At 34.7% G+C, this 144,179-nt stretch overlaps 5 protein-coding genes across 12 annotated transcripts; 4 read left to right on the forward strand and 1 right to left on the reverse strand.

Annotated features, from left to right (window-relative positions):
* Positions 1-25,242: 25,242 nt before the first annotated feature.
* On the forward strand, positions 25,243-47,386 carry LOC117906140 (type IV inositol polyphosphate 5-phosphatase 3). Its single transcript, XM_034819096.1, is given in 13 exon segments — positions 25,243-25,413; positions 28,774-28,861; positions 29,020-29,179; positions 29,348-29,419; positions 30,491-30,563; positions 30,705-30,809; positions 31,159-32,092; positions 40,287-40,377; positions 40,380-40,470; positions 42,344-42,452; positions 43,588-43,730; positions 46,285-46,519; positions 47,074-47,386. Coding segments are annotated over 12 exon segments (2,073 nt in total). The 5' UTR covers positions 25,243-25,413; positions 28,774-28,831; the 3' UTR covers positions 47,104-47,386.
* A 2,264-nt stretch (positions 47,387-49,650) lies between these two features.
* Positions 49,651-60,299, forward strand: LOC117906700 (dehydrogenase/reductase SDR family member 12). Its single transcript, XM_034819844.1, has 10 exons — positions 49,651-49,755; positions 49,867-49,928; positions 50,584-50,703; positions 50,805-50,904; positions 51,089-51,169; positions 51,718-51,767; positions 51,897-52,047; positions 52,136-52,192; positions 59,715-59,836; positions 59,957-60,299. Exons 1-10 carry the CDS (start codon positions 49,687-49,689, stop codon positions 60,174-60,176), a joined length of 1,032 nt encoding a protein of 343 aa, XP_034675735.1. The 5' UTR covers positions 49,651-49,686; the 3' UTR covers positions 60,177-60,299.
* LOC117906699 (probable choline kinase 1) lies at positions 60,263-63,445 on the reverse strand. Of its 3 annotated transcripts, none has more exons than XM_034819842.1 (8): positions 63,342-63,445; positions 62,745-63,153; positions 61,974-62,095; positions 61,684-61,879; positions 61,413-61,530; positions 61,224-61,271; positions 60,691-60,791; positions 60,263-60,600 (listed from the first exon to the last, which is right to left on the reverse strand). In XM_034819842.1, exons 2-8 carry the CDS (start codon positions 63,087-63,089, stop codon positions 60,454-60,456), a joined length of 1,077 nt encoding a protein of 358 aa, XP_034675733.1. In that variant the 5' UTR covers positions 63,090-63,153; positions 63,342-63,445; the 3' UTR covers positions 60,263-60,453. The 3 variants fall into 3 exon arrangements, with proteins under 3 accessions (XP_034675733.1, XP_034675732.1, XP_034675734.1); XM_034819841.1 differs by having other exon boundaries at positions 63,280-63,380; XM_034819843.1 differs by having other exon boundaries at positions 63,260-63,345.
* Positions 63,446-84,918: 21,473 nt separating this feature from the next.
* Positions 84,919-99,012, forward strand: LOC117905368 (S-adenosylmethionine carrier 1, chloroplastic/mitochondrial-like). Of its 6 annotated transcripts, XM_034818280.1 has the most exons (14): positions 85,009-85,178; positions 85,500-85,583; positions 89,220-89,302; positions 90,729-90,805; positions 92,780-92,870; positions 93,491-93,544; positions 93,618-93,713; positions 93,930-94,019; positions 94,434-94,485; positions 95,855-95,916; positions 96,102-96,182; positions 97,118-97,224; positions 98,204-98,285; positions 98,848-99,012. In XM_034818280.1, exons 1-13 carry the CDS (start codon positions 85,124-85,126, stop codon positions 98,280-98,282), a joined length of 1,011 nt encoding a protein of 336 aa, XP_034674171.1. In that variant the 5' UTR covers positions 85,009-85,123; the 3' UTR covers positions 98,283-98,285; positions 98,848-99,012. The 6 variants fall into 6 exon arrangements, with proteins under 6 accessions (XP_034674172.1, XP_034674171.1, XP_034674174.1 ...); XM_034818281.1 differs by lacking the exons at positions 85,009-85,178; positions 98,204-98,285; positions 98,848-99,012 and adding exons at positions 84,919-84,991; positions 97,339-97,486; XM_034818283.1 differs by lacking the exons at positions 98,204-98,285; positions 98,848-99,012 and adding an exon at positions 97,887-98,160.
* A 253-nt stretch (positions 99,013-99,265) lies between these two features.
* Positions 99,266-104,567, forward strand: LOC117905612 (tryptophan aminotransferase-related protein 3-like). The gene is made up of 5 exons (XM_034818495.1): positions 99,266-100,162; positions 102,391-102,685; positions 102,763-103,055; positions 103,577-103,857; positions 104,014-104,567. The coding sequence occupies exons 1-5, from the start codon at positions 99,873-99,875 to the stop codon at positions 104,298-104,300; spliced, it is 1,446 nt and encodes a 481-aa protein (XP_034674386.1). The 5' UTR covers positions 99,266-99,872; the 3' UTR covers positions 104,301-104,567.
* Positions 104,568-144,179: the final 39,612 nt, after the last annotated feature.

Here is a 144,179-nt window from a genome sequence, read left to right on the forward strand (position 1 = left end):
AGACACTATATAGGTCTTCACCTTGAACCACTTTCCAATGGCTCGTACATGATAACTAATGGACTAATATGGATCTAGCAATAAGCATCCATAAAGACCTGAAGCTTACCATGTATTGGCCATTCAAAGTGATTCTAAGGGATTTAAAGCAAAACTTTAGATTAAAAAGCCATTTATGAACTTCAACTACCTGAATTTAATGCACGAGCATTTTCCAACTTTTCATCTGGACTTTTCACCTAGCTTCCTTCACTCCAAGAAACCAAGAGTTTAGCCTCTCATCCTCTGAGAAAACATCCTCAGAGGTTGTTTGGCTTCCAAGAAAGAGAAAATAGTAACGAGAAAATAGAAAATAAGAGTGCTCTGTATATTGCTAAGTGTTCAGCTCAACACTCGTGTTACATGTTTCAAGAGGTGATTTCCACCCCTTATATAGTTTTTACAAAAGCAAAGCTTTTCATTGGCTTGCTACAAGGAGAAGAAAGGAAATTACATCAAAAGAACTTAAGAAAATATCTAAAGTGGAGTCGGCAAAACAGGGGAGGGGGTGTGCGAATTTCGCACACCTCAGAAGGAATTTCGCACAGGTATGCAAATTTCGCATACCCTTCAGAAGGTATGCGAAATTTTCGCACACCTGGAGCAGTTCTCTTCCGAAATTCATAACTTCCTTGTTTCAGCTCCAAATCGTGCACGGTTTAAAGCGTTGGATTCTTGACTTCTTGAGCTTCGAAACGGTATATAGCATGCAAAAAATGGACTTCGGGAAGTGCTCCAAAAATGCCAAAGAACACTGCAGCTGCTCACTTCAGATTTCCTCCTTGCTTCTCTTTTGATTTTCTTTGCTTCTCTTTGCTTTTCTTCTTTGGTTGGCTTGTCTTAATGATCCAAAAAGATGTCAAAACACTAAAACTAGCCACAAATATGATTAGAAGTCATTGCTAGGTCCTTAACATGCCAATTGGAATAAAGGTGAAGAATTACTACACAAAAGTGCTTAAAACATAATGACTTAAAGGTGTAAAATGGCACTTTTGGGTAGTAATCAACTCCAAGGAACTAAAAAGTTTAGTTACTCATTCTCTGGGGAAAGCTCCTCAGAGAGTGCATAACTTAGTAAAATAAGTAAAAACACAATCAAAGAGAGAAGGTAAGGTAGAAAAGAGCTAAAGCTCTGTGTATTTCTTCCTTTGAAACTTTACAAAAGGTTCATCCCTCTAACACCCTCAGAACAGGCTCCTCGGGCTCCCTTTATACCAAAATCACATTGAAAGCTATTACATGGATATTTTTGTCAAATTCCTAACTTATATACTAAGGAATCCTATCACTGGTGACTTACAAGGAGAATTTGGGCATTTAAGCAACAAAAATCTAATGAAAAATATCTCCAAGTGTCGGTTACAAATATCGGGAAGCACTCAGGACCACTTCGCAGGTGAAAAGTGAGGTCTACGAAATTTCGCAGGTGCACAAGAAGAGCTGCGAAATTTCTTCATAGCATCCTGCTGATTCAACACCTTTGCAAAGTGGACTTCCATCTTATGGTGTTTGGCTTCCATCGCGGCGTGGAGCTTCAGGGGAAATCCATGGCACTGTGCAAAAAGGCTGCGAAACCATTCCGCAACAAAAGGCTGATTCCGCAACACTTTTCTGAAGCCTTCCTTCAGCTTGGAGCAGTTGTCTTCCAAAGGCTGTAGCTTCCTCATTTCAAATCCAAATTGCATACAGTTTGAGGCATTGGATTGTTGACTTCCTAAGCTTTCAAATGACATATTGTATGCATGAATTGGACATCAAGAAGTGCTCCAAAAGTAGCTGCAGTGACTGTCATCAAGAATGCTCCATGACTGATTTCTCTTTGCTTCCCCTTTGCATTCCAGACTCGTTTAAAGCAAAAGTGCTTCAAGGCTTTGATTCTTCATTCCTCTAAGCTTCCCATTGCTTGCCAAGGATTCCATATAACTCTCCTCAATCTCATAGTGCTTTGGTGATCAAAATACTAACAAAAACACCAAAATTTACACATTTTGATTAGAATTAATAGAAAGGGACCTTAACATGCTAATTGGGTTAAAAGGCACTAACTACTACTCAAAAGTGTTTAAAAGGATTAATTAAAAGCTATCAAATAGCACGTTTTGAGTAGTAATCATTTAGCTAGCGCAGAAGTTAATATGAACCAAAACTATGCAATCATTGGTTGTATACCTCAATTTTGTATAGATCTTAAGGAATTCAAGGAAAAAATAAAAATAAATGTAAATATTAAAGGTTATGATATGGAATTAGAAAGTAAGAACCTTAGCATAGCTATAGGATTTATAGGAAAAACCAATAATGCTCTAAGCTTAAAATGTATGATGGAATTTGATGATATAGTAAAAACCTTTGGAAGTAAGACTGTAAATATGATAGAAGCAAAACCTGTAAATATAGGCTATTTGTTATGATGAGAGTGGGAGCTACCCCAAATAAATAAACTAGTAATAAAATATCTAACATCTAGTAGTTTATATGAAAATCAAGATGGAAGTGCAAGTATAACCTTTGGAAACTATATAACCGTAAATGTAGAGGTAGAGTGAGATAGTGAAATGGAATCTGTAAATGTTATAAAAGAAGATATTTTAATAAACATCGAAACAGTAGAAAACCTATACAAAAATTCAGAACTAGTCAATATAATGTTCGAAGAATTCAGTAATCCAACGTTACTAGAAAAACATGCAGATCAAGAAAACTTTGATGATATAATGTGCAAAAACTATACAGATGAGTAAATAATATAACAACTTTATAAAACCAATTTGATCAAAAAACTTATAGATATAGAAACAATAAATCAATTTACTATTGAACCAAAAGCTAAAGAAAACTTAGAAATTTTCTCAAATGAATTAGTAAATACAATAAGTGAAGAAAAAGAATTTATAAATGTAAAAATTGAAATAATAAGATATAATAAGTCGTACAATAAGCCAAAAGGACCTCAATGGAAAACTAAAATAAAACCTTCTAGTTTTTTACAACCAATATATGAATATGGAACAATATTAGATATAGACAATACACAAGACCTTAGGAAAACCATAAAAAATTGGAAACAATCCTTAAATTCAGCTAGTGTAGTAGTACCTTTTGAAAACCAACAAGAAATTTATGAATTTTGTAAAAGTACCCTTAAAAGAACCGTATTACAATTCTTTAGAAACATGGAACAAGAAAACAATAGTTATTTTCAAGAAGTTAGTAATAATTTTAGCATATCAATATTTATAAATTTAATAAAACTATATTTTCTAGGAATAACTCAAGAAAATGTAAAAGAACCCGCAATATACCTTCATAAGTTACAACAATTGAAATTATGTAACTTTTCGTATATAAAATAATATGAACAAAAATTTAGAAAATATGCAATCCTTGCTAAAGTATATAGAACCCTTGAATATTTAAATAAATATGTATTAAAAATACAAGGACCTATAGGACTTAGACAATGGAATGAATTTTCAACCTCCGAATATAAAAACTCTCCTTATATATGTGCTAGAATAGGATTTGTAAAAAAATTGGTTAGAAAGAGAATGTGTAAGTATAGAAGAAAAAAGTCAAATAAAGAAACAAGACATAAATCAACAACTTTGTAGAAAATTACATATAGGAGAAAATTTAGACATAGGATGTAGAGAACATAAGTTTAGAAAACCTAAGAACTACAATAAATTTTTAAGAAGAAAGTCAAAAAAAAATTATAAAAAACGACCATATCAAACAAGATATAAAAAAACCTGGAAAGTTTTGGATAAAAAGAAAAAGACAGTGTAAATGTTATTTGTGTGGTTAGGAAGGCCATATGAGACCTGAATGTCTTGAACTTAAAAAACCATTATATGTACAAAGTAGAAAAACCCAAGTAAAAATAAATCTAATAAATGAGTATGAGGTAAATAGTGAAGAAGAATAACTCATTAGCGAATTAGATTTTGAAAGTGAAAATTCAAGTGTATATAGTATAGATGATAGTGAAACCGAAAAAGAAGAAATTTGTATAATCATTGAAAAAGAGGAAAATCAACCTAAGAAAACCCCTTTAAATTTAAAAAGTCTCGTACAACCTTTAGAAAGTAAAATAAAACCTTATAATATGTGGAAAAACTTACAAATAATAATTAAAGGAAAATTCTTGGAAGAAGAGGAAGGTGGTTCAAACCCTAAAGAAATAAAAGAGCCAATAAGTCCTGTAAAAGAAATAAAAGAACCAATAAGTCCTGAAAAAACAACCATACAAACAATAGAACAAGCAAATATAACAAATAAAGTTAAATCTATCTTTTTCCAACAACGATTAAATTAAAAACCATAAAATTAAAAGTAAATACTATAACCAATAAAAACCTTTTATTTGAAACTTTAGTACCTTAGGAAGACCAACAAACATTACTTCAACCAGTAGAATGAGTCCAATATAATCAACAAAAACTAATATTAACCAAGTATATTTCAAATGTACCAATCATAATTAACAACATAACCTTAGTGTTACCTCAAACTTATCTTGTACCTACTATAAGTTTATATCCTTTCATTTTAAGTTTAAATTTTGTACATTCTTTACAAGGAGAGATAACAATACAAAATAACCAAGTCAATTTTCATCCTAAAACCACAACAATTGTTTATACAAACATGGAAAATGCGTCAAATAAAAATCATTATGTAACCTCTCATCAAATTAACAAAATAGAAGCACAAAAGGATATCATAATTAATGATTATTCAGAACAATTAAGAAATGCAACTAGATTAAAAAAAACCTTATATTAGAAGCAGAAAAAATATGAATTATAGGAAAAGATCCACAAAAACATTAGAATAAAAATAAAACAACTTGTAAAATACCAATTAAAGACCTAGACTTAACAATAAAAATGGCAAATATAGCATGTAACCTTATAGATACAAAGGAATTCAAAATTCAAATAGAAGAACTATTGTAGAATAACCTCATTAAATCAAGTTTCAGTCCCCATAGATCTTCAGTCTTTTTAGTAAGAAACCATAATGAAGAAAAAGAAAGAAAAGCTATGATGGTTATTAATTATAAAAGATTAAATGATAACACATATGATGAAGCCTATAAAATTCCAAACAAGGATTCTTTAATTAATTCTATTCAAGGATGTAAATACTTTTCTCAACTAGATTGTAAAAGTGGATTTTGGCAAATTAGATTAGAAGAAGATAACAAACCATGGACAATGTTTTCATGTCCCTATGAATTATATGAATGGAATGTAATTTCATTTGGACTAAAAAAATGCTCCTCAAATACTCCAACAAATGATGGATAATATTTTTGGTAAATACTCTTTTGTTCTTATATATATTGATGATATTCTTGTTTTTTCGCATACTCTTCAATAACATATAAAGCATTCAGAATTTATTTTTGAAAAAAATAATTAGCCATGGATTAATAGTAAGTAAAAAGAAACTGAAATTATTTTAAAACCCATATAGAATTTTTAGGATTAGAATTGGAAGATGGACAAATAAAATTACAAGATCATATAGTACAAAAAATAAATAATTTTCCAGATAAACTCAAAGATTTAAAAACCCTTGAAAGTTTTTTAAGATTTAAAAACTGACTATCCCTATTGGAAAACTAGAATGACTTGGTACTTACAACCAACTGATTGAGATGTATGGCACGTCATTGAAGATGGCCCAACTTTTCCCACTAAACTAGTTGATGGAGTTTTGGTTCCAAAACCCAAGCAAGAATGGAATGAGCTTGATAGAAGAAACTTTCAATGAAATGCTAAAGTTGTTTTTACTTTGCAATGTGCTATGATAGAAATGAATATAATAGAATATGTCAATGCAAATTGGCTAAAGAAATTTGGAGGTTGCTTGAAATCTCATGAAGAAACAAATAAAGTGAAAGAGTTAAAAATTAATTTGCTTGTTCATAACTATTAATTGTTTTCAATGAAAGAAAATGAGACTATTGTTGAGATGATTACTAGGTTCACCGACATTGTCAATGGTCTTGAAGCATTGGGAAAAACCTACAAGGAATCCGAGAAGGTGATGAAGATATTGAGGTCTCTCCCATCAAAATGGCATACCAAGGTCACCACAATTCAAGAAGCAAAAGACTTGACTAAGCTACCTATGGAAGAGCTCATAGGGTCATTGATGACATATGAGATTAACTTGGCAAAGAAGTTACAAGAAGGTGAAGACAAAAAGAAGAAGAGCATAGCTCTCAAAGCTACAACCAAGGAAGAAGAAGATGTTGAAGAAGAAAAACCAAGTGAGGAAGATGATGATTAAGCCCTCATCACAAGAAAGCTTAACAAATACATGAGGAGTGAAAGGTTTAGAGGAAGAAAATTCACCTCTAGAAGAGACCCTTCTAAAAATGAATCCTCATCTCATGGTGACAAGGAGAAATGGGAAGAGAAAAGAGATTTGGTGTGTTTCAAATGCAAAAAACCGGGACACATCAAATATGATTGTCCTTTCTACAAAAGTGAAGCCAAGAGAAGAATGAAAAAGGCAATGATGGCCACTTGGAGTGAAAGTGAAGAATCCTCCGAAGAAAAAAATGAGAAAGAAGTGGCAAACACATGCTTCATGGCAATAGATGATCTTAATAAGGTAAACTCTAACTTTAGTGATGAAGATATGTCTAATGTTTTTGAAGAATTATATAAGGATTTTGAAAAACTTAGCTTGAAAAATAATTCTCTTAAAAAGAACTTGAATAAGTGAAAGAAAAATTTTCAATTGTTGAAATATCGAAAACTCGTCTTGAAAAAAAGAATGAGATTTTGAGAAGTGAAAATGAGATTTTGAAAAATAAAAATGAATGATTGACTTCCTCTCTTTCAATTTTCTCTTGTGGACAAAAATCTTTTGAAATGATCTTAGCTAGCCAAAAATGTGTTATTGACAAACAAGGATTAAGATTCAAATCTTCAAAAAATCAAAAGTATTTTAAAAACTACTTTGTAAGAGAATCCGCAAGTGCAAGTCCTTCTATTACTTGCAACTTTTGTGGAAGATGAGGGCACATTAGTAATACATGTCCCTTAAGAAATGGTTCTCAAAAGAATTCAAATGCTAAAGCTAAAAAGGTTTGGGTTAAGAAATCCAAGGTCGCTAACCCTCAAGGACCCAAAAATATATGGGTACCTAAATCAACTTAAATTTTATTTTGTAGGGTTCAAAAAAGGATAAGTGGTTCTTGGATAGTGGATGCTCAAGACACATGACCGGGGATGAATCCAAGTTTGCTTTCCTTACAAAGAGAAATGGAGAATACGTTACCTTTGAAGACAATGCAAAAGGAAGGATCATTGGTCAAGGCAATATTGGTAATGGCACATTCTCTCTTATTGAAAGTGTTTTATTAGTGGATGGTTTAAAACATAATCTTTTGAGCATAAGTCAACTTTGTGACAAAGGTTTTAAATGATTTTTGAAGCATCTCATTGCATCATCAAAGATATTCAAAATGATAAAACCATCTTCATGGGTCATAGATGTGATAATGTTTATGCTATAAATATTTCAAAATATGATGGTCATGATAAATGCTTTTCAAGTATGCATGATCAAAGTTGGTTGTGACATAGGAAGTTGGGACATGCTAACATAGACCTCATTTCCTAACTCAACAAAGATGAACTTGTTAGAGGCCTTCCCAAAATAAATTTTCAAAAAGACAAAGTTTGTGAAGCTTGTCAAATGGGAAAGCAAATCAAAAACTCTTTTAAAAATAAAATTTTCATTTCAATAATTAGGCCTCTTGAATTGTTGCATATGGATTTATTTGGTCCCTCTAGGACACCAAGCCTTGGAAAAAAATCTTATACATTTGTTATTGTAAATAACTTCTCTAGATACACTTGGGTCTTATTTTTAAGTCAAAAGAATGAAGCCTTTTATGATTTTTCAAAGTTTTGCAACGAGGTTCAAAATGAAAAAGGTTTTACAATTACTTGTATAAGAAGTGATCATGGGAGAGAGTTTGAAAATATTGATTTTGAAGACTATTGCAATGAGCATGGTATTAACCACAATTTTTCGGCTCCTAGAACTCCTCAACAAAATGGAGTAGTTGAAAGGAAAAATAGAATTCTTCAAGAAATAGCTAGAATCATGCTAAATGAAAACAATTTACCAAAATATTTTTGGGCCGAAGCAGTTAACACTTCTTGTTATGTTTTAAATAGAATTTTATTGAGTCATATTCTTAAGAAAACTCCCTATGAGCTTTGGAAAAACAAGAAACCCAACATTAGCTATTTCAAAGTTTTTGGGTGCAAATGCTTTATATTAAATACCAAAGACAATCTTGGAAAATTTGATGCAAAATCAAATGTTGGAATTTTTCTTAGTTACTCAACTTCAAATAAAGCCTCTAGTGTTTTTAACAAAAGAACCATGGTTGTAGAGGAGTCCATCCATGTTATTTTTTATGAATCTAACAATTATCTCCAAGAAAGAGAGAGTTTTGATGATGATTTAGGCTTGGAGACCTCCATGAGAAAATTACAAATTGAAGATAGAAGGCAACAAGAAGAAATTGTAGAGGATCCCAATAAAGAAGAATCACCTTTAGCACTACCTCCTCCTCAACAAGTGCAGGGTGAATCAAGCCAAGACCTTCCTAAAGATTGGAAGTTTGTCATCAACCACCCACAAGATCAAATTATAGGTAATCCATCTAGTGGGGTAAGAACTAGATCATCTCTTAGAAATATTTGCAATAATCTTGCTTTTATCTCTCAAATTGAACCTAAAAATATAAATGATGTTCTAGTTGATGAAAATTGGATGATTGCTATGCAAGAAGAGAAACCAATTTGAAAGAAGTGAAGTATGGGAATTAGTGTCACGACCTCAAAATCAAAGTGTTATTGGAACTAGATGGGTCTTTAGAAATAAAATGGATGAAAATGGCATAATTGTATGGAATAAAGCAAGATTGGTAGCTCAAGGTTTTAATCAAGAAGAAGTGATAGATTATGAAGAAACCTTTGCTCCCATAGCTAGATTGGAAGTCATTAGGATGCTACTTGCCTTCGCATGTTTTAAAGACTTTGTTTTATATCAAATGGATGTGAAAAGTGCTTTCTTAAATGGCTTTATAAAGGAAGAAGTATATGTTGAACAACCATCCGATTTTCAAAGTTTTAACTTTCCTAATCATGTTTTTAAACTTAAAAAGGCATTTTATGGTTTGAAACAAGCACCTAGAGCATGGTATGAAAGATTGAGTAAATTTCTTTTGAAAAAAGGTTTTAAAATGGGAAAAATTGACACAACTCTTTTCATAAAAACCAAAGAAAATAGCATGCTCTTAGTGCAAATATACGTTGATGATATCATTTTTGGAGCTACTAATGTCTCTCTTTGTGAAGAATTTTCTAAATGCATGCATAATGAGTTTGAAATGAGCATGATAGGAGAACTTAACTTCTTCCTTGGACTCCAAATCAAGCAACTAAAGGAAGGAACCTTCATCAATCAAGCAAAGTATATAAGAGATCTTCTCAAAAGGTTCAACATGGAAGAAGCCAAAACAATGAAGACTCCAATGAGCTCATCCATCAAGCTTGACAAGGATGAGAAAGGTAAGTCCATCAACTCAACTATGTATAGAGGCATAATAGGTTATTTGCTATATTTGACCGCTAGTAGACCCGACATCATGTATAGTGTGTGCTTGTGTGCTAGATTTCAATATTGTCTTAAAGAATCTCACTTAAGTGCTGTAAAACGAATTCTTAGATATTTGAAAGGGACAATGGACATAGGCCTATGGTATCCTAAGGGTGATAAATTTGAATTAATTGGATTCTCGGATGTCGACTTTGCCGGTTGTAAAGTTGAAAGGAAAAACACTAGTGGCACTTGTCATTTCCTAGGACACTCACTTGTTTCATGGTATAGTAAGAAGCAAAATTCAGTAGCCTTATCAACGGTGAAAGCCAAATGCATAGCAACCGGTTTGTGTTGTGCACAAATCATTTGGATGAAACAAACACTTAGTGATTTCAATTTGTTTTTTGAGCATGTTCCTATTATATGTGATAACACTAGTGCCATAAACATTTCAAAAAATCCCATGCAACACTCTAGGACTAAGCATATAGAGATTAGACACCATTTTCTTAGAGACCATACACAAAAAGGTGACATTACTCTTGAATTTGTAAGCACAAAAGATCAATTTGCCGATATTTTTACAAAACTTCTAAGTGAAGAGCAATTTGTTGATATTAGAAGACAACTAGGGGTGATTTCTTTATGATCAAATGATTGCTTGATGAATTCTTGTTGAATATACCTTATGATTGCATGAATTTCATATCATATGCATCATATAGAAATAATCTTAGGAAAAAGGTCAAATTTTGACCAAAATCAAAATTCACTTGGTATTAGACATCAAAAATTGGGGATTTCAACTGAAAAGAGCATGGGGAGGATCACGAGACAAGAAAAAGAAAAAAAATGGAGCGTTGACCATTGACCATTGACCGTCGACCAAGCAGTCGACCGTCGGGGCTGGGGATTTAAAGAGGTCGTCGTGCTTCATTTTCTCCATTGTTTTCCTCCATTCCTTAAAGACTCTTCACATTCCTGCTTCTAGAGATCAATTTGGGCAAGATCTTGGACCGTTTGCAGGCCTTGGAGTTGATTTTGGGACATTTTTTTAGGCTAGGGTTTCGATATGAAACCTAGGGTTTTCGTTTTGGGAGTGATTTCTCTCTGACCACGCGCCTCGACTAGGTTCAGCTCCATCTCTGTGTGCTTAGGGCTTTTGGTTGGATTTCATTCTCTCTTGTTTGGGTTCGTTCTCTTTTTAGACTTTATTTCTTCCTTTTTCGCTCTTCGGATAGCGCCTAGTAGAGAGATGGTTGTCTCTAGGGCTCAGGACAAGCACCCTGCTAAGCCATCTCAGCCTGAGCAGACGGAGGCTCACCGAAAGGCAAGGTATGACACGGCCCTTTTCAGTTCCGTTGAAGAATATCATAGATACAAGCAAAAATTCGCCCAAAGGAAAGTCGTTCCAGGAAGAAGTACAATTTCTCCCACTTCAGTACTTCAAATTTGAAGGACTCTTTAGTCGGATGGGATGCTACCAATTGTGACAATTTTCGAGCCGATCTTCCTGACTCTAGTGCGTGCATTTTATTCACGGGTGACCTATGGACTTGGAGGAGTGGTCATGTACACTATTAGAGGTGTTGAGATCAGACTGAGCTCGGAGAGCATTTGTCGCATTTTCGACATCCCTTTAGTTGGACTCCAGGTGTATGAGTCTAAGGTTTGGCCCACTATGCCAAGTTTTGAGCCTAGAGAGGCTATTCAGAGGTTTTGCGAACTTGCAAACACCCAGGGGATGGGCAAACCATTGGCACACAGCCTGACAGTGACCAACCGAGTCCTTTATTATATGATCTGCTCCATCTTATTGCCACGAGGTGGACATCGAGACGAGGTCTCCTACCTTGAGGCATTCATTGTGGACTCGATTCTGACAGGGAGACGGATTCACGCTAGGTATCTGATGATGATGCATATGATATCCTGCTGTGAGAGCACGACCCGAGTACTCCCCTACGGCCGCTTCCTTATTTGAGTATTCAATAATGCCGGGGTCGATTTGAGCATAGAGACGGACTTCGAGGCCCCTACTAGTTATGACACTTACAATGAGCAGTCCTTGGGGTGGATGAAGTTCGAGAAGCCCTCCGATGGCTCCTAGATTAGGAGAGCTGAGCGACCTCCAGCACAGGCCCGGGGACAAGGATAGATGCATCTCAAAGTAGAGGAGGAGGCCGAGATCAGAGAGATGGAGGATGAGTTAGACCCTCAAAGGGATTTTGAGTAAAAATGGCCCGAACTTGACATTCCTCCTCCACCTCAGTCAAAAAGTATTCATGTTGAGGCCACTTTCTTAGAGCCTATGATGACTGAGTCGTCTTACACAACGGGACCATCCTCTCAGCCATCATTCACCGAGCTTCCTCACACAAAGATACCATCTCAAGCACCTCACGCTCCTAATCATGTGCATTGGATGGATGTATCAGCTCAGATTAGCTCACTTAGGACTCGTATGGAGGAGCTTGCTTTAGTTAGTAATACTCGATTCTACTCTATGGAGGATCGCATAGATCAATATCAGACTGGCTTCACTTCTTGTTTTGAGCACTTCCAACAGAGATTTGAGCGTATAGAGGAATATATGGATCAGCAGTAGGCTACATTCGAGCATTTCCAGCAAAGTATTGAGTGCATTAAGAGTCACCAAGAGAGTCAGCATGAGGAGATGATGGCTTACCTCCACTCCGCGTTTCCACCTCCACCCCCTCAGCCCTGAGTTTATCTAGAGTTCCCCCTCAGTCTCTTTTTTATGTTGCCAAATGGGAAGAAATATCTAGGATCTAGGAGACCCTCATGCATATCATTGTCATATCTATCTTGATTAGCATATATGTTATGTTTTTGTGTACATGTGAGGTTACCATATATATATGATATGCTATTTTCATGATCCATTCTTTCTTATTCAAATTTTGATGCTTTACATTGCTTCCTATTGAAAATTGATTGATTGTGATCCATGATTGGTTTGAGAGAGAGATTTTTTTTCTCTCCTAAATAACCAAGATTTGTCATCATAAAAAATGAGGAGATTTTTAGCCCAAGGGTTTTCTTAATCGGGTTTTGATGATAACAAACCATGATTAAGTGACTAATTGGTTTAATGGTTAAGAATCTCAGGCATAAACTTGAAAATTCATCAAATGACCAAATAGATGCAAGATCGAGACTTTTGGAAGACTTGTGATCATAGGAAACGAATGTAAGATGAATGCATGAGTGCACTTAGGATTTTCATACCGTTTCATGCAACTTAGAAAACTCGGTTTATCCTTTAAAACTTCGATTTCATTAAAACCCGAGTTTTAACAAATGTACCTTAGGCAAAATGTTTTAAAATTGGCAAAATAATTCACCTAAAGACCTTGCCTAAGTGTTAAAAAATAAAGGAATTGAAAAAGATAGGTTTTCAAGGCCAAAAGGCTCAACCGGTCGAGGCTATGGCCAACCGGTCGAGGTTATGGCTAACCGACTCAATTGGTTAGGGAACTGATCGACCGGTTGCCCTTGTCTGGTCGAGGTCCGGTTGAGGGATCCCCAAAATCTTCTCTTTCTCTCTCTCCCAGTAGCTTTCTCTTCCCGGTCGAGGTTATTCTCTTCCAGTCGAGGTCCGATCGAGGCAACGGTAACCTATCAAGCATTAAATGCTCCAACGACTAGTGAACCGGTCGACCCCTAACTCGATCGGTCGAGGTTACCTTTTGCTGTTTTTGGCTCCCAAGCTTAGAAACCTATAAATTGAGAACTCCAATTCATTTATTGAGCTGAAAACACTTGCAATCAATTGTCAACCTACCTGTTCTTGACCAAAAAACTCTCATTTCTTTCTTAATGCATTAAATCATCACTTGCATATCCTTTAGTGCACTCTTGTGTGTCATCCTAGCTTTGTCTTGTATTTGAGCTATCCTTAAGCTAGGTTGAGGGATTCATTCTTGTAAAAATTGAGTGTTAAAGCCTTCAAGAGGTTTGAATCTTGAAGAGATTGTGTAAGAGTCCATTGGAGCCAAAATCGAAGTGTAAGAAGATTGGAAGCTTGGTTGAAGATTCAAGTTAGTGGAACCCTCACTCGGTTAGGAGATTGAGTAGAGTGGACGTAGGCAAGGAAGTGTCGAACCACTATAAAACCCGAGTTTGAATTCTCTAACTCTATCTTTTTATTTTTGTTTATATTGTGCTCGAATTTGTTGTGTTTGAAAAGATTTTAAAAAACCCAATTCACCCACTCCCCCTTTTGGGTTTTTTTCTTAATTAAGCATAGCCTTTATTTTCTCAGAACTTGTAAAGCATCTCCCAACCTTACATTTACCCTTAGAAAATGAATACAAAATAGTTCAAACCGATGCTAGCTAAATAGAATGTGAAGGTATACTTTTAGCAGTCACTATTATATGAGAAGAAAAACTTTGTAAATATTGTAGTGGAACTTTTAATGATTATCAAAAGAACCTAAGTTTTACAGATTTAGAAATTGAAGCAATAATATTAGTCTTAGAAAAATTTCAATTATTTTTAAACCAAGAACAATTTACTTTAAGAATCGATTGTGAGGACATTAAAAAATTCTTTGAAAATAAAAATTCTTCAAAATTGTCCACCAAAATATGGATAAAGTTTTAAAACTCTTTAATTGGTTTCAAACCTAAATTTGAACATATTAAAGGAAAATATAATATATTAGTAGATTGGTTAAGTAGACAAATAATTAATAATGTTGATAATGCTAACGATTGATTTTATTTTACATGAACATGGCTCAAAGAAAACCCACTAAAGTTAGAACCTTTGTCTTAACAAAGTGTTGAATCCAAATTTGAGGTTTAACTCTTTATATTCTCAAAACTTTTTTTAAGAACATAAAGTTATTGTAGATAACTTTTGGTCTTTAAAACCACAAAATTTTTCAAACCAAAATTTAGAATATGCTTATGGAAAAACTGTGTCAACCTTAGCCCAACATTTACAAAACCTTCAAAACCAATTGATTGCTTTAGAAACTCAAAATTTTCAAAACCTCAAAATCCAAGAAAATCAAGAAAGAGTGATAAAGAATTTGAAAACTAGTATAGTGTCAACTAATCAAACCAGTTTTCAAATAGTCAACCTAAAATACTTAGTTTAATTAAGAAATCAGCTCTTATGTCTGAACAATATGAAAAACTTGTTGTTAAAAACCTAATTGGAGCTGATAACTACTCTTTAGTTGAAACCTTCTTTCTACAAACCCAATATAACAAAGTGTTTAAAAATCAACAACTTTTGTATAAACATTTTAGAACCAAAAATGTCGAGATAAAAACAAAGTATATGGCATATCATGACCCTAAATTTTTCTTTGTTAAATATTTAGCTTATGTGAATATGTCTGTTGTAAATAAAGAAATTTTTTATTTAGTACCCTAGTTCATGGATCATGGAATTTAAAAAAATATTATTATGAACCATGTATCTCAAATCCCTAAAAATTTCCTAGAAAAATTAAAAGATATTTTAACCTATCTTTTCAAAACCAAAAAATAGATAGACATTTATTTTGAAACCATTCAACCTTTATTTCAAACCAATAGATCAATAGTGTCAGTCTATCACCATGTTTATATAAAACATAATAAAGAACCATTGATTCCTCAACAAGAACCAAAATGGGAAATGACCCGTCCAAATGAATTTCCAGAATTTTTTACTCATTTTAGAGCCCTTCAAATTTATGATCTTAAACCAACCCAAAATAAATTATTTCATCTCATTGGAGAAACAAAAACTATGTCCATATGGAGAAACAAACCTTTAAAACACATTATTGTTCCAAAACCTCTTATTACTCCTAAAGAACAAGATTTTATAACCAAACTTAGTGTAGAAATACCAGAACCATCTTCTTACCTCAACGATGACGCATTATTTTGGGAAAGCCTTGACGATGAAAGTTATTATAATCTATAAAATGTAATGGAACATTGATGTCAACAATGACGACATTGAAGTAGTAAATGCGTCTCCAACTACAAGAATTTAATGTAGCAGTAGAAGTTCAAAATCAATAAAGTTGCGTATACTGCATGTGATAAGGAAAAAGCCACCAGATGGATGGTAAAAGAAGAAAGAAAAGTCAAATGTCATAAGTCTTTACCATCTTTGTATTTATTGTTAACCAAACCTCTGAAGACTTTTTTTGCCATCTATCAATTGCCAACAACTCAAATTAAATTTCGCTTGTCATATTATAAATGTTATGTCTATAAATAAATTGTAGAGTGAGAAAAAAAAGTAAGTTGGAAGCAAGTTAGAAGTGAGCGATCGGAGTGTTAGTTGTATCTTAAGCTTTGTAAATTTCTACAATCAGCAATAAAAAAGTAAGAAATTTTTATTAAATTTTGTTCTCATTTTATTTCGAATTTATTTTATTTGTGTCTTTTTTTCTTACCTTTAGAGGGTAAAAGGGGTAAAAATATAAAGTAGGGAAATGAAAATTATTTGAATCATATTTCAGTTTTCTTTTACTAGTTAATATATGCAATATACATAGATCCTTCGTATATATAATGTTTCCATCAAATTTAAAAATAAAATAAAGAAAATAAAAATAAATAAATGAAATGATCAAGTTATTTAAAAAGTTTTTGGTGTAAAATCAGGTTTTAAAACCAGAGTCTTTAATCTTAACCCTTGACCTGTAACTCGTTTTTGCAGAAAAATTGGCGTGTTAGGGAGACTCTGTCTGGTCAGAAGGGAGGTATCACCTTGACACGAAGTGATGTTTTAAAATCTTGAGTTTATTCTCTGAATTTTTGAAATAACCTATCTTGAAAAACATAACTTTCATGTAATAAATGTTTTCACACTATAAACTGAAAATTTTAATTTAAATAAATATTAAAATAATATGTTATAAATGGTTTCACACTATATGTTGAAAGTTTTTATTTTAAAATAATAGTATAATAAATTTCAAATTTTTTTATTCATATGAAATAAAAATAAAATATATTTTTCATAAAAATTGTATTTAATCATTTATATTAATTTTCTCTTAAATTTATTAAAAATCAAAATTTTTTCATATTAAAGTTGCACATTGACAAACATAATTTTTGAAAAATAATGTACCACTTTTTTTTATGAAAAAAGTAACACTAAAATGTGTTAAAAGTACCATGATGAAAGCATGTTACTTTAATACGCTTTATTGTTAATTTTTTTTCATAAAAAAATGATACCTTTTATATAAAAGAGTAATACTTTTTTTCTAATAGTTGTGTTGATTGATGTGCAATGTTAGTATACAAAACAATTAATTTTTAATAAAATTAATAAAAATTAATATAAATGATTAAATACAATTTTTTATGAAAAATATAAATTAAAAATTAAAAATTTAAATAAAGAAAAATATTATAACCACAAACGAATTTTTGTTTTCTTTAATTAAAAATATTAGATATTTTAACTAAGAAAAAAATTTATGTCCTAAATCTCAACTATGATTTATGTCAAGCTAAATTCATAAGCAAAAAGTTAAAACTATATTCTTCAACTATGATTTTTATATGAAAATTTAAAATTAAAAAAGGTAAATAATAAAATAATATGACAATATAATAAGATTTATAGAATAAATAAATATTTTATTTAGTAGGAATATAGAAAATTTTATATCCTAAATCTCTAAATTTGTTTATCATGTATTTATTTTTATATTAAATTGATTTTCATTAATTATCTATTATATATTATTATTTTATGTTTAAAAATATTCATAAATAATTAAAATCAATAAATATAAAAAGATTAAATATTAAAAAAAATGACATTAAAAACATTTGACCAGGCTAACATATTGAAGAAAAAAAATCAAAAAAGAAGATGGGGATATTATAACGGAGAGAAAAAAAAAAGAAAAAAAAAAGAAAAAAAAAAGTCATGCGGTATGGTGATTGTCATGTCTTGTCAAAGTAATTTAAAAAAAAAAGAAAAAAAAATGTGGTAGTTGGTCACAAGTAAGACGAGAGTTTGAGGATAAGTTTGGAATATTTTGAGTGCACATTTTGAAAGTTATTTTCCTTAAAATACATATCAATTGAAAATCAAAAGTTATTGTGGACCCCGCATTTCGGCTCATGCGTTTCCCACTCGATGGCGAGCTCGATTTTTATTTGAAAAAAATGATTTTTATTGATTAAGAAAGTGACTTGGAATCGCCACTTATTTTTGTTTTATTTTTAAAGGGTAAACAAATTAAGAAAGAAAAACCCTAAGTGTGACTCCTTATTTTGGAAAATGTGGTTTGTGAAAAATCGGATCGGGTTCGGGGGTCAGGTTACTTATTGGGAAGGTACAATAAAGACCGTAGCACCCCTTTAAGTCCCTAAAGTCGGGTCTCCACTAATAAAATGAAGCAATCATGACAATTGATGAGGGAATCAATGAATACTTAGAGTGATCATGCACACGTGAGAATCTAAACATGCATACCGAGAATGATCAGAGCAGATGTGGATGCGTACCTAGGCAGTGATCCATGAAGCGCTATCGAGAAGTGATGTTAGTGCACAATTAAGGAATAATCGCATGTATGTTAGAGAGTAGGGTAAATCAATCATGTATGATAATCAAAACAAACAATCAATCAATCAATCATAAAGTCACATATGTCAAGCTCCCACCAAAACCCATTTATTTTGCATGAATTAATATCACAGATTCCATTATTCCGGAATTATGAAAAAAAAAACATTCATGCCTATTAAAATCAAGAGGAGTAGAAGATTGCGGACGGAAATGGATCCGGTGAATCGCGAGTGTCTGATGAGCCAAGCTGTCCGGGGAATCTGAATTGTCGGCTGCGGATGCTCTTCGGGTAAGCGCTATCAGAGGATCTGGACATGTCTGACCAGGGAAGTTGAATCGTCCTCCTCTCCCATCTAGCGTCAGGCGCCGGATGTGGAATATCCGGAGAAGGTAGAACGTCGGCCGAACAGAATTCCGGATGTGAGATATCCGGAAAAGGTGGAACGTCGGCCGGACAGAATTCCTCCCCGGGTGGAATGATAAATAAATAAATAAAAATGCAGGCACGACCCCACAAATCAAAAGCATGTGATGAATCTTCTCTCAAAATTTTCCAGAACAGAGAGAATGAGTATACTCCAGGCCTCAAGGATAACCCGCAAACAATCAAGAAACAGAGGAGAGCAGTTTAAAATAGTCAATGTAAACAAGTTGAAAGCCAAGTTAGGAATCAAGCACAACATGGAGGCAAACGAACTCAAATTCCATAAGAGCATAATAAAATCTCCAATGCTCGCATCCAAACACCAAAATAGAATCTTATCGATATCCAAAAACAAAATAGAGAAGGTAATGAACATGGTCCATACCTGAAAAGCTTCCTCGCAGATGGAAGCTCACCTGACTTCAAGCCCTGTTTTTATGACCCTTTTGGAAGATGCCCAGATCAGGACCTCTTTTCCAAAGGCTACCCTTCGAACTCTCCTCTCCTCCTCTCGTTTTTCTTTCTCAGCCGTTTTTTTCCTCTCAGCCCTTTTTTTCCCCCTCAACCGTTTCTTTCTCTCCTTCTCCTCCTTTCTTGGTGTCTTCTTTTTCCCAACCACTCTTCTGCCCTCCTATTCACCGGTCGGCAAGCATGGCTTGCCCGTCCCATCTAGCCGGGATTCATGGTAAGAGAGGGGGGGTCCCCCTCACACTTCCAAAAAATCACCAAACTCCACTCTAACAGCCCAAAAGCTCTTCTGAATATCCTCCAACAGGTATCTCCACCCCATTGCATTTCCAACTCACTACCTGATTCACTGACCACCCAACCAGGAAGCAGCATCTGGCTCTTTAAGAGCCCTCCACTTGGCAAGAAGTGTGACCTGCAGCAAATGAAAAAAACAAGCCCCATATGGGGGTCTACAGTTATATTTTCAAATATATATATATATTTAAATGAATCATGATTACATGATTATTCCTGATTTTTTAAACTCGTAAGTTTCTCAAAATGGCTAAAAGTGGGAACAGGGAGAGTGAGGTTTGAATAATGAAACCACCATCACTTTTATTATGACAAGAAAGACCACTTAAGAAGACAATGACCACAATAGCAGAAGAATGAAAAACCACAAAAAGGAAGACACATGGAAAACAACTATACGGTGAGAGAACAAAAAGTCAAAGAAGAATAATAAGAAAAATGAATGTAAAATAATATATCCAAAAAGACATATTCCACGTAATTAAAGGAAATCAAATTCATTATAGGGGTATTTTTGAGAAAAAAATATTTTACAAATTCAATGTACTTTTAATACGTATAGATATATAGATTATTATTATTATTATTAAAATATGAGTTGAGTCAAGGCCAGGAGGGCTCCAAAACTCCAAATATCATGGATAATACGGATGTTCGACATATTAAATTAATATTATAAGTTTATAATCTTCTCGAGTGTTATCTACTCCGATGAGTCAATGAGTAGTGACATGTACTTAGAAGACAACTTAATTATCTGTATGCAGTTCTACTTCTACAAGTGACAAAAAAACTATCAAATCATGGGTCGTACTTTAATATTTTAATATTTTTTCAAATCACTTACACATAAGAATATTTCTAAAAAACATTAATTGATAATGCCCAAAAGTTGCATTTTGCTTGGGCCTAGAAGTAATGACCAAGCCCAACCCAAGGCTAGATGAGGAGAATTATCATTTAATTTTGAGACAGTATTAAAATACGAAAATTAAGCAATTCCTTGGATTTTTTTTTTCATTAAACAAAAATATATATATATATTTATAAATTTTCTAAAAAAGGGAAAATTATTTCAAAAGTAGGGCTCAAGAAAGCAATGGACACATCTCAAGCACATTCCAAAGCCATTTTGTTGCGCCCCCACATCACGTGTATCACCCCATTGCTTTTGCCCCCTCTTCCTCTAACCTTCTAGGTGGTAGCCCTGCAAAAAAAAGCCATCCCATGAAGAAGATAAGGACAACATAAATTAATTAATTAAATTAGCATTAATTCATGTCGAATCACACAACCAAACAAAAACCCATTTCCAATTGATCATAATTTTCTGTTTTATTCCAAGAAAAAAAAAAGAATATTATGAATTATTGAATTAATTTCGATTTAATTTGGATTTCAACAGAAAGCCCATTAACAATAATTGTCCAATTGACCAATGTCACATGCCTTGTATATATAAAGTTCAACATCATGGTACATTGGTCCGTCTCCCCATCAATTTTTTATTTTCTAAATCATATTAATTAATCAATTTTTTGGAATCCCATGTATGAACCTACCACGATTAATTTTTAAATAAATCACTGTCATATCTGACATTAGATTAATCCAAATATTCGCCAATCAAATCAAACCTACTTAGAAAAATGAAATTAAAAATAAAATAAAATCGACTATGTATGACACTTGTCCCAATGTTGCATTATGGCTTACGTGCCCAAAAAAAACTAGAAACATTAATAATTCATGCGTTACATTTAAATGAAGACAAATGGTAGCTTTCATGTGAGACCTACGTATAATTTTAAGACATTAGACGATGAATTATTGTCTTATTCGCCTATTAATTAAATAATTTTGACTTTCATTTAATTTAAGAGGCAAAAGAAAAATAAAGATTCTAATGGTTTGGAATTTATGCTTGGCATGTGCAGGTGTCATTGAAATAGAGGATTGTTGTCACCCAATTTATTTGTTTAGGTGGGTGGTTTATTTTTAATTTTATTATTTAATGTAGCACATTTATTATCTTGACACGTAACGTTTATATGATTATTAAAATTAATCTAAGTTCCTAAGCATAATGTAAATTATTAATATTATTATTATGTGGGTCCCATTTCTCTTCATTTTTTTCTCCATCTTGGATGGCATAAAAAAAAACTAAATGACTACATTGAGAAATAAAAATCAATTTTTAAAATTTATTATTTTTTTTAAGTTTTATTTTATTCAATATATTTTGGATAAAAATTATTTTGTTATTATTTTTATTATATAATTATTTATAAATTAAAACATTTAATTTATTTACCTGGGTTTTTACCTATAAAAATTATTAGAATTTATTGAAAGCACCTGCAACGAGTCTACTATGCAGACATTTTGTTTTAATATTTTTTTAATTTTGAAATTTTTTAAAACAACTTACTCTCCATTGATGATTCAAGATTGTTGTTGACTCAATCGGAAAGCTACATGTAAATACAGCGGTTGGAACTGCTCCAGCGGTTATCCAACACTTTATATACAATTTTTAAAAATAAAATTTATTTTTAAAATGATGAAATTATGCTCTTTCTCAATCTCCAAACGTTGACTCATTCCTAACCCTAATCTTATTTTTAACCTTTTTGGGTGAGGAAAAGGACAAGGAGAAGGAAAGGAAGGAAGATCAGATAGAAATGCTTTCCAAAAAGAGAGAGTTTCCCAATGAACAACTTTACCACTCATGTCTGAAGAAAAAGCCCCTTACTTTATGCAAAAAAAGAAAGAAAGAATGGTTGTAATCAAGACACAACAGAGGTTGGAACATGCTGCTGCCTTTCAAGAATCATCAACCATCTCTTTTGGTTACCATAAGGGAAAGAAAAGAAAAGAAAAGAAAAGAAAAGAAAAGAAAAGAAAATGGTGATTCATGATATGGTTGCCCTGGCATGAGAGGCCAGGTTTAAGTACAACTGGCAACCAGCTTAGGACCACTTTTTGATTGGATTTGTATAGAGGTGTACATAGGTTGATTGTGGTTGCTGGAAATGGACAAAATGAAATTTCCTTCTCTGTACACTCAAAAAATAAATTGACAGACAAAGTGCTTTCTATTAGTAATGAAAGTGAAAGGAATTGACACTTGATGGGGAATAGTGGAGGATGAAATAATTGCGAATATAATCAAAATTAATAAAAAAATAATTGCGAATATAATCAACGAAGCATGATGGGTGTTGGGGGTTTGTTTTCTCACTTGCAATTGAAATGGTTGCCAATCAAGGTGGTGTTTTTTTATTATTTTATTTATCATATCATTTTTAGCTTTTCTTTGTTTTGTTCGATTAAAATAACTTATTTGGGAAATGGTTTGTTTTGTTCAATTGAAATGGGTGTTGGATTTTTTTTTTTTTACTCAAAATAAAGCCAAATTTACTTTTACAACTTTATATTAATTATTAATTTAAAAGTAAATTAAATTAATATTATATGTTTTAATATGCTTCATAATTTATATTTTTTAAATTAAAAAATAGTAATAAATTTTTTTAAAATTTAGATATTAAAAAAATTTATCACCACAAATTTTAAACTTTTTTAAAGTAATTTTTAAAGGTATAATGTAAATATATACTTTTTATATAAGAGTTTTTATCTTTTATTTTTAAAAACAAAAAAATAAAAAATATCTTTTAAAAAGAAACTTAAATTTTATTAAATTAACAAAGGTGTGATTGTTAGAAAGTATCTCAAATTTGTAATTAGTATATATATAATATTAGATTTCCTTTTTACTATAAGAAAACTTGTTAGGAATATCTCAGTAAATATTATAAGTCCTATATCACGAGATATGTTTGTAAAAATTATATAAAATGAATAGAGATCTAAGAAAAAACGGGAGATACGTATTGGACTGAGGGACTCATGATTCAAGGTGTAGATATAAAGAATAAGGAAATATGAAATGTTTTAAAAACCCAATAGTTGCATCAGGTTCTATAATTTATAATATTTTTTTATAATAAAATAGGAAGATTTTCTTTTATCCATGGATATATGCATAGTTGATCAAACCACGTTGAAACCGTATATACTTTTGTATTGAACATCTTATTTTTGTGTTCTTCATCTAATATTGTTTGTATTAAAGTTTCGGCTGACACATGAGTTACAAGTTGAGTATAATTGATATAAATTTAATTTTTGACCTCACTAAAAAAAATAAGGATAAAAAAGAGTATAAAAAGTAAATTCATAAATTTTCAAAACACTTCCATCATAAATCCATAAATTCATGTATGGTACATAATTAAAAACCCTAATAATCATCAAATTATCAAATTCATCATTATAAAACTTTTTGTAATGTAATGCATTTTGATATTTTGGGATGTTTAGAATTTTTTTTAACAGGGACAAATTAAAATTTATGATTTGAGCTTTTCAAAAATTGATGTGGAACACTCCAAAAAAGTACCAATTTTCATAATAAATACATTAGTGTGACGTGTCTGAGTTTGCTGCACTCAATTTTAGGGCATCATTTTAAACTCTTTTTTATTTTTATTTATTTTTTATTTTATTTATTTTATTTTATTTTTTTAACGTGTTAGGCCGCCGACCGACTCATTAGTCACACCACAACTAAGTGAAAGCGAGACAAAAACAATAAGGGAGCCATGCTTTACTTGATTTCTAAGGCAAACTTTATAAATAAATTAACAAGAGAATTTTACTCTTAACGTAATTCCCTTTTTTTATTTATAATGCATTGTATTATATAAAAGCTTTATATTAAACGTAAAATGTTAAGTATCCATTTAAATATATTTTCTGCTTCTTGTTTTCAAAATCAGAAATTTCCGTTAATTTTTATAAACTATTTTTTTAAAATTATTATCGTTTCAATATATTATCAGAGATTTTGTATAAAAATCAATATTAAAGCTTTCATATCTTATTTATTAAGGTATAGATGATAATATGACGAATTTTTTGTATCCATTCAACCTCGTCCCTGATGGATGAGTTTAATATTTAAATAAATGAATTAAAGGTGGGTCTAAGATTTTTTTTTTTTTTTTAATTTGAGACGAGTTTGGGTGTGCCATCCCATTCCACCCCAATTATATATAAAATTAATAGAATTTAATTTTTATTTTCATATTTTTAATATATAATAATAAAAAATAATAATTTTTAATTAAAAATTATAATATTTCAATTATTATAAAATATATTTATTTTAATATAATTTAAAATTTTAAAAATAATTTTCTTTAGAAAAAAAAAGAGTTTAAAGGGACAGGATGAGACAGACATGAGAAATTCACATATCCACCCATCCTGTTTAATATTTTTTAATGGTTAGGGTATGTTGTCATCCCTATAATTATCTATCGTAATTTTTTTTTTCTTTTTTCACATCATATATTTGGAAATCATTAGTTTAGAGTTAAGCGGATAAATTTTAGAATTTATAACAAAAATGGGACATCATTTGGGTATCACAAGTTAGCCTTATATATATATGATATATATATCATTCCTATTTATTATTTACAAATAATTAATATTTTTGGTCCGTCAGAGATTATTGTGAGAGAACATGACTGGCAAGCATGTTAGATTAGCATTACCTAAAACAAGAAAAACATAATTAAGCAAACACCAAGACATAAAAAAAAAGGATTCCCACTGGTATTGGAAAGGAAAGTGGATGTATGGACCACAGACCACTCCTTTTGACCCAGGCGATATATAAATAAAGGAAGAAAGCCATCTTTCCGTCCAACCAACCAACAAATAAGCCAAGACACAGAGCGAGCGAGCGAGCAAGCAAGCAGGCAACCCAGCCTTCCTCCTTCCTTCCTTCTTCATTTCCATGAGACAAACGCAGCTACCTCTCTACCTCCTCACCGCCAGTTTCGATTTCTTTTCGCTTCTTCTTCGCCTCTAAGGTATGCATCTCTGCTATTTTCTTTTCTTTTCTTTTCTTTTCTTTTCTTTTCATGGCAAGCATATCAGTTAATGATCTCATCTCTGTCTGCTTATCTTTCAAATTTTGTGTTTGCCTATCAAATTAACGAATCGGAGAAAAAAAAGTCAAACCAGTTACTACTAACTCTGAACTTTTTTTTTTGTCTGTCCTTTTTTTCCGTATAATTTAAATTTACTTGTCTTGCTTTTTTCATTCATTGGTCCCTTTATTTTTCTTTGCTTTGAGCCCATCCAACTATCAGCATCTAAATTATTGTAGTTCTTCTTCTTCTTCCTTCTTTTCTTTTCTTTTTTCTTTAATTAGTTTCATTGAGGCTTGGAGTGAGGTTGAAAATATTTTTAATAGAAATGTTTTATGTGATGATTTTAAGAAAATCATCACATATTAAGTGTTTTTTTACAAAATACTAAGAGTATGTTTGAAATATTGAAAACGTTTTTTTAAAATTTCTATTAAATTGGTTATAAGTAATTTTTCAACAAAAATTTTTAGATTTTTATAAGTGTTTCTTAAATTTTATTAATATTTAATTTTTTTTTTAAAATATTTTTTAGGCTAAAAATTCTTCATGGTCCAAAAGAAAAGAAAAAAAGACTGGATAAGATGCAATGCAGCTGTATTGAATTTCATGCTGCCTCCATCAAAATCCATTCACCCACTAAGGTGGTTTTCAATTGATATATTAAATTAAATTAAATTAATTGCAAGAGCCCACTATGATGAAAAAGAAATTAGAAATATAAAAATTAAATAATTTAAAAATATATAAAATTTTAACTCATTTTAATTATAATGTTAAATTTTTTAATTTTTTTAATAAAAATAATTTTCTTTAAAAACATAGCTTTTTAAAAAAAATAATTATTTGGTAATAATAGTTACTATTAAAATTATTGTTTAATTTTTTTTAAAGATGAAATTAAGGTGCTAAGAAGAATGTGAAAGTTAAGTGAGATTGGATTTTGATTAGAAAGGAAGATTAAAATTTGGACCCCGCACTATCCTCTCATGTGGGTTCCAGATCACACATTTAGATGTGCCTACTTTTCTTTTTCTTTTCTTTTTTTTCCTTTTAAATGTAAAAATCAAATATTAAAAATTTATTACCTTATAATTAGAATTTATAATAAGTTATAAAAAAACAAATATTTAGTAAAAATCAAATATTAAAAAATTGATAAATTACTTTTTTTTATTTAGTAAAAATCATGAGTGATGCTATTTTTTATTATTATTTAGGTTACGCGTGAATCTAAAAGCAAATGTTCTTTCGGTAAGGTCGGGAATGCTCTTTAGATAAGGTCAACAAGACTTACATTATTAGTCTATTATCTTAAAGTTTCGAGTCGAGCTAAGGAGTATTTCTAATAATTTTTAAAATAAAATTAATTAGAAAACATAAAAAATTAATCATATTTAAAATTGTAAATAGGTAGACCAAATAAATACTAAATGTGTATGTTCCAACCACGTAGATCCCATAACGTATGGAGCCATAAATGGAAGAAAAATGAGGATGGTAGAGGAGTGGTGGGGGCCATGTGATCATTGCATTAGTTAGGTGGTAAAGTGGGGTCATTTTGTTGGCCTTTGTACCCCAATTTTCAACCTTTTGGATCCACGTTTTGATTTTGCTCCGAATTTTTTATTTTTTATTTTTAAATATAGGATATTTTAGAAAAAATTATGATAATCCAAAAATTATTTATAAATCAATGAAATTGAATTTTTTTTTTAAGATACGAGTGTATTTAACCGTATTTTTACTCAAAAATTTTTAAGTAGAAGTGTTTCCTCTATAAACATTTTTAGGAGAATCACCCTTCAACACCATAAATAATTTTTTAGTTTTTTAGGACTCGTTGAGCCATATTTTTTTTAATTATTTTTAAAAACTGTTTTTTGTTTTTTAATTTAAAAACCGTTTCTAAAAACAAGTTTTAGAAAACATGACAAAATGAACTTATGTTTTTTTTTTAAAAAAAATATAGGTGAAAAAGGTTCTTACTTGTCTTCGAAAAATTGTTTTTTTTATCTTACTTCGTTTTAAAAACAGAAAACTATTTTTAAATCATACTATCAAACAAACTCTTATATTTTTAAAAATATTTTCTAAATCTTATGAAACACCTATTTAAAAATACTTTTTAAAATTTAAGCGGTTACTAGAATTACTATAGAATTGACTCTTAGTTTAAGATTTTATTTAAAATAATTTCATTTTTTTTTTGTTTTAATTGAGAGTTGAAGTTAGCTCAAAACCATAAATTTTCAAAAATAATATTAGTAATATTTACCCGATTCTTCTTCGATTTCTTAAATACTCGATTCTTCTTCGATTTCTTAAATACTTTATTATCTTTTTTTCACAGTCTATCTTTAAATGGACATATTTTAAATTAAAATAAAGTTTTTACAATAATTAACATTCCTCTTTCTTTTTTATTAAGCTTTTTTTAAAATCATAAGTTAGCTTTGATAAAAATTTAAAAATATTTTTTAAATTACTATAAATTTTAAATTATTTTTATAAATATAAATTACAAAGTATAAAAAAAAATGCGTCCGTCTCCGGTTCTTATCAAGCCGTTATGCTCTTTTTTGGAAGAAGTCCATGGCGGTCGGTTGTGGCCATAATTGTTCTAGTTTCGGCGTGGGTCTCACGGTCTCACCTTTCCCATTTAAGACTTACATCCAAAGTCCTCAAGTCAAAGTTAGGTAACATTTATCAAGAAATAAAAAATAAAAAATAAAATTAATGATTATGTCGGCTTGAAATTTATTATTCATCAATTGTTTTTGTTTAAATTAGAGAAAATAATTAAATTATTTTAAAATTTACATATTCTCAAATTATTTAATTTTTACATTAAAAAAAATATATGAAAATAATTTGCTAAATATAAATATTTTTTTCTTTATTTTTAATTTTTCTCTAGGGTATTTTTTCTCAAATTTTCTCGAGAACCAAACGTAAGATTAACCTTATTTCATATTTCTTCAAGATTTTGTCTGATGGATGTGTTTCTAGATGATTAAGTAAAAAAGTAGTAGGGAAAAATACTGTAGGGGCCACTTTGGGAGGGCCAAAGTTGGAATTAATAAAAATTGGGTGGCTTAAATTGAATAACTGAAATTAAGAGTCAAATTCGAATCGGTTGGGAATTGCACAGTGGTGTCCTCACATGCCCACTAGGACTACCGTTATTTTGCGACCCAGGTGGTTAGAGCTTAACCTACGCACCCTCCTCCCTCCCTGGCTTCTTCATCTTCTACTATTTGGTTCTAAGGCTTTTTCTTTCACTTTCATTCTTTTCAGTTGTTTTTGCTTTTTGACTCCCTTTCGCCCTCCATAGCATCCTCTTTTTTTTTTACAGATGAAGAACAGTTCGAAGCGTCAGCCTGAGGTAACTCATCTCTCTACTTTCTCTCTCTGGGGTTCTTGATTTTTTTTTTTTTTTTTTTTTTGAGGGGGCATTTTCGGATGCTTGAATGGGGATCCTTTTTGCATGGGATCGTGTGTGTTTTTTCGTTTTATTCTCTGGGTAACCGGGCAAATTTGCAGAGAAGTTGGGCTGAACTCTGTTGTTTGGGTTGCACGTGCCTGCAGGCCTTTTGGCCGAGGATTGTGATGCGCAAATGGCTCAACATCAGTGCCAGGGAGTCAGATTACAGTGCAGATACCGAGGAAGAGGACAGCGACTCCGGGGATTCCGATACTGAAGGTGTGTTAGCCAACTGCGTCATTTTAATTTTTATGCTTCTGTTTGGCTTGTTGGAAAATTTGGGTTTCGGCGGTTCTTGTGGATGTGACTGTTATTATTGGGCTTTTATTTTAACTTTTGAGGAACCCCATTTGGGATTTGGGTCTGATTGCAAAGTGGTTTTTGCAGATTTTGGTCAATTGGGGAGAGAATCTCGGTTTCGAAATGACCGAGGGGATGGCGTTTCAATTGATCCTAATGGTAATGTGTGTAGTTTGGAGTTTGGGTTTTGGTTTTTAAAATTTTGGTGTTAATTTATTTACTTTTTGGTGAATTTCAGTTTCCATAGTCTTAAAATGGGTTCAGAATGTAGTATGATTTAGGAGAGGCACTTGTATTTTGATTCTGAAAATAGTAGAATTTAATTTGGAGATCATTACAGGGTCTGTTTGGTCTCTTGGAATTTAAACCTTCGAATTGTAGGTCCAATTGTAATTCCACCATTAGGTGGTTTTATTATTATACCAATGGATTGCAATTTAATTTTGATCCGAAATTAAACCTGAATGTATGTAGGCAATTCCACAAGAAGTGGTATTTTCTTGAATTCCACATAATTCTGGGCAAAGAAAACTCAGTCAATAATTATAAATTTTCTGGGACAATATTTAATACCATTAATCACTTATAGTTTTATGTATCTGAGCTGGTTCATTTTATTTAATATAGGGCATTGCAGTAGCTGTACTAAATTAATTTATTGTGGGAGTTAGGTACTTATGCATGAACATTCTTTCCTTATCTAGTTGAAGAATTCTTCAAAATAGGACTGGCCCTTTCTGGATGATACATTTTGATTGGCCATTGTGGTATTATCTCTTTACTTTTAATTTATGTAAGTAATTTGGGAACAGTTGTATATATTTCTATTCAGGGAGAGATGCCTGGGCTCCACGTGTAAACAAACTTGTTCCATAGCATTAGATATGAGTCAATTTAAAATTCATTCGTATTTTTTCCTTGCTGATGATTCCATTTTTTATGACAGACTTGTGATTTCAAAGTTCCATGACAATTGAAATGAAATATTTTCATTTCCATTAAGTTTCTAAAATAGCTCGTGTTTTTATATTCTTTTGTTAGCCTTTAGCCTATTATTCACCAACCACCATTTATAGGCATCATCTATGCTGCTTAATCTCAAAAGATGTAATTTTAATTGCAATCTTACTCTCTTGCATTTCCTTTAGTTTTGAACTTTTGTCAGAATTACTTTTATACAGTGCATTTTTCAATACATCTACTTATGGTCTGAATTTCTTGGGACCTCAGATGCTCTACCAAGAAGTAGAAGACGGAAGTCGGAGACTTTCAGGGCTCAGTACATAAACACAAAAGAACTCAGGTATGTCCCTCCTCCCTCATATTTTAATGATACAAGCTGACCTTACAGTTTTTGAACTCGCTTAGCAGGTGTGAATGCCTCTGTTTTATTGAATCATATCAGTCAATGCGTTTTCACTTCTGTGTCCTTTTATGTTCCTAGAATATGTGTTGGAACATGGAATGTTGGAGGAAAACTTCCATCTGAAGACTTAGATATTGATGAGTGGTTGGACATCGACAATCCTGCTGACATCTATGTGCTGGGGTGAGTGTTTCCTGGATTCATTTTGTAGATTCCTCTAGTCACTTGTGATGATATGCTGTTTTTTTTATGTTCAATTTTTACTGTATATATATGTGTGATATTTTTTACAATGAGACTGATACTGTTGCAACTAACTTATTTTGTTTCAATCTAGTTTTCTATGTGATGTAGTTTATGATTTCTGCATTTATTTTAGTAGATTCCAAAATGTTGTGTCTTTTTAATCTTTTGTATATATTGTGTCTACCTGCAAATTCTTATAGTACATATAAACACACATTCACACTTACAAACATACATAGATACATACCTCCATTTTAAAATGGTGATAAAATGATTACATTTACAGTTTTCAGGAGATTGTACCTTTAAATGCTGGGAACATTTTTGGTGCTGAAGATAGCCGCCCAGTTCCAAGATGGGAAAACATTATTCGTGAAACATTGAATAGAGTTCGACCTATGAAGACAAAGTATAAATGCTATAGTGATCCTCCTTCTCCATCAAGGTTCAAGCCATCTGATGATGTCCCAGACATAGAAGAAGATATACTGCTTGAAACTGATAGTGATGGTGATGAGGTAGTTCATCCATTGGATGAAGAAACTGTTGGTTTTGATGAGACCGGGGATAGACCAGTCACAGGAGACAAAATGTTCATGGATTCGGAAGTATCAGACTCTACTGAGGGTCCCAAATCAGACTCTGCTGAGGGTCCCAAATCAGACAGATCTATGGAACAAGATCTACAGAGGCAATTTTCTTCTCCAAAGAGGCTGGATAGGTTGAATTGCCTTCGGACAGAAGATTATATGGGAAATGCAGGTGCCCAATCCAATGGGACATTAAACAAGGTACTCAGTGGGCCATCTGTTGCCCAATCCAATAGGATATTAACCAGAACATTCAGTGGAACAGAAAGGATTGGTTTGAGCTGGCCAGAACCTCCATTAGACTTGCGAGCTCAGCGTGTTTTAGAGAGACCGAATTCCTTTAAGGCGATTAAATCTTTCAAAGCTTACAGGTCATTCAGAACATGTAATTCTTTCAAGTCATTTACAAATGATGATCAACGAGTGCCACCAGAAATAGCCTTTCTTGCACAACTTGACCTTGAATCACTTATGCACCGGAAAAGAAGATCGTGTTTTGTAAGGATAGTAAGCAAGCAAATGGTTGGGATCTTCCTTACTATATGGGTTCGAAGAAGCTTGCGTAAGCATATTCAGAACCTAAAGGTATCTACTGTTGGAGTCGGTGTTATGGGCTACATTGGTAACAAGGTCTGTTTCTTTTTGTAATTCTTGTCTTGGGGTTATTTGAGTATTTGATGCTAATGTCTAATTTGTTCTGTTGGTTTTCTCTTTCTCATTTGCCCTGATACACAATAAGTTTGCAAAGTTGCTTATTAAGTTATAATGCACAATATTATTTAGTTGTTGAATGAACAAAACAATCTTAATTGGTAGTGAATGATAACCTCCCATATATTAGTCTCATAAGAAGGTGTGGTGCATTTCTTGCCATTTTTTCAACACCTGCAATATGAGCAGAGATCTGAACGTGAAAAGAATGAGATCAACAATTACAAAATAACACTAGCTCTGTCAGGATAAGTTTACTAATCAGGAGATACTCCAAAAAAATTATAGAATTCATTCATGAATCTTACTTTGGTATTCCTCTTTATCCAGGGTCATATTTTCTGTTAGGCCATGCACCAACATTTTGTTTTGTTAAACCCGCCTCAAAAGGTTATACCATTAGTCAACTCTTCTGCACATAGAGAGGGAGACAGACAAAGCTGACAGACAAACAAATGGAAAACAAATAAGACTTCTAAGAAACAGAAAAATAGGGCCCTGATTCCATATCAGACCACAACTTCCCATGAAAGAATAAGCTATTGAGAGGTGAAACAACAATGCATATCAAGCCAACACTTCTGTCAGTACATCAATCTCTGTTCTTTTTGGTTTTTCTTTCATCCCAGTGACACCTTCATTCTGAATCATTTTCACTCCTTGTAATGCTATTGCTGGTCTTTGTTACATATGGTCTGGTCTTCTTAATTAATTCTTCTCATCTTGTTGCCACTTGGTGGCTCCAAATTTTATTGGCTAAACCTAAATCTAATTTTATCCTTTCTTGTCTTCTGCTCTATCTCAACATTCACTTTTCAGATAGGGAGGTTATTGAGGCTTATGTACATTTTTTTGGTTTATGTATGGATGATACATATTTTCATTCACTCAAGTAGGCACATCTATTTCACCCTTTTTTTGACATAAACAAAAAATTCATTGTATTGAATTAAGTAGAAAAAAGGACAAGAAATTCTTCCAAAAAATAAAATATCAGAAAAGTAGAAAAGTATGTCCCACAACAAACAAAGACCCAGGGATTAACAAAATGCAAGAGAGAGAGAGAGTGAGAGAGGGCGAGAGAGAATGCGACGGCGAGTGCGAGGGCGAGGAGGGGAAGGAGAGCTCGGCGCTGGGGAACAGAAGAAAGGAGTGCAGTTTCACAGTGGAATCCAAGGAGTTCGAGATTGTCGTGGAGGATAGAAGAGGAAAAATCCAAGGCTTCATTGTGGAGAAGAAGGGAGGGGTGTCGTCATGGGTCCAATTGGGTTCGGATAGCATAGGGTTTTTCTTAGAAAGGTTGAATCTCTGTATCAAGGACAAGAAAGAAGCAAGATGGGGAAGGGAATGGAAGGAGCAGGGGAGAATGTATTCTATGATACGAGGGATGAACAGAGCGGGGGGGTTTATACGGCTAGGGGTCTCCGATATAGAGGGGAAGAGGTACTGCATTTTCATCCCGAGAGGTAGAAGGGATAAGAGGGGGTGGATGACCATGGCGGAGAAGCTTAACCAGATGGTAGGGTTTCTTGGTAAAAAACCAGCTAACCAGGAAGAAAAGGTTGTGGAGAAGGTTGGTGGGGGAAGATCGTTTGCAGCAATGGTGAAACGATCAATGTCGGGTATGCCAAATGTTGTTGTAGTGAAGGTGAAAAAGGAGGAATCAATAGGACTATTACAGAAATTGGATCATTGTGCTGTGGCAAGTTGGAAAGATAGGTCAGGGGGAGAAGTTGACCTTGCGAAGTTGGGGCAAATCTGGGCAAAATCTTGGGATCTCAAAGGTAGTTTAGGGCTGGCTAAGCTGGATAAGGAAAGAGTGCTATTGGAATTTGAAAAATTGGAGGAGGCCAGACGCGTTGTTTCCTCTGGGAATCGCGCGATGGAAGGAAGTCAGGTAAGGCTGGAATACTGGAGCCCAAGGAGTGGATGTTGGGCAGAGGAGGAAGAGAGAAAGGAAGCCTGGGTGAGGATAGTTGGGCTCCCAATCTCGTTTTGGAGCCCAGAGATATTGAAGAAAGTGGGGGACGAATGTGGCGGGTTCATTGCAATCGATGAACAGACGAAGTTGATGGGTGAACTCCAATGGGCCAGAATCTTGGTGAGGTTGAGAGGAGAACTTAGACCGAGCATTTTGGAAATCGAAGTGGAGGAAGAGATTTACGCAGTGTCCTTATGGTGGGAATGTTGGCCAGTGATGAGGAGAAAGCGCAGAAACGAAATTGGCCGTCGGAGCAGTGAGGTTAGGGGTGAGGAGATGTCACGCGTGGGGCAGCGAGTGACGAAGGAGTGGGTGAGCGTGAGGCTCGAGGCGCTAAACCTGTCAGATGAAGGGATGGACGTGCAGGGGGCTGGGCCGGGTCAGGTTGAGGTCAGTCCAGATCTAAGCCCGACATCCCGGACCTGGGCTTCAACTGGCAAGATACATTCTTTAAGTCCAAGTGCGGGCCCAAAGTTGAGCGGGTCCATGGACTTGAAGAACAAAGGTGTGGCTGCAAGTGATTATGGCCCAAATGCAGGCCCGTCGTTTAGATTGGAAGTTGTGGGCTGCTATGCTAAAGGCCCAGCTTCGCCATTAGTCCGACCGTCAAACGAAGGCCCAAGTTGTCCAAAGGGTTGCTCCCAACAGCCCGATCCAGGTGGTAATCTAAGGGAGGGCCCAAAATCATCAGTAGCCTAAGAGGAGACGGGCTCTCTGTTGAAGTGTCTCGTCCCCAGTTATCCTCCTAAACCAGAGCCTTTCATTGCGAGGGAGTCTGACGCCACAAGGAAGCTTCAAGGTGGGGTCAGGCTGACAGAGACGGATAGGGCGCTCGAAGAGGAAGCAATGAGGTATGGAATGGGGTCTAGTTCTTGGGGGAAAAGGGCTTTAGGGATTCTCATCTCAACTCTTTTCTTTTTTATCAGACTCCGGAGGGGGAGTTTTACGATCATTCTGGGGATTTGGGTGAGGCAGTTCGGGCTGATAATTCAATGTGGCTTACAGTGTATGAGGCTTGTAATGAAAGGACTAATGGCTGTAAGGAATTGGGACTATCCAAAAGCAGTAGTGATAAAGGCAGGGGGATGGAAGGGGTCAGGGACATATATGATGCTCAAGTTGAGAGAAGGGAGCCGGAGGGCAAATGGGAAGAGAGTGGCTTGGCGAGGTTCAGCCAGTTCCTAGACTTCCCCACGAAGGGGCTGGAGAAGGAAATATTGAATTTTTTGACCAAAATCAGAAAAAGACGGGAGAAAATTCATAGCAAAGAGCTACTGGAAAAGTCTAAATTTGAAAGGGAGCTAAGAAGATTGGAATGCTCCATAAATTATGAGGGGGGGATGAAACAAAAAGGCTTGGTACAGGGCAAAGGGCGCCAAATTGAGATTGTCCAATGAAGGTGAAAATTCTGAGTTGGAATGTGAGGGGAGCAAATGATAGCTCCAAAAGAAAAGTGATTAAGACATTTATAAGAAATCAGAGGGTGGACTTAATTTGTATTCAGGAGACAAAAATGCAAATTATGACGGATAGCATAGTGAGCTTAGGCTCTGGGAGATTCCTAGATTGGAAAGCTGTGAATGCGGAGGGGGCTTCGGGAGGAATTTTTATATGTTGGGATAGAAGGTCTTTGGACATTATAGATTGGGAGGAGGGACAGTTTACTTTATCTTGCAGATTCTGGAACGTAGAAAATGAGATTGTCTAGGTTTTTACGGGAGTATATGGCCCGTTCTCTAAAGTGGAAAGGGATGCGTTATGGGAAGAGCTTGGGGCAATTAGAGGGCTGTGGGAAGACCCCTGGTGTTTAGGGGGGGATTTTAATATCACTTTGTTTCCGAGGGAAAGGAGTAGACAAAGGAGAATTAGCTCAGCAATGAGGAAATTTGCTGAAATTGTGAATGAGCTTGGGCTAGTGGATCTTCCTCTTCAGGGGGGAGAATGTACTTGGAATAGGGGCCAGAATAATCAGACCTGGGCACGTTTGGACAGGTTCCTGGTGACTCCTTGCTGGATAGACCAGTTCAGTGGGATTAATCAATGTAGACTGCCCCGCCCGGTATCCGATCATTTCCCAATTATGCTAGTGGGGGTGGGATAAGACGAGGGCCGACTCCATTCAGATTTGAAAACATGTGGCTTAAGGCTGAGGGCTTCAAAGAGCTTGTGCGCAGTTGGTGGCAAGGAATTGATGTTAGGGGCAGTGCTAGTTACAAGTTGGCTACTAAGATGAAGGAAATCAAACAGAAGCTGAAAGTCTGGAATAGAGAAGTCTTTGGTAAGTTGGAGAGCAACAAATCTGAAGCCTTGCAGCAGGTGGAATTCTGGGATAGGGAGGAAGATGAGAGAGTTCTGACTGTGGAGGAAACAGAGCTGAAGAAAGAGGCAAAAGAAAATTACAGAAAATGGGTGATGATGGAGGAAACTCACTGGAGACAGCTTTCAAGGGAAATATGGCTAAAGGAAGGGGATAGAAACACGGGGTTCTTTCATCGTATGGCAAATGCTCACCGTAGAAATAATTCTCTGGAGAGAATTAAGATCAATGGGGAATGGCTTCTAGAGGAGTAGGAAATTAGGGAAGGAATTGCTAATGCGTTTAAAAATTTTCTCTCAGAAGATACGGGGTGGAAGGCGGATATTGGGAGACTCCAGTTTGATCAGATCAGCCATCAAGAGGCTGAGAATCTGGAGAGGCCCTTTACAGAGGATGAAATCCATGCGGCCCTGATGGAGATGAATGGGGATAAAGCCCCTGGCCCGGATGGCTTTACTCTGGCCTTTTGGCAAAGCTGTTGGGAGTTTATCAAGGAGGAGATTCTAGAAATGTTCAAGGAATTCTACGAACATAGCTATTTCCTCAAGAGCCTTAACAATACTTTCTTGGTATTGATTCCCAAGAAAAGTGGGGCTGAGGACCTTGGAGACTTTAGACCCATCAGTCTACTGGGGGGCTTTACAAGTTATTGGCTAAAGTGCTAGCTAACAGATTGAAGATAGTAGTTGGAAAGGTGGTCTCTTCTTCTCAGAATGCCTTTGTGAGGGGAAGACAAATCCTTGACGCCTCCTTAATTGCAAATGAAGTGATAGATTCGTGGCAGAAACGAAAAGAAAAGGGCCTTATATGTAAGCTGGATATAGAAAAAGCTTATGATAGTATCAACTGGAAGTTTCTGTTGAAGGTGTTGCAAAAAATGGGCTTTGGGCCTAAGTGGGTGGGGTGGATGTGGAGTTGCCTATCCTCAGCTAAGTTTTCAGTGTTGGTTAACGGTGTGCCTGCAGGTTTCTTTCCTAGCACTAAAGGTCTTAGACAAGGAGATCCCCTGTCTCCTTATCTCTTTGTTATGGGAATGGAAGTGTTAGATGTTCTTGTTAGGAGAGCTGTGGAGGGGGGTTTCTTATCAGGGTGTAACATAAGGGGTGGTAGTGAACCCCCTCTGAATATCTCTCACTTGATTTTTGCTGACGATACAATTATATTCTGTGAGGCCAGAAAGGATCATCTAACCCATTTAAGTTGGATTTTATTCTGGTTTGAAGCGGCGTCAGGCCTAAGGATTAATTTAGCCAAGAGTGAAATCATTCCAGTTGGAGAAGTGGTGGAGATGGAGGAGTTGGCTGTTGAGCTAGGCTGCAGGGTGGGGTCCTTACCTTCTCAATACTTGGGTCTTCCTTTAGGGGCTCCTAATAAAGCGCCTTATATGTGGGATGGGGTGGAAGAGAGAGTCAGGAGGAGACTTGCTCTTTGGAAACGGCAATATATTTCTAAAGGGGGAAGAGTCACCTTAATTAAAAGTACTTTGGCTAGCATGCCAATCTACCAAATGTCTATCTTCAGAATGCCCAAGATTGTTGCTAGAAGGCTTGAGAAAGTGCAAAGGGACTTCTTGTGGGGAGGGGGAAATATGGAGGGGAAAATTCATTTGGTAAATTGGGAGGTGGTATGTACAGACAAGGATAAAGGTGGGCTAGGCCTTAGGAAGCTAGCTATGTTGAATAAAGCTCTGCTTGGCAAGTGGATATGGAGGTTTGCTTGTGACAAAGATAATCTTTGGAAACAAGTGATCAAGGTGAAGTATGGGCAGGAGGATTATGGGTGGAGGCCAAAGAAGGCTAATGGGGCGGTGGGAGTAGGGGTTTGGAAAGAGATTTGGAAAGAATCAGATTGGTGTTGGAATAACATGACTTTCAGAGCAGGGAAGGGCAACACGATCAGATTTTGGACAGATGCGTGGTGTACAGAGTCAGCGCTGTCCCAATGTTTTCCTCATCTCTTTGGTACGACGATTCGAAGGAATGCAACGGTTGAGGAAATGTGGGATCAAAATTCGGGGCAAGGAAATTGGAATCTAAATTTTTTGAGGGATTTCAATGATTGGGAGATGGAGTTGGTTGGGGATTTTCTCCATATATTGAGGGGTCACAAGCCCTCTCTGAAGGAAGATTCAGTCTTGTGGAGGAAAGGAAAAAGAGGTCAGTTCAGGGTCAAGGAAGCTTATAGTTTGTTGGCGAGGTCTGCTGATATAGGTTTTCCTTCTAGGAGCATTTGGGTGGCAAGGGTGCCAACTAAAGTTGCTTTTTTTGCGTGGGAGGCGACATGGGGGAAGATGCTCACTTTGGATAGACTTCAAAGAAGAGGGCTTCAACTTCCAAATCGCTGCTTCCTGTGTGGTTGTGAGGAAGAAAGTGTAAATCATATCCTTATACATTGTACAGTGGTTAGAGCTCTATGGGATATTGTTTTTGGTTTAGTAGATGTGAAATGGGTTTTTCCAGAAACTGTAAAGGAGGTTTTAGCTAGTTGGAGGGGCTCGTTTGTGGGAAAGAAAAGGAAAAAGATTTGGGACGCCATTCCGTTGTGTATTTTTTGGACGGTGTGGAAGGAGAAGAATAAATTAGCTTTTAGGGGAGGTGTGTTGAACGTGCAGAAGTTAAAGAATTTTTTTGTTTGTAATCTGTGGAGCTGGGCTAAATTGTATGTAGGTGAGGAAGCGTTCTCCCTTATAGGCTTCCTAGAGTGGATAGCTTCCATTTAAAGGGAGGTGATTCTTTTGTTGTTGTTTTTTGAGGCCTTAGCTGCCTTGTATACTCCTTATATACCTTGTGGCGTTGTGCCTTTTGAATGAATATCTTTTACTTATCAAAAAAAAAAAAAAAAAAAAAATGTCCCACAACAAACAAAGCTATCTGCCTGAACTGAGGGCAGAAAAAGCATTCTACTGTACTCCTCCAGGTGATGTTCAACAGTAATATTTCTAGCTTGTGAGCAAATGGTCAGGAAGGTGGCACATCATTTTAGGGCTTTAGCGCCTATCAACAGAAAAAAAAAAATACAAACAAACAAACAAAATCATTTTAGAGTTTTATTCTATGGGTTTGGGTGTAGATACTCAGTGTACAGGTTTATCTATGTGTCAGATTTGCCCATCCTTAGGTCCTAGGGTCTCAGGATTACCCATTTTGAATGAATATAAATTACATATGTGGACTATGATAGTTACTTTATATTTTTCATATTCAATAGCACCTAGATTAATTATCAGCTTACAAAAGGCCTATTTTCAGGATTTGAAGTACATGGGCATATATTGATGTTCTATGCTAGTATACTTTTGTGCCCCATTGTTAGGCACTGTTAATTCAATTGATCTTGACCTATAAAAAAAAAAAAGAGAAAAAAAATGATGAAGTACTATGCTAGTAATGATGCTGTGACTTAAGAATGTCATGTTGGAGTCCTTGAATTGGTGATATTTGATAAGTGTTCGACATGGGTACTTTGTGTCCATGTAGCATAGAACTTTCTCCTTTCTTGGAGATTATATCGAAGTATCAACCTTATCGAACACATTTAACTATCTAATGCATGCTACTGAACATCATACAAAAAATCTAGCTAGAACTCATATATAGGAGCCTCTCAGTTACTTTTCGGGTTGGTTAGTTAAGAGAAAGCAGATTTCATTTTTGAACTATCAAATACTGGCTTCTTATTTCCCTTGCCACATGGTTTAATTTTCTCTATGCAGATAATAACTACTAATGCCATTTCATTTGTGTGTACTTGTTTTCTTTAATTCTTCTTATCATGTAGTAATTCTTTAAATAAGATGATGGTTCTTAAACTTCCAGGGATCAGTATCTGTCAGCATGTCGATATATCAGACATTTTTTTGTTTTATATGTACTCACCTAACAGCGGGTGAAAAAGATGGAGATGAACTCAAAGAAATGCTGATGTGCAAGAAATACATCGAAGGACTCGTTTTCATCCCGTTTCTAGTATTGGGCTTCCCAAAAGCATCCTTGACCATGAGTGAGTATCTACTTGTGAAAATACCAGTTTTCTTCCTTCTTGGGCACCCAATTTAAGTTATAGCCCCTTTTTGGAACATCAATATAGGCTGTACCTTTCGTTTTTTTTTTTAGCATGGGAGAGTAAGGTCCATTTAATGAGTGATTCTACTTTTACCTTAATTTTTTTTGGTTAAAGGGGTCATGTTTTTTATCAAGGCGAAATCCCTAATTCTGAAACTGTGGTAATAAAAAATTCTTAGTTTTTAAAAGAGAAGTAGATGTGCTTATTGATACACGACTATTATACTATGCATGATCATTTTTAAAGATAAATGCTTTGAGGCAAGTCTTTTAGTTAGAGCCTTTACTATAACATTTCATCTATTGTTTTGAGTCAATAAATTTTGCTTGAGGTCTCCATTCAAATGCTTTTATTTCACATTGTCATGCATTCCATATGTATCTTCTCTTGCCACACTTGTGCCTGGAAGGTTCTTGTCAAAAAATTTTGAATTCTATATCTATATCCAATCATCACTTGGAGAAGCAAAGGCCTCTCCAGGATTGATTTTCCTCCCTCACAAAAATAAAAGGGAAAATAAAGAAACTCTTTTTCTCCATAATTTTCTCTGAAGCATGGTTGACTTGAGATTATGATGAATTTCAGTAGCCTTAATCTGCCTGTCTTTTACTGTTCACATTGTTAGATAATAGGATCTATATGGATAAATAGGCCTGAGCTGATGTGGCAGAAGTTCAAGTTAATTTATGGGCCCAAAAACTTTTTTCCTCCTAAGGATAAAAATTGCCATTTTATGAATGCTAGATTTTTGTCTTTATATCATTCAGGAAGAGCATTTAAGGTTGAATCTTGTTTTGATAATTGTACCACTCTTTGTTCATGTGCTTGGTCCATAATTCTGTATTCTTGCAATTTGGATAATGGTATATTCATGTTTGCTTATCATATGCATGTGTTCATGCATGCGTACATAAAAAGGGTTTTAGTCTTTTTATGAGATGAAGTGCAAGGTTTCATGAAAAAGTCATGAATTTCTGAATTTATTTAAATAAATCCATAAGTAATAAGGAGAAATTTCAAGGAATATAAAGAATTGAAAAGAAGGTATTGGTCTATCGGATTACTTGAATTTTTTCTTGATATTTTGACATTCCATAGCATAGAAAATCTAAAACAAATATATTGTTGCTGATCTTGTCTTGATCACATATATAGATTCTTTTTGTTTCAGGAATGTGTATTACTTTCGGAAAACCTTTTACTAGTGCAGAATTTCTAAAAACTTTTACTAGTGCAGAATTTCATTTGCTTCAAGTTAAAGGGATATCTCCTGATCTGAAATTAAACAAATATGTGCAAAAATTGAATTGGGAGTTGGTGTCACTAGAGCCATTCTTGATTGTAAACCACATACAATTCTTCATAGTTAGAAATTGTCACCATCCTTCTTGGACAAATTTACACTAAGAATCCACCTTTATCAAGAAGAGAATATTAAAATACAACTAACTCTCATCAATCTTGAATTTTTCTTTTTCCTGTGAGATTTTGTTTACTTGTGGATTCTTGTCAATGGGACATGTTTCTACAAAATTTTGGCTACCTGTGTTAACATTCTCATGGGACTGGGGGTCATTGCCCAAGTTTAATGAACTTAAAAAGTATATATTACATCACACTCATCAGAAAAAACTGAACACATGCTACTTATGGCAGGAAACCATTTGTCTTCCTCCTAGCCTATCAAAATAATAAATTGTCTTCCTCAAGTATTACATTGAACTTCTGAAAACTAGATTCTATCAATCTCCAGATTTAGGCTTAACATTTCTCTTTTCCTCTAAATGGATTTAATTTATGTTCTTTGCAGAAGAATTATCTGGCTGGGTGATCTGAATTATCGCATCACCTTGTCCTATGAGAAAACACGAGATCTAATCTCAAAAAAGGAGTGGTCCAAGTTGGTTGCGACAGACCAGGTTTGTGAGTATTTATTTTCCTGAGATAGTATTTAAAGAAATCCATTTTCAGCATTGGTAATATTTTGAATCGCCAATAGATGTTATAATCATAGTTTTCCACATAGCCTCATACTTCGATTCTTCTCCATATTTATTTTAATGTGGAAGGTTTCTTGGATTGCATATTTTTCATATATAGCATAAAAATGAGAAACAGCATGCAGAGGTCAATTATTTCAAATTGTGCGGTACTTCCATTGAACTGGTAACTCTTCTAAATAGAAAGAAGAGATCAAAGAAAGTTACAACAAAAAGAACAAGTAGAATTCAAATTTAAAAATTATTTTTAATATTGGTATCCATTAGATACCAAGTTGAAGTAAATGCAAATATTTGAGGGTGGTTCTGCTATGGCACTGTATCCTCATCCTTGTTTATCATCTTATGTAGTTATATTTTGTATATAATGTTTGTGTGGCTTGTGGATTAGTTTTTTTCATCCATTTTACATGCAGATTTGTGTGACTATGTTCAGGTGTTTCATGTCTATCAATTTTTTATGCTGTAGCCTGATATATATCTTATAATTCCAGTTCACATATATGGTAACACTGAGTAGTGTATTATTTCAGTAGATGGATCCATATTGGGAATTCAATTAAAACCCAAAAATCACTTTAGGTATTCAATAAATGTATCAATAAAAACGGAGTAACTTTTTGATAGGTAAATTTTTGTCTCCATTGGGACTTGAACTTGGAACCTCCCACAAATGCTCCCAACCCTTTACCACTTGAGCTAGACCTCAAGGGCAATAAAAGCAGAATAACATATCTAGAGTATTTGTTGCTCAAAGATGTTGGAGAAAAAGAGAGAGAGAGAGAGAGTGGGAGCATTCTGCCAACCTCATGTTTTACTTGTGGGTGCTAGGTGTACCCCAGTTCTCTTATTAAATTGTGGAGATTTGGCTTGAGGTCTACATGATTTTAACTTTAGCTGTTGAAAATACTATCATCTTCTAATTCTGGAAGCTTGCAGTGACCATTCTGCCACCCTCATGTTTCTCATTAAATAGTTGAGGATAGGTTTAAGTCCAGTTGATTTGATTTCAGCTTTAGCTGTTGAATAAACTGAGATCTTCTTATTCTGGCAGCTTGTAAGAGAACTGAGAAAAGGTCGTGCATTTGATGGATGGTCTGAAGGGGTCTTAAATTTCCCACCAACTTATAAATATGAGTCAAATTCAGAGAAGTACTTTGGGGAGGATCCAAAGGCTGGGAGGCGTACTCCATCATGGTACGCTTTTATAAGTTATTTATTTATTATAAGTTCATAAGGGTTGATGTTTCCATTTGGTTGCTGTCCCATCTTTTATGGATATTTGCTTTAGTCATGCTTGCATCTGGTTACTGTTTTGGTCTTCTTCTTCAGTGAGTAACCATCTACATGAATCTGTCTCTTAACTTTTCCTAGTTTTGCTTATTTGTTTCCTTTGTAAATATTTTTCTTGTCTGTATTGTATCAGCATGCTGTTTTTCCTGGGTGTCAAAGATGGTTTTCATATGTTTGTTAGCTTGTTAAGCTTATTTATATAATTCTCAAAGAGGTTTATATTGATGTTTAGCCTTTTGCAGTAGGTAAGCCCCCAAAGAAAATCTTTATGCTTTTAGAGATCTTGCAAGGACATGCATCCCTACCCTACCTAAAAGCTTTTACCTAAATTTATAGGGCCCTAAATATTCTGTCAGCTTGAAATGTGTCAAATCAGACCCTACCCAATTACAATAAAATTGAGCCATTGAGAAATGCCAACCCAATCCATTCTAGTTCAGGTAAAAAAATATTATAAAAAAGGAAAGAAATTAAATAATGTAGTTAATATATTAAAATAATGCAAAATTCATTCATCGTTATGTTAATCAGGTTGATGGAACCAACCCATTAGCAATGGGATGCCCGAACACGGTACAAAATCTTGCTTTAACCAACGATCCAATCATAACTGGGACAGGTTCAAGTTGGTTCATTTATTTTCAGGTTCATCAAGCTCCCACTTGATTTTTTTTTTTGGATGGGCAAGTGTCCAGGTTAGCAATTGCTATTTCCACTTGAACTTCAAATGTACTTCAGACAACCTCTTTTCATTGAGCATGGTGCTGCTTCACTAAGAAGAGCTTTTAGTCCTGAAACCTCTTGAACAAAAAGTACTTTCTAGATGTACCTTTCTGATTGGCTTGTTGAGTTGTCAGTGGTTGTAAGATTTTGGACATCTGCTTGAAGGATAATGAGCTGAGGCAAACTTGAATTATTTAATTAATATCAATTTACTTTGGACCAGATCCACACAATGGGGATAAAAACTCAAATAAAGGACTATGCAATGGCTTTAAAGAAAGGCAGAATGTACAAAATAGGTATAAAATAAATAAATGTAAATAAAATGCTCTTATGCAAAGAGAAATGAGAGAAATAAAGGCAAGAATCCTAAAACATTATTTGTTAAACCAAAGAACTGAATTAAAAACACAGATTTCCAAGTAGTAAAAAAATTACCCCACGAGATGTAATGGAGGAATTGAACCCTTAGTTTGACTTAAAGATTTCAATGATGCAAAACATGTCTAAAAATCAACTTTAGCTATAGTTTAGTGTTTGTAGTTTAGTGGTGAAAATTCCATGTAGTTATAGTTTAGGGCCTGTAATTTAATGGTGAGAATTCCAAGTAGTTGTAGTATAGTGGTAAGTATACTCATTGTAAAACATGTCCAAAATCAACTTTGCCTTGATAGCCTTGCTCTTATGCCAATTGATGTAAGATAGTAGAGAGAAACAAAGTCGGGAGAGAAATAGAACTAGAAGAGAGATACTAAATAATTGTAAAATTATTAATGAGAAGTACAGTGATTAACATCACTAGCCCTATTTATATATATATATATAGACAATCCTAACTTTTGTAGGAAACTAATTTTAATAATAATATAAAAAATTCTAATTCTAATTCTAATAAAACTTCATCACTATATAACAATAACACTAAAATAAAGAAAAACATGATCACTTATGCCTAATATAAGTGAGTCATTTAACATATTTTTCCCTTCAATTAGAATAATGTTTGATTTGAAATTTAACGATATAGCTCAAAATACTAATATTATATAACAATATTGATATGAACAGGCAAGTGGATTGGGGTCAGGCTTAAATAATCCAAATACCATACACATGTTACTAAATAAAATGATTTGAGTTCCTCAATTTTTCAAAAAGTGGCCTTAAACTAATTCAAATTTGAAGAGTTGGCAAATTAGGTTTAGACAAGTATAGGTTGGTGGCTTGAGCAGTGTTTTGTAGTTGCCTATGTTTTAAAATTTTACTTGAAATAATTTAAATCCAAATGACGTAAAATAAATTTTAAAAATTATTTTTGGAAATAAAGGAAACAACTCAGAAATTTGTTTACTGTGATTGGGTCGTCTTTTGTTGAGCCTGCTTGATCAAAATAGAACCTGATTTAAATTTTTGACTGACGGGTCAGTTTCAGTTCAACTGATTTCTTTTTCCATTTAGTGTTTTGATTTTTATAATTAAAAGGCTCCTCATACAATATAACCCAAATTTAATTTTGCAGTGATGAACAGAGGGAGGGGGAGGGAGAGTGAGAATGTATAATAACCCTACATTAATTATTAGAGGGAGGGAGGGAGAGACCTGGAATTTTAAATTCCATGAGTTCAAAAATGAGAGAGAGAGAGAGAAATGTTACAATTGCTGGTCAAAAGATTTCTGTTATTGTTTCAATCAGTTGGTTGTATCAAATTTTCTATAATATGTGCCCTCTTTTCAGGTGTGACCGCATTCTTTCATATGGTAAGGGTATAAGGCTGCTGACTTATAAGAGAAGTGAGCTGAGGTTTTCAGATCATCGACCTGTAAGTGCTGCTTATATGGCAGAAGTTGAGGTCTTTTCTGCTCGGAAGCTACAACGGGCCCTCACAATCATGGATGCAGAAATTGAAGATGAGGAAATTCTAGCAGATACAGGAGTAGATGTTGGAATGAACTTCTTAAGAGTGGGAAAGGTGACTACACTGTTATGTACCTAAATTGCATGAATGGTTTTTGTTTAAAAAGAATATAGTTGAATAGTACGTCTTTGGAAACCATGTGAAGGTGATAAAGGACAGTTATTTTTAGCATAATTTTAAGTTACAAAAAGAAAAATGCGATCACTTCCCATGTCCATTGAAAGAAAAAACAGCATGATGCTTAACATTCTCAAATAGCTTATGTTGTTTGTTTCTAGGAAGCCAAAGTCATGGAGGGTAAAGGATGATGAGAATGCTGTTTTGCATCAGAACTAGGATACTGTTCAAATTTTCTCGTCCAAATTAAAGGAGGTGTGGGGGAAGAATGATATATACATTTTGGAATGATTTGAGGGTCTTCAAATTGCAAATAGGTTGTTTCCTTTTCATTCTCACCGATCTATATTATCTGACCAATTTTTCAGATTGTTTGTTCAGCATTCAACCTAGGGGTCTATGCCAGCCTATTTGCTTGTGTGCTTCAAGTATATTGCTAGTAAGGTTTCTTTCTTAAAATCTCTCACAGAATCCATTGTCTGGTGATGCAGGATATGTATGATTGGGAGCGGTTAGAGTAGTCAGTCTACAGTCTACAACAAACTTGAAGAGGGCCTTGAGCAAGAGCTGAAGCTCTTCTCGGATACTCTTGCCTCACATCCATTGATTGAATTTAGTGGGTTGGGTGATGGATCATGTAAATTACAGTGAGTGTGTAAAGAAGTGGGGTATAGATGTTTTCAGGGAGAGTTTGAGAGCAGATTAGTTAAAAGAGTAGTGTTTGATCCATTCTTGTACAATCCACGGGTATTTGTTTGTAATTATCATGGTTTGTCTAATTCAATCACCTTGTTTTTTCTTCTAGTGAGTCTGTGATATTGGAAACTCGAGTCATTACTAGTGTATAAATAATATTTAAAAAAAAAAAAAAAACAGAAAACTGCATGGTTTGATTGATGAATGGAAACTTTTCCTCTGGTTGGTTGCATGCTAAAATATGAATAGCGCAGGTATCTTTGATCTGAAAGAGGATGACGTATTGAAGATTTCTTTTATTACAATGAAAAGATTTTCATGAAAGCTTGAAGATTTTGAAGATTTTCAAGTACATTTGAAGATTTTCTCCAAGCTTTCAAGATTTTTTTAATTGAATATTTGAGTTGAAAACTTGAAAATTTTCTTTGAAAACTTTAACACTTGGACAGAATACATTAAGATATTATTTGAAGATTTACGAAAAAATTTTGCGTTTATTTGGAAGATGCTTTTAATCCACAATTAAACATTAAAATGCTTGGAGGGCATTTTTGTCTTTTGCAAGACTTTTGTAATAGAATAAAAAAATAATATTGAGATTGTCTTTTTTCACACCCACCTGAATTTTAAAATTGTTTTACAACAATATATATATATATATATATATATATATATATATATATATATATATATATATATATATATATATATTTTGAGTGAAAGGACTAAAATATCCTTAAAATTCAACGCATACACCTATCTTCTTCCTCTATTTCCTTTTTCTCTTCTCTTCAAAACAGCAACAAGATTTTTAAAGAAAGTTATTGTTTTTGTTCTTGAACATAAGTAAACAAAAAATCCAGTGATACTATAAATGCATTTGAATAACTCTTTCTTTGAATTTTTTTCAAAACTATTCGTACAAAAGATTGTTTAAAAAAAAACAAAATCATAAAATAGGAACCTTTAAAATAATTAAAGTTTCATTGCATGGTCCTTTAAAAATAATACTTGGGTTGCTCAAAAAGAAATTATTATTTTAGTAGAGTTATTGATTTTATCAATAAATAAATAATTTATTAATTTATCTATAAATAAATATTTATTTCTTTATAAAGAATATTATGTTTCCATTGTTTATATTTATAAATTTTAAATAATGGGTACGATAAAAAAATTAATACATAAAAGTCTAATAGATTCTAAAAATAGTATATGATTCTTAATTATATAAGATAAAAAGACTCATAAAAAAGAAAAGAAAAAAAAGAAATGTGATATTAAAACTTAATACCCTAAAAAGTAAAAATAAAAATAGATAAATGATAATTATAAGAATGAATAAATTAATTAAAAAAATAAAAGTTATAAAAAATTACTCAATCTTATTTATAAGAAGTTATTTATGGATTTTTAGAGCATAAGATTTTATTATTTAAATGAAGTTTTACTATACCTATTAAAAGTTGATATTTGAATAGTCTAATTTTTTAAACGGGTGTGAAAAGTCACTTTTTTCAACTATTTTAGCCTCACATATTTGTCAAAATTTTCATAAATAATAAATCTAAATTATATTCATGGAACAATCGATGAAGCACTTAAAAAAATTCCCCCCACCCCTAAGCACTCGTTAGAAAACAAGTAGTCTTCATGAGGAACGTCAACTCACACTTGAAATAAATGATATTTTAAATATATTGGTAATAATTAGGCGGACTTGCTAATAGCATTACGTGAATGCATGCCCAATGTTTTAATATTACGTGAATGCATGTATAATCACTTTCATTAAACAATCAAAATTAATTAATTTTTATTATTATATATATTTTTTAGAAAAATTTGTGTCTGGGCTTCCTCACGAATGAGAGCTTCTTAGTATCTTTATATGACTTTTCTTTTGCTTTTAATTATGATCCACTGACTCACATATTGTAAACTCTTCAATTATATTTGGTTGTCGAAAAATTTGAGAGAAAATATAAGAAAAAGAAAATTGAAAGAAAAAGTAGAAAAAAAAAATTTAAAATTAATAAATTATTTTTATATGTTTCTTCAAACTCATTTTATTTAATTTCTTTTTTTATATAAAGATTAAATAATTTTAAAATATATAAATTTTTAATTAATTTTAATTTTCTTTAAAAAATTTTATAATAAAATCAAATATGAAAAAATCATTTTTCTTTACATTTTTGTTCTTTCTTTGTATTTGATGAGAATCCAACATAACCTTCTAATTTAGTTGATGTTATAATTATTTATTAGGCTATGTTTGGTTTTGAAAAATTTGAGAAAAAAATACACTAAAATTCCAAATTATCGACGTGGCACAACAGAACACACACAGTACGGTTTATTTCTACTTCCTTTCTTCAAACCCTAACAAAACCCAACACCAACAAATGCAAAACCCAACACTTCATATTCAAATTCACATCTCCATTAGAGAATCCATTATGTTCATTCTCAAGGTTTTTTTTTTTTTTTTTTGAACTTTTAAAATTGTAATTTTGCTCTAATTTTTTCTTTTAATTTTATTTTTTGAATTAAGAAGTTGTAATATTATCCTTCCATCTTCACAGACATGGAGGTCAATTGCTTTTGGTGTACACGGGTACATGAATTCCACCAAAACTGGTTTCATGTGAGTTCGATTCAGTGTCACTTCTTTTGGGTAATTTGGAAATAGGAAGAAAGATGTGCTAGAGATGTATGGTGGTTTGATCATGAACATGTTTATATGGGTTGCTTTATGTATCAGTTTTCTGTCAGCCCCAGAAGTTCAATGCTTATCAACTAAGATTTATTTCCATATTTTGAGCTATAGTTTTAATCTTTATTCCCTTTTTCAGTTTATGGTAGAAATGGGTTTGTGAATCTGTTGCTTATAACATGCCGATTACCACTTGAAAATTGTGATCAAAGTGGATGAACTTGCGGTTTGATTTTAGATTCCATAGGGCGCAATCTCATGATTAGTTTGTCCCATCCTCTTCAAGGAAAAGAATTGGAAGAAAGAAATTTTCAGGATTAAATTGCTTCCCTAAAGATTTTTCACTGAATGATTTTTAAGTTAAGGAGAAACTGAATGACGAGGGTACAATCTTCTGTTATGAAAGTGGGTGGTGTTTGATTTTGTGTTGTACTTGAAGTTCCCTGATTAACATAGGTTTCGAGTATTTATTGGAGCTGGATGTTCTTGCTCTTCTTACAAAAGCTATATGTTGGAAATTTTAGTAACTTATGTAAATGGAGAACGGCGATTTCATTCCCACTAATTTATGATTATTAAACAACAGGGAACACTCAAAGAATTTCAAGTCAGAAGATATGCAAACTCAAATAGAAGGGAAGAATTGCATAGTGACAGGAGCTAATTCTGGTATCGGTTATGCAACTGCTGAAGGTCTTGCTTCACGGTATGGTTCTTGTTTAAATTTCTGTATATTGTTTTGTTTCCTGAAATTAGGTTTAAACAATGAACTGTGGTGACAATGTTTCTTTATATCTAATGTAACAGTGGGGCAAATGTATATATGGTATGCCGTAATAAGGAGAGGGGAGAAGCGGCTCTTTCTGAAATCCAGTCAAAGACTGGGAATAGTAATGTTCATTTGGAGGTATTTGGATACCTTCTTGCTATGTATTTGTTTTTTGAGGACCCATCTATGTTTACGAGCTTTAATATTTTCACAGGAATTTGATGGACTAAAGTTGGGTAGTTTTACTTTGTATTGTTGCTAACTTGCAAACTTTGTTACTTGTCTCTTGATCTTAAATGACTTAATTAATTTTAGTTTGCAGGTGTGTGATCTTTCATCGGTTAGTGAGATCAAGTCTTTTGCATCCAAGTTTTCAAAGAAGGATGTACCGATTCATGTTTTGGTAAAGTTTCACATTTTGTTATTTAGTATGATCTCTGATAGCACCCTAACAATGACCATGACAAGGGAAGCCTCATGGGGTAGCACCTTGCACCCATGAGGACTTAAGGCATGACTGGTAACACGTCAAGTGGCTTTCAACAAGGTGGTTGGATTGTGGCTACTTAGCCATTTTTTAGTGTTGGGAGTGACTGTGGATAGTTTTAAGTCTTTTGTTAGTGGTTTAAGGAAGGTGGGCGCTAAGAGGAATTTTCTGGAACATTTGATGTGCATGGACCAGTCTACAGCATGAGGGGAAATCTTAGGCAGCAATGGTGTGCCTTGGCATCACACAGCCCAAGGACACAGCCAAGGATGCCTGGCATGTATCAGCATTGTTTCAAATGTTGGAGGGCTGACTAAGTGGGGACTTAGTGATGTGGGTTGAAAACTTTCTTGTGACAATGCATTGTCTATCTTGAATATTTTTTATGTATAGACTTTTGTTCCTTCTCTAACCTTCTACATGAATAACTGGAAATCTGATATTAGTAAATTTGCTGCCTTTAGGTTAACAATGCTGGTTTGCTTGAGTATAATCGGATTACCACATCAGAAGGGTGCATTTCCACTTCTCCACCATTTGTGTTTCAATACAGATTTGATATACAGATTTGATATATATGTTATTCCTTTTTACCTGTGTTGAAGAATTGATTCAGTGCCTTCTCTATTTTTTATAATTTCAGATTCGAGTTGAATTTTGCTGTAAATGTACTAGGCACTTTCACTATGACAGAATCAATGTTGCCACTGCTGGAAAAAGCTGCTCCTGATGCTCGAGTCATCACAGTTTCTTCAGGTGGAATGTACTCTGTTCCCTTGACTAATGATCTTCAGGTAAGTGGTTTTGTGAATTTCTACTGAGCACACTCTATGTTTCATCATTGGATATGTATGACATCTACAATTAATGATTTCAATGCAGTTTAGTGATGATAAATTTGATGGTGTGACACAATATGCTCGAAACAAGCGAGTTCAGGTCAGTAAAAAATTGATGTTCAGTACAAAATATCCTGGATTCTTCAGGTGATATGTTTCTCCATGCTAATTATTGGTTCTATATTTTGATGCTATGAAATATCTAGTTTCCAGTGTTGTGTTGTCAATACAAAGATACAGAAAATGTTAGTTCAATTATTCCTGCTGATTTTCTGTTTGTTTGTTTTTATATATTTATTTATTTCTTTAAAATAAGATTGAAGTTAAAGCTGCTTATTTCAGCAAAAGCTTTTGATTTGAACTTAATGTAAATTTTGACTGCTTGTACTTCAGTGAATAAATGTCTAAATGTGATTCAATGAATTTGTTTTTTCTTTCAACCACAGAGAGAGAGAGAGAGAGAGAGAGAGAGCACAATCTACTTTACAGGTTACCATGTAGTCTATTTAGCACTTTGGGTACAGTGTTCTTTTGGTTTTTCCTCCCCAAAGTACAGTGTTTACACTGTTTTGCAAAGAATGATATTGTTGAATATAATGTATTTATAGTGTATAACCTTTCCTTGTTAATATAGGATACATGTATGGTAGTTAGGACTCCTAGCCTTGTATATATATATATTTCTCAATTGTAAGTAGATTTTACATTAATGAGAATTAAGGTCTTTCTTCTTTCTCTCTCTCAACATGGTATCAGAGCCAAGGAAGAAAACCTAATTCTTTCCTGTTTCCCGTGTCATCAACTCCGGGAAACCTTCCGGTGACCGTGTTTCATTCCGGTCACCTTCCCCATCTCCCAATACTTTCCGGTCATTCGGATCGTCGACAGAAACAACTCACCGTCGGCGAACTTTTCCGGCGAACTTTTCCGGCGACGTATTTTTCCGACACCGACCATACCAGAAGGAGCGCCTGGAGGAGATCTACAACTTTTGTGAAGGCACCGGCACCAACAAAGCATCCACGCGCCGCCCACGCGCACGTTTCCGTCCGGCGGCTGCATCTCACGCGCCGGCGCGTGAGGGCGCGTGAGGGATTTTCCGGCGACGCGCCTCCTCCAGCAGCCTCGCCTGACGCCGACCAGCCTCCCTACCTCCCTGGTTCTCCCATTCGAGCCCTGCACGTACCTCTTTTAGGGATTTTGTCTCCGTCGGCCCTCCAAACAGTCTTTCCGGCGAAGCTCCGACTACTTTTTCTCCACTCCAATCCCTGCACGTGCCTTGGGAAGTGTTCTTCTACCTTTCTGGTGGTACCACGTCGCGATCTGAGGCCGTCTCCCTTTTTCGGTGGTGCCACGCCGCAATCTGAAGCCGTATTAGGGCTCTCTTCGATCCAAACATACTTCATTCTCCAGATAAGTAGATATGACTACTAAAATTCCATTTTTTCCGCTGTTATATCTGGATCTCCTATGATTACTTCGGAGAAATTGGTTGGCAGTGACAATTATCTTTCCTGGTCTGCCTCTGTTGAACTTTGGTTTATGGGTCAAGGATATGAGGATCACTTGATTACACAGGAGGCAGATATCCCTGAGGTTGACCGCGTACAGTGGAGGAAGATAGATGCACAGTTATGTAGTGTATTATGGCAATCGGTTGATCCCAAGATTCTTCTTCATCTTCGGGCCTACAAAACTTGTTTTAAATTTTGGACTCAGGCCAAAGGATTATATACGAATGATATCCAGCGTCTTTATAAGGTGGCTTCTGCTATTGTCCATCTCAGCCAACAGGACTTGGATCTATCTACTTATATTGGCCAGATTGCCTCTCTTAAGGAGGAGTTCTTGACTGTGATGCCTCTTACTCCTGATGTTGGGGCTCAACAAACACAGCTTGACAAGTTCTTCATGGTTCTTACTCTTATTGGCCTCCGTCCGGATCTTGAGCCTGTCCGCGATCAGATTCTTGGTAGTTCATCAGTTCCGTCCTTGGATGATGTGTTTGCTCGCCTCCTCCGTATCTCCTCCACTCAGACTTTGCCATTTGATAGCACTTCAGATTCTTCTGTGTTAGTTTCTCAAACTAACTCTCGAGGAGGCCGTAGTGGTACCCGAGGTAGAGGTCAACGTCCTCATTGCACCTATTGCAATAAACTTGGCCACACTCGCGATCGTTGCTATCAGTTACATGGACGACCTCCTCGCACTGCCCATGTGGCCCAGTCCTCTGATTCTCCGCTGCCTCAAGCTCCGAGCTCTTCCGCATCTCAGGCTTCTGTTGCCTCTGTTGCCCAGCCTGGTAATGCCTCTGCCTGCCTTACCCACACATCTTCTCTTGGACCCTGGATTCTAGATTCTGGAGCTTCTGATCACTTATCTGGTAATAAGGATCTTTCTCCTCTATTACTACTACCTCTACTTTACCTAATGTTACCTTAGCTAATGGTTCTCAAACTGTGGCTAAAGGTATTGGTTTGGCCCTTCCTCTGCCTTCTCTACCTCTCACTTCTGTCCTTTATACTCCTGAATGTCCTTTTAATCTTATTTCCATCAGCAAAATCACTCGTACTCTTAATTGCTCTATTACCTTTTCTGATAAATTTGTGACCTTGCAGGACCGGAGTACGGGGAAGACGATTGGCATAGGACGTGAGTCTCAAGGCCTCTATCACCTCACCTCGGATTCATCTCTTGCAGTTTGCATTTCCACTGATGCTCCTCTCCTCATTCACAATCGTCTGGGCCACCCTAGTCTCTCCAAGTTCCAGAAGATGGTCCCTCGTTTTTCCACTTTATCGTCGCTTCCGTGTGAGTCATGTCAGCTTGGGAAACATACTCGTGTCTCGTTCCCAAAGCGTTTGAATAATCGGGCAAAGTCTCCTTTTGAGCTTGTCCACACTGATGTTTGGGGTCCTTGTCGGACTGCGTCTACTTTAGGATTTCAGTATTTTGTCACTTTCATTGATGATTATTCTCGATGTACTTGGTTATTTTTAATGAAAAATCGAGCTGAGTTATTCTCTATTTTCCAGAAATTTTATGCTGAAATCCAAACCCAGTTCAATGTTTCTATTCGTGTATTACGCAGTGACAATGCCAGGGAATATTTTTCAGCCCCATTTACTTCGTTTATGTCTCATCATGGGATTCTTCATCAGTCTTCTTGTGCTCATACTCCTCAACAAAATGGGGTAGCTGAACGCAAGAATCGACATCTTGTTGAGACAGCTCGTACTCTCCTCCTCCATAGCAATGTTCCTTTTCGTTTTTGGGGGGACGCTGTTCTTACCGCTTGTTATTTGATTAATCGTATGCCTTCCTCTGTCTTACATGATCAGATTCCTCACTCCCTTCTCTTCCCTGACCAACCACTTTATTTCCTTCCTCCTCGTGTCTTTGGTTGTACTTGCTTTGTTCATATTCTCACTCCTGGACAGGACAAGCTTTCCGCCAAAGCCATGAAGTGTCTCTTCTTGGGATACTCCAGACTTCAGAAGGGTTATCGTTGTTATTCCCTTGAGACTCATCGATACTTTATCTCCGCCGATGTCACCTTCTTTGAGGACTCACCATTCTTTTCCACCACTTCTGAGTCTCTTCCTGTTTCTGAAGTCTTGCCTATTCCCATTGTCTCCCCACCTGATGCTATGCCTCCTCGACCACTTCAGGTTTATCATCGTCGCCCTCGTGTCGTTGCTCCTCTCCCTTTTGCTGAGGCACCTGCTGACTCACTTCCTATCCCTTCGGCTTCACCTACCCCGGCTCTGCCTTCTCCTAATGACTTACCCATTGCTGTTCGGAAAGGTACTCACTCTACTCGTAATCCTCATCCTATTTACAATTTTTTGAGTTATCATCGATTATCTTCACCCTATTCTGCTTTTGTTTCTGCTATATCCTCTGTTTCTCTTCCAAAGAGCACCCATGAAGCTCTTTCCCATCCAGGCTGGCGACAGGCAATGGTGGATGAAATGGCTGCTCTGCACTCTAATGGCACTTGGGATCTTGTTGTTTTACCCTCGGGTAAATCTACCGTTGGCTGTCGTTGGGTTTACGCAGTTAAGGTTGGTCCTGATGGTCAGGTTGATCGCCTTAAGGCCCGCTTAGTTGCTAAAGGCTATACTCAGGTTTATGGTTCTGATTATGGTGACACATTCTCTCCGGTTGCCAAGATTACTTCTGTCCGTCTGCTTCTCTCCATGGCTGCCATGTGTTCTTGGCCTCTTTATCAATTGGATATTAAAAATGCCTTCCTTCATGGTGATCTTGCCGAGGAAGTTTATATGGAGCAACCTCCTGGTTTTGTTGCTCAGGGGGAGTCTGGTTTAGTATGCAGGTTACGCCGTTCTCTATATGGCTTGAAACAATCTCCTCGAGCATGGTTTAGCCGTTTTAGTTCTGTTGTTCAAGAGTTTGGCATGCTTCGCAGTACAGCAGACCATTTAGTTTTCTATCATCATAACTCTTTGGGGCAGTGTATTTATCTGGTTGTTTATGTGGACGACATCGTCATTACAGGCAGTGATCAGGATGGTATTCAGAAACTAAAGCAACACCTTTTTACCCACTTTCAGACCAAAGACTTGGGGAAACTCAAGTATTTCTTGGGAATTGAGATAGCTCAATCCAGTTCTGCTGTGGTCCTCTCCCAAAGGAAGTATGCTTTAGACATCCTGGAAGAAACTGGTATGTTAGACTGTAAACCGGTAGACACACCTATGGATCCGAATGTCAAACTTGTACCAGGACAGGGGGAGCCTTTAGGAGACCCCGGGAGATATCGACGGCTCGTAGGTAAATTGAACTATCTCACCATTACTCGTCCAGACATTTCTTTTCCTGTGAGTGTTGTTAGTCAATTCCTACAGTCACCATGTGATAGCCATTGGGATGCTGTAATCCGCATTCTTCGATATATCAAAAGTACACCAGGCCAAGGTGTGTTGTACGAGAACAGAGGTCATACTCAGGTTGTTGGTTACACAGATGCAGATTGGGCTGGCTCACCCACAGATAGACATTCCACTTCAGGGTACTGTGTTTTTATTGGAGGTAATCTAATATCTTGGAAGAGTAAGAAACAAGATGTAGTGGCCAGATCTAGCGCTGAAGCCGAGTATCGAGCTATGGCTTTGGCAACATGTGAACTCATATGGTTGAGACATCTTCTTCTAGAGTTGAGATTTGGAAAGGATGAACAGATGAAACTCATATGTGATAACCAGGCCGCATTACATATTGCATCCAATCCAGTCTTTCATGAAAGGACCAAACATATTGAAGTTGACTGTCATTTCATTAGAGAGAAGATCGCATCAGGATGTGTTGCTACAAGTTTTGTTAATTCAAATGATCAACTAGCTGACATCTTCACTAAATCTCTCAGAGGTCCTAGGATTAAATATATTTGTAACAAGCTTGGTGCATATGACGTATATGCTCCAGCTTGAGGGGGAGTGTTGAATATAATGTATTTATAGTGTATAACCTTTCCTTGTTAATATAGGATACATGTATGGTAGTTAGGACTCCTAGCCTTGTATATATATATATTTCTCAATTGTAAGTAGATTTTACATTAATGAGAATTAAGGTCTTTCTTCTTTCTCTCTCTCAACAGATATACATATTTGCTATTTCCTAAATAACTTTCAAATTTTTTGCTTTGTCTCACTTTGATCATTTTCTTTTAGTTCTTGTAATGATAATTCAAAAAGAGAAAACAACAACATTTTAAATGGTCCATGATCTCTTCAATTGGAACTAAAGGTAAAAACGTCAAGCACAAGTCATGTTCTTATTTCAAGGAACAGAACAACTTGGAGAATCTAACACTTGTGTGTCCTCATTTCATAGCATATCTATTATGATTTTGTGCAGATTAAGTATAACTTTCCTTTCAGAACATATAATAAATTTTCATTTGCTTATTTATATTTTGGGGGGATTGGGGAAGGAACACCCCATGGAAATGAAAGGAGTTCATTGTGTTTTATGTAGATTTGAACATGTTACTATTGTGCAAGCATTTTTTTTTAATTATGAGGGTGAATCCAGTATCTTTTGATAGTTTTGTTGTTTTGTTTTTCTAAACATTTGTTCAAGTATATGTTCACTTTGGGGATTCAAGAAATGACCTTATTTCTAATCCATTTTGGTCATCATTTCGTGTGCAACCAACTTATGTGCTTAAAATATTTTATTCTAAACCATATGGACCAATTAAATTCCATTGGGATCTCCAGAAGCAACAAATTAACTTTATCTGCAAATGCTGCTATAGAGAGACCAAGTTTAGTCGCGGAGTTTCGAAATTGTAGTACTTGATTTTTCCAATATGATTTGCTATTTGAACCCAATTTTGACTGCAGCTCTTTTCCACTGATGTCTCATTACAAAAGGTGCCACTTTAGCTGTTTCCTTGCATGTTTGGTGCCCATAACTGAAATATGTTGGATAAAATTTTTTTGTTGTTCTCCAACTGCTTGTCTATGGTTTGGATTCCAGATCTGAAGGGATTCCTGCTCACTCCTTTTGTGTTGAAACTGGAAACACTGATTTCATAATTCATGTTGAATTTTTGTAAAGTTCTATAACCTGCATTGCTGCAAACTTCCATGAGGTAAAGACATCTTGTTGTTAGTTTGTTATACATTGTTGGTCCTTTCCCTAATAGCTTAAGCATTTGGGCTACCTGGTCATTGAATGTGGTAATAGAGCCTAGGTTCCTAGAGGTCCTGAGTTTGAAACTTTCCTGTTTATTTGTTCTCATATTTGTTTGTTTGTTTGTGATTGTTTCTCCATCTCTTCACCTGTGGATTGGGGCTGTGCATGATGGAGGGCATTTGCTTAGTATACATTTTTTGTCCACTTAATAGTTTAAGCTTTTGGGCAACCGGTAGTTAAGCATATTTGTCCTTTATCTTACATTTCACAGACTCAAGAGAACCGGTGCCAAAATTTTCTAAGGAATATATCAATTAGTCCTTTTAAATACTGAGCACTTGGTTTCTCTTTTGTTTTAGTCCAACTCCGTTTATCTCCACTGAGAAATGGTAGTTATTTTCGTGTTTGTACATATAGTTAAGTGTCTGTTTAGATGCACTTTTTGTTTTTGTTTTTAAAAATAGAAAGTCGGAATAACTTCTATATAAAAAGAAGAAACTCTTTTACAAAAAATTTAAGTTTACCTTACATCCTCGATTTTTTAAACAATTTTTAAAAAATGATTACTTTTTTTATATTTTATATAAAAATTATTATTATTTTCTGTTTTTGAAAATAGAAAGCAGGAGGTGTATCCAAACGGACATTAAGTTGTAGAGAGTTGCCTCTGCTGTCTACATGCAATATTTTTTAGCAAAGAAAGATAATCTAGGCTGGTCTAACTCTTGATTTTATTAACATAGAATAAAGACCAAGGTGGTGTAAACTGTGAATTGAATCCTTTGTGGATGGATGATGCTTCTGATCTATTGTTCTGACATTTTTCCTTGATCACTTTGGGTGTTTTCTACATTTTACAAGGAGTGCAGGCAAATAACAAAACATCATTGAAATTGAAAAGGCCATGGTGATTAATTTAGATTAAAATCTTTTCCTCTATCCTTTTTTATCAGGTGGCACTGACAGAAAAATGGGCTGAAATGTATAAAAATAAGGGGATTGGATTCTATGCGATGCACCCTGGGTGGGCTGAGACATCTGGACTTGCTAAAAGTTTGCCCGGTTTTTACAAATTGTAAGCATGTTTAATTTTTGAATATCATCCTAAAAGACCCCATCCCATTTAATGTTTCATTAATACACATTTTCTTAAGGTAGGAAATGAAATTCACTCATTGTAAATGATGTGTTCCAGGCTATCAGGAAATCTTAGAACGATTGAAGAAGGTGCAGACACGGTCATTTGGTTGGCTTTACAGCCAAAAGAAAATTTGGTATCTGGCGCATTCTATTTTGACCGAGCTGAAGCTCCTAAACACTTGATGTTTGCAGCAACCAGGAGCTCTCATACCATGATTGATTCCATCATTGGCAATCTCCGTTCTTTCTCTGGTCTTTCTGCTCTTTCCTCATAAACTGAAAAATTCAGGTTGCAATATTTCATGTTTGGGAAAAATTTTCTTATTCCATTGTTCCAGAAATTTGATGTAAAACTCAGACAGCAATCCAACTTTAATAGAAACATAGATTTGGCTGAATTGGTTGTTGCAACAATGAGGTTGATATGCCAGTGAATCAAACAATACACCCTATGACTTGTTCTGCATATCTATATTTGCTAACTATACTCCTCACTGAACGTAATTTTACATGAATTTACACAATCCAGTACCAATGAAAAGAATTACAACTTCACATGGGAGATATAGAAGAATCATTGATGACACTATCAGATCTAGCTTTCGAGGAACCCAAAAGCAGGGGCTTTCTGAGCCAGTACTGCTGAAACCTCTGCCTTGCATACTCCATGTAGTTGAATTCAATCGTGTTTACATGACCCTGCAAATCAGTGATAGATTCAGGTGAAATCTCAGATTATACCCGCATGAATACAGTTGATAGTAAGCGAATGAACCCAGAAATGCATACCGAAATTATTCCCCATATGCCCCAAAATAGATGATTTGCAAGAGTGTACTTCTCTGCATCACAGGCTAATTTTTCAACTTCACTGTCACTTGGTTGGTTACCTATTCACAATGATGGAGAAAGTAAGTATATATAGATTTGAGAAGGACCCATCATCTAAAGATATAAAACCAACCACAAACAAGTCCACCCCCTGTTTTTAGTCAGTACACTGCATCAAAAGAGCGATAGTTGCTGTATCGTTTTTCCAGGAAACCAAACAAGGTACCCAGGGTAACAGAAAAGGCGATGATCATTGATCAATCCACTTGGGATGTTGTTGTTGACAAGTATACGCATCAATATTTCCTCAAATTCATATAGGTTGAAAGTCACCTCAGGATGCTAATAGTCAAGCATGAGACGTAAACGCAAACCTTATCTTGGTGGTCTACTTCATGACACCCACTCTCTTGACTTTGAAACTTATTGGGAAAGCTTGAGGTTGAGAACCAACAGAAATTTCAGTAGGATGTGAAACCAGATAGACTAACCTGCACTGCTGAGGTATGTGCGGATGAATCTATGGCGCTCCTCCTGGTCTGTTTACAAATCAAAATAAGAAAAGCAATCAGCTTACTTCCAAGCACGCTGTATGATCTAATGAACAAGAAAAGGTAGAATGAAGGCAAAAATGAAGTCAATGAAACAGAAAGAACTCACTAGATATTGAGAAATCTCACCTGGGTATTTACTATAGTCTAAGATATGAGGTGTATCTGTATGATAATTCGCTACCATTTCACAGAAGTGATTTGCTAGGTCATAGGCAACAGGGTTGTAACTTGCATATTCATAGTCCTGAAAAAATCATCAGTAAGCTCATTACAGCATAGGCAAATGTATGTTGGTCTAAACAACTATCAAGAAAATCATTGGGCAAAATACAATCTGCAAATCACATTTCAAAACAGCATGATATCTGAATCAACCATAATGGAGTAAGGAACATACAATTATAGTGATTGCCCTTGTTTTCTCATCAATCATTATGTTTCCGTACTGCAAATCATTGTGACAAAACCCAATGTCTTGGTGGTCCTGTGAAAACTCCTTCTGCAGCATACTGATTTCCTCCTCCAGAGTATCCAAGCAGAATTCCTTTGCGTATTTCGGAGAAGACAATCTTTTGGCCTCACCAACCCAGTTTCTGAGGAAGGAAAAAGAGGGGTTTCAAGTCAGTATCTGGAATTCCATAGGGATAAACTTTCACTAACAGAATTGTCAAAAAAAATTGTCAGTACCTCATTCTGTCCCATAGGAATACATTCTTAGGCCCTGGCATTTCAAGCCTGTGGAACTCTCTCAACTTAGCAGCTATCAGAGCAGATATTTCGGGATCACGAAGATCAGCAGCTGATAGTGTCTGAAAGTTAAAAAAGATTAGTAGCCACCCCATAAATGGGAAAGATTAGCAAATGATCTGTACAAAGTCCATAGTTTTTGGCCAAAGACTCAAAAAGCACATAAGGCTCTTGCTTGCTTTTCTGCAGAAGATATGTTTATGGATATGAACCTTATATGAATGGCCTGGTAAGAAGGACACTGGTCTCAAGAAGATCCTTAAGAGCTTTGAGTCCCAGAGTGATTTGTTATCTTTTCAACCACAGTACCGAAGCCAAGAAACTACATAACAAGGACCTGATTACATAATGGAAATGCATAATATTTTCTGAATGGATGGAATCACAACAGCAAAACCCTCATTTGGAGTTCATCATATAAGGCAATTACTCAGAATCTTTGGACTTTGTTTAGAAAATAGATGGGTTTTTTCAGATGGAAATGAAAACCCCTCATTTGGCTGCTAAGAAAATTCAGAGGAAATGAAAACAGAGGGTTGAATTTTCTATCTTGTTTAATTTGGTACCCAGGAACTGAAAAGACACACCGGTTAAGCCTAATGACTCTATCATACCCTACAGAAATCATAATTCACTTTCTTTTACATTTTCTCGGAAACCAAACAAATTCTCACAGCAACACACCATAAAAGTTTTTCAAAATTCACACACCTTTGCATGGATAAACTCCTCCACACGCCCATCTGCAAACCTCCCAAGAAGGCGAGGCCCATGTCCATGTTCAGACATGCACTCAAAAGTCCTAATTTCATTGTCCCGATCGAAAAAAACCTCAACACCTTCACCATAGACCCGAACAAGAACGCTTCTTGTGCCTGCCTCAATAGGCCAATTTATCTGATAAACCTCATTTGTCATAGCACCCTTCAATGGGATCACCCGCAACTTTTTCGGGTCATCGATAACATCTCCCCAGCTTGATGCCAATGATATCAGCAGTTTCCTTAATTCTTCAGAAACACAACCTTTACTCAACCCATTATTCTTCACAGTCATCTTGTATGATCACAAAGATATATTTCTATACCACTATCTCTGTATATTCAAGAAAAAGCTTCACCTGCAACATGAAAATGATGGAAACCAATCTCAGTTATATCTTAATCCATCATTCTATATAAGACATATTCTGAAGCAACCTTAATCAGAAAAAAATATTTATATACCATATAGTTCAAAAGATTACCAAAAAGAATCTGTTCGGAGGAAACGAAAGTGGAAGAGAAAACGAAACAGAAAAGGACTCACCCACAAAATTGCAGAGAGGTGCCAATTCCAAGACCTTTTATAAGAAAAGCAAAGTAAGTCAGGCAAACCAATCTTTCTGGAGCGCTCACTTTCCTTTTGTCCAAACAGATTGTATGGGAATCAAATCTGCAGCGTTTATTGGGCTCTGATTTGTCTGTCATGGAAAAAAACTATGACGGGTCGTGATTTTAGATGCCTTGGCCCAATCGTATCGTGACGCGTAGCTAATTAGATTTTTTTCCTTGAATTGTCCTTTAGACGTGGAGAAAGCGCGTGCCTGAGTCACAAGCAACTGGGTATTTGACACGTGTGCACCAGTCAAATTGGAGATGAATCTTCAAAGTTTTGACCAAAAAAAACCCATTTAAAATAAAAATCTAAAATCAAGATAGGGTTTTAAAATAATGTTCAATTTAGCCTGTTTCCGCCACATAAAACTGTGGTGAGTGGTTATGAATTTATTTTTTTTAATGATTAAAATCATAGTCATTAATGACAATTTTAAATTTAAGTTTAAAATTATAATTGCTAATTATGATTTTAAATTTTAATATATATATATGAAATTATATTGTTTAATTTAAAATATTTTATGTTTAAATAAATTTAATATCATAAATTTATTATATTATTTCTAGTTTTTATTTATTAAACTTATGTGATTATTTCTAAAAAATAATATGTGAATTTAAATAATTGATATTTTAATTGAATATAACAATACTTTTGTTAGTTGTATTAAAAAAAATTAGCTTTATGAATTATTAACTACTTACATATTAATAAATAAACAATTAAAATAATATAATAAATTTATGATATTTTGAAAAATGAACTAAAATATTTCATATGAAGCAACGTAATTTTACATGTATAGAAAAAAAATATAAATTCAAAACCGTCACCAACTACGATTTTACTTAAATTTAATTTATATATGATAAAATTTAAATAATAAACAAAGATATAAATAAATAAAACAAAATATGTATATATATAAAACAAGATCCCAACCAAATAACGATATTAAAATATAAAATAAGGAGGAGATTTGGTCAACCCTTAAAAATAAAAATTAATTTGAAAAATAATTAATAATTAAATGTCTTAAAGTCTTTAGGGTCGGTAGGTGAAAAAACAATCTGTGGCATCACCAAAGGGGCGGTAGGGGAATTTAGGGGTGGTGGGTAGGCCGTAGGCCCCTAAAAAACGACACCGTTTACTAGCAATAGAAGTCAACACCCATACTTAGTTTTACCTTTATCTCGATGGCGAGCATCTCCATGTTCCCCCTTGTATAGAAAGCGCGTTAAGTGTCATTTTCTCATGTTCCCTATGAATTCTTCAACCACGTGTATATGACTTCTTTATTATATATATATATTTTAATATAATTAATAAAAAAATTTAATTTTCATTTCACACCATGAGTGATGAATAGATTCTTACAATATTTTAATCATTTTTAATTTTAATTAACCAATATTCAAAAAAATAAAAATCCATTCACACTATGAGTGATGGATAGATAGAATTTTTTTTAATAAGCTAGTATTCGTCTTTTGTCACATGGTATAAAATAAAAATATTTATTTTATTTTTAAAATTTTACATGTGACAACGAGAATCGGAATGGATATGAAAATGAATTCGAATCATAACCAATACGAAAAAAAAAATTAAAATTTTAACAAACATTATCATTGCAGATTTGGAAATTTGAAAAAAAAAAAAAAAATTATTTTATTTTTTTCAACTAATTAATAAAATATAAAATTTCAAACGATTTATATATTTTCTTAAAATATTTGATTTGTCCCAAAAAGGCAAACCTTTGTGAGAGGCCATTGGATGGATGAGACCATACATTGGTGAGTTTTATTGTAATGTCGTTAAGGAATGATGGGACTTTTTTTCTTTTACATAAGGTAGTGGTGCCCAAATAAACAATTGGTTCACTTTTAGTGGAAGGGACATTACATGTAATAGTCTCCTAATTGTGGGTAATTCTTGGTGACACTTCTTGACATTCCAATTAAGTGGCTAACTCCAACATAGGTTAATGGAAATAGGATGGATATGGATGTGGCTTATTTTATCATATAGAAATGAAAGAATCAAAATTATCTATTTCATGCTGATTACAACCACGTATCTCTATGTACAAAGGCAAATCATATACGAGGAAGTAAATTAATTTTATTAGGGATGCAATTTGGAAGAGTCGAATTTGATCCAACACGAAACTTGATTATGAGTGGATTTGTGCATTCCCTTTTGGAATTTGGTTTGAGCTTACGATAAAAAAAAGCTAACTCGAACCTAATTTGAGTCGGGTCGTTAGATTGCCCAAATCCAACCGAGCCCCAATTGACTATTTGATAACAATATTTATATGCATTTATAATTTATGTTATTTTATATTATAATATTCCCCTCATGTTCTTTTAAATAATTTTAAAAGAAAAAAAATATCAAATTTAATTTATTACATGTTATTTTATTTTATTTTATTTATAAAAAGACTTGCACCCATCCCAAATCCTTATAAATTAGGAAACCTTGTAGAGAGAATATCCCTATCAATTATTATTGTTTTTTTTTTTTTTTAAGAGTTATCAAATTGATATTTTCTTTACCAATGGATTTATCGAGAAAAGTTTATCCGTAATCAATCCTTTCACCTTTACCGACTATATATATATATATATATATATATATATATATATATCTTTAGGGAATAATGCAACCATACTGATCAAGCCACGAAAAAAAAAAAAAGATTTTGGGAACTTTGCTTTTTGCTTTTCAGGTTCAATGTAACTTGGGGGAAAAAATCGCCATTTCATATACTATAATAGTAAATTTGACAAACTTCCAAAAAGACCCTTGAAACTTCCACCTAGATCACCAACTTGGAAGTAGTACATCAGCAACCTCCAAGCTCACAACCTAAGGTAATGACATGGATCATGATACACGTCCAAGGTTTGAAATATCGTTTTTTTTTTCGCTGAAATATCGGCGAAATATCAGTGGTAGCTAAAATAATATCGGCCACCGATCGACAAGAATATAAAAAAAAATATATTGGAAAAAATGTCGGGCATGAGGTGACGCACACATTAGGTGGGGGAGAGCTTGAAAAAATCGGCATTTGTTTCTAAAATATCGACAATATATATATATATATATATATATATATATATATATATATATATATATATATATATATATATATATAATTTTTTAATTATTCATTTTTAATTTATCTTTTATTTTAAATTTATATTATCATTTTGTTTTATATTATCCTTTTATTTTTAATTACTTTGCATATTTATCTTATTAATTCTATTTTAAAAAATTACCATCACTTCACTTTTAATTTTTATTTTGAAATATTAAAAATATAATTTTACTAAAATATTGCTACAATATATATATAAAATAATGAAGTCCTAATATTTTATAAATTAAAATTAATTTGATAAGATAAATTATTAATAATTTTAATTATTTAAATAAATTAATGTTAATAGAAAAATTTTTAGAAATTAAATCTAAATAAAATATTTTATATAAATCAATTTGATTTTTTTTATTTAAAATGTAATAAAACATGTTGTAGACCCCTCTTTGGACCGAGGAACTGGTTTTTTTTTTTTTTTTTTTTTTTTTTTTTATCATTTGGAGGAGTGGGGGACGACCTCTGCAGAGGAGTGGGCTACATGGAGCGCATGGCCAATGACACTACTACTTTGTCATGGTGGTGGTTAAAATGGAGACATTTTCTGAATGAAGGGCAGAGGAGTAGAGGATGAGCAGTAAAACTGGTGGAGGCTTGAACGAGAAGAAAAAACAGAGAGGGAGGAAGAGGATTTTTAAGGAGATAGGGAGTAGCTTGAGAGAGGAGGTTGGAGTAGAGAAGGAGAAAACAGGATTATGAGAGAGGCCTGCAGAGTTTCTAGCAAGAAATCAAGGGAACTAGAAGAGCCAGAGGAGGAAAAGCAGAAGAAAGTTGTGATGTGGACTTCCAGGTAAGGCCACTATGAGCTTGACATTTTTCCGTTTTCTTAATGTTCTATTTCATTTTTTGTTGGCCTATGAGCATTGTTTTGCCGTTCAGTTTGGACATCAAGAGTTTCTTGGTTGTTTTGGCTGAATCTGATTGTTTGCATATATTGCTCTGTTTTGGTTTCCTTTCGTATTCTTGATTTTCTCATGTAAATAATTGGATTCATCTTTGGGTTTCAGTTTGGTGTTTGATAATCATATTATTGTTCTTAACTTGTCTTACCAGTTCTTGGCCCTTTGATTAAAACATGGAACATGGCTATGGTTGATCATTTTGTTTCCTTCCCTTGTGCTCTGTTTTCTTGTTGTTTTTCCCTTGTTTATGATGTTTGTTTGTAGGGAGATGGGCACTGCAAATATAGAGCATTAAGAAGTCGTGGGTGATCATGAGACGAGAGTGTTTATGGAATGTGGGTTTGGGAAGCATTTGTGGTTGTCTGACGCATTGAAATCTCCATGGGGTTATTGTGTTTGATCATTTCCTAGCTAAATCTACTGGAATTCAGACCATCATTTTAATCTCAACTGATGTCAGAGTTGTGGAACTGGGTTCTGTGAAGTCATTGCCTGAAAAGCTTAGAAATGTTACGAACAAGATAGAGGTATATATGTCCCAAGCACATGCAATTTTAACCATGCATGGCCACCTTTCCCAGGCCTAGTACAAGCTTTTAAACTCTAGTAGCAGCCCGATGCAAGATAAGTATTGGAACGCTTCATCCAGCTGTGATTTGCACCCTTGTGTCAAGCTTGCTTCTAAATATAAAGCCGCCTAAGGATAGGATTCTTATATGGTAATAAATACAGAGGATAAAAATCAGATGCTTAGTGATGTTGATAGTGCCATCTTCATCATCAAGCACAAGAGTTTGATAGAAGCGGTTTTGGAGTCTTGTAGTCGGGTTCTTCAGGATTTCAAAACTTTGAGGTGCAACCCAGCTTGGACAATGGGGGTTTAGTGGTTTGTGAAAGATCACTACTTATTTACCGAAGTTCAAAGCAACGTTCCCATCCAGCTTTTCATCTAAAAGTAGCTTTGGAAATATTCAAAACCTTGGTCTCCTTCAAGTTATTTATCACACATTCAATGACATTACAAGGTAACTTAGGTCGGAATTTCCATCCGGCGCAGGCCGCATTCGCCTTGCACCGCAAGGTCCAAGGTGTCTTCAATCCACGACCCCTAGCAATACTCTCATTCATTCGATCACTCATCCATTTAATCAACCCGTGTTGCTCTGTCTCTCTTTGGGCATTAGTATTGGGGATAGCAGTTGGGCTCTTCCCGGTCACCATCTCTAAAACCTTGATTCCATAGCTATAAACATTTGCCTTGGAGGTGATGAGAAGGTTGAATACCCATTCAGGAGCCAATGTATTCTTTGGTTCCTCTAACCCTCGAGAAGTTAGAATTGTCAATCCCACATTCCTGAGCCTAACCACTCTATGCATAAAGCCTCGGCCAAACCCACAACATCACCCTCACCCACTGAACCCATCACCATACCAACCACCTTTAGTTCATCCCCAACTCATCACCATACCAAACCCACTTATTGATCTCACTACCTTCTCCACTCATTCCACCATTCGCCCTCCATAAACTTCTTTCCCATTTTTTCCATGTGCATGCAACCCGCATACATGACCACTTTGGCGCATGCATGACCCCTTTGGATACCTCATTTTCCAAGACTAAAGTGGCATGGAAATTTCCGTCAATGGTAAGAAAGACTTGTATGTCAAGAATGTGCAGAGAATTGTTATGGAATGGGTTCTAAGAAGATCTACTACAGTTTGCATGTAGTGCATTGCCTCTCTTCATAACTCATACACGTGGCATATGTCATTGTTGGTTTTGACAAGGAACAAGCCATACCCGAATCCTATTCATGCAGTGGAATATCATCGGCTATGATTGGAGTCGACATCTCTCATAAATTGAACAAGCTAGAAGCTTTGCTTTTACTCTCAAGTTTCAAATAGAGGATGCCATTAAAATGGTAGACTTGAAGAAGCTTGCCTATGTGTTGAAATGACCCATAATCCTCAATCCTTTGGTGCATGGCCACTTTGACCTCCTGTAGTCGATGACCCAAACATAGTGACTTCATGGTAACACGTTCAGCAGGCTAATTCCTGAGAACATTGGAGAATTAACTTCTTTAAAAGATCTGTATGGAGATGGTACGTGAAATTAGGCAATCTGAGGCTACTACACTAGGCTACTCAACAGATCTTCAACCTGTAAATACTCAAGTATATGATTTGGAGACGTGAGTGAAATTGATGGAGAAGGAAAGAAATGTCCTAGAAGCTACTAGACCCCACTTGTAAAGACTCCAGCACTGTAACAAACCTTGAATGAAGATGTGTTTCTCAAAGACCTCAATGACTTTGCTGGTACCATACAAGATGAGCATTGTTCTGCTGATGACACCATGCATGACTGGAATGATATCGATAACTGCAAGTGCTATATAAAACAATATGATTCATGGAACAAGGCAAGTGTAGGAAGATCCACAAAGGTTGAAAAGACAGTTCAGAACCTCTATTTTGTTAAAGGTCTTGCTCAGAAAATGGGACTAAAGGATTTTGTAGTTTATAATAAGAAAATGTGATTGCCTCAAGTTGATCACTTGTAGCTAGGGATTAGAAACTACCTTCAAGACAATAGTAATAACTCCAAAACATGTTCACACTGGTAGGGTTAGAGCTTGAAGATCAAATACATCTGTGTTCTATTCCAGCACTCTTTGCCCTTGGGCCACACTCCTATATGGCCATGCATGGCCACCCTCAGTGTACTACCCCAAAGGGCCAAGTATCGGTCATCTTAATTCTTCTTCTTTTGATGTTAAAAAATTAATTTTAAAAAAAATTCCATTCTCGAATAATTTTCTAAAATTTCAATTTTCAAAACGTTCATTTTCAAATAATTTTCCAAAATTCCAATTTTCAAATTTAATTTTTTAAAAAATTTCATTCTCAAATAATTCTTCAAAATTCAAAATTTTAAATTTAATTTTCAAAACTTTCATTTTCAAATAATTTTCCAAAATTCCAATTTTCAAATTTAATTTTCAAAACTTTCATTTTCAAATAATTTTTTAAAATTCAAATTTTCAATTTTAATTTTTAAAAATTCCATTCTCAAATAATTTTCCAAAATTTCAATTTTAAAATTTAGTTTTCAAAACTTCCATTTTCAAATAATTTTCCAAAATTCCAATTTTCAAATTTAATTTTTTAAAATTCCATTCTCAAATAATTTTTTAAAATTCCAATTTTCAAATTTAATTTTTAAAAATTCTATTCTCAAATAATTTTCCAAAATTTCAATTTTGAAATTTAATTTTCAAAACTTCCATTTTCAAATAATTTTCCAAAATTCCAATTTTCAAATTTAATTTTTGAAAAAATCCATTTTGAAATAATTATTCAAAACTTCAATTTTCAAATAATTTTCAAAAGTCCAATTTTCAAATAATTTTAATTTCATTCCACTTTTCAAATAATTTTAAGTCATTTATTTTCTTCTTCTTTCCTTAGGGTTTAGAGTCACAAAAAATCTCGTTTCTAATAACTTGCTAAATTTCCCTTCAGGTAAGTACTTTCACAAATTTTCTTTGATTTTAAAATAATTTTCCGTTTTTCTCGATTTTTTTTAATAAACATGAATGAATTTTCATAATTCTAAAACAATGGAATTTATGAGATTAATTCATGCAAAATCAATTGGGTTATGGTGGGTACCCTACTTATGAGTTTTCTCCCTTGATTGTCAACTATGATGCTTTATGAAAATTGTTTGATCTTTGTTTTGCTCTTTGATATGCATGTGATAATTTTATACTTGAGCTAACCTTATTTCCATTATAGCACACTATTACTTGCCGCTAAGACACAATCTCACTCCCACTTTACTTATTCTCATGCATGATTCGTTTTATTATTTGATCATTTCATTGGTATCCACTGATTTCCTTATCAATTGCAACACTTGCTTCACTTCTATCAATAGATACCTTATTATAGGCTTAGAGGGGTGCTATAGTCTTTCATCGTACATTCTTAATAAGTAACCTAATCCTCGGACTTGACTTTGATTTTTCACATACTGTTCTTTTCCAAATAAGGAGTCACACTTAGGGTTTTCTTTCTTATTTTGTTTTCCCTTAAAAATAAAACAAAAATAAGTGATGATTCCAACTATTTTCTAAAAATCATATTTTTCACCAAATAAATAAAAAAACGAGTTTCACTGTTGAGTGGGGACGAACGTGAAAAATACAGGTCCACACATGTTTTAATAAAATTATTTTTATTTATTTTAAATAAATGAATATAAATATATTAAAGGAATTTAAGCTGAATTTTTTTATTATAAAAATTTGATAAATATTATCTTTAATCGTATTTATGTTAATTACACTTATAAAATAACTTTAATATATATATACTTTTACTTATTTTATCATTTTTTTTTTAAAAAAAATTCTAAATTTTTTCATGAATTTTGAACTACTTATCTTCTATCAATATTTTTGTTAAAATATCCACTGATATTTTCAATATATTCTTAAAATTCAATTACCGATATATCTGTGTTTATTGATAATTCAAACCTTGTATATGTCACCATCCAACAAAGATAGTCCACATGGATTGGATTTTTTTAAAAAAAAAAAAAATATATTGAAGAGAAAAATTAGGCAAACCCTATCTTCTCCAAACATCAACCATTTTTTTTTCTCTTTTCTCTTCACCATCAAGACAACAATCTCCTTATTCTAACACCAACCATTAGCCCCAAATAAACGTCCAAACATTAACCCCAAATAAGCTCTAACTCCAAAAAGAGCCCATTTTTTTCTTTTCTTCCCTAAACCATTTCTCCCATTCCTTCCTCCTTTTAATTTTCCTTTCAAGAGAAAGAAAGAAACAAATATAGACAAAGAGAAAAAGAAGTATAGAAATATTGTAGAGTCATTTCACCTTCGAAGCCAAGGTTTTTTTTGGGTAATATATGTATTTATTAAATTTTATCATTTTTTTTTTATTTTGGTTTTTAATTTTTATTCTTTGAGATTTGAAAACTATTAGTTATGTGATTTGTGTATTTTTGTGGATTGAACTTGATTATATTGTATATCTTTGCATTCAAAATGTTCATTAATAATTCATTTGTTATATTTTAATTTATTTAAGGTTTGTTTGTAATGAATTATGGTTTCAATTTTCAATAATAATGGTAAAATGAGATATTGGTGACCCATAGTTTTAAAAAGCTCAAGGCGCACCAAGGTGCAAAGTACTCCTAGAGATTGAAGCGCAAGACCCACCTAAGGTACGAACTTTAGTGAAATGAGGCGCACTCTAATTTACATATATATTTTTATATAATATAATCAAATTTAATAATCATTTATTTGTCATAAGTACATAAATCATCAAATATCATCCAAAATTTCAATTTAATCAACAAAAAACATAAAAATAAAGAACTCCAAGCATAAAAAAAAAGCATCATGATTGCAAATACACATCCAAATCCAAATTTTCTAAACTAAAACATGAAATTTGTCCACAATTCAAAAACATCATTAAAAAACATTTGAATAGCAAATTTGTTCACAACAATCAATCTTCACTTGTCCTCTAAATCAACCAAAGCATCATCATCATTTCCATAATCACATTTGTAGCCTTACTCATCTTCCTCCTTTGTTGAATCAACCATTTCTCCATCTCTATCTTCATCTATTAGTGAATGAGAAGGCAAAGTTCTAGAGCTTAAAGTTATTCCCTTCGGTGGTGGTATTATGCCTGAGCTTGTTCTAACTCTAGCTCTAGTATCAAACCTAGTCTCTTCAATTCCAGTAGCTCTAGCAACATCACCCCATGTCAAATTACCATCATCAAATGCAAAATCATCTTGTGCACCTCCATGAGAATCCTCATATTTCATTTTTCCTATCAACCATTCATTGCTATCATCTATATCTTTCAAGGAAATCGGGTCAACAGTGTCATGTTCATTGTATCTTCTCTTCAAGGCTCGATTACACTTAATGTATACCAAATCATTCAAGCATTGATGATCTAACTTATTTCTCCTCTTACTATGAATCTACAAAAATTTATAAGCTCATAAATATATTTTAAAGTTTTAACTTTGAACTTTTAAGCTACATTCAAAACTCTATTAGACTATTACTTGTAATTATTTTGGTTACTTACATTTTCAAATATGCTCCAATTTTGTTCACAACCCAATGCACTACATGTTAGATGAAGGACTTTTATTAGAAATCTTTGCAAATTTGGAGCTAAAGCTCTATATGCAGCCCACCATTCAACTGTAGTATAGATATTAACAATTTAGTGAAACAATTCACCTATTTTAGCAAAAATTCAATCTAATAATTTAAATAAACAAAACTAAATAACTAACCTGGTGTTCTAGTCTTCCTTATCCTAATAGCTAACTTATTCTCGAATAGTCTTTGGGCATTTGTGTGTAAACTCACTTCGGCCACAACTTTTTATTGTTTAGTAGGGTTTCTTGTCAACCTTAAGATGCATTTATACAAATCACTTATAATCTCTACATCATGTTTTATTTTTGGTTTTTCATAGAAGAATTTCGGGTTTAAAAGGTACCCGACTGCATACAAAGACCAATGACGCTGAATCTCCTACCTCTTATTAATGATTTTGTAGATTTCTTTGCACTTCCCTTCAAACTGAGTCTTAATTAGTAGGCCTAAGTAATTCCCTTTGTCCAATAAACCATCTCATCATGTTAAGTAGCCCTGAGCAATTATAAATATACTCATTTAGAGATATAACCCTCTACAATGTCTTCTTGATGTTTGGTAGCTTTCTAATATCTTCCAACATCAAGTCAAAACAATGTACAACACATGGTATACATGTCCAATACAAATGCAAACGCTTTAATTCTAACAACCTCCCCATGTGACATTGTACATAATAAATTTACATAAGCTCTCAAGATAAATAATTCAAATTGTAAAATTAAATAAAGGGTTTATTATACTTTACCCCTTCAACCTATAATGTGTTTTGCACATTACCTCATCAAGTTCAAAATCGAGTAATGTATGCAATGTGCATTTTTTAAAGACAACATTATGTTTTTAAACAAAAAGACATGTGTTCCCCATGTGACCAAGGGCAAAATGGTCATTTTTTTTCTCAATTTGTAGTCCTCATCTTTTTAGCCAATCGATTGTTTCTTTCTCTATTGTTGTTGGTGAAGTCCCAAACTAAGCTCTCCTCCCTTGTTATTCCTTCCCTTCAAAGCCCTAAAATCCTAATCTCACAAAGTTGTTGCCAAAAACCCCACATAATTTCTCTTTGTTCATTGTTCCTCCTTGTCCGTGGGGTGAAAATTTGCAAAATCGCCAAATAATTTCTCTAACCCTAAAATCCCCAAATTTTTCCCAAAATTTGCCTTAAAATTTCCCTCACTCTTCTGAAACATCAAACGAAACCTTAATGCTCAATTTGGCCAATTTTTATTCTCCTTAAATTTCCCCAAATTTTCTAAAAGATCAAAACAAAACCCTAATTTTTTTTCCTGACATGTACCTATTAAAGAATTGGAATTTAAAAAATTACTATTAAACTCCATGTCTTTTCTTTGATGTCAACCTTGCATTAGCTTCCTTGGGGGAGGAGGGCTTTGGCTTGGGGCTTCACCAAGCAATGGGGGAAGAAACGATTATTGAGAGGGAAAAGACGGGGGAGAAGAGAGTTGCAGATTAAGGTTAAAATGAAATGACCCTTTTACCCTCACTTATTAAGAAAATGACCATTTTATCCTCGGTCATGTAAAGAGCATGTGCCTTTCCATAAAAAATAATATAAAATAACGATATCTCTAAAAAAATGCACATTGCATGTAATTATAAAGAATGAAGGGTATATTGTTCGATTTTGAATTTAAGGGGGCAATATGCAAAACACACTATAGGTTAGGGGGTACAATGTAATAAACCCTTAAATAAAAATTCAAGAAATAGTATTTGTTACCTTCCATTACATAACTTGAGTGATTATCTATTATAACTTGAATAACATTCTCCTCACCAATTTGCTCTACCCATTTTTCAAATAACTCAACCATCTTTTCTCCTATCTTAATCATCAAAGAAACATAAATGGATTGCATAAACATGGTTCCCTTTGAACAATTAACCAAAAAGTTCACTGAAGTTCTCTCTTTCCTATCGGTTCATCCATCCGACATTATTGAACATCCATTTTTTTTTTCATTCCACCATATGATCCTTTATCAAATCTTTTGTAAGAGCCAATTCTTTCTTGAGGTAAGTAATTCTTACCTCATGAAGAGTTGGTCCCTTCATACCCACACTATATCAGTTAATAACCTCAATCATTGGTTGAAAACTTGAATATGTGATTGCATTAAATGAAATAACAGTCTCATACATCCACCTTGTGATAAGTATACAAACTTTTCCTCTTACTTTTTTTTTGTAGGCATCATTGATATAGTTTGGTTCATCTTCCAACTTTTTTTATTTTAAACAACCATCTCTGCTTTGAGAGTGAAAAAATGATCCATGAGACCTTTTTGTTTTTTTTTTTGTTTTTTTTTTAAGAAAACATCCTAAAACTACTTCTTCCTCGGTTACTACCTCCACTAGAAATGTTGGTGACATTCATTCTACTATTAATCTCCTCACCAAAATTTTCATTTTTGAAGCCAAGCAAATCTTCATTAACATTTTCGCTCCCTATATTCATTTGCTCTTTTTGACTTTTTTTAGAACTCATATACTCTTCCATTTCTTCTTTAACATGCTCAAGACATTTTCTACACTTTTTAGCATTTCTATATCCATCAAAAGATGTTGTTTGTGTTTATATATGTCTCATTTGGTTATTTTGTCACAACAAATCCATATAATGGTGTTCATCAACAAGATATTGTTTGTGTTTATATATGTCTCATTTGGTTATTTTGTCACAACAAATGCATATGATGGTGTTCAATTTTTTGCATTTGGAAAACGAGCATAATTCCATTCAGGATTTCTTCTTCCACTTGCACTAGAGTTTACTTGAGTTTCACTTTCATTATCCATCTTGCAAACAAATTACATATACTATAATAAATAATTATAATTAAATTAAGAAAACAAAAATTGAAAAATAAAAAAATAAAAATGCATATCATATTAATAAAAAAAGTGCACATGAGAGTGTTTTTTATTTGTTTATTTTTATTCAGCAAAAATTTCATGTCAAAATATAATATTTATTTAAAAAAAAATCCAATGAGAGTTATGATAAAAGAATGAAAAAATGTGCAGAAATGTAAATAATAATAAATAAAAAAAACTAAGGGCTCAAAAATGTATGTCTATTTTTCCTTATCTTCTTCGTTTTCTTCGCTTCTTCACAGCACAGTAGAGGTTAGGGCAATATTTTGGGGTTTTATTAGGTTGAAAAGAACTAGATTAGGGGGCTGGAATGAAAGACAAGGCCAAAATTATGTTGTTTTGGTTTCAAGAAATTAAAAAAAAAAAAAAATCATTTTTCCATTTGCAACTCATCGTTGAAGAAGAAGACGACGACCAAAAGAAGAAGAATAAGAAGAAAATAGGGGATAAAGGCTCACTTGTGGGTTATGTTATGCCTTGCACGCTTATGTGATGCCTTCGTGAAAGGGCATCGCGCCACGTGGAGCCTAGGTATGCATTTCACAACTATATGGTGACCTTTATCGATTTTTATTTTTATTTTTTTAGTTTCTTAATTTTTGTGTTTTTGTTTTGTATGGTTCTTAGGCAGAATGCAAAAAATGGAAGAAAAATTTGACTATTGAATGAGTAGGGGATACGATTTTTAAGAAATTTTCAGCATTTTGTTTTGTTTTAATCTTGTTTATTTGAGATTTGAGATATTTTGTTATTTAGATTTGTTAATTAGATGCATTGTGAAATCTATAGGAAATGAAGAATGTAGGAAAATTTTGGAAATTAAAAATATGGGAAAATTAATGATAAAAGGTGATAATGAAGGGTAGTTTGTTTTTGGGATTTATCTAGCTTTTAAAATCCATGTTGTTCTATCCTGATTACTCTAGGTGGGTTTTTGGTTGAGTTGGGATGAGTATTTTTATACTTAGTTGGGGTAAGCAAGAACAAAGTCATGTTTGGGACCTATTAACTATGCTAAAGGCTCTAGGGTGGATGAAATACCTTAAATAAAGCTTGGACTAAAAGAGTGTGGATAGGTTGTGTAGATTTTTGTTTTGAATATTGATTGTCTTCTAGATTGTTTATATATTGTGAAAAGTTGTGAAATGAAGCAATTTGACTAAGGATTTTAATAGATGGTTAACTAAAATATCAATATCACATCCTCCTCACTATAACTTGTCTTGGCCATCGGAATGAGTTTCCTATAGTGAGTGCACTAGTATATGTGAGGCACACTAGATAACACCTACAGTGAATCATGACATAAGACTATCAATTGTCATGATTCACCAAGTTACTATACTACATGAACTCTCAACTTTGAGAGGATATTGAGTTTGTGCCAAAATTAACAGAAGGCTTTGACCTATGGGTGAGACACTAAAGTGGCCATACATCCATATGGATTGTGTCACTATTGATGGAAGTTGGTGACAACATGTATTCTCAATAAAGGCACCATGATATCTCATGAAATTGAGACAATATGTCCCCTTGGGTGATCCAAAATAAAAAATGGGTGTTACTTAAATTCCACTTGAATAATGATCGAAAGTCTAATAGGGAACATCTAGAGGGAAGGTGAATGAGTGATTAAAAAATTTAAATAAATATTTATAAATTATAACCAATTTTTTTACCCTAAGAGATATTATGAATGTCCCAAATAAATAAATAGTTATACTTAGAATCTTTAGGCATATAAAAAAAATGATTTTTAACTTTTAGGGATACCTTGCAATTTGTTAGGGATAATATAATTGTCAATATCTGAAATATCTATTGAGATATGTTAACAATAATTAGTTATAGGTATAACCACTACAACCACCAAGATAACCAACCTAACAATCTCAAAAGTAAACTATCCAATCAATCCAAAATAATTAATATCATCAACTAGAATATAAGCAATAATAAGAGGATATGCCATGAGGCATAAGAATTTACATGGAAAACCCCCACAAACTATGGAGATAAAAAACCACAAGGTTTAAGACCTACCAATCTAAATCCACTATTTGAAATCAAGTTACATAGATTTATCTGACCACTTTACCCTAAAGACTTACTCTTTAGTACATGCCACTTGATCCATGTTTGAGACGCAACAACTCTCCGTTGCTCCCTAGTAGATCATTCGGCCACTCTGAAGGGATTAAGGTCTTCAACCAAATATTCAAATAATCAAATCCTTGAATGAGAGATCAAGAATAATGTGGAAAAATAGGTTTTCTCCTCAAACAGATCATTTTTTAAGGAGTGAAAGGTCTCTCAACGATATATTTTTGCTCTCCTAAAATCCCTAAAAGCTTTATAATCTCAAATCTTTACAATCTCTTAACCCAAATCTCTAACCCTCAAAGGGTTACAAAAGAGGTATTTATAGGCAAAAGTCATAAGGATTTCAGTATCTCAAGTTTCCAAATAAGAGTTTGAGTGGAATTTATCCAAAATACGTTTCTAAACTCGACAAGACTTGATGAGAAAAACCCAGATATCTCCGTTTCTCAAGCTCGGATTAGGTTAGGAACATGCATAACTATCCTAAACCTTTTTCTAAATCCTTTGCACAACGAAAAAAGAAGAAACATTTTTTAACTTTAAAGGGATTCAGAAAGTGCTAACAAAAACCATACCTCAGATTCGGATGTTCTCGAATCAAATCTACGTGGTGAAGATAAATAACGAAATCGCATAAGTTTTATAAACTCGAAGTCTTCCATTTGATGACTCGAACCTTGATTTTGACACACTTCCAATGGGGATGGAAGGGAAGGTGAAGGTTATGACTTTTTTTCTCTCTCTGAAGATGGAAAACGACTCTCTAGAAAAAATTGCGTGAACACTAACCCTTAAGGGAGTATTTATGGGGTTTTTTACTAGGCTTAAGTGACTTGAGCCCACTAAGGGCTTGGGTCACTTCATCTAACTTAAAATGGGTTATAATTAATTAATTAACCCAATAGGGCCTACTGATTAATCAATTAGCCCAATCTAAAGACCTCGTTCACTTACCCTTATGCAACCTTGCATAATTACCAAAACACCTTTATGCACAAAAGTGAACCTAAAGCCAATATGGTCCTCATAACCCATTCCAACAAGGTATATGAGCTCAGAGCGGGGACTACTAAGACCTATATAAATATTAGCTCCCTCATAATCCAACTCTAAAGTTGATTCAACATCTCACTATAGAGAATCAACTGAACTCTAGTATTCTATCTAAATAACAACGAGACACCAAGTGTTTGGGTCTGTGACTTGCTATCCATTGTATTCAGTCTCCCCATCAATTGGTGTTCGTAGTCTAACAAGGTGAAATCTATTAGCCTTTCAAGACTACCTCTACCATCCTTGAATTACAAATCCTCCTTTGTGTGTTCAATTGACATATCTTAACTCTTAAAAAGCCTATGTCAAGTTCCACTTAAGGAACTACTATGACCATAGTTTCCATGAACACACCTTCTTAGGATCACCCAAGGGGACACACTATCTTAATCCCAAGAGATATCATGGTGCATTTATTTAGAATATCTATTGCTACCAGCTTTCATCAATAGTGACATAATCTATAGGGAATATATGATCAACTTGCGATCTCACCTATAGGCCAAAACCACTGCTAACTTCAACACAAACTCAATATTCTCTCAAGGTTAAGAGATAACACAATGAAGTAGCTTGGTGGAGTTATGGCTACTTGATAGCCTTAAGTCATAAGTCATCATAGGTGCTATCCAATATGCAACCATACACACTAGTGCTCTTACCATGGGAAACTTATCCTAATGGCCAAGACTAGTCATCCCTCTAATTAGGAGGTGATGCACTACAACCTCTAATGAGCTGCTTAGGCCCATGAAATGATTGTGAACAAGTCATCGATTTGCAAGGAACCCATGACTTAGATCTTCTATGCAACTCCTAAGGCACCTAAGTCACGTACAATGCAAAAGATGCAGGTAAGAATACTCATAAAGTATAATACATGGAATAAAGATAAAAAAAGTGAAACTAAAACATCATTAAATAAATAATGAATTCCAAATTTATTACATCATATCATGATTTTAAGGACTCTATCCTAACAAGATTGACATGATTTCTTGAGCGAGCTTAGATCACTTAAGCGGTTCATACAACTTGAGCGGGATTAACTGCTTGAGTGGTTCTTACTTCTTGAAAAATTATTTTAAAACATTTTAAGTCTAAAATTGATACTAAACCTTTTATATCTCAAAAGGCCTTATATGTCACAAGCCAAACCTTTTTAGATGTATATGTGACTTACCAATTCAATGAACAACAACCCTTGATCTTTAATGGAGAACAAGTTGCTATATAAAAAAAGCTTCTATGACTAAACATTAATTGGAACAAAATTGCTAACAAATAAACAAAACTCAATGTCCTAACATAAAAGGACATGTGATCATGAAATATATGACCATAGTGATTCATTTAGTGGAATTTGACATATGCTTCTCAACTCAATGATTTGAGAGATAATCTTAATAGGTGACAACACTACCTTGTTAGATTACGGATGATAGTCATGAGGTGTTAGCATGCAGTAGATAATAGGTCATAAACTCGAGCTTCGTCTTTTTGTTATTTATATAAGGCACTAGATTGCAATTGATTCTCTTTAGTGGAATGTTGAATCAACTTTAGAATTGAATTTTGAGAGAGCCAATACTCCTATTAGTCCTAGTGGTCCTCGCTTTGAGCTCATAGACCATGATGACACGGTTTATGAGGGTTAGATTAGCTCTAGGTTCATTCTTGTGCATAAAGATGTTTTGGTAATTATGCAAGGTTGCACAAGGGATAATGAACAAGTTCTCTGGATTGGGCTAATTAATTAATTAAATAAATAACTCTATGTGGTTAATTTATCAATTATGACTTGTTTTGAGTTAGATTAAATGATCCAAGCTTTGATGGGTTTAAGTGACTTAAGCCCAATGGGCAACCCTATAAATACTCATTTATAGGTTAGGGTTTCCTAATGACTTTTGGTGAGAGTTGTCTTCCACCTCTAGAGAGAGAGAAAGAGAGAACATAACCTCTTAATTTTCAAAGCCCACATTTTTTAGTGCTAAGATCGTGGTTTGAGTTACCGGGTGGAAATCTTAGGTGTATGAGATCTACTTGGATGAAAGGATACAACACTTGGACGTGCACAAGTCGTGTGAATGAGAAGCACACGGGACGTGCACATGCCACGTGCACGAGAAGCTCACGGGACACACATGTGAGCAGTAACATATGGAGAGAAACTCTCCAGTTTTTCTAAGCATGTTCTTTAACAAATGGATTTTGATCTGGGAACATCTAGATCACAAGCATGAGTTCAAATCTCTAGATCTTTATTCTAAAATGGTTTTGAAGCCATTATTTTTCACTTTGTTAGATCTAAAGAGCCTTAGGGACAAATGCATGCACCTTACGATATCCAAGGCATGAAAACGAAATAATCCAAGGTTTCCAACATAATCAACTTTAAAATTGGATTTTAAGGAAGACAGTACTCCTATGGGTTCCCATGGTCCTCGTTTAAGCTCATACACCTTCATGACACAGTTTATGAGGATTGGATTGACTCTAGGTTCACTTTTGTGCATAGGAACATTTTGGTAATCATACGAGGTTGCCTAGGGGTTGGTGAACAAGGTCTCTAGATTAGGCTAATTGATTAATTAAATAGCCTTGTGAGCTTAATTAATTAATTAGGACCCATTTTGGACTAAATTAAGTGACTTAAGCCTAATTAGGAAACCTAATAAATACCCATTTAGGGGTTAGGGTTTTCAAGTGATTTGTCTTCTACCATCTAGAGAATAGAGCCATGACCTCCTCATTTCCAAATACTAACCTTTGAAGAGCCAAGATCAAGTTAGAGCCATTAGGCGAAAGATCTTGGGTTTAAAAGGCTTTCTGTGTTGCGAATCTAATCTTCATTGAAAGAAATCGATTTGACAATGTCCAAATAAGAGGTAAAGTTTTCTAAAACATTTAATTTAGATCCTTTATTGTTCAAAATATTATTTTTGCTTCCGTTGCTTAGGATCAAGAGGCCTAGGGTAGATTGCATGTACTTATATGATCTAAGGCTTGGAAACAAAATAATCTGGGATTCCTATCACACAAGTCCTTAGGATTACCAAACGGGACACATTGTCTCAATCCTATGAGATATCATGCTGCTTATCTTGATGATACCTATCGACATTTGCCTTAATCAATAGTGACCCAATTTATAGGGAATATATGACTATCTTAAGGTCTCAAATATAGGTCAAAATCATTAAAGATTTCATGACTAGCTCAATATTCTCTCAAGGTTGTGACTTTATACAACATAGTAGTTTAATGAATCATGACTCCTTATAGAAAATATCATGATTCACCATAGGTTATGTCCAATGTAACCATACACACTAGTGTACTCACCATGGGAAACCTATTCTCATGACCAAGACAAGTTATCCTTTTAATTAGGAGGTGGTGCACTACAAGCATAAATGGATTACTTAACACCATGAACTGATTGTGAACAACTCATAAAACTCATAAGGAACTTATGACTTAGATCTTTTGTGTAACTCCGAATGTACCTAAGTCATATACAATGCAAGTGATGCAAGCTAAAATGCTCAAATAAAAATCAATACAAATAAGGATAGAATAGTAGAAACTGAAGGAACTAACTTTGTTACATCATGTCTTGCTTTTAGTGGCTATCCCAATAGTAGGAAACTCTTCTCCACAAAAACCCAAAATAAAAACCCAATAAGTCACATTGAAAAATAAAAATTCTTAGTAGTAGAAAAGGGCATATTGATTGAAGAAAGGTGGAGGCAAAGAGAGACACTAATAGAAAAAAAAAATATAAAAATTCAATTTGAAAAAGGACCTTGAAAACAAACCAAAACCTAATGCCCTAATTTCTTATTTTAGATCCCATTGCTCAATTCCTAAAAAAAAGGGTGTATGATTGAATACTAATGTCTTATGAAGAGTTTCTCATTTTTTAATATGAAAATAGTAGAAAGATTTTAAATGAAACCCTAGAAATTGAAATCATTGTAAAAGAAATATCTCAAATACTCAAAATGAAACCCAAGAAATTTCAATCACCATAAAAGGATTTTGCAATAGAAAAATGGATGAACAGGTCCAAGAGATAAAGAGATTAACATACTTATGATAAATAGTTTTCTTAGGCTTCTCCATGTTGTCGTTTATGGAAAAGAAGAATGACCATGGCGATGGTAAGGGGATCAAAAGGTTAGAGATTAGAGTTTCGTTGTGGTTTTCTTGTTTTAATATTTTCCTATTCTTTTTTCACAATCCATGCAAGTAAACATCAAAGTATGTTTTATTTTGTTTTTCTCATATTTTATGTACATAACGAGTAATAGGAAAAAAGTCATTTGTGGGTAAAACTATAATAAATTGAGTCCTTGGTGGGAATTCAAAAACTTGGTGGCACCACTAGCTCATCCTATTTGGTAATTTTCCCAAAGATCCATGCATTCCCGTCGTACCTATACCTTGGCTTCTATACCAATGCATAATTTTGTTGCATTAACATTAAACACATAGTGATTTACTATTGTGAATGTTTTTTTATAATAAAGCCTATGGTCTTTATGAATTAAAAGAAAAAAAAAATTCATAATGACACAAACTTATAGAATATTAATAATATGGATAAATATTAACAAAAGATATAATATTAATGAAAATAATATTAATAATAATATGAATATAATCCTAATACCATAAATAATAATATTAATAGTAGCATTAATATTTAATAATAATCATTCTAAAAAAATATTTTTATTGAAAAATATTTTCTATTATAAGAAAACTAAAACCCATTTTCAAGAAGAATTTCCTAGTAGGGTTTTAGTGACCAAAATTGATCGACACCTCTTATTTTTATAGATTTTTTTTTTAACACACATAGTAGTGCAAAACCCTATAACTATGTACTTAAAATTGTTAGATTATTAAGAGCCAATCTTGATGATTAAAAAAATAAATTAATACATTCTAGTTTAATTATATTGACAATTTTCATGGAAGTTTTTTGCCTTTTTTTTTTTTTTTTAAAGAAATTTAGAATTTAAAAATTTTAAATTTGCTTTGATTAAAAACAGAGGAAGAAGCAAGGAAAAAAACACGCGCGCACACCCAACTAGACAACGAGTAGGCCGGGCTCAGTCGCTCGGTTCGCTGGGGCCTGGAGGCTTTCGTCTACTAGTGTCCCAAACATGGAAAAAGGTTTTAAGCTTCATAATTTGTCTATATTTTCTTTTTCTTCCGTTTCTCCGCAGCCAAACAGCGCAGCTTGTAGCTCTAAATAGAAGAAAAGGCATTACTTTTGTATGGAGCCCTGAGAATCATTGCACCTCGATGGGTCATCCGATGCCGGCAGTGGGCGCGAAGAGCACTCCAACATTTCCGCCTGGTAACCCATTTTCAGTGCTCCACTGTCATGCTCCTCTTGGCAGCAGAGAAAATGGAAGAAAACGAAAGAAATATTTCTGAATTTTTTGTTGTTTGTTTCATTGGGCTCAGTTGTGTGGATCTTATGTCTGGTCGATCTCTAATTCAAATTTAATTTATTTTCTTTATGCACATTTTCTCATCAACCCAACATGAATAATGTTTGATTCTGGTTCCCTATTTCAAACATCATATAGCGTTTTAACTGTCTCGCTCTAGGAACATTATTTGTCTTAACTATGTTTTTCTTAGCTATTGCTTACAAGTGATGCTATATCAACAGATGTTCTGAAGTGTAGTTCTCAAAGGGAGCAAAAGAAGTCGTTTAAAGAAGACATGCCATTCAGTTTTTTACATGTTTTCTGGGGTAAGCTCTACGAATATTTTCAAGTGAAATCTAGGCTTTATTATCGTGCCAATTATTAGTTCAACTACAGTTTCTCATAAGGCAGAGCAATAAAAAAGGCATTAATTTGAGTTATTTGAAGTTGAACCTTGCATAGAATGATATAGAAATACGATTACTATGGTTAAATGGTTTCACTAGTAATAATGCCAGAGCATGATATTGCTCAAACAAAAGAACTTTTATATGTCTCTTCTATCAAAAAATTATATTATTGAAAAGTTGATGTTTTGATGATAAACTGCAATGAGGTACAAAGGAGAGAAAGCTATTGGAACTTCTAGATAGTTAATAAGGATATTTGCCCAATCTTTCTATGCTATTGTTGAAATAGGGAGGTGGTACTGCAAGACTTGGCTCTTAGTTCTGGGTCTTTTCATTTGGAATAATTTCAGTTATCGGAAGGTTTGATCTTACCATGCTAGATGTTCTTTTGTTGGTTTGCAGCCACCAGCAAACTTGTCTTTATTACCTGTTCAAGACTTCACAATTTTTTTGACTATCATGGTAGGGTTGTTGCCAGTTAATGAATTCATTATGTGCCTATATCTGGAAGAACAAGTAGACCTATTGTTTTTGTTCATCATCCGTTTGTTTCTAATATTTGATCAAATTCTTTGCACATCTATTAAGTATCATCCTCATCCTCAGCTCTTGGACGATTTTTTGTTGGGTTTACTGTATTAACGTGTTTTGGCCCTAAAGGAAAGGTGTTGCGAAACCTAACTTCCTAACTCCCTTTGCTAGCATTTAGAGGCTGTGGAAAGAAAGAGATGTTAGAGCTTTGAGAGAAGAGAACGGAGAGAGAGAGAGAGCGAAAGAGTTAATGTCGGTGAGGTGGGGGATACAAAAAAATACCAACTCTAAACATTTTGAGTGTCTTCTTTTTTTTAATTTGTTTGAGTCGTTTGCAAAAGGTTCCAGTTACATTTATTGTTTGAGATTTGACTTTTTTTGTTGTGTGCCTATGACCTCTTTACTTTCTATATATTTTCATAAATCTTTAAATTAGTTGCTGCTGTATATTTTTTTTCTAGGATGGAAAAGATATTTCTTTGAGCCAAAGTCCCAATATTTTTGATAGTCTCATACTCATAGGTTGCAAATCAAAGCCTGGATTTGAATACTTCAGCAATCACACATTTCACCAAGGAAGTAGCAAGTACATAACTTAAATGTTTTTAAGCAAATATAATGTATAAGAGACACTTAATACCTTGAAACATCAGATCTAAACCAAGTTGCCAAATTGCCAAATCAAATTTCTCACCTCTTATTTGCAGATGCCACTCTTCTTTTTTGTGATCCTTGTCCAAACCAACTCACTTATTTAGCATGGGTGTTGCTTTGGTTTGAGGTTCTATCAGGTTTAAAGATTAACTTGAGCTAGAGTGAGCTTATTCCAATAGGGGATGTCCCTAATGTGGAGTTAGCTTTGGTGATGGGCTGTGGTATAGGAAAATTGCCTGCTACATACTTAGGCCTACCTCTTGGTGCTCTCTTTAAGGCTAAAATTGTTTGGGATGTGGTGGAGGAAAGGATTTTCAAAAGATCGGCATTTTGGAAAAGGCAATAACTCTCAAAAGGAGGAAGAATCACTTTGTTGCATAGTACTTTGTGTAGCTTTCCAATTTACTTCTTGGCCCTATTCATTATTCCTAAGTCGGTGGCTAATAGATTGGAGAAAATCCAAAGGGATTTCCTTTGGAATTTGGAAAGGAGGATCTTTGGAAAAAAACCTCATCTTGTGAATTGGTTCAATGATTTGCAAAGATAAAAAAAAGAGGGGGTCCTGGTATTAAGGATTTATCCACTATCAACTAAGCTCTTTTGGATAAATGGTGTTGAAGATTTATCTTGGAAAGGGATATGTTGTGGAGAAAACTAATAGTGGGAAAGTTTGGTGAAGAACCGGGTGGTTGGTGCTCCAAGGAAGGGAGAGAAGGTCATGGTGTTGGCTTGTGGAAGTGTATAAAAAAGGATGGGGAACTTTTAAAACCAAAACAAGATTTGAGGTGGGCCACTGAAGAAGAATCAAATTTTGGCATGACATGTGGTGTGATGATATACCTTTGAAGGATTCTTTTCCTTCTTTATTCACTTTTTCTATTGCTAAGGAGGCATGGGCGGATGACTTTTAGGAGGTAGATGAAGGGATGGTCACTTGAAACCTTTGCTTCTCACGAAACTTTCATAATTGGGAGTTGGATGTTGTACATGATTTTTTTCTAAACCTTAAATGAGTTTTGTAGATTTAGAGGAGAGGAGGATAAAATGGTTTGGAAAGCTAGCAAGAATGGGGTGTTCTCTATGAGGTCTTTCTATGATGCATTGGAAGAGGGGGGCTGAAGTGACATTCCCTTCAAAGATAATATGATGGGGTTCATGGGTTCCCCACCAAATTAGTTTTTTGCTTGGGAAGTGACTTGGGGCCGGATCCTAACTATGGACTAATTCAAGAGGAGAGGATGGGTTTTGGCAGGTTTTTGTTGTATGTGCAAATGTAGATGAATCGGTAGACCATCTTCTCATCCATTGTGGGATAGCTAGAGAGTTATGACACTTGCTCTTCTCCTTCTTTGGCATTTCGTGGGTTCTTCTTTTTTCTGTTAAGGATTTTTTAGAGGGATGACATGGTAACTTTGTGGGTAGGTAAAGAAGGAAGGTTTGGAGAATAATCCTTCTTTGCTTTTTATGGACAATTTGGAAGAAGTGAAATCAAAGAAATTTTGAAGGGGAGCAATGTACTATTCAAGCTCTCAAGGGTTCTCTCATAACTAATCTGTTTATGTGTTCTCGAGGGTTCATCTTAGGAGACAGGCATGAAGACCCATCTTCTTTGTTAGATTTTATAGAATGGGTTGACTCTTTTTCTTGACGTGGGGTTGTAGCTACTATAACTGTTTTTTTTTGTTTCTCACTCGTATACTTCCAATATACTGTGTTTGCTACTTTAGTATGACACCCTTTATATATTTATTAATATATACACTCTTATTTGCCTATAAAAAAAATCATCATCGTCATCATCATCATCATCATCATCATCATCATTATTATTATTATTCGCTGCCGCTGCTATAGATACAGGGTGATCAAGGTTTTTAGAGTCTCCAATTGGTCTGCTTCTTCTACAGGACTTAAACATTTAAACCCCAGATTAGATTGCTTTGGTAAATCACTAGCCTGTCAAGTATTTTGTACATCAGGTTGTGAATTCTATCATACTGCCCACATGCAACCTATGTATTGGTATAAAAAGGAAAAGTGGAACATAAATTTTGACACCTGTCTTCCCTCCCCCTTTCTTTTTCTTGTAACTTTGTTTTTGACAATGTTTTGTTTATGGCTGCCAGGAAATTTTTTTCCTCAGTTTTGTCTTTTTAAATTTTGAATGAATCATCTTCTGGTTCCAGCCATTAACTTTCAGATTGGCTGGTTTCAGCTCTGTTTTTTAAAATTTGTGGTTTTTTCTGAGCACAAGGCCTTGTTTTTTATTTTTGATTTTTATTTTCTTTGACAAATTTCATCTTATGACAAAATCACGTCCTTGCTTAATATCTTATGTTTCTAATGTTTTGTTATGGGTTTTTGCAGAGGGTCTTGTAGCTGGAGGTATTGCTGGTGTTGTTGTTGAAGCAGCTTTATATCCAATTGATACAATAAAAACTAGACTTCAGGCTGGTTAACTAAATTGAATACTATTCTTAATCATAGTATGATTTATATTGCCAATCCTAGCATTCTCTATGTTCATTTCAGACTGAATTTAAATCTAAAAAGAATTGCATTCATCATGAAACATAATATTTTCTTTTACAGAACAGATAAGCACGATCACTCCTTTACTAAGTTTCATTAGTAGTGGCAGCCAGATGTTAATATGCCATTATCTTCATGTTTTTTCTTTTTTATTATATGTGTGTGTGTGTCTCTCTCTATATGCATATTGTAAAATATAACAACAATAGACATATACACGTAAAAACCTACTAGGGTAGCCCAGTTGGTTAGGGCGAACACTGAGAAGTGTAGTCCCAATAAGTGATACATGGTATTGGGTTTGAATCCTGCTACTAATGATACCTTGAATTTACCCGGTGTTGGTTGTTGTAGGGCGGTCAGCACCCCGAGGCTTGGGTCCCTATGAAGAGTCCTAAGGTCTTGGCCATAGAAGGTTTATCAAAAAAAAAAAAAAAAAAGAAAGACCTATACACATAAAAATATGAAATCTGCCATTGAGGGTTGGCTCGAGTGGTAAAGGGTTGAGGTGGGTTTGTGGTTCAAGTCCCAATGAGAACAAAAGAAGAAAAAAAAATTGCTTATCAAAAATGAAAAAAGAATAAAAGAAAATACGAAACAGCCTAAAAGTAAGATAAAAAATAAATGAAGAGTTTTTAAGGAATCCTCAGGAGTAATTCTGATGCATTTTATTTGGCATGGGTCATTAGACATGGGTCTGCCAGGATTTCTCTGCATCAGTCTGAAGATGTTCTGCAAGATCTATCTGCATAATTTGTGTGTATTTGACTGAAAAATAGAGAACTGGCACCAAAAAGAAAGAAAAGGGGAGCAAATAATGATGAGCTATTGCTAAAAGAAAGGGAAAATACAAGGTTGATACCTGCCCTTAAATACATCATTACTGAAGCCCCAACTAAACCATACACTAGAGACAAATATGCTGCTTTCTGTGGAAAAAGAGTGCATACTGCCTCCAATTTTTGACCACACAGTTCTAAAAACTGCAATACTTACTGCTAAGAAGTATTGTTGCTTCATATTTTGGATGATGTAAAGTTTATATTCAACAACTGAGTCTATCCTATCCTATACATTGGAAATAAGATCTTGTTAGCTTTATAAATAATTGAGCCTTCACTTCGTTGATATGAGTTTGATCTTTCATCAGATGGGAGGTTGCACCAATGCTTTTAATGGGTCCCTCTCCGGCCTTTTTGTTCCTTCATTTTTTTTTTTCCAATCAAGCTCACTTCAATATTTCTAATAGTCATTGACATAATCATGAAAGTGGTGAAAACCTGTTCATGTTTCATCATCCAACACTTCAATTTCTGAAACTTGTGATGCTATTTCTCATGTTAGGCTGCTCATGGTGGAGGAAAAATTGTATTGAAGGGTCTCTATTCTGGATTGGCAGGAAATCTTGCTGGTGTCTTACCGTACGTACTGACATGCCTTTCCTCATCTTTGTTGATTCGTTACCAGCTCATTGTTTCTTTGCAAGCTCATTGTTTCAATGTGGCTCGAGTGTTATGCTTGTTATCCAGTTCTGTATGCTTTTTACATGATCATCAGTCAGTCTTCAAGTTTAAGCTCAAAGCTGATCAATACTTTGCACTCATGATAAATTCACCCCCAACTGAGTGCTATATTTGGTCAACTTTGAGTTGTATAACCCCAAATGAAAATCTAAATAGAGAAAGTCCAAGTGGATCCTTGTGTCCAGCAGGGATATCGAGTGATCAGCATGATCTCAAACAAAAGGAAATGGGACAGTGTGTACCAAATGTTGTATCATACCATGGGTGCTTTCAGCAAAAGGAGGTAACATTTGGAAGGTCCTTTTAACATAGATTGGAGCACTAAACATCCCCAAGAACTCTAGACTCATCCCATTCTTCACCCACATCATTGAAAGACCATATCACAAGGTAAGAGATGTTGAAAGACAATAAATATCATAATGCCCTTGGGAATGTTTAAACACTATATTTGTTAGCTTAAGCCCCACTAGCAATGATAAGGACTGGAAAAGAGCTAAAGCTTCCACTTATGAAGGTTGTATGCTAATAAATCCCTAACATGCAGAGAGAACTGGTCTGCTATGATTTGTGATCGATGAAACATTTCCCAATGATTGTCATGCAAATTCAACTACAAAGTTAATGCTTTGGTTGGTAGAAAATTTCCTACAAAAGAGATCAGATTTTTGGCTTGCTGCTTTGCTAAAATATTCACCATTTGATTAGCTAAACAAGGAACCCAAAGAAAGGAGGACCCCAACTTTGAATAAAAAATTTGGCAAAGCCACCTATTGAACTTTCATGAACCTCTTTCTTCCTATTCATCCAACATAGGATCATCGTAGAATCTTTCTCTACTAGAAGATTGGATAGACCTTTACCTTTGGCTAGCTTTAGGCCTCCCAATAAGGCTAGAATCTTCACTTTAATGACTTTGTGAGCATTCCTCCAATTCTTTGTTGTCCTAGGTTACCCAAAAAGCACCCATCGAAATTCAATTTGATGCAAGCCACCAGAGGAGGAGTCCATGTTGGGAGTGTCTCCTCAAAAAAATTTGCATTCTAGGTTCCAATCTTGCATCGTAATGGTCAAAGTGGTGCTTGCTAATGTTGCACTAGACAAGGCCTAGAGAGAAGAAATAGAATGAATCCCACATTTCTTACAAAGTCCTCCATCTATCCTGAAAAATCCTCACTTTTTTACAAAGTCCTTCCAATAAGTCCGAGTTGGTGTGAGACTAGCACAATATGCTACAATGGTTTACCCCTAGGAAAAGATGGCTTCGGAGATTGATCTTCATTAGGTTCTCAAGAATATCAGAGAATTTCGACTACATACATGTTTCCTTCAGGGTACAAATCTTTATTTCAGTATAAACCTTAACAGAATTTAGATCTTCAAAAATTTGCTTCATCAAAATACTTTTTAAAATTTTTTTCTATGACAATGCTTTTCCTCTTTGCAGGATGCACTGGTAGTAAATTTTTGATCACCTTCATGCACTGTTTTCTTTCTGCAGAGAGAGGAAATGTGTGTGATATTTAATCTTTTGCTAATTCATTGGATTGAGATGCCATGTTGATCTTTTGACCTAAATCATCATTTAGGTCTATTGCTGCTCCGTATTTTGCTTCACCCTCTCCATTTGTTGTTGGTATTATTTATGTACCACTATGGCCTTGGAAAGGGTGGATGTGGCAAAAGTGGAGCAGGTATAAACCCATCCAAAAGTATTCTACTTATTGTTGTTGATTTCCATGAATTTATTGATTATTGTTAGGGCATCCCTTTTTCCCCCTTTTCAAACTTCTTTGTTGCATTCAAGTAGACCTAAGTGCTCAAATTTTCTCATTGGTGCATGTTTCTGACAAACTCTTCTATTGTTCACAGGGCCTCTGCGATATTTGTTGGTGTATATGAACCTACAAAGCAGAAACTGCTGAAGACCATCCCTGAAAACCTTAGTGCTTTTGCTCATTTGGTAAGTTTAGTAACTAAGCAGGTGTCAACCTGTAAGCTTCATATTGCTAGACTATTCTTGGCAAAAGCTTCTTTATTAATCTGACAGAAACCACATTTTTAAAGTCTAAAATGAGAGTTTCTTATGCTGTTATTTTAAGTGTCAGCTGGAAGGGGAAGAATTGTCTTTTTCTACGGTGCATTTCTTTTTCGATTTTTATTCTTTCTCATTAGGATGCTGGACCAATTATTCTTTCGTCACCCAGGATGCTTAAACGACTGCATGAATTCTTGGGTGGTCTGATTTAGTCTGTCCATCCACTAGTCAGTAAGATGTAACTTTACCGACAACAAAAACATAATTGAAATTCAAGCTTTTACTTTTCCTTGATCTGTGGTCAATTTATTGCTCTACTTTTTGATTAGTGGTTTCATTAACCTTTTGAAAATGATTTGAGGGCTAATACTTCTCCTTCTCGAACTACTCACTTGACTGTTCTTGGTACTTGAGCTTTATATTTGGGCCTGTAGTGTGGTCCAAAACTGTTTCATCTTTCTTTTACAGCAGACAAAACTTCCAGTTACACTGTGCTGGATAAAACTTTTGTTATCTTAAGTTTTTAAACTTCAGATTTCATTCAGACTGCAGGTGCTGTTGGCGGGGCTGCATCTTCTCTTGTTCGTGTGCCAACAGAGGTTTTGAACTTTTCTTCAATCCTATTCTTTCTTCTTATAATCTTGAGCCTCTTATCATTTCAACACCTCCCAGGTTGTTAAGCAAAGAATGCAGACTGGGCAATTTGCTTCTGCAACTGATGCTGTTCAACTTATTGTTGCCAAGGAGGGGTTTAAAGGTCTTTATGCGGTAAGTAATTCTTTCCTCATTTGAAGATTTACAATCCAAGTCCTTCAGTTTTTTGACTGGGTTCAGACATGATATATATATTAAGGAGGAAAGACCATCTCTTTCTTCAATGGCTATTTCGATGAGATTATTCATGAATGCAGTATATTTCTGTAGTTCATGTATTATTATTGGTGCATTCATCTTGATTATTTTTTATTTTTTGGGAGATTGCAGGGATATGGATCCTTTTTATTGCGAGATTTACCTTTTGATGCTCTCCAGTTTTGCATCTATGAGCAGCTACGGATAGGGTATAAGCTAGCGGTGAGCTTGCTTTTGTTATTATTTGACATGTACACATAAAGTGCACATGGGTTGAGGATTTCCATTTGTGCAAAAGAATAAAACTAAAACACTAGAAAAAGTAGTGAAATTCAGTCCCTTTACAGAATCATCACACCCCATTGCCATATAACAGAGAAAGGCTTATACCTTAAAGGCTCATTCTCATTGGAGCAAGATGCTGCTGAAAAATTGCCTGTAAATTCTTTGAGTGACTTCATTTTCTTTATTTTCAGTGCATGATTATTTATATTGAGTGTGATGGATGACTAAATAAAGGTACTAGTGTTAGAAAAAAATATAAGAAGCCTCCAACCTCTGCTGCACATTTGATATATCTGAAATAATTGTGATTGTGAAGTTGTGCAGGATTGATTGCGTTTACCTTCTCTGCAGGCACAGAGGGACTTGAATGATCCTGAGAATGCTATGATTGGTGCTTTTTCTGGTAACTGAATATCCTGAACAAATTCAGTATCATTTATATCAGGGTTGGGTTTTTTAGGGTCTATTTAGGAATGTTTCTGAAAACAGTTTTCAAAAAACAGTTTTTGAGAACAATTTTAAAACAATTTTATAGTATTTTCTAAAACAATTTGGAATGTTCTTAACCTGTTTTCTACATTTTCAAATATTTTTTTAAAATAACTCCTATATATAGTACTTTGTTTTCAATCATTCTCCATATTTCTACAATTATTTTTTTTAAATAGTTCATAGAAAACAATTAAAATATGTTAGTAGAAAACACATTGTTTTCAAAACTAGTTCTCAAACATGTTTTCGAGTCTAGAACAGTTTTATGTTTTTTAGAGCAGTCCTCAAACAGGCTCTTAGATTGTTATGTCTATCTTGAATATGTAGTTTTTTCTTCATTTCAGACTTTGTTGATAAATTTCTTAATGTTTATTTTACTGAAATATTGTTTACTACAAAGTAGCTCTTGTACATGGTTTCATATAACTCCTAATACATTTTTTGTTCACAAGGAACATGATAACAGGAATGGTACAATTCTTAAAAGGCTTGACATGCCTCTAGATCCCCTTTGTGTGGTTTCTCCAAGTTGCCTATCATGGCACAGGACAGTAGGTCTTTTTTGTATGAAAACATATCAACTGATTGAACCTGTACAGTACATGCTTTCAACAATAACATAAACTACCATTTCTATCACAAAAGTAAATACTCCATCAACCGTCATTGTAAAATCCTTTTCCCTGATTTTGTTTTCAATGGAAATGAGTGAAACCGAAATTTTGTTTGGTGCTTGAGAAAGATTGATCCTGTAAAAAACTCAAGAACATAAGTAATTTTGGCCATGTCAGTCTTCAGTGGCAGAGCCAGAAAATAAATTGAGGGTGGGCAAGAATGATAATTTATTTCAGGGGGGGGGGGGGGGGGGGGGCGCAAAAAAGAGGCTAAGTTCCTAGGCCTTGTGTGGCTCTGCCACTATAAGTCTTTCCTTTCCATATAATGACAAGAGTGGCTTCGTTGTTAATTATTTTTTACCTTTTAGGTTGCCACTTTCCATAAAATTGGCTGGATATACCCTCTCAACACCATGCTAAAACCTTCAATGTATAGCTCACCCAAATTATAATCACAGTGATCATAAACCCCATCCACTGGCAAAACCTTACCCAGTGCTGTGATCTTTATTCCTATTTTCATCTTCTGTTAAAACATATGGGGCCTTCATGTTTTCAAAGTTATGCTAAGAAGTTACTAGGATAGGTAACTCAAATTGTCATTTAATGCATATAATGCATGCTCTGCTTGTATGAGATTCTTCATCAAATTTCCTTTATCTACAGGTGCAATAACAGGAGCTATAACTACTCCTCTTGATGTGATAAAGACTAGATTAATGGTTCAGGTGGTGATGATTTCTTGTCTTCTTCTTTAGTGGAAAACCATTATATGTTCTTCTTCTCTCATCCTTTCTTCTCTCTCTCTCTCTCTCTCTCTCTCTCTCTCTCTCTCTCTCTCTCTCTCTCTCTCTCTCTCTCAATTTTTTATATTACTTTTATGCTTTTTAATACATGAAGGATAACCTTGCAGGGATCTGCAAACCAGTACAAAGGGATTTTTGACTGTGTTAGGACTGTCATAAGAGAAGAAGGAACTCCTGCTCTTTTCAAGGTGGGACCATTTCATGTTTACCTTATGAAGAATGAATGTGATTCATAGTGGAGTAGCCATGCTTTTTATTTCTTGTTTCTCTTGTTTGGTTTTAGTATATATATTATGAAAATGCTTGTGAGGAACTTATTTTCTTTAGTAACATGTCAGTGCTGCTCAAACTTTTGGTTGGACAATTAATCATTGTATATGAGTGTGTGAGCGCGCATGCGCACCTTAACTCATAAATCTTATCGTGTATTGCTTTCCTATTTTTCCATATCTTGTATCATAAGTTTGTTTACTTGATGAAGATAAATTGAGAAAGTAAATATATAGGAATCATGAAGTATAGAGTAATATTGACCAATTTCATGAAAAATAGCAGAATTTAAAAAGTTAAATTATTTCCAACCATATAAAAACATTTTACACTAAAATTTTGAAAGTTTAATTGAACAAGATATGAGTTTAATGCATAGATTCATTACAAAATCCATAATACATATATTAAGTAAAATTTTTTATTCACTATCATTTTCAATGTTGACATTCAAATAATTCAAATGACAATTCCCAAATTTCATGCTGAAAGAAAAATAACTTCCCAATTTCATTTCTATTCTTATCTTTCTAGAAGATTGAAGTAGATCAATTATGTCCTGCCTCAAAGTGCAGCTAAAGAAAAAGGTGAATTGAAATAATACCTAGAAAGAGAAGATCCATTCCATTTTTACTTAAATTATTTATGCATGTATTATGGAAGGTGATGATCCAGTTTTTGCATCTTTGATTAAGTTGAAAGGAAAACCTCAATTAATCTTAATGAGACCTGAAATCAGAAATTGTGTTCCAATACAGTTATCATTCTGGAACCAATCAATAAAAATTCATGCTGGAACCAGAGTATGGAATGTTTTTTCAACCTCAATTAATCTTGTGGCTGTTTGCTGCAGGGTATCGGGCCAAGAGTACTCTGGATAGGTATTGGAGGTTCAATTTTCTTTGTCATTCTTGAAAGGACAAAGCAGGTGGTTGCCCAAACGCACACTAGGACTGAGAAGTAGGTCTCTTCCAAACAGCACCTTCTCCAGAAAATTCCATGTTTAACTCATATCTTTTATAAAATTTTTTGTTTTGATTGTTGTCTTCACTTTTTACACCTTATACTTTGTAGCAGGAAGACATGGAGTGGATTCCTTCTGAAATCCATTTTTTGGGTCCTGCTGTTGTTTGGATTACACCTGGCATCAATATGAATATTGAGAGCTTTGAGTTAGATTTTTTCTGTTCGAATAAAATGAAGTGGTTACTTATTATGCTAAGAGTTCTGTTTGCAATTAACAAGTGCTTGCCAAACATTTAGTAGCAATGGCAGTGCCGGTTTTTAGCTGTTTATATTTGAGTTTTCCCATTGAAATCAACCAGTGGATGGATAGACATAATAGGAATGCTAGCTACTAATTTTTAGTGATCTTTGCTACTTTGCCATGTACAAATGTCCTGGCAGAAGGCACAGATTTATAAGGAGTAGTTACTTGATGTGTGGTTTTCTGTTTATGATAAAATTTTCTCATTGCAATAAACTTATCTTTCCTATGTACACATACAATGCGAGTTCATTTCCAGCTCTCTTATGTTTGATTGCTTACTCTCCCTGTTTCCAATTCTTGCATGCTCTCAGGCATTTTCACAATATCCTCCGGTTTTTCTTCTTTCTTGCAGCATCTCCATGATACAATTCGACTCATGTTAAATGACATCCTGTTGCAAATTCTCATGGCATTTTGTAGTTTCCAGGAAAGTCCTATTGCAGCAACATTAAGCATATGCAGCTAAATTCCTGGGAGTTTTCCCAATGGTCACTTAAGTGCTACTGAAACCCCCATTTTTTTGGGTCCAGTTCCAGTACTGAATGGATGCATACCGAAAAGACCTGCCATATTTATATTTATGTCCTATTACTTTGTATCAAGTTTGATTCCACTACTTTCTATCTTGGTTTGGTTCAATGGTTTATTTTTGGTTCCATTCTTTTGCAGCTTGGTTTCATTGTTTGTATATTCATTCAAAGACCTAAATCTTACCAAGTATTTGCGACGTTTGACACGAAGAGTTTAGTAGGTACCACCTCTGTGGTTTAACCTATTATTTTTGTCCCCAGACTTAAAACTTCAACCTCCCACGAACCCACCATTTTCCTCGAAGCCTCCCAATGTTATTCATGATCAGTGCTCATGCGCTGGTTCAACAGTAAGACAGTGCCATGGAAGACCATGTAAGGCTCAAGAGAGTTGCAGTCTCCTTTTGCAAAATAAGTCCATGTCCCCAGTGTCTTCTCTACGTGGTTATGATTCAGCCTCTGTTACATGAAAATTTCTAGTGTTTCATTTCATCTTTAAGTGTGCCCAAAATATCCTGAGCATGGGGACCAAATTCATGTGGACGTGGGTTGAAGGTTCCATATTGCAAGGCAAAGGTGTACCCTGAAACCATGTACTGAAACTCTGGGACCACCATTGCCAACCCTACCACCCATGTCTCTTTACAAGTAATGCCTGTTGTCTGTGGAAAGTTAATATTTTTCCTGGTCATTATGGATGGGACCACCGAGGACACGTTTGCTTGCATAAATAGTTGCTAATACATTTTTGTTTCTTTTTTGGGTTACTTTTTGTGGCTGCAGGGGGAGTGGGGATCACAATTCATGAGTATCGGCCACGGAATGAACCAGCCGACGGCTGGACCAACGGCAGTCTTTGTCATGTTGTCCCGACCCTCTTGGTAAGATAATGGCTACATCACTGATATTTTAGAAAGAGACTAATAAGACGATTTTTCAAAGGTTTAATTTTTTTTTTTTTTGGGTAATATTGATTGTCCATTTAGAATGATTTGGAAGGGATTTTCTTATGAAAAAATAAATGTTGGACAAATTTTTAAAAATTATTTTTTAATATATAATATATTGCCAAAAACACAATAAAACACCTTTTTTTTAAAAAAAAAAAAAATTTATATCTAAATACTAAGTGATTTGTTTTTAAAAACATTATTAATGAAAGTATTTTTGATGAAAGTGCTTTAAACATGATCACTTTTAAACGTGTTCTAAAATCTAAGGTTCATTGTTCCCATGGCAAGATTGATCAACATGTTGAGATGATTAAGTGTGAAAAATTATACAATCTGATAATCAGACTATTAGTGGTATTATTCATATGCTCATATCCGAAAGAAAAAGGGAATCTGATAAAGAAAATTATATGAGTAATATTCTACACGCAATGTACATGTTCAGTCTTTGTCCTTTTCACAATCACTGGATAGGATGGATTCAGATTTCATTGTCATAGAATTTTCCACTCCAATGTCGTCATGCTTCAATTGAAGCTCTTTCTTTGAACTGGATGACATTTCAAGTTTATTTTATCTCAGAAACTTAAAAGAACAAAAATATTAAACAAAAGGAAGATGGAAAATCTTGAGAAGGATATCAAAGCAGACGAATTGTGAAGTGACCCTTCATAGCACCATTTTCAACCCACTGCAACTTTTTGCATTTGCATACCAATTAAAAAAAGAAACAAAAACAAAGGGGGAGTCTTTGCAAAAAGTCCCACCACTCATCCTCCATGCTGTTCATCATCTTTCTCTTACAAAGTGAACAATAAAATATAAGTGGGGAGTCTTTTTAGCTAACAAGAAGACATGGGTAAGATCCAAAGCTGCATGTATGTTGTGTGTTTGCTGTGTTCTGCGACTCTTAACATACTTTTTGTGGGGAGATATGTGTATGTGAGTGGGAAGTGGGAGGTGGGTTGGAGCAGAAGGGCAGCAGAAGAAGCAGAAGCAGTGGCAGCAGTGTCATGCTCAGGCCATGGAAGAGCATACTTGGATGGTTTGGTTGTTGATGGAAGCCCTGTTTGTGAGTGCAACACCTGCTTTGGAGGCCCTGATTGCTCCCAATTTTCAGCTTCTTGTGTTGCAGATGTTGACAGGTATGTATACACAGATCTTTCTCAGACTGGGATTTTAGCTATCAGAGTTTTATAATTTAGTGATTGGATTGGTCCAATGTATTTTTAAGTCTATAAAACTTGGAAGTTCACCAAACATGGGGTTGATGATGATTCTTCTATTTCTTCAGCATTGGGTCCTGTGTGAAACCAGCATATTCATCAATATTATGGTGAAAACCTTAGGATTCAGCTTTCTATTTCCTCTTGGCTTTTATAATTCTATCATTCCAAATTAAATTGGTTGAATCTTAAATCTTTCATGAAGTTGGAACTTCAAACTGGTAAAGTGATGGTGAATGGTTCATGCATGACAGTGTCAAGGAAGAAGTAAAAAATCAGTAGAAGGTTGAATTCAAGTTTTTGTAGGTTATTTGATGAAAGAAAGAAAGATAAAAAAGGGAGAGAGTTTCCTGGAAATTGGCAGTTGGGCTATGAGAAAATCTCTTCTATGATTAAAATCCACAACTGGGAAAGAATCCGATTGTCCAAAATTATTTTAAAATTATTATTCTTATTTAGTCGTCTTTACTTGTGGAGGATGGATACTCAAGATCCCGTGACAAGCCAAGAGATTCCATCGAGTCTTTGATCCCATCCAAAGCCTCTGGATATCCATTCAAAGCTCGCCACGACCACCCACAAAGCCGCCCGTAAAGACCCCACATGACACTGACCCATAGATGTATTTGATTGGGTTGTCGGAAATAATAAATGATATGATGGTGTTTTGGACCCAACTGGTCAAAAAATTGACCAAACATTTGAATATCATATCATGTGTCTTTAAGCTCAAAACTTAAATAAAATGTAAAAATTAAGTCGGAAGATATTATCGTTCGTTAATCCTTAAAATAACGTTCGTTAATCCTTAAAATACCCTTAACCTTTGGGTAGTGAGTATAAATTTTAATTTTTTTATATATTTTTTCCCTTTTTTATTATCAATTAAGTATTGTTCATTTCTATTTTTTTTAAAGATATTAAATCTTTTTACTCTTATTATAAATAAAGATACATTTTTTTCATATAAAATTTAATAGATAATCAATAAATGAAATTTAATTCTTTTTATTATTTTCATATAAAAAATAGTTCTAAACAAGGTTTTCAATTTTTATTTTTAAAAATAGTTTTCATTTTTTAATTAAATGCTTTTCTTTTAAAAAAAATATAAAAAATATAAATCATATTACCCTTTTTTTAGAAAGTATTTTTTAAAATAGTTTTTGAATATAATTTTTTTTTATTTATAATTTAAAATAGAAAATAATACTGATTTTCAATTATTTATAAAAAAAAGTTTTAAAAAACAATGAAAAATTCAAATGGTTAAAATAAAATTATTATGGTTACATGAATAGTGGTGTAATAAAGACAAAAAAAGCTTATGTAAAAGGTCAATGAGTATTTTGGTTTTTTGATATCTTATATTCTTTCTATCAATTATGTAAATTATATGGACCAAATCTTAATTTTTGGGCCTAGTTAGGCCCAAAACACAATTGTCCCTTCATTTTTTAGAGTGTCGTATTAAATTTGTATCACATCCATTATTTTTTATATTTTTAAGTCATGTATGTAGAGTGTTGTATGGTAAAACTATAATATTCTTTATAAATTAATAAATATTTATTGGTTGATAAATTAATAAATTGGTTACTTATTAGTAAATAAAAAATCGTGTTAAAATAATAATTTCTCTTAATCCCAACAATATTATTTTATAGGCGCTTTATTCTGATTCCAAAAAAATTAGTTTAATTTCATAATACTTTAAAATTTAAATTAAATATATCATAAATACACGTCAATTGAAGGTTCCCAATTAAAATTTTAACTACAAAAATGCTGAATTCTTGACCCATAATTCCGTGGCACATAACTTGGACTAGGTACAAAGAAGACTAAAATAAATATGCAACAAAATGTGGTTAGCCTCAATCTTGAATAGTAAGCGATACAATAGTGTAGCACACCCACTATGTTAAGCTATTCTTGTCATAAATCATCTTCCTCTTTGCAATATTTTGCACTAAACTAGATCCGATATTAGGGTTTCGATCGACAACGTTGGTGCCCAAGAACAAGGGCAATTTAAGGCTAATTTTCTAGTCAATCCACAGAAATATCTTATCACTGGGTATGAATGAGAGCATTACCTTGTTTACTGATGTTAATAATATTTGATGATTCTCGACACTCTGCAGCGGCGATCCACTGTTCTTGGAGCCCTTTTGGATGCAGCATGCAGCAAGCAGTGCGCTATTAGTAGCAGGTTGGCATCGAATGAGCTATTCATTCCATGACCATTCCTTAATCTCAAAAGAACTAGAGGAGCTCATCCGCAAGCTACATGCTATTGTTGGAAATGCTAACACAACAGGCAGATTCATTGTTTTTGGGGCCGGCTCTATCCAGCTCCTCAATGCTGCAGTTCATGCCCTCTCACCCCATGATTCATCTGCTCCAGCTAAAGTTGTTGCCACAATCCCCTTTTACCCGGTTCGTCCTAGTGCCTGAACTTCATTCATATTCTATATATTCATGTGAACTTGAGGGTTCTAATTCTCATATTGCAGGTTTATAAATCACAAACAGACTTCTTTCGATCAGTGGACTTCCAGTTTGTAGGTGACACATCCTTGTGGAAGAACACTTCAGATACCACTTCCAATCTCATCGAGTTTGTGACTGCACCCAATAATCCTGATGGAAAGTTGAATAAGGCAGTTCTTCAAGGCCCTTCTGCTAAACCGATTTATGATCATGCCTACTATTGGCCGCATTTCACACCAATTCCAGCTCCTGCAGATGAAGACCTCATGATTTTTACCATTTCTAAGCTTACTGGTCATGCTGGGAGTAGATTCGGGTACCTAATAACCGTATATATGCATTATCACTCTACTTACACATAACTTAGAATTCATTTGACAATGATTTTAGGAAGCATTTCTAACCTTTTTAGTACATGAAAGGCTCTAAAGACTAGAAAGACTAAAAGTTGTCGTACCAACGGAAGCTTTAACGTAAACAACGTTAGTTCAAGAATACAAAGATAAAACACTTCACACAAAGGTATACAAAATTTTAACGTGGTTCAGTTAATCATGTCTCCATCTATGGATGAGAGAGAATATTTTTACTATACCATAGAAAACATTATAGAGAAGAGAACCAAACACAACTATTGAGTTTCTGAAATATTCTGTGTTTCCCCATTTCTTGTATTCACACCTGAATAACGAGTCCCCTCGCTCCATCAAGTATCTCTTATTATTTCTCATATCTCTATCCATGGTTTATACATGACTTTCCTACACCCATTTGCCACAAACTAAGGACATTGGCCACTAGAAAAAAGTGGTTACAATATTGTTGCTATTTTTGCAGGTGGGCATTGATAAAGGATAAGGATGTGTACGAGAAAATGTCAAATTATATGAGTTTGAACGTTGATGGTGTTTCCCGGGACACTCAGTTAAGAGCTTTGAAGCTTTTAAAAGTAGTGACTCGAGGGAGAGGAAGAGAAATATTCGAATTCGGTTACAAAACAATGAAAGACCGGTGGGAAAAATTGAACAGGGCCTTGCTGATGTCCAGACGTTTCTCTGTCCAGGAAAGTTCACCGCAATACTGCACTTTTTCTGGCAAAGTTAAGATACCTTCTCCAGGTGATTTCTCATTTTCATCAAGAATCAAAACCTTTTAATCATGTCTACTATTTAATTAAGTACTTGGAATCATACTGAATAATCTTGATGAGCTTAATTATCTGTCAATTACAAGATATTGAAATTTGCATGTGAACAATTCTGTACTCATGGCAGCTTATGCATGGCTGAAGTGCGAGAAAGAAGAAGATAAAGAGTGTTACAGAGTCCTGAAAAAGGCTGGCATCATGGGGCGTAATGGTACTTTGTTTAGTGCTAATAGTAGCTATGTTCGGCTCAGCCTCATCAAGACCCAAGATGACTATGATATATTGCTGCACCGAATCAATAAGTTAGTTGGTGAGGAAAATGGCGGTAAAAGTAGCATGCGAAGAATGAATCAACCGTCAGTTGATTTCAGCTGGTTGATCACATATTTCGGGCATCAGTTGGAGTATGTGTGACGTATTATCATCTTAAGTGGTCATGCCCCTGGATGACCACCCAAATTCTAGAGCTAATTAACATATAAGTATTTCCTTCCTTGTTGGTAGAATGTTCCTATATTGTTAGTTCTACCTTTGAATATGATGTGTGTACATATATGTACTTCAACAAATTGAAAGTTGTAAGTAGATTGAGACAGGTTACCTCTGGATTTTCTTTGCACTAAGAAGGCATTACAGGTGTAAGGGAGCGTAACGTCAATATATTGAAATTTGAGGATGCTATATTCAAGGATGAAAATATTAATAAAATAGAAAAATCAGTGACCGGATCTATATATATATATATATATATATATATGATGAAGTTGTTTTATTAAAGACAATAATGTATGTTTTTGTGTTGATAAAAAATAAGAATTTTGAAAGTGTCCACATAATACTAATATAGAGTAAATACTTTATTTCAATTACTTATATAATAACATTCAAATGGTTTGTGGTTCATTGACACTTCAGAATACTTCAGAATGAAAGAAAACCATCTTGATAGAGATAATATACTAGTACCTTCACATATAGTTTATATAATATTTACTATAATTATGAACATGCCATGAATAAGTCTCTTTGCGACTGCTCATTGTCTCTCAATGGATGGAAAACTTTGAGTTCACCCATATGTTATTTAAAATCTCTTTATATTTATATGGATTGTCACATTACATTTTGTAAGGATACAACCTTTAGAACTATGATACGATGTAACAATTTTTATTATTATTTATGATATCAGTTATTTTCCTATCGTGCTTGCATTATTTATTTGTTTTGAGTATTTATGCTTACATCACTTGTATTGTACATGACTTGAGTGAATTAGAATTTGTATAAAAGATTTAAGTTTTTAATTCCTTCCAAAGCAAAAGTAGTCATGGTTGGTTTATAGACTTTGATTGTAATGCACTACCTTCAAAATGGTGGAGAGATTTTTCGTAGTCATCAAGAAGGTTTTTCCATGATCAGTGTACTAGTGTGTGGTCATACATTGAACAATATCTATAGAGAGTCGTAATTGAAGGACTATTAGGTTGTCACAAATTTTCTAAACAACTATTAACACTACATTTTTGCTAAATTAATTACCAAATGCCTTGAATGCTTAATTACGTCATATGCTTGGTAATATTCTTTGTTAGAGATACCATGTTGATTGTATTATCATTGTCATTCTCAAAATAAACCAAGCCCAACTAATCAATTGAACTAATTTTATTTTGGATATAGTAACTAATTATATAGAAGCTAATTTAGGAAGAGCTAGTTATTTCTTATGAACTAACCTAGCAAAAGGAAAGAATGGTATATCAAGGTGGTATTAGATGAATCAGAAGACCAAGTGTCTAACACTTGGATCGTTAGATAATGTGTTGTAATAGCAACACATGTCTATTATTAGAGACTTGGATATTCTCTTTCTAGTTTGCAATGGTTATTTGGTGATAAGGGTAGGTTAGCTTTGACAAACTACTCTTAAGACTGTTATGAACACCAGTATTCATATGATCTTAAAGATCTTACCATTTTCCTTCGGGGTGGCTAAGGGGATTTTCAAAGATTATAGGGTGTTTATATGAAAGTCAAAGATTCTTCAAGTTTTTTTGTTAAGAAGAAGAAGAACAACACCAAATAAGAAAAGTTTAAGAGAAGAAATAAGAGAGCAAGCTCAAGGGCAAGTGATTCATTTGTAACATTTTAGGACACTAGAAAATGAATACCCAATTTACTTAAAGGAAAAAGGAAAGTATACATTTGTGGACCCCGCATTTCGGCTCAATGCGTTTCCCACTCGATGACGAAACTCGATTTTTAGTTTGAAATTTTGATTTTTATTGATTCTTTGAAAATGACTTGGAGTCGCCACTTATTTTTGTTTTATTTTTAAAGGGTAAACAAAATAAGAAAGAAAAACCCTAAGTGTGACTCCTTATTTTGGAAAAGATGGTCTACGAAAAACCGGATCGGGTTCGGGGGTCAGGTTACTTATCGGGAAGGTACGGTAAAGACCGTAGCACCCCTCTAAGTCCCTAAAGTCGGGTCTCTACTAATAAAATGAAGCAATCATGGCAATCAACGAGAGTCAATGGATACCCACCTAAATCATGCACAATATGAGAATCAAAACACGCAATATGGATTGACTAGGGTGAAAGTGGATGTGTACCTCGGCCATGAGCCACACTGCGCTATCAAGAAATAGAATTAGTGCACAATTGGTGAATACAAAATATAGCTCATGCATATCGGAGCGCAAAACGAAGCTCAAGCAAAATACATTAAGCACAACAGTTGACAAATCGAAAAAGATCGAACATAGGGCCCCACCAAAGCCCAATTTATTACTCATAAACTAGTCTCACAAATTCCGTGTTTTAGGATTAAGAAGAATTCGCTATTGCCTATGTAAAATCAAGAAGAACAGAAGATTATTTAGGAATCGAAATGGAATTAAAACTATTCGAGTGAAAATTGGATTTTTGGAGCTTATGGGAAAATTGAATTTTTGGGAATTAAATTTAAAAGATTAGAGCTTCGATAATTAAAATAAAATTTGCCAGAGAAAATAAAATAAAAAAATGAACTTTAGGGAATTAAACTACGAGGGTATGGATTTTGAAAATTGAATTTGTAATAATAATAATAACAAAGAATGAACTTCGGGAAATTGAACTGCGAGAATATAGATTTTTAATAATAATAAGAAGAAATGGACTTTAAGAAATTAAACGGCTAGAGTATAGATTTTTAATAATAATAATAATAATAATAATGATAATAACAATAAATGATAATAATAATATGGATAAACGAAAGGGATTAAAGAAGGCTTTGGAATTATAAGGGCCTAAGGTGATAACAATGACGGTAATAATAATAAGGACAATTACAATAACAATAAGGTTTTGAAATAATAATAATAATAATAATAATAACAAGATTTTGAAAGTCGAATTGATGATAACAATAATAATAATGAGATTTTAAAAGTTAAATTAATAATAATAACAATAAGGTTTTGAGGGTTTGAATTAATAACAACGATAATAATAATAATAATAATAATAAGATTTTGAAAAGAGGAATTAATAATAATAATAATAATAATAATAATAAGATCAATGATAAGATTTTAAAATGTTGGATTAATAAAAAAAAGAATGAGATTTTGAAAGGGGAATTAATAATAATAAATAATACTAAGATTAATGATGAGATTTTAAAAGGTTGGATTAATGATAAAAATAAGAATAAGATTTCGGAGGTGGAATTAATAATAATAAATAATAATAAGATTAATGATGAGATTTTAAAAGGTTGGATTGATGAAAATAAGAGTGAGATTTTGAAAGGGGAATTAATAATAATAAATAATAATAAGATTAATGATGAGATTTTAAAAGGTTGGATTAATAATAATAACAATAATATTTTGAAGGTGTGAATTAATAATAATAATAATAATAAGATTGGGAGAGTTTGAAATAATAAAAATGATAATAATAATAACAATAATAGTAATAATAATAACAATTGATAATAATGGTAGCAATAGCAATAATAATAACTAATAATGATGATGTCCGTTAATAATAATAGTAATAATAATAATATTCGTTAATAATAATAAGGATAATAATGTCTGTTAATAATAGTAATAATAATAATCTGTTAATAATAATAATATCCGTTAACAATAATAATGATAATAATAATAATAGTGATAAAAATAAAAATTGAACAAATAATAATAATGACAATGATAATAATAATAATAAGATTCGAAGAAATTGAACAAATACTAATAATGACGATGATAATAATAATAATAAGATTCGAAACAAATTGAACAAATACTGATAATGACAATAGTAACAATAACAATAACGGTAATAATGATAATAATTGATAATGATAATGGCAAATTAATATTGATGATATCCGTTAATAATAATAGTAATAATTATATTATCTGTTAATAATAATAATAATAATAATACGTTAATTATAATAATGATAATAATTTAAAAGTTGGATTAATAATAATAATAATAGTAATATTTTAACAGTAATAAGATTTTGAGAGTTCGGGTTAATAATAACAATAAGAATAATAATAAGAATATTTTAATTGAATAAATAATAATAATAATAATCGTAATACTTTAAAAGTTAAATTGATAACAATAATAATAGTAAGATTTTTAAAAGTCGAGTCGATAATAATAATAATAATATATTAATGATAAGATTTTAAAAGGTTGGATTAATAATAAAAATATGCAATAAGATTTTGAAAGTGGAATTAATAATAATAATAAGATTAATAAGAACAATGATAATGACAATAATAATAATAGTAACAGTGATAACCAATAATAATAACAATAATAATAACAATAATAGAAATGATAATAATGATAATAATAATAGCAATAATGATAACTAATAAAGATAATATCCGCTAATAATAATTATAATAATAATGATATCCGCCAACAATAATAATAATGATGTTCGTTAATTATAATAATATCAATAACAATAATAATGCTTTAGAAATCGAGTTAATAATAATGATAATGATATTAAATTACTAGAATATGGATTTTGAAAGTGAAATTAACAAGGATAGTAATAATAATGATAAGTTTTTGAAAAGATGAATTAGCAATAATAATAATAATATTCTAAAAGTTGGGTTAATAAAAATAATAACAAGAACTAATGTAATAATAACAACAAGGATAAAAAAAAAGTCTTAAATGGGCTTGAGTTCTCTCTCCCTCATGGACCCAATCTACAAGCCCAGGCCCATGTCAACTCATTGAAATAACTGGGCTCCAAGAAACAAGCCCAAAATACCATGGGCAATCCAAAGGAGGAATTGGATCATGAGTTTGGGCTTGGCTCTAAAAGCAAGCCCAAGTCCAAGGCTAGCATGGGGTCCAGGGGGGGTCGTCTTCTTCACCAGCTTGCCCCGCCTGGCTGCAACTCCGTCTCGCCCACTCTTCGCGGCGGCAGCGGCGCGTGGCTGCGTGGTGACACGGCAAACGGCGGCGACTGAGGAAGCGGCGGCGGCGACTGAGGGAGCGGCAGGCTGTCCGCGACGAGCCTTCCCGGCGCGCTCGCGGGGGCTCCCGCGTCTGGCTGTTGTCGACGGCGACCTTGGGATTCCGGCCAGCAACCTCGGAGTTGAGCCGACCAGCGGCGACGAGGAGACCACTGGGATCGCGTAGGCAAGAAGATGTTTGACAGGAAATGGAAGTGAGAGAAGAGGTGGTGGTGGGGGCTTGTGACGTGAGAGACCCATGAGATCCCAAAGAATGGACAATGAGGTGCACCAATGGAGCATGAGGATGAAGGCATGCATGGGAACTGGAACAAGGAACATGAGAATGACAACGGCCATACATGAACGGAGATGGGTACCAAATAGAAAATAAAAAAATAAAAAAAATAAAAAAAACGAGAACAGAGCATAGCATGCATACAGACGGGTTCAACCCAAAACCAAACCTGTGGCCATTGATATCCACAGCAAACAACGAAATATCATGTGTATACCTTCAAATGGTGAAGTGGGCAATGAGAAAGGGAAACTTACCACACCTGAGGAAGCTCCTTCTACCTGGTCTCCCTCCTTTCTTTTTCTTTTTCTTCCACCAAAATCCTCTCCTTCTCGTTCCCGTGCCGCCCTCTGGATCCCCCTTTTTCTCCTCCTTTTTGATTTCCAGAGAGAAAAAAATCCTCCCGAGAAGAGCCCCCCTAACTCTCCTTTTCTTCCCCTTTTTGTTCTCTGCTCTGCCACTCTTCCAGCTGCTGTTCCCCTGCGAAAGCCCAAAAAAAAAATCCGAAAAGATCTTCTTTCCCACTGACAGCTTCTCCTCCAAGCTGTCTCTCTCTGGCCGCCAGCAGCAGCTCATTTCCCATCCTATGGCCGCCAAAAGCAGCCCCTGTTTTTTCAGGTGGGCAGAAAATTTTTAATAATGGGAAATGCCAGCTTTCCGTTTCTGGGGGGGTCTACAAATATGCCCCTCTTCGGAAGAGTTCACGAGTGTAAAGAACATGAACACTGGAGTGAAAAGCAAGTGTGAATAGTGAGTGTAATGAAGCGAACTCTAGCGAAGAACTAAGGAGACCCCCATATGAGTACTAGTGAAACACGAACTCGCTCAGACCAACAAACAAACACAAAGGCTCTAAACCTGAGGGAAAACGATGTCTCAAAATGTCCCTAAAACCAGACTGAGGACCTAGGCTTCTTCTAAGACGTCTCCAAAAGTGACTCGAAAGACCATATCAAGGATGAGTAGCAGTCGAACCACTCTAGAAGTACGGGAAAGAATGCATCTAAAGGAGACTGTCCTACGTGAACCACATGAAAGCATCAAGTGTAGGGTGCTCAATAACATGACAGAAATACGTATCGTGGACTCGAAGGATCGTGTCATGAGCAATGAGGAGGGAAATCTGAAGAACCATGACGAATAGGCGATAAGCACAAGGTAACCAGGTGAGGAAAAAATGAGAGTAAGTGTGATACCATGAAAGCCAGAGTGGGCAATGTCAGTGAATGTGAATACTGGGGAACTGAACTGTGACTCGGAATGATACAAAGGAGGAGAAGTGACTCCAATCATCAATAACACGGAGAGATGGTGACTCAAGGTGCCTAAACGGATATGTACAATGGCTATGAATGCCAAACTAAAGAAAGATGTTGGCATCGAATGCATGAATGAGCATGAAAAATGGCTTTGAACGCCGCAACTAAAAAAACAGCGACTCAAAATACATGAATGAGTACAAAAAAAAAAAAAAAAAAAAAAAAAACGGCTCTGTACGCCAAAATAAAGAAGAATGGTGACGCCTCTGGATGTCGAACGAAATATAGCCATGATGACTTTGAGTGTCGAACTGAAGAAGGAAGATGGCTCTGAACGCCAAATTGGAAGGAGGTGGTGGCTCTGAACGCCAAAGCTGAGAGATGATAATGGCTCGGGACACCAAACGAAAAAATGCTGATGGCTTTGAATGCCAAGACTAAGAAGAGAGAGTGGCCCTAAACGCCAAATGGAAAATACTGATGGCTCTGAATGCCGAAACTGAGGAGTGGTGACGACTTTGAACACCGAGACTGAGAAGAAATAGTGGCTCTGAACACCAAAACTGAGAAGTGGTGATGGCTCTGAATACCAAAACTAAGAATAGTGATGGCTATGAATGCCAAAACTGAGGAGTGGTGGTGGCTCTGAACGCCAAACTGAATAGTGATAAAGGCTCTGAACGCCAAATTGAAAATAGTGGTGGCTTTGAACGCCAAAACTGAATAGTGATGATGGCTCCGAACGCCGAAACCGAGAAAATAATAGCCCTGGAAGCCAAATCAAAAAGCCAACTTCAAACACTAAACTAAAGGAATAATGGCTCTGGAAGCCAAACCAAAAAAACTAACTCTAAAAGCTAAACTAGAAAACAACAGCTCCAGAAGCCCAAACCAAAAAGCTAACTCTAAAAGCTAAACTAGAAAGTAACAGCTCTGGAAGCCTAAACAAGACGACAATAACGGTTCTGGAAGCCTAAACAAGACGACAGAAATGGCTCTGGAAGCCTAAACAAGATGACAGAAATGGCTCTGGAAGCCTAAACAAGATGACAGAAATGGCTCTGGAAGCCTAAACAAGACGACAGTAATGGCTTTGGAAGCCTAAATGAGATGACAGAAATGGCTCTGGAAGCCTAAACAAGATGACAGAAATGGCTCTGGAAGCCTAAACAAGATGACAGAAATGGCTCTGGAAGCCTAAATGAGATGACAGAAATGGCTCTGGAAGCCTAAACAAGATGACAGAAATGGCTCTGGAAGCCTAAATGAGATGACAGAAATGGCTCTGGAAGCCTAAACAAGATGACAGAAATGGCTCTGGAAGCCTAAACAAGATGACAGAAATGGCTCTGGAAGCCTAAACAAGACGACAGTAATGGCTTTGGAAGCCTAAATGAGATGACAGAAATGGCTCTGGAAGCCTAAACAAGATGACGGAAATGGCTCTGGAAGCCTAAACAAGACGACAGTAATGGCTTTGGAAGCCTAAACGAGATGACAAAAATAGCTCTGGAAGCCTAAACAAGATGACGGAAATGGCTCTGGAAGCCTAAACAAGACGACAGAAATGGCTCTGGAAGCCTAAACAAGATGACAGAAATGGCTCTGGAAGCCTAAACAAGATGACAGAAATGGCTCTGGAAGCCTAAACAAGACGACAGTAATGGCTTTGGAAGCCTAAATGAGATGACAGAAATGGCTCTGGAAGCCTAAACAAGATGACGGAAATGGCTCTGGAAGCCTAAACAAGACGACAGTAATGGCTTTGGAAGCCTAAACAAGATGACGGAAATGGCTCTGGAAGCCTAAACAAGATGACAGAAATGGCTCTGGAAGCCTAAACAAGATGACAGTAGGGGGATGCCCTAGGTGATAACTCATAAAGATCGGTAAATGGGTATGACAATCGTGAAATCGACACGAGACACGGCAAACCCAAAGAGAAAAGGTGTATGACCCAGTGAAAAAGCGCTGAAAGGGGGTATGCCCCAGTGTGACGACTCATGAAGATCAAGAAGTAGATCGAGCAGTAAGAGAAATCTGCAAAAGATCCGATGAACTCAAGGAAAGGGGTATGCCCCAGTGTGGCATGCTGCTGCAAATCTCAATCCGTGGAGAATGGCTGAACGGGACTCTACGAGTCTCGAACGACGCTCTACTGAGATCTCATATCGCTGAAAAGCCCAGAAATAATGGTCAGTGAGGCGAACACAATATATCTCGGCCGAGTGATGGAAACTGTAACGGATATGTGAGAGAACGATCGCCTCCAGTGCTAAATGAGGGCAATATGCCCCAGTATGGCATCAGATGTACCCGATCTGTCCTGATGACCCGAGAATAACACCAATGGGACATGTAACAGATCTGATATGTACGCCACTGAAATGATGACGCGGGAAATCCAGGCACCAGAGACAACTCCCTCCAGGGATCACGACCATATCAAAGGGTACGAATCTGGCCGAACGACTCAAGAGAGGCTCATCGGAGTATCCGGACAAAATGAAATCAAACATCAACCTGGCGTGTATCTCATAACCGTGGATGATCATGTAAACCAGTGGGGATCTATAAGTCTCGATCAAGATGGGGAATATGCCCCAGTGTGGCATCGGGAAGGTAACATGTCGAAAAAAAATCGGATGTGCTCAGATCGTCTATGCCTACAACTGAATCAAACTCGCATATCGAAGAGGCGTCCCTCGGAAGGAAGCATAACGACACCTAAGCATCTAAAAGCGCGGGCCTGGCTAGGTGGCTCTCGATAGGCTCCACTAAGGAATCATCGTGAGAATAGCGAATATATCATCATCTCTGCATACATCTCACAAATAAGGATAAGCATGCAACTCCCTCATGATCTGTAAATCTCATCCGAACGTAAATATGCCCCTGTATGGCATCGAAATGTATGATAGGTCGGGAATCAGATAGCATGGAATCATCTATCCTCGAACATGTGACCTCTGCAAAGATCCCTAAAGATCTTCCGAAACGGAATATGCCCCAGTATGGCATCAGGTGCGCGATAAGTTCGAAGAACAAATGGCATGAAATCATCTATCGTCGAGCACGTGTCCTCTGTGAAGGTCCGTAAATCTCATCCGAAACGGAAAATATGCCCCAGTATGGGCATCGGATGCACGACGGGTCAGAAATCGAGCGACACGAAATCATCTGTCATCGAACATGTAACAATGGTCGTCCGAATCCATAACTGAATCATGCACACATATCCAAGATGTACCTCCCGGATGGAGAGGCATGACGGCATCCAAGTGTCGAGAAGTGCGGATCTGGCTGGTGGATCTCAAGGGCTCCGTAAGGTAACGATCATGTCCACGTCTCGGTGAGCATCCAGTAAGTGATAATGATCGTGCAAGTCTGTGAGGATCCATAAACCTCCAAATGAAATGGGATATGCCCCGGTGTGGCACCAGAGGTATGATAGGTCAAAAAATCAGGTGACACCAAATCAATCATCATCAAACTCACGATCCTGGTAATCCAAACACAACTGCATCAGACCTACACATCAAAGAGGCGACCCCCAGAAGAAGAAGCATGACGATATCTAAATATCAACCAGATCTCAATCACCTGTCCAAGTAGAGGCTGCCGAAGACGACATCTGATCCCATGGCCTCAGGGTGGTCTTAAGACACGGGACGTAACGTAGGCCAAGGTGATAGGGTGATAGAAATGAAAGGAAACTAAGCTCAAATACCCAATGATCAAAACTCATGCCCTCATATATGAAATGCAACACGTATAGTGAACCCCATGAGCCATGGACCTGAGGATGCCTAACATGAATATGATGTCGATAAGGAGACAAATGAAGCAACATGAACTGATAGTGGTATGTGTAATGATGATGCGAAATGAGTATCGAACCCGAGATGGGTCGCTGTAAGGAGGGAATAAAATGTGAAGGGAATGAGATGAATCACAAGCAACGATAAAAACGACAGCGAAACAATGAATATGTGAAGAAAGGTGGTGATCGACTCAGATCAAACATGAAGTGAAGTCACATCAATAATGAATGTAATGATGGAAAGGACAATGACTCGGAGTCCTTAGGAGAAGGTCACTCATCTCTCTCACAAATAGATATGACGAAACAATACAAACAACATGGGATCTCAGAGAGCTCACATACGAACTCCCAATAACGAACATACTCGATAAAAATGACCCCCAGACATCAACATACATACTCAATGATAAAAAATAATACACCTACGTTTTTTTTTTTTTTTTTTTTTTTTTTTTTTTTTTTTTTTTTTTTTTTTTTTTTTTTTTTTTTTTTTTTTTTTTTTTTTTTTTTTTTTTTTTTTTTTTTTTTGCATATATACAAACACACATACCCTGAACATGAACAAATGAACCCCAAAGATAATATCAATAACAAATGGACACACTCCCAAGTGATAAGGTAACAAACAAACTCTCTCTGACAAGATGACCTTCTCAAACTAAGGATCTCTAAACCAGTGTCCGCGAGATAGATGGTGGAAATGATGTGACTATCCTCCATGTGATGAACTGAAGAGGCTCACCACTCAGGATGGAGAGAATATGAGACAAACAAATAGTAGATAGGATAAGGAAGAAGAGATGAATAACACAACCAATAAGATGAGATGAAAATGCAGAGGTGCAGTGATAGGGAAAAGATGATGAGAAAAAACATGCCCCTAGGTCCAAGGCTCATGAAACTCCCAAACAATGCATGCATACATTAAAGGGCCCCTGTCCCGGTGTGAAAATGTGAGCAAGGCGATAAGAAAGAAAGGCTATAATACGCATGTGAGGCTCAATGGGCTGGCAACGGACTATGTATCACAGAGGAATAACAAGGTAATGGCTAACCGAAATGATGGCCACCCATCCTGCGACCATGGTCTCAAACATAGTACCTCTTTAGCTGATCCACATTGGTTGGCTCTGAGAATCGGTTTCCGTCTAAATCCATCAGCCATGCAGCGCCCTCTGGGTCAACTCCCTGATGAAATAAGGTCCGCTCCAGTTGGGTCTGAACTTCCCTCTAGGATCTCTGATCAATCCCCTGATGACTTTCAAGACTAAGTCACCTACATGTAGTGGTCTGGGCTTGACCCGCTTTTTGAAAGCGCGGGCCATCTTCCTCTGATATGCACGAACATGGTCTGCTGCTCTCAATCTCCTCTCATCTAGGAGATTGAGCTGATCAAATCGAGCCTGAGCCCAATCTGTCTCGGGAATCTGCTGCTCTAGTGCTACCCTCAACGAACCCATCTCAATCTCAACGGGTAGCACCGCCTCCATGCCATATACCAATGAGTAGGGTGTGGCGCCTGTAGAGGTGCGAAAAGAGGTCCGATAAGCCCACAATGCAAATGGGAGCTTCTCTGACCAATCCCGAGAAGTCTCAATCATCCTCCGTAATATCCTCTTGATATTCTTATTCGCGGCCTCTACTGCCCCGTTCGTCTGCGGCCTGTACGCAGACGACCTATGATGTCGGATGCTATATCGCTGCACCAAGGTGTCAACCTCTGCCCTGAAATGTACTCCTCTATCCGAAATCAACTCATGAGGGACTCCATAACGACAAATGATGTGGATCTGATGAAACCAGCGACTCCAGCTGATGTCAATCTCGCATATGAAGCAGCCTCCACCCACTTGGTGAAGTAATCGATGGCGACCAAGATGAACTCATGACCACTGGAAGATTTCGGCGAAATCTTCCCGATGATGTCAATACCCCATACGGAAAATGGCCATGGCGAAGTAAGTGCATGCAACTCGGAGGGCGGCACGTGAATGAGATCTCCGTGTATCTGACACTCAGGACACCTCTGAACAAACTGGCAGCAATCCGTCTCCATGGTCAACCAGAAGTAACCGGTCCTCATGATCTTACGGGCCAACATATGTCCTCCCATATGTGGTCCGCAAACTCCCGCATGAACCTCTCGCATCACTCTATCGGCAGAGGCCCGGTCCAAACATAATAGCAGCATCCCATCAGGCGATCGTCTATATAGCGTCTCGCCACAAATCACGAATCGGGCGGCCAACTGTCTCAATGCTCTCCTATCCTTGGCCGTGGCGGCCTCAGGATATACGCCGAGTCTCAAAAAGTGATATATGTCATGGTACCAAGGCAAACCATCGTCTATCTCCATATCATCAATCAAACAACAGTATGCAGGAGCAGATCTCGACTCGATCAACAATGGGCGAACAGTGGCATCAGTAGGTATGGCAATCATGGAAGCTAGAGTAGCTAAGGCATCAGCAAACTGGTTCTGCGCTCTAGGCAGATGGGTATATCTCAAATCGTCAAATCTCCCAACCAGTAGCTCCAAATACGCGTGGTAAGGCCTAAGCTTCACATCTCTAGTCTTCCACTCACCCTGAATCTGTCTCAACACCAGATTGGAGTCACCAAACACCTCCATCTGTCTAATCCCAAGCTCTAGAGCTGTTTCTAATCCCAAGATGCAAGCCTCATACTCAACAATGTTGTTCGTGGCCGGATGTCGATCCGAGAATGCCAAACGAACAGATCTGGGAATATGATCACCATGAGGGGATATCAACAAGACGCCTATCCCGTATCCAGAATGGTTGGCCGCGCCATCAAAGTACATGCGCCAACCCGATAGACTAGTCACAGCAGCGACGTCCTCGTCTGGGAAGTCATCATCAATGGCTCTGCCATCAGAAACCGGTAAAGAAGCTAGATGATCCGCGACAATGCTCCCTCTAATGGACTTCTGAGTGACATAATGGATGTCAAACTCAGTCAGAAGTACCAACCATCTCATGAGGCGACCAACCAGGGCGGGTCTGTCAAACAAATATCTCAGAGGATCTAGACGGGATATCAAATGCACTGAATACTCAGTCATGTAATGCCTCAATCGACGAGTGGCCCAAACCAATGCCAAGCAGTAACGCTCAATCATGACATATCTCGTCTCATACTCTAGCATCCTCTTACTCAGATAATAGATGGCTCGATCCTTGCCCGAATCATCGAGCTGAGCTAACATGCATCCCAAAGCCACGTCTGAGACAGATAGGTATAGGAGTAGAGGACGGCCTGGTGTAGGAGGCGCCAAGACTGGAGGCGACAGCAAGTACTCTCTGATCCTCTCAAATGCACGCTGACACTGATCATCCCAAACAGTAGGTTGACTCTTCCTCAAGAGTCGGAAAATGGGCTCACAAATGTCTGTCAATCTGGCAATGAATCTACTGATGTACTGGAGTCTGCCCAGGAAGCCTCTGACCTCTCTCTCTGTCCTCGGTGCAGGCATGTCAAGAATGGCTCTAATCTTGTCCGGATCTACCTCTATGCCTCGCTCACTGACCATGTATCCCAAGAGTTTCCCAGAAGTCACTCCAAAAGTGCACTTCTTGGGATTCAGTCTCAATCCGAACTGCCTGATCCTCTCAAAGAATCTCTCTAGAGCTGCTAGATGATCTGATCTATCTCGGGATTTCACTATCATGTCGTCTACATAAACCTCGACATCCCGATGCATCATGTCATGAAAAGCGTGGTCGCTGCTCTCTGATAAGTAGCTCCTGCGTTCTTCAATCCGAATGGCATGACTCGTAGCAATAAGTACCCCACTCGGTAATGAAGGACGTCTTCTCCATGTCCTCTGGAGCCATCAAGATCTGACTGTACCCGGAAAATCCGTCCATAAAGGACAACATCGAATGACCTGCCGTACTGTCAACTAGCATGTCGATGTGTGGAAGAGGAAAATCATCCTTAGGACTGGCCTTGTTGAGATCTCGGAAATCAACACAGACTCTCACCTTGCCGTCCTTTTTGGGAACAGGGACGACATTGGCCAGCCACTCCGGGTACTCGACCACTGACAAGAATCCTACACTGAGCTGCTTCTGAATCTCCTCCTTCACCTGCAAGCTCCATCGAGGATGCAATCGTCTCAACTTCTGCTTAACCGGTCTGGCATGGGGCAGAAGTGGCAAACGATGCTGGACGATAGATGGATCAAGGCCTGGCATGTCCTCATAGGACCATGCAAAGACGTCTAGTAGGATCTGAGCAGCTGGATGAGGCCATCTCTCTCATCTGTAGACAAATCCGATCCAATCCTCAACTCCCTAGGCTGATCCGCTGTGCCGAAATCAACAATCTCTGTGTCCCCTACAGCAGGTGAAACTCTCTGATCAACGGGATCCGAATCGGAATCGGAGATGAGTCATCATCTGAATCATGCTGTGCAATCTCATCATCAATATCAAAAATCTGTGATGTGGGTGAAGATGGTGCAGATAAAGCAATATCACGAGACGCAGGCAAATACTCAAAATGCTCAAATCCATAGATGAATCATGGAAACAATGTCAGAACGGGAGACGAACCCCGACAGAACGTCAAATGAAAGAGGTGAGTCCACAAAGTCGGACACTCCCTCAACAATGCCAACATGGCTATCAATCAAATCATCAAAAGCTATAGCATCCTCAACAGTCTCCGGAGCAGGGCAGTCAGCTCTCCTCAATGATCTCGACGAAGGACACCCCGAAAAGTCAAAGGATGAAGCAAGCCCAGGCTGAATAGTCTCCTCGATCTGGCTCAGGCTCAGGCGAGCATCTCGTCGATATACTCGTCAGTGGCACAGCTCCGTCCACTATGTCCCGACCTCACAAAGTCCCATGATCATCGATCTCGTCCGGGAAGCAAAGCGTCATGAGGCTCGTGCGATCTGGAGAGGAAGGAGCAATCAACACAGAAGTCGAAGGACCAGGGGCTCCATCTCTCAATCGTAGCTGCTGGACAAGGCGCTGAAGCTCGGCCTCCTGAGTGGTGCTAAGTCCTCCAATGATCCCATCAGATGGTGCATGCGGCTCCGATGCCCTCACAAAATAATCTGCTAGGCTCCTGGTGTACGGGCGCACAGGATAATAGAAGGGCGTATGAGTCAGTCGAGCCCTCACCCTCTCCCTGCGCAATCGCGCCATATAGAGATAATCGGCCTCAGTGGGATGAACCCGAGTCCGAATGGTACATCATGATCAGGGATGGCTATGAACTCGCGAGGCCCGTGCTGACGTCGACCCAATCCCATGCCGGAAGATAGGACATGCCTCTCATCATATCAAGCACTACAGTGCTGCCATGCTGGTCAAAGGACATAGCGACGAAGTCCCGGCAAAAGTCCTCTAGCTCCACAGTCTGTACCTCATCGAAGGTGAATCCAGTCAGAAAAAGATCGTCATCGCTATGGCTGATCTGGAGCACGGGCTCAGCGGAAATGAACATGTCCCCTACCGACTGTACGACGACTACCTGGCCCTCATGGATGAACTTCACTTTTGATGAAGTGAAGAAGGAATGGCTCCAGCTCGGTGAATCCACGGTCGGCCCAAAAGCAGGTTAAAGGATGTAGGAATCCTCAAAACCTGGAATACGGCAACAAAAGTGGCCGGGCCGATCAGCAGCTCGATCTCCAATGTACCCATGACCTCCCTACGGGTGCTGTCATAAGCTCGGACTGTCTGAGTGGAGGGACCGAAATCAGAAGGAGCGTACCAAGAGCGATGGCGGTGGCCAGAGGACATACGTTCAGGGCCGACCATTGTCCAGAAGGACAGATGGAACTCGGCGACCTGAACAGCCAACAGATATATAGAGAGGACGTGTGTGGTCTGACCCTCTGGTGGCAAGTCGTCATCAGAAAAGACGATACAAGTGGCTCTGCCAGCCGTCATCATATGAATGAGTCCCTCGGGAGTAGTCGTGGTATCAACTCTGATCTGGCTCAGAGCTCGAGTCAATGCATCCCGATGAGTACTGAGGACGCTAAAAGGCTCCAGATAGAAATACGAGCCTGAGTGCTCTGCAACTGCCTCAGAATCTCATCATCCTCTGCTCTGACCTCCTCCTGGGATGCAGAGTACCCTCAACTGGTCTAGCTGCCGCGGCTGGAGGTGGCTGTCGCATCACTCTACCCCCTCGGAGAATATACTGGATATCCGGAGTCTGAGAAATATCAATATGTGGAGCCTGAACCTCCTCGACATCTGGGACCAAGATGAACGGCGTCTGAACGCTATACGTGTGAATGTCAGAGGCTCGAAAGTAGTAGCCTGTACAGACGCTGCCTCAGGAAATAATCAAAGGAAGTGGGCACCTGAGGCCCTAGATCACCTCACTCGTCTCATAAATCTCACTGGCATGATAGGCTCTGGATCTGATCGTCCCACTCAACATATGGACATGGTCTCGAATCTCATCAAAGTCCAAGAAATGAATACCACCGGCTGGTGGAGGAACTGCATGCGTGGTATGAGTCGGTAACGGGTTTGTGGTCACACTCGGCTGACCCAAGTGTACCAAACCCTGATCTATCAGATCCTGAATGGCGTGCCTCAGAGCGGTGCATCGATCAGTCTCATGCCCAGGCCCCTGATGGTAGGCGCAATGTAATCCATCCTGAACTGAGGGGAAGAGGCTGAGGTGGTGGTCTCGGAGTGAGAGCGGCAATAATCCGGCCTCTGTGAGCTTCCGAAGAGCCTGGCTCAACGGCATGCCTATCTGTGAAAACTGTCTCTGCGTCCTCAAAGCAAAAGGTGCAGAGGTCTGCTGAGCTCGAGGCTAGGGTGTAAGGTGCGGGCCTCGGAGTGAACTGTGCAGCGTAGCATGGCTGTCCAGTGGCCGTATATGAAACAGGAGGCCTCTCAATGCCTGAGTGGCATAGTAAGGTAGAGTCAATGGCTGAGCCTGATATGTCTGATCAAAAGCCGGGGAAGGTGCCCGTGGCCTAAACTGCTGAGGTGCATAAGAAGAATGAGGCTCGGAAAACTGTAGGATCGGCTGATGGCGCCTGAGAGGCCTCTGACTGGAAGAACCGATAGCGCTCACATCTGCTGGCCTCGGTCCTACGAAGGGCTTCTTCCCTTAATATCACTAGGGGAAGAATCTGTCCATAATCCTCTCGAGATGCCGTCCTCGACATCATAAAGCCATAACCAGAGACCCAAAATCTGCGAACGGACCCCGACCACGTGTCTGGCGATCCTGGCTGTAAACTCCTCAAACCATCTGAATCTGATCTCTCTCTGAAGGTCTATCAATATCTCAGCAATCTTCCCGCGCCAACGGGAAATGAAGAAGAAACTGACTCCTCTGTCCTCTGCCTCAGAGCCTCTAGCTCTCTCCTCGATACATCCACGACAGTGTTAAACGAAAACTGTCGTAGGAACTCCGGGCCAAGTCACCCCATGTCCGACGTCGTGAAGACTCCAAAGAAGCGAACCATCGCTGGGCTGCCCCACTCAGAGATAGGGGAATAGAGTAATCATCTGAGACTCGTCCAAACCATGAGCCCTCATCACGGTGCTATAAAGTCTAGGTGGAGGCGCGGACAACCAATGCCTGTATATCTCTCAATCTCTGGCATCCTGAACTTAGCCGGCAAACTAGCTACCGGCATACCCTCAAAATCGTCCCAAACAACTGACCCGTCTGACACTCTCATCTGTCTCATACACTGCTCGAGGCGTCCATACGCGCATGAGCGTCATCAGCGCCGTGTCTGGACAACAGCGGGCGGAGTGATCTCAGAATGCCCGTGTAGTACATAAGGTGAAGCCTGAGGCCCTGAAGGAATAGGGGTGGTGGAGGTGGCATCGAGTCATGCGGTGTCTCATCCTGAGCCACTACGTGGTCTACCCTGCTGACCACCGATCTCCTGCCTGAGGCTGCCAAGCCTCCTGGATAGAAGCCATGGCGGCCGTGAACTGATCCACAGTAACAACCTGCTGATCCATACTCTGTCTCTCTGAATATCGGACTAATCTCCCCTCAACTCTGACCCAAGAAGGTGTATCCAGACTGTGGACAAAATCCGATCCTGAAAGTCTCCTCCTCTACTCTATCCACAAGTATATCAAAGAAGACAAAGGTCCGATCCTGAGAAGCACGAAGAACGGAATAAGAATGCTGGAAAGTACAAAGAAAAATAATCTAACGGAACCAGCAAAGCATCCAAGTGAAGATGAACGGTCCGACCGTACTCAAACTCGTCCTGATCTCAGTGCACTCTCAACTGGAGACTAAACAGAGGGAAAATCGGATCCAAAACTGCGGCTACAAAGGCACGGAAAGCCCTCGGATGCGCCCACGTGTAGGGAGGGAATCCTAATCGAAGGATCTACGGCTCAACCTACGAGGTGAAGGTGGCTCTAAATGGATAAGGGTGGACTTTAAGAGATCCCTAGCAGAAGCGATCATACCCTCCAGCGGTATGCAACCCTCTGCACGCCTCGAAGAGACGGGCGCTTCCATGCAAGGTGGTAATCACTTCCACACATGCACTACCTCGCATCCCAGGGGTTCCTATGGTGAAACCTCTCAAACTCTCAACGCTCAATAGTCAACTAGAGTGCACAGTGATGGTGTGGGTGCATCCGAAAACCCTATGAATCTAGAGCAGAAAGAGAAACACACTGGTCGCACAAATATCCATGAAACCTAGCTTCGGGCTATACAGTCTTCAATGATCGGACTCCAATCGACATCAAAGTGTCGCTCTCCTCCAGAATGCTCCCGTACATCGATATAGCCCGTCGCTAGACCCTACTCCTAATCTCTGGCTCGGTCAGAGAGAAACACAGNAAGTCGGGTCTCTACTAATAAAATGAAGCAATCATGGCAATCAACGAGAGTCAATGGATACCCACCTAAATCATGCACAATATGAGAATCAAAACACGCAATATGGATTGACTAGGGTGAAAGTGGATGTGTACCTCGGCCATGAGCCACACTGCGCTATCAAGAAATAGAATTAGTGCACAATTGGTGAATACAAAATATAGCTCATGCATATCGGAGCGCAAAACGAAGCTCAAGCAAAATACATTAAGCACAACAGTTGACAAATCGAAAAAGATCGAACATAGGGCCCCACCAAAGCCCAATTTATTACTCATAAACTAGTCTCACAAATTCCGTGTTTTAGGATTAAGAAGAATTCGCTATTGCCTATGTAAAATCAAGAAGAACAGAAGATTATTTAGGAATCGAAATGGAATTAAAACTATTCGAGTGAAAATTGGATTTTTGGAGCTTATGGGAAAATTGAATTTTTGGGAATTAAATTTAAAAGATTAGAGCTTCGATAATTAAAATAAAATTTGCCAGAGAAAATAAAATAAAAAAATGAACTTTAGGGAATTAAACTACGAGGGTATGGATTTTGAAAATTGAATTTGTAATAATAATAATAACAAAGAATGAACTTCGGGAAATTGAACTGCGAGAATATAGATTTTTAATAATAATAAGAAGAAATGGACTTTAAGAAATTAAACGGCTAGAGTATAGATTTTTAATAATAATAATAATAATAATAATGATAATAACAATAAATGATAATAATAATATGGATAAACGAAAGGGATTAAAGAAGGCTTTGGAATTATAAGGGCCTAAGGTGATAACAATGACGGTAATAATAATAAGGACAATTACAATAACAATAAGGTTTTGAAATAATAATAATAATAATAATAATAACAAGATTTTGAAAGTCGAATTGATGATAACAATAATAATAATGAGATTTTAAAAGTTAAATTAATAATAATAACAATAAGGTTTTGAGGGTTTGAATTAATAACAACGATAATAATAATAATAATAATAATAAGATTTTGAAAAGAGGAATTAATAATAATAATAATAATAATAATAATAAGATCAATGATAAGATTTTAAAATGTTGGATTAATAAAAAAAGAATGAGATTTTGAAAGGGGAATTAATAATAATAAATAATACTAAGATTAATGATGAGATTTTAAAAGGTTGGATTAATGATAAAAATAAGAATAAGATTTCGGAGGTGGAATTAATAATAATAAATAATAATAAGATTAATGATGAGATTTTAAAAGGTTGGATTGATGAAAATAAGAGTGAGATTTTGAAAGGGGAATTAATAATAATAAATAATAATAAGATTAATGATGAGATTTTAAAAGGTTGGATTAATAATAATAACAATAATATTTTGAAGGTGTGAATTAATAATAATAATAATAATAAGATTGGGAGAGTTTGAAATAATAAAAATGATAATAATAATAACAATAATAGTAATAATAATAACAATTGATAATAATGGTAGCAATAGCAATAATAATAACTAATAATGATGATGTCCGTTAATAATAATAGTAATAATAATAATATTCGTTAATAATAATAAGGATAATAATGTCTGTTAATAATAGTAATAATAATAATCTGTTAATAATAATAATATCCGTTAACAATAATAATGATAATAATAATAATAGTGATAAAAATAAAAATTGAACAAATAATAATAATGACAATGATAATAATAATAATAAGATTCGAAGAAATTGAACAAATACTAATAATGACGATGATAATAATAATAATAAGATTCGAAACAAATTGAACAAATACTGATAATGACAATAGTAACAATAACAATAACGGTAATAATGATAATAATTGATAATGATAATGGCAAATTAATATTGATGATATCCGTTAATAATAATAGTAATAATTATATTATCTGTTAATAATAATAATAATAATAATACGTTAATTATAATAATGATAATAATTTAAAAGTTGGATTAATAATAATAATAATAGTAATATTTTAACAGTAATAAGATTTTGAGAGTTCGGGTTAATAATAACAATAAGAATAATAATAAGAATATTTTAATTGAATAAATAATAATAATAATAATCGTAATACTTTAAAAGTTAAATTGATAACAATAATAATAGTAAGATTTTTAAAAGTCGAGTCGATAATAATAATAATAATATATTAATGATAAGATTTTAAAAGGTTGGATTAATAATAAAAATATGCAATAAGATTTTGAAAGTGGAATTAATAATAATAATAAGATTAATAAGAACAATGATAATGACAATAATAATAATAGTAACAGTGATAACCAATAATAATAACAATAATAATAACAATAATAGAAATGATAATAATGATAATAATAATAGCAATAATGATAACTAATAAAGATAATATCCGCTAATAATAATTATAATAATAATGATATCCGCCAACAATAATAATAATGATGTTCGTTAATTATAATAATATCAATAACAATAATAATGCTTTAGAAATCGAGTTAATAATAATGATAATGATATTAAATTACTAGAATATGGATTTTGAAAGTGAAATTAACAAGGATAGTAATAATAATGATAAGTTTTTGAAAAGATGAATTAGCAATAATAATAATAATATTCTAAAAGTTGGGTTAATAAAAATAATAACAAGAACTAATGTAATAATAACAACAAGGATAAAAAAAAAGTCTTAAATGGGCTTGAGTTCTCTCTCCCTCATGGACCCAATCTACAAGCCCAGGCCCATGTCAACTCATTGAAATAACTGGGCTCCAAGAAACAAGCCCAAAACACCATGGGCAATCCAAAGGAGGAATTGGATCATGAGTTTGGGCTTGGCTCTAAAAGCAAGCCCAAGTCCAAGGCTAGCATGGGGTCCAGGGGGGGTCGTCTTCTTCACCAGCTTGCCCCGCCTGGCTGCAACTCCGTCTCGCCCACTCTTCGCGGCGGCAGCGGCGCGTGGCTGCGTGGTGACACGGCAAACGGCGGCGACTGAGGAAGCGGCGGCGGCGACTGAGGGAGCGGCAGGCTGTCCGCGACGAGCCTTCCCGGCGCGCTCGCGGGGGCTCCCGCGTCTGGCTGTTGTCGACGGCGACCTTGGGATTCCGGCCAGCAACCTCGGAGTTGAGCCGACCAGCGGCGACGAGGAGACCACTGGGATCGCGTAGGCAAGAAGATGTTTGACAGGAAATGGAAGTGAGAGAAGAGGTGGTGGTGGGGGCTTGTGACGTGAGAGACCCATGAGATCCCAAAGAATGGACAATGAGGTGCACCAATGGAGCATGAGGATGAAGGCATGCATGGGAACTGGAACAAGGAACATGAGAATGACAACGGCCATACATGAACGGAGATGGGTACCAAATAGAAAATAAAAAAATAAAAAAATAAAAAAAACGAGAACAGAGCATAGCATGCATACAGACGGGTTCAACCCAAAACCAAACCTGTGGCCATTGATATCCACAGCAAACAACGAAATATCATGTGTATACCTTCAAATGGTGAAGTGGGCAATGAGAAAGGGAAACTTACCACACCTGAGGAAGCTCCTTCTACCTGGTCTCCCTCCTTTCTTTTTCTTTTTCTTCCACCAAAATCCTCTCCTTCTCGTTCCCGTGCCGCCCTCTGGATCCCCCTTTTTCTCCTCCTTTTTGATTTCCAGAGAGAAAAAAATCCTCCCGAGAAGAGCCCCCCTAACTCTCCTTTTCTTCCCCTTTTTGTTCTCTGCTCTGCCACTCTTCCAGCTGCTGTTCCCCTGCGAAAGCCCAAAAAAAAAATCCGAAAAGATCTTCTTTCCCACTGACAGCTTCTCCTCCAAGCTGTCTCTCTCTGGCCGCCAGCAGCAGCTCATTTCCCATCCTATGGCCGCCAAAAGCAGCCCCTGTTTTTTCAGGTGGGCAGAAAATTTTTAATAATGGGAAATGCCAGCTTTCCGTTTCTGGGGGGGTCTACAACATTATTTTCTCATTGTTGAATATTTAGTGGTGGATTTCACCATTTATGGAAGATAGATACCAGACCCATTGTCTGTAAGTCCTTATAGGATATTTAATAAGTGAGAAGGTTAAATGATGGGATTATACTTGCTTTAGCTTCAAATGTAAGGTTAGTTGTGCATGTTAGTAAGAAATAATATTTTTTTCTTTTATATGAATTCCATTATCACTTTTCCAAGTAATGAGAATATTCAGATCTCAAGATTGAACCTAACATTAATTAAACATTTGCTATTTAGACCTAGGTCATATTAATCTAAATAGGATCCAAAGACCGATAAAGTTTGAATTCTTTCATTCCAGAAGATCTTCCAATTTGAAAATTTTGTATAAATGGTAAAATGACTAAGAGAACTAGAGTCAAGGAATGTTCAGGGTTAGTGCATACTGACATGTATGAAACTTTTAGTGTTTATAGATGGAGAGGGTATGGGTATTTCATCACTTTTAGTGATGATTTCTCTAGGTTTGGATATGTACATAGGAAATCCAATGACTTGGATACATTCATTGAATTTAAGGCGAGATTGAATAACATAGTGGGTATACATAACAAGTCACTTTAGTTAGATCAAGGTGATATGTCTAGTGAATTTGATTCTTTCCATTGGAGCATGAAATTATTTCCTAGTTATGTGCACTAAGGTCTCTATTGTAAAATGGAGAGATGGAAAGAAGATATCAAACTTGGATGGACATAGTGAGATTGTGGATAAATTTATCATCTTTTCTCATATTCTTTTGGGGATATGTCTTATAGACTGTGTAATACCTTTTTTTCTTAAGAGGTATTAGTTTAACGAATATCTAAGAAGATTTTGGGGTTATTATCTTTATAGTCGGGATCATAAGAAGATATTTGTTTACACAAATGTTAGATTTTTTATGAAGACTATATGATAAGGAATAAGACAAAGAGTGATATAGATTTAAGGATATATTAGAAGATAGTCCCACATTGCTTAGTATACTATGGATCCAAAGGGTTAAAGACACATCATTCCTATGATTTCTAGTACACCAACACTTCATCATAGTGGAAGGTTTATATCCCATAGATTATGATGAAGAGGTAGTTAGAATCTTTGTATTCTAACACAGTTTAAGTTCCTGTAGAAGCAACTAAAAGGATAAAACCTATAGGTGTAAGTTGGCTTACAAGAGGAACATAAGAGTAGATGGAAAGCTTGAGTTTTATGTGGCTAAGATTGTAACTAAAGGTTATAGTTTGAAACTTTGTTTCAACTATGGAAAACCTTTTCAATAGTATACTCAATCCATCAGATTACTCCTATCTATTGCATTGTGTCTCATTTATGAGATATAACAACCAAACATTTTCATAGCAAAGGGCCTTGTGTACGTGTATAAGAAGACACAAGGAAGCGTGGTGATGTTCTAAGATCTTGTAGGTGATAACTATCTACTCATTGGATATGATGTAGAGATATTGTCATTAGTTAAGATCTAGTAGTTTACTCAGTTCTAGATAAAAATTTAGAGGAAAGTGTAATATATTCTTAGGGTTAAGGTCCTTTAAGACTGCAAGAATTGGAAAATTGTGCCATGTCACCTACATTGATGAACGTTTGGTCAAGTACATGATACAAAAATCCAAGAAGGGTTTTATTACCCTTTGAGTTTGGAGTTGTCTTTCTCAGGATCAATGTCCTTAGACATCTATGGAGAGAGATTGCATTAAGGCTTCTTATGCCTTTACAATGGATAACCTTAAGTATGCAATGCTATATGCTAAACCAAATATTTGCTTTGTTGTAGGAATAATGAGTGAATATTAGTCCATTTCTTGATTAGAGTTTTGGGCAGATGTCACACATATAGTCAAGTATCTTCAGAGAACAAGGGATTATATGTTTTTGAGTCTTTGCGATGAGTTAGTACTCATTTTGTATTGGGAAATTGGACTTTCAATCTGATAAGGATTCTCATAAGTCTATCTTTGGGTATGTGTACATTTTAAGTGGTTTTTGTTGCTTCTACAGTAACAAAGGAAGCCTTTTAGTCCATGGGTAGTTCCCTTAGCTATATCGTCTAAGATCCTATTATGTGATAATAGTGGAACAATGGCATAGTTTAAAGAATAAAAGTACCATTAGAAGAGGAAACACATAAAGAAGAAGTATTATCTTATTGTGAGATAGTACAAGGATGTGATATGACTATGAAGCAAAATCTTTCTACAATGCTCAGTTTGCTTTTAGGGCTAGTGAAATTTAGTTAGGATTGAGCCCCTAAATATAAAGTTAGACCTAACTATCCTGTTACTATCATTTTGGTGTTGGACATTCAACCCATATCTCTTATATTGTATATGAATTGTATGTATTAAGAGTTGTACAAAAGATACAAGTCATGAGTTCCTTATAAGTAGATAAGTTGTCCATAGTCGGTTTATGGATTTGGGTAATCTAGTAGAGATTATAGTGCATCACCTCCTAATTGAAGGGATAGATTGTCTTGACCATTGGGATAGGTTTCCCATGGTGAGTGCAACAATGCATGTGATGCACATTGGACATGACCTACGGTGAATCATGATGGAAGGCTATCAATTGTCATGATTCACTAGGCTACTATACTGCATGGACTTTCAACCTCGAGAGGATATTGAACTTGTGCCAAAATTAACAGGAGGCTTTGGTGAGACCTTAAAATTCCTATGGACTGGGTTAATGTGATTACTACTCAAAAAGTGCTATTTGATAGCTTATAATTAATCATTTTAAACACTTTTGAGTAGTAGTCAGTGCCTTTTAACCCAATTAGCATGTTAAGGCCTCTTTCAATCAATTCTAATCAAATTGTGTAAGTTTTGGTGTTTTTGTTAGTATTTTGATCACCAAAGCATTATGAGATTGAGGAGAGTTATATGGAATCCTTGGCAAGCAATGGGAAGCTTAGAGGCATGAAGAATCAAAGCTTTGAAGCACTTTTGCCATAAACAAGTTTGGAATGCAAGGGAAAGCAAAGAGAATCCAGCCATGAAGCATTCTTGATGACAGTCACTGCAGCCACTTTTGGAGCACTTCCTGAAGTCCAAATTATGCATGCTATATGTCATTTGAAAGCTTAGGAAGTCAACAATCCAATGCTTCAAACCGTGTACAATTCGGAGTTGAAATGAGGAAGTTACAGCCTTTGGAAGATGATTGCTCCAAGCTGAAGGAAGGATTCAGAAAAGTGCTGCGAAATCACCCTTTTGTTGCGGAATGGTTTCGCAGCCTTTTTGCACAGTGCTATGGATTTTCCCTGAAGCTTCACACCGCGATGGAAGCCAAACACCACAAGATGGAAGTCAACTTCGCTGAGGTGTTGAATCAGCCTTTTGCTGCAAAGAAATTTCGTAGCCCTTCTTATGCACCTGCGAAATTTCGCAGACCTCATTTTTCTCCTGCGAAATGGTCCTTAGTGCTTCCCGATATTTGTAACCGACACTTGGAGATATTTTTCATTAGATTTTTGTTGCCTAAATGCCCAAATTCTCCTTGTAAGTCACCAATGATAGGATTCCTTAGCTTTTAAGTTAGGAATTTGGCTAAAATATCCATGTAATAGTTGATTATGTGATCTTGGTATAAAAGGAGCCCGAGGAGCCTATTCTGAGGGTGATGAACCTTTTGTAAGTTTCAAAGGAAGAAATATACAGAGCTTGAGCTCTGCTTTACCTTCTCACTTTGATTGTGTTTTTTACTTATTTTACTAAGTTATGCACTCTCTGAGGAGCTTTCCCCAGAGAATGAGTAACTAAATCTCTTAGTTCCTTGGAGTTGAGGTTGCCGGGAAAGGTTCCAAGCGCAATAATCAGAAACTTTGTGGTTTCAGCTATGAATGAATAGAGAGTGTGTCCCGTGAATGGTTTCTAATGTTTTTAGTTAACTTAAAACGCCTTGGAGTCACCTGGGCCAACACTTGGTAAGGCAAGTGATCTCTAACCATGGAGATGCACTAGTTTACCCCTTGCGAGCCTCTGGTAGGTGACTTAAAGGTAGGATTTTCTAGAATTGCCAACACTTGGTAAGCTTTTGGACTCTAAAGAGACATCCATTAGTTATCTCTTGCGAGCTTGTGAAAGGAAGTCCAAGGTTAAAGATCACCTTGAATGGTAAAGGCTAAGTGAGAGGCTCGAACCATTGCAAGTTGCATCAGTGAGAGAATTAAAGCTGAAATCCAATTGAGGGATGCATTTGTGCAGCACCTGTTAGAGAATTGACTTTATGCTAATTCTCTAATGTGAGGAATTGAACCAACTGACCGGAGCTATGCTTTTGCATGAGGAACCTCCCCTGTATACTTGAATCTCCAAGGAATGCTTTTCTTCTTAAGTAATTTTCATCACTTGTTGTGTTGTTAATCTAGGTCCAAACCTTTTTCAACCAAAGTTTGTGTTTTATTTTTTAAGCTAATCTTGAAATGAAACAACACCAATTCACTTTGAATTGGTATCATTTTCAACTTGAGTACCCTTCCCAGTAGAACGATCCTAGAGCCACTATGCTATAGTAGCTTTTTATTTGCTACCCTAGTTCATGGTGTTATAGGTTAAAAATTTTGTTGATTACTCCCGCCATCAAGGAGCACCAGCTGGACACAAATCAGCTGAGACACCAATTAGGCATGAATCATAATGTTGATGGAACCAGTGACCATAGGTATTCTCAATAGAGACACCATCATATCTCAATGGATTGAGATGGTGTGTTCCCTTAGGTGATCCAAAAGACGTGTGATCATGAAATCTATGGTCATAGTAATTATTTTAGTGGAATTTGATATATACTCCTTAGAATTAGAGTATGTAAGTTGATCACATAATAGGTGAGATATGTAACTCAAGGATTTGAGAAGTAATCTTGATAGGTAATAACACTACCCTGTTAGATTACAGACACCAGTTCATGGGGAGTCTGCATGCAGTGGATAGTTGGTCATAGACTTGAGCTTCATCTTATTGTTATTTACATATGGTACTAGAGTGCAAATGATTCTTTTTAGTAGAATTTTGAATCAACTTCAAAATTGAATTTTGAGGGAGCCAGTAATGGGTCCTAGTTGTCCCCACTTTGAGCTCATATGCCATGATGACACGGTTTATGAGGGTTAGATTGACTCTAGGTTCATTCTTGTGCATAAAGGTGTTTTGATAATTATACAAGGCCGCATAGGAGGATAATGAACAAGGCCTTTAGATTGAGCTAATTAATTAATTAGATGGTCTTTGATAAAATTGTATCTTAAGAATTTTTTTTTTTTTTTTGGTATTTCTTTGATAAAATCATGATAACATTATAAAAGCTGGTTTTTGCTAGAATATTCCTTGAGAAATTTATTCTAAAATTGCCTTCTTCGAAGACTATTCATTTGCTAATTTTTTTTTTTGTAAAACAAAAAATAGCCTCTTTTAGAAGATGATTTTTGTTTTATTTTAATTTTGGAAATTAGTTAATGAAAATACGACTTTCATTTATCTCAACACCACCCGATCTCTTTATGTAAAAGATGAATTTTATTTTATTTTTAAAAATTATTTGATGAAAATTAGAGTACTTTTCATTTGTGGCGATCCCTTGGCACAAACTAATGTATGAAAAATGAGAATTTATTACCATGTTTTAAAAATGTTATTAATAATTTGCTGAAATAGATAAAAACAAAGGTGAGAATGATGTAAACATAAAATATTTAAGAAGTTTAATCATTTCACATTCAAAGTGCATGTATTTTGGGGAAAATAATCCTCAAAACATGTACTCCTAGAAAGAATTATAAACATGACAATATTAGCCTTTAAATCTCCTCTCTTTCTATCACCAACCACCATAAATTTTATTTATTTATTTATTTTTCTTTTACTTTGACATGACAAGTTAAAACTCCTCATAATTATTATTTTTTATTTTTTTAAAAAATTAACATGTGGCAACCACCCATACTACATAATTTTTTTTTTCCTTTTTTTTTTCTTGTTCATAATGTTTTCACCATTATGCTTTTTCTAATGTGTTAGCTTCATCAAATTTTTTTAATTTCAATTTTTTTTCACAATTTCATCTTTTTATTTGTATTGATTTTAATTAATTATTTTTTTTTTCACAATTTCATCTTTTTATTTGTATTGATTTTAATTATTTATGAAAATTTTAAATATATAATAAATAATTAATTAGAACAAATGTAATATAAAAATAATTACATAATAAAATAATTTAGAGATTTAAGATATAAGATTTTCTATATTCTTACTAAAAAAAAATATTATTTATTTTATAAATCTTATTACATTGTCATATTATTGTGGACCCACATTTCTCATGTGAATTCTCACTTGAAACGGCAAGACTCGCTTTTTATTTATGAAAAATTGATTTTTTTTGAAAACATGTTATATACAAAAATTGAGTCTAGATTTGGGGGTCGGGTTACTTATCAAGAAGGTATGATGCTAAACCGTAGCACCCTTGTATATCTACGATCTCTATTAACTGTGACAATTAATTAGTTAATTATAGATCTAAGATTAAGGACATAAATCAATATATAGGAAAATAATCATAAAATAGATTATAAGAATATATAAGGTAAATGACAAGAGAAATATGCAAATTGATTTATTAAATTGATTAAAAAAAGAATAATTTAAATTAAAAATAAATTGGAATGAATGATTTCAATTATATATATATATATATATATATATATATATATAAAGGTTTTGATTTAATTTTATTTGTATTCATTTTTTAAGGAAGTTAAAACAAATAAAAAAAAAGGGATTCCATTTTATTTATAGGAAAATAATTCTTATCTATCTTTATTAGGAAGAGAATTGTTACAATTTTATTTACAAAAGTATTAAAATTCATTCCAAATTTGTTGGAAAAAAAGCATTTGATAGGAAAAAATGTGTTTTTTTTTTTTATTTTTTACAAAAGATAATTAAATTCTTTTTTATTTTAAAAAAATGATTTATTCTATCTTTAATTTGATTTAGGAAAAGAAAAAAAATATTATTATAAAGAAATTCTCTATGTTTGGTTTTAAAAAGGGATTTCTCTATTTTATTAATAGAACTTTGCAAATTATTTGAATTTGGAGATCTCTAATCTCAAATTATTATAAAATAAGGGAGATCTCTATTTTATTAAGTTATGAAAATGAGAAAATTAATATTTTTTGTACTAATGAAAGGTTATGTCAAAGTTGTTAATATGTACTTTTTTTATAGCTAGAAGTTAGAACAAAATTGTTAACTAACAATTTTGTACAACTTTATGAATTCATATCACCAAAAGTTATAATGGAATATATTATAACCTAAAGCTATGATAACAAACATATAAATAATATTTACATATTATCAAAAGATTAATATTTTGTATATCAAACTATACAAATAGGTAAGTACTTTATAATTTTTTTATGAACTCCTATTATTAGAAGTTATATTATCATTATTAAAACTTTTTACATATATATATATATATATATATATATATATAGAATTTTGGATTGTATGAAAGTATGATATTTATACTAAATATTCTTGAGTTAGAGGTGATATTTTGAAATATTTTTTTATTTTAGTTATTTAATACATAATAATATTTTGATATAATAGTTGAGATTAATCTTAATCTTTATTTTCCAATATCTAATGTAAAATATGCTTGTTTCATATAAAAAGTTGAGATTTTTGGATAACATATGTACTTATATCTTGAAAATTCTGGATAACATCTTTTATTTGGATTTACTTGTTGAGAATTTAATAATGAAATTATGAGTTGAAAATTTTGATTTTTTGTTTTGGATACATGTGAAATATATGACTTGGTCATATGATTAATAATTTGATTTTGCATGTCAATTTTCTTTAAGACATTTTTTTTTTTTTTTTTTTTTTATGATTGAAAAATTTTGAGTCATATAAAATAATATATATTATTATATGTTGTCACATATGATATTTTTATTAATGCAATAATTTCATTATTTAAGAATAATTTTGAAATTACAAGAGGTTCAACTATTGCTTTTAATATATTTTGTTTTATCTTTAAGTATATATGTAAAGATATATTTAGATGGATTCATGGAGTTTAAATTAAAGTTTTGAGATAGCAAGATGGTTTAAATCATGATATATTATCTTGAAATTTTGATCTATGAATTAATTTTTGCACATTGATTTAGAACATAATAATATTTGAATAAACTTATTGATCTATCACTACAATTAGTTTGATTATTGAAATACTCGTTAACTATTTCATGTATAAATTACTTCACACTTACAAAATCAAATGTGTGAGATATTTAAGAAATGTATAACTTTAAATTATTTTTTCTATATTTTTTTATGATGTTATATATATTCTTGTTGCTTTTATAGAACTTATCGAGGTAAGTCATCATCGATGACTATTGATGACTAGCATTTTTCTATTGATTTTAACTCTTATTTTATAATAATTTTTCTTCAAATCTATAAGGGCAAAGTCTTTATGATGTATTTTATGACTTATTATTTTGATGAAACTTTTGTCTCATTAATTGCACAACATTAATGATAAACAATGTTAATACTATAATAAATGATATAAACTTAATTAAAGGCTTCAGAAGAACTTCTACTATGTCACTAGTAATAGTTGATTCCATGTGAATGACACTTTATACTATGCTAGATCCAGAACAATCTTGTAAGAGCAACTTAGTCTCCCGGGGTAAAAGATAATGCATTAATTATTTGTAAAGTTGTATGGATGTACATTATAAAACCAGAGGGTTTTATCTAGTGACTAGTCTACCTATACACTTGAAAGGTATAATGACAAGTTGTATAAATTATCATTTTAATGAGACAATTTTCCCACCGTTGAGGGGAGAAGAGTCAGTTCTAGAAGAATGATGTGAAATTATTTGGAATGCATTAACTTTGACTCATCTTGACCCTCATACTAATCAATGAGAACTAGAAGTTTAAAAGATTAATCATTTTCAAGGACTTGCAAATCAACTACCAAATGCTTTCCTTGATGCAAAGAAAGTGACAAAATTATTTTCATTGACTGATAATGTTCTAGTACGAATTGATGTCCTTAAAAGACAATTAAATAATGAGTCTAAGGGACGTTTGAAGAATGATAGACCTGAAGAGGCAAACACATTGCCTAGAAGAGGAAAACACAAAGAAAAATATATGAAAGGTGTCACTTTTGAAAAGGTTGCATATAAAATGGGTTGTTAAAATGACTGATCAGTCTCAAGCAGTCCCTAAAGAGGCACAATTTAAACAAGTAGCCCTAAGAGAGGCATACATTTTATAATTAACTCCTGAAAAGGTACAAGTACCTATAATGATGAGATCTCAATGATCTACTTATATATGAAGAAAAATAGGATTGAACTACCCTTGTCATTGACAATATATATTTTTTTTCCAAGTGGCTATTAACATCATAAGAAATGATGAGGATTCCAAACCAAAAACTATGGATGAATGCCAACATAGAAAAGATTGACCAAAATGGAAAGAATATATCCCAACAAAATTAGACTCATTAGAAAATGAGAAGTATTTGGACTTGTTGTCTAGACGACTGAAGTTGTCAAACTTGTTGGGTATAAATGAGTATTTATAAGAAAGTGCAACATGAAAAATGAAATCATGAGACATAAACGTATATGACTCATAGCTTAAGGTTTCTTGCAGAGACGTGATATTGATTATGAGTAAATATATTCCCCTATGATGGGCGTAACCATATTTAAATATTTAATTTGTTTAGTAGTCTTAGAAGGATATGATTTGGGTCTCATGGATGTCATTATTGCATATTTATATGGATCTTTAGATAATGACGTATATATAAAAATCCCTGAAGGATTTCAAATGGCTAAAGCAACCAATTCAAAACATTGTAGCATATGCTCAATTAAGCTACAAAGATCCTTGTATTGATTAAGCAATCTAAAGGCATGTGGTACAATCACTTCAATGAATATTTAGAACGAGAAGTATGTATGTATTACCTTATTTGTCTATGCATATTCATTATGTTGAATATTTGCAATTATTATAGTATATGTGGAACATTCTAATTTTGTTGGAACTTTTGAAGAGCTTATAAGAATAGTTGACTATTTGAAAAGTAAATTTGAATCGATAGATCTTGGAAAATAAAATTTTTGCTTTGACTTGCAGATTGAGTACTTTTCAAACAAAATATTAGTTTATCAGTCAACGTAATAAAGAAAGTCTTAAAGCACTTTCATATGGATAAATCTCATTCATTAAGTTCTCCTATAGTTGCTCATTAACTCGAAGTGAACAAAGACTAGTTTCATCCTAGAGAAGATAATGAAAAACTACTTGGTCAAGAAGTACCATATTACAGTGTTATTAGTGCCCTGATGTATTTTGCAAAATGTATACGACGAAATATTGCATTTTTTGTTAACTTACTTGCGAGATATAGTTCTGTACCAACTTAGAGAGCTTATAAGGAGTGTTATAAAATATGAGATTTTATTAGATTATGGGAACTTGTGGATGTTCATTCATATTGATGTATATCTCTTTGTGACTTCCTATAAAAGAGGAGATCTCTAATGAAAATTGATTAAGTTTTCTTTCATTTTACTTTTCTTTGAGGATTTTTGTTTATTTTATCTCCTTTCTTTTTCTCATTATTTTATTTTACAACAAAACTTTTTTTTTTTGAAGAGATTTTCATTTATGCTATTTTATTTTGAACATGATTGAATATTTGTTAAAATAAACTTTCAATTTATTAGAAAAACAATTTATCATCATATTTCTCTAACAAAAAAATTATTGGTGGCCTTTAATGGTAGTTATTTTATTCATCTCACTCCCTACAAAAAATTGAATAAAAAAACACAGACAAAAATGAATAAGTAAATAAAATAATAATGAAAATTCTATATTCAGTGCATGCATTTTCCATTAACCAATAAATCCATGAAAGTTTGATAAAATAACAACAAATAACAAATATATACAAGTATTGTTATTGAAATAAAAATAGCAACTAATATATCTATTGCATTTTACAACAAATACCAACAAGATGAGCTGAAAATATGTACATGAATAAAAAACAAAAAAAAAAACAAATAACATAGGTATATATATAGAGATGAATAAGGAAAGATGAGTACAAGGAAGGATGGATATACCCATTCAGTGCAATCCCAATAGCTTCCAAGCTCCAACAATCTAAGATCCCCCTATGCCTCTCTCACCTAGTGTAAAAACAAGAAAAAATATATATATAAAAAAAATAAAAATCGAGAGCACCCTTCCTTCCCCTTTCTCACACTCTACCTACTCTCCCCTTAAAAATAAATAGCAAAACTATTAAAAAAAAAATTATCATGAAAACTCTGTAGAGACGACTTCCTCTTCCCCAAAAAGTCGCCTTATGTTAATCTCGCTGCCTCTGTCAATCTTGTTGTCTTCAAGTTGTCAACTCTCCATCAACACCCGAACCCATGCAAGAACAAAAGCCCAAGGAAGAAAGGAACCCAAAGCAACAACCATGCAAAGCCCAAATCCACAATATATAAAGCCCAAGTCACGAAATCGACAATCTAAAAATCAATAACCCAAGTCCAAAAGATATTGAAGCTAAGCCTAAAACCCGAATTCAAACGCATATTTATAATTCATGGAAATAATAGCAACCCAAAACAAACACGAGCCTGAAAACAGTTACTGTGAAAATAAAAGGAATTGCCTTAATCGTTTAGCCCTATGATGGAGAAAAAAGCTAGCCTATTAATGAGTGGTGGTACATAGTGGATTGACAATGATGATGATGACGAGCCATGAGCGGCGGGTTCGATATGAGTGGCGTGGTGACTGGTGTCGAGGCTTGGAGATGGGCCTGTTGTTGGTGGTGAGGCTACCATGGATGAGGTCAACGTGAGGGTAGTGCAACAATGGAAAAGTAGATGGGAGAGAGAGAAGGGAGAGCAGGATGTTGGGGGTGGCATGTGACCGGATCTATGGCCGGAGAGAGGGGCAGTGTCGACTGAGAGTGAGAGCTTGTGTGGGTATGAGAAAGAAAGGGAAGAAAAGAGGAGAGAAGAGAGGAAGAAAAGAAAGAAATAAAAGAAAGAAGTGAATGGGTGGGGGGGTGTTGTGGGTGGGAAAGTGGGTAGTAGTGGAGAAACATCATGCGAAAATTTGGAGTCATTAATTATTATTTTGTTTGTAATTTTTTAAAACTTTTAAATTTTTATGTGAAAATTAAAGTCGATGATTATGACTTTAACTTTTTACTTGTGGATTTAACTTAGACTTTGATTTTAACTTTTTTTCTTAGTTAAAATATTTAATATTTTTAATTAAAGATGATAAAAATTTTGTTGCGGTCCTAACATTTTTCTTTGTTAAAATTTTGAATATATAAAATAAAAAATAAAAAAATATATTTTTTTTAATAAAAAAATTGTATTTAATAATTTATATTAATTTTCTCTTAATTTTATTAAAAATTAAAATTTTTGCATATTGAAATTGCATAAGAATAGATGCAACCTTTGAAAAAGAAGGTACCACTCTTTTATGAAAAAGTAATACTGAAGTTTAAAAAAAATACCATCAAAGAAGAATAATACATTCTTTCACCATGGTAGTCTTAACATATTTCAGTGTTATTTTTTTCTTAAAAAAGTGGTACTCCTAGGAAATCATTAAAAAGTAGTATATTTTTTTTCCAAGGGTTATCTCAATCCATACATAATTTTAGTCTGCAAATATTTTAATTTTTAATAAAATTAAGAGAATATTACTATAAATGATTATATATATATATATATATATATATATATATATATATATATATATATATATATATATTTTATGAAAAATGTATTTTATTTTTATTTTATATATTAAAAATTTTAACAAAAAAAAAAAAAAAAATAGAATCATAGCCAAGTTTTTATCTTCTTTAATTAAAAACCGTGATCAAATTAAATACATAAGTAAAAAAACTAAATTTGTTTATTATATATTTATTTTTATATTAATTTTTCTCATTAATTGTTTATTATGGATTATTATTATTATTTTATATTTAAAGTGCTCATAAATCTCATTTCTAAATAAATAGCAGAATCAGGCTTTGGCGGTTTGCTATTGAATCCGAGTATCGGAAACCAATCGGAGATTGAATCATCGATTTTGATTCTTGTTGAGATTGCCAGAATCTTGGTAGTGTCCTCTTTGCAGTCAACTCTAGGCTACCACCACTGCCCCCTGAACCTCCTGGTTATCGTGGTGCAACAGTTGATATTCCTCTTGATGGTGCAAAGGTAGATCAAATTTGACAAATATGTTTCTTATTTATTTATTTATTTATTTTTAAAAAATGAAAAGCAAAAGAAAAAAAATGTTAAGTTATATATTACATTTTGTTATCTGTACATTCTATGCAAGCATGCATTTCAAGTTTTTAGTTCTTCTGCATTCAACTGTAGGACACAAAGGCAAAGGGGAGGGAACTTCATGCCAAAGAGGCTGAACTGAAAAGGAGAGAACAGGTACTTCAGTCATCCTATGTCATACGGTAGTTTATGTTGGAATTGGATGGGTGCCCAAGTTGGGTTGACCTAACTCGATCCAATATGTCAGAGATCTGGGGGAACAGTTTTGGGAGTTGGAACTATCAAAAACTACTCGGAAACCTCCCCACTAAATATATATATATATATATAAAGAATAAAAATCAATCTCTCTCTAACTCAGTCTCTCTAGCTCTCTAACTTTGGCATTTTTTTTTTTAAAAAAAAGGGACAAAGAGAACTTCAGAAGAAAAGTTCTCTGACGAGTAGGTGAAAGGTTTTTGTGCTGTGAAACTAGGTGGTTTTCGATTTGACTGTGGTTCTATTCAAGACCTGGGCTGAAGATTTGAACAGTGAAACAATTTTATTGGATCTTGGATTTTTTGTTAAAAGGGTAATTTGAAGTTTTTTATTTTTATTTTTATTTTTATTTTTATTTTTAACAATGGTATCAAAGCATGTTGGTTTGTTTCCTATTCTATTTTCTTTTGAGAAAGAACATAGTTTCTTATTCTGATTTGTTTTTGGAAAGAAGAGTTCTTGTAAATAAAATAAAAAAATAATAGTGGATGCAGTGAGTAAATGATGGATGTGCATCGAATGTGAAAATGATGGATGCAATGGATGCACGTAAGAACTAGATATCTACAGGGGAAATGGAAAGAGGATACTATCCAATAATGCAAAAATATCCAAATGGAAATTGGATATTATAATTAAAAAAAAATTGAATGATGGGATAACACCTGTAAACTCACCTTGTTGTAGATAATCCAGATATATCCAAAAAACAAAAAATGAAATGAAATGTAGATAAAAATTGAATATTAGAATAAAATAAATAAATAAATTATGGGATATATATGATACTGCAATCCTATAGAAATAAATAAATAATAAATAATAAATAATAAATAATAAAAATAATAATGCAACACCCAAGATTCGAACCTACCATGTTGTAGATAATCCAAATATATCCAAAAAAAGAAAAGAAATGAAATGTAGATAATATCCAATAGTAGAAATTGGATATTAGAATAAAATAAATAAATAAATAAATTACGGATATATATATATATATGATATTGCAACACTGCTGTAGAAGTAAATAATAATAATAATAAAAAAGAAATGAAATATCGATAATATCCAATAGTGGAAATTGGATATTAGAATAAAATAAATAAATAAATTATGGGATATATATATGATATTGCAACAATCCTGTAGAAGCAAAAAATAATAAATAAATAAATAATAAAATAAAAATAATAAAAATAATAATGTAACACTGCAATCCAGTAGAAGTAAAAAATAAAAATAATAATGTACCAACACTTGATATGACATAAAATACCATTTATTGGTATTGTATTGTTTATTTCAAATGATGAATGTTGACTTGTGTATAAAATAATAATAAAAATTTGAGGGACAATAAAAGATAATTTCTTTTTAATAATTGTGTCTTTCTAATTAAATTTTGATTTGTTCAAATATTTAATTAAAGTATGAGTATATGTTACTCATTAAAATTAAATTAAATTCTTTTAGTTAGGTGTAAAATGGTACGAATGAAGAGAACTAGGAGAGTACTAAGGGGTAGAGGACCTTGGTCGTTTTTGGGCACGCTTATGAATTACAAGAGGGACCCTAGCCATTTTATAAATGAAAATGTGAATCATGTGGTTAATATGATAAAGTGTTTGAAAGTGTAATATATTTTTCAGTCAGGCCATAAAAAGCGAATTTTAAAAATGTCATTAACGGAACCTGAGGATAAAGTTTTAGAAAATAAATGGGAATTCGTTCAAGAAGGGCCTCATAGTTTGAAAAATATGTCTTTTGATGACTTAGTAGCTCTTTTCAAGAAACATTGGCAAATATGCTTTGTGAAGAATGCCATTAGACGAACAACAATGCTTTATATTTCTCATGACTTGCGAAATGCAAGTTTTTCAAATTCTATTAGGCATAAAAATCTTAGAGGGTTATGGTTATTGAAAACAACTTTTAGATTTATATAAGACATTGTGTATAATCCTAACATTGTTCCTTTTAGTTTCAAGGGAGAAGATTAGTTTTTCTTCTATATATTACATTTTCTTTTATGCTTTGTACATAAAATGTAAATATTTTGATATGCAAGATATGACATGTATATTTATCTTGTTGATGTGGCCTGGAAGAAAAAAAAAATCTTTAGCTCGCATTACATTGTTAAGTTGTATGCAAGATGATCTCTTAATTGAGTATAAGGTATACCAAACTGCTCATGAGATGTAGGAAGCTTTAAAAGAAAAGTATGGTGGACTTTCAACTACGAAGCTAAGAGAACTTGTAATGAAATTTGGAAATTACAAGACGCGATTGAACAATACAATGAAACAACATCTCAGGGAGATGAAAAGAATGATAAGAGAGCTTAAGACATCCGAACATGTCCTTACTAATGAGTAACAGGTTAAGGTAGTCATTAGATCTTTACCAAAGAGTTGGGAACACATGGTGGTGAACATGACACATAATGAGAGTGTCAAGACCTTTGATGATATAGTTTGCCATCTTGAATTGGAAGCTGAGCGACTTGTGGTTACTAGGCCTAATGAATAAGCTTATGTAGCTGAATCCACTTCACGCAAAACATGTTTGCTAAATGGTTGTCTTCATCAACATTGTACTTGTAATAAAATGATGGAGCCATTTTAGACTTTCCACACAAGTAAGCCAAAGCACTCTTTGCATCACCATCTCTCATCTGAACTCTACGATTAGCATCAACATGGTTATATAGATATTTTTTTTGTGAAGCCAACATTGTTATATCCACCTGATTTTTGCACTATGTAATCCATAATTTGGCTAGTTCCCATGCCAACACCTCACATTGCATTCAATTGAGACTTATT

Source organism: Vitis riparia, chromosome 18 (genome assembly GCF_004353265.1).
Source record: "Vitis riparia cultivar Riparia Gloire de Montpellier isolate 1030 chromosome 18, EGFV_Vit.rip_1.0, whole genome shotgun sequence".
Lineage (NCBI taxonomy): Eukaryota > Viridiplantae > Streptophyta > Magnoliopsida > Vitales > Vitaceae > Vitis > Vitis riparia.

Coding starts and splice junctions, on each gene's coding strand:
- LOC117906700 (XM_034819844.1), top strand. CDS start 49,687: ATGCAAAACCCAACACTTCATATTCAAATTCACATCTCCATTAGAGAA. Junction 51,170..51,717: donor ATGTACCGATTCATGTTTTG/GTAAAGTTTCAC, acceptor TGCTGCCTTTAG/GTTAACAATGCTGGTTTGCT. Junction 51,768..51,896: donor CGGATTACCACATCAGAAGG/GTGCATTTCCAC, acceptor TTATAATTTCAG/ATTCGAGTTGAATTTTGCTG.
- LOC117906699 (XM_034819842.1), bottom strand. CDS start 63,089: ATGACTGTGAAGAATAATGGGTTGAGTAAAGGTTGTGTTTCTGAAGAA. Junction 62,096..62,744: donor AGGAGTTTATCCATGCAAAG/GTGTGTGAATTT, acceptor TTTAACTTTCAG/ACACTATCAGCTGCTGATCT. Junction 60,601..60,690: donor GCATATGGGGAATAATTTCG/GTATGCATTTCT, acceptor ACTGATTTGCAG/GGTCATGTAAACACGATTGA.
- LOC117905368 (XM_034818278.1), top strand. CDS start 85,124: ATGGGTCATCCGATGCCGGCAGTGGGCGCGAAGAGCACTCCAACATTT. Junction 92,871..93,490: donor TTAGTGCTTTTGCTCATTTG/GTAAGTTTAGTA, acceptor GATTTCATTCAG/ACTGCAGGTGCTGTTGGCGG. Junction 94,020..94,433: donor GGATAGGGTATAAGCTAGCG/GTGAGCTTGCTT, acceptor CCTTCTCTGCAG/GCACAGAGGGACTTGAATGA.
- LOC117905612 (XM_034818495.1), top strand. CDS start 99,873: ATGGGTAAGATCCAAAGCTGCATGTATGTTGTGTGTTTGCTGTGTTCT. Junction 102,686..102,762: donor CCACAATCCCCTTTTACCCG/GTTCGTCCTAGT, acceptor CTCATATTGCAG/GTTTATAAATCACAAACAGA. Junction 103,858..104,013: donor AGTTAAGATACCTTCTCCAG/GTGATTTCTCAT, acceptor TACTCATGGCAG/CTTATGCATGGCTGAAGTGC.